This window comes from Triturus cristatus, chromosome 2_2 (assembly GCF_964204655.1).
Source record: "Triturus cristatus chromosome 2_2, aTriCri1.1, whole genome shotgun sequence".
NCBI lineage: Eukaryota > Metazoa > Chordata > Amphibia > Caudata > Salamandridae > Triturus > Triturus cristatus.
Genome location: NC_140582.1, coordinates 572,514,804 through 572,658,982, shown reverse-complemented (window position 1 = coordinate 572,658,982; position 144,179 = coordinate 572,514,804).

Below are 144,179 nucleotides of genomic sequence, written 5' to 3'. Positions count from 1 at the left end.
GTGGGTTATTAGTAGTGGTAAATATATATCTACACTGGCTATAATTCCACTGACACAGTCTAGGGCTCAGAATTGGTCTCAGAAAACTATGCCTATGCTCAGCCCTTGGTAGCAGGCAGGCTTAATTCTAGAGACAGGTATGTTAAGCATTAAGGAAATGAAATTAAATGAAAATTTGTACCGCACACTACTACCCAAAGGTGTCTGGCTGCCCATTTAAAAACAACAATTCAGTAAATATTTAAGACACAACACACACTAGAAATCCAACAACACTTTTAAAAATAGGAAATGTTATTATCTTTAAAATTACACCATAATAATAAAAATCTGAAGCAGGGAACCGGAGATATGAATTTTTAGAGATTTAGCATTATGTAGCACATAGAAACCTATAGCGCCTATTGGATCATTTGGTCACGCTAGACCGGGACAACATCAAAATTTCAGTCTGTCCGCGATGGAGCACTGCGTGGCTACCCCTCGTGGTAGGACTTGGTCAAAGTTTTTACCTCCTGACTCAGAAAGTTTCTTGTAGGTTTTTCTCCCGGGGTCCCTCGATGCTCTTCACCATGCCAGGTTTGCCGACTTGGAGTTGGGCAAGGTCCTGATCAAACTCTGGAAGTTGGACCTCTGGAGCTTTTCAGCGGGATGAACTTGGAGGGCAGACCGGCTCATGGTTGGTGGTCGCCGGACAGGAAGAGTCAGTCCACTTATGGAGCTTTTTCCAAAGTTGCTCCAAACTTCTCCAAACTTACGGAACTTTTTCCTGAAGTTCCTCTGAGGGTCCCAGAGTGTCCAAATCTTACTCCAAGGGTCTGGAAGCTCCAAGATGGTCCTGGAAAGTTTGGAGCTTCAGTTCCCACAATCCACGTTTACATAACCTTAACAAATCCACTATACACACTCCAGGCTGGGGATTCTTGGTGGTGACGGTCCAGGTAAGCTCTATTAACCTGTAGCTTGCAGGAAGTCCACAATTTATTTCCTCTGAAGCAAGTTAGGTTCACAGGGCTGCAGTTGCGGATTGCGCAGCCTGGTGCAATAGTGCATGGCCTGGTTGGAGCAAATCAAACTTTCAGCATGGACCCTTCTTCACTTGTTTTAAGCAGCAGATTTGAGAGGCTCTGCCCCTCTTGGCTACTTATTCAGTGTTCTCTGGGGTCATTCAAGAGGGCACTCCTGTCCAATGAGCTGCAGGGCAACACCCAAGAGCATGACAATTTGCTCCAAAGTGTGGCACAATGGTCTCCCTGAAAGCACTGTTATTCCAAAATTCAATATGGCTGAAGTCTCAGCAGAGAGGCAAGAGCTTGTTAAACCAACCTCCAGGATGGCTCATTTCCATAGTCTCCCCCACACTGGCATCTGCACATTCCTTCCTTAAGCCTGCCGTCTGGCTGGGTTCAGAGGGGATGTGTTTAAATGGACCTGGCTTGTTCTGCTTGTCACCCTCTTCCTTTGAAGCTCATGGTTTACGACCCCTGCCCGTTGCTCTTGCATTCCTGGGTAGCCAAACCCTCTCCTCCCAGCTGGCTCCTCACCTCGGGAGACATTTATCACCTCATCACAGCAGCCTGGCTAATTTTCTTAACTTTGACCAATCAGGGGAGACCACAGGAAGGTTGATAAATTATTTTCTGCACATTTTGGGGTGAATTTAACAACAGCATATTATTGGATTTATCAATACCATTCTCCCAAGTCCTTGAATTATATTTTTGGGTTGTCCCTTATGGTATGAATTCACAAATTATTGCAAGGTTAACATATGTGGCTGGAGATCTACAATGGGGAAAAAGAAGTGTCCAATTTGTCCAACTCCAGGGCCTTTACAAACGGTGTTTATAGGGACCCTGATTATAAGTACATGATCCCCCACCCCTGGGACACCTAGGGGAGACTTTAGGGATCCTGAATATACAAACATAATATAGATCCTTATTCCACAGCGCTCCTAACACAAAAGTTGATTTTGGGATACATTTTACTACAATGAGGGAAGTGAAATGTTCAATTTCTCTATCCCCAAGGCATATAAAACCTCTTTTATGAGGTTCCACCTTCTAAGTACCCAACCCCCACCCCTGGGACACCTAGTAAAGACCTTGGGAGTACCTAATATGCCAAAATATTGTAGTTTATGAATTTTGCTCCTAACACCAAAGTCGAGTTTGGGCACAATTTACATGTAAAAGCAGTTTCGCAAAACAGGGCTGCTTTTAAAATGACCTCGGGCTCTCAGCAGTGCACACATGTAAGTGCAGAGAGGGCTGCTGGCATCTAAACTGTCATGCCCTATTATATACAAGGGACTTAAAGGTAGTTTTAATACCCCTGCCCTATTATATACTAGGGACTTTTAGGGTAGGTCATGCCAATCATAGAACTCTAACCCAAATATTACTTAACCAGGGCGAGACATGTGTTGCCACACAATGGAAAGACCAAAGACTGACTGATCACCTTTCAGTTGCTTAGTGTCGTATTTGGGTGTCATTGTTACTAATGGGGTGAAATCTTTATCAAGTAAGTGCTATCACGTGTACAAACAACACAATAATAAAGCCATTCTATAAATAAATTCAGCCAATTACACAGCATAGTTTGCCTTTTCTGGCCATAAAATGTAGGCACAATTGTTACATAATTTGGTCCTGCATTACCACATAAACTTTCATTTTTTAGTTGTTGTATGTGTAGGCAATTGTAATCATATTTAAGAGTTTCACACATTGGTTCATACGTGGAAAGAAATAACGGGGTCCCCAGCCCTGCTCGCTCCCATTTGCCAGCCAACGTGGGACGTTATGTTACTTATAGATGCTGTGTGCGCTCACAAGAATGTGATGAAATCTGGTGCCTTCTGGGTACAGTGAGCACGGAGAAACAGAATGTTCTTCACGGAGGCTAAAGTATACACCTGTCATAGAGACAACTTTAAGGGCAGAACTGTAAAAAAAAAACGAATCATGGGCAATTTATCAAATGTCGCATGATTTAGTAGACCGTCAAGAAACGCTTTCAGGTCAAAATCAACCAATGACACGGATTTTATGGAGTAATTACGTACTGAAGCCATGTGCACTGCATTCTACCAATTTGTCCGTGGAAAGGCCAAAAGCCGAATAACTAGCACATGCTTCACGTCTTTTCGGAAAGAGTAATTGAACATGTGACTGACCCACCGTAGGGATCTTGTTAACACGATGCATTTATTCACAACTTTACAGAATAACCAGGCCGTGTGGAGAAGTGATAATTGCTTTGAGAAATGCACCCGGTACCTGAAGTCTTACGTCAGTCAGTCAAACGTTCTAAAGACGTAATTCGGAGCAACGAGCGCTGCGGGTAATCAAAACGTGTGAAAGCGGATGATAACACCTACTTTCAGTCTGTAAGATTTCAGTTCGCAGAGCGCTAAAAATGCTGTTTTTATTTGGCGGGTACAATGGAGAAAGAGAGGAAAATCAGAGGCTTAACTCAGGCCCCCGCGGCACAGGGGGCTCTCATGCAGCCTAACATCTAAGAATATCTGCGAGGAACAGGAGTCTCAAGGACCCCTCGCCACATTCTGCAAGGGGGGTAGGGTAGGGGGGATAATAATTTTGCTCCACTGAAAAGCAAAGGATGAGGCAGATTTGCTCAATTTTTCCTCATCAAAAAAGAGAGAGTGCAGGACAGAGCCATATCTATAAGATGTGGTGCTGCTGCTCTCTCCTGGGGTGCTGGCACACTTCGGCTGCACTGCACCAATATCGAACTATAGCGCAAGGTGTGTGACTGTGTACAAGATGCCAAGCAGAGTTTTTGTACAAGCAGGGTACCCTTCCAGTACAAAACACTATGCTTTGGCAAAGTGTAACCCTTCTCCCACTTTGTTTTTATGCTGTTCAGTACACCATACAAACAGAGTTGGAAAAGTTTGTAGAAAAGAAAATTTGCATTGTTCACGGGTGTCTGCATTGGCACTATGCAGCCTCAAGTGCACAAGCGCAATTAGAGAGTTGAAGAGCGCCATATCTTAGTACATCTGACTATGGGGGGTGAGCTCTCTCCTGCTCATACAACACAGCACAACAGCTTTTTATGCTACCAAGTGTTATGTGAACGTTTAGTAAATATGCCCGTACTTATTTTTTTCTTTTCAGCGGAGCAAAACTACAGGCTGTAGATGAAGAGGGCTGGGGCTGCCTAAAAAACAGACAACAATTTGCCATTTCGGAAAACTATCACGGGATGGTGGTCTGTTGTCCCATACACACCACCATCCCTGTGATTGCAACCAATTGTGACGTGTCTACTTAATATTAGTCATGCAGGTACTCCTGCAATCCCCTGTGTTCCTGTTTGTATATAGGACAGTTTGCAAATTCAGATTGCCTTTGCAGAAAGTTGTGAAGCCAACACATTTTCTGAATCTAATGTAGATTTTTGGCTACGACTTGACTGTTTGGGTCAGTTAGGGCCACGAGAAATGATTCCCTATTGCAGAACCCTACATCATCTGCTACAAAGAGGTTTTGGGGTGCTCTTACACAATACATTCCTGCTCACATAAGAACTGGAGACAAGGAGTTGTTGAGTTTGGTGTTGGCAAGCATCCTTATGTGATGTTTATTCCATAGTTTGTAACTGTAAGTATTTCCTAGTGACAAAGTAAGTAGTATATGGCTATTTCTGATGGGAGGGTGCCCAAGTAGCATCAAGTTATGAAGGGGTCATACGTTGAGCCTGGTCACTGAAGGGAAATGGCTAGACAATTGATCATTCTCTTTTCTTTGTTATGCAGAACGTTTGGGGCTCAGTAACTGCTTGGAGATAGTGAGCCTTCCAGGGATAACAGGGTTGTTACAGTAACCAGTAGAACACATGATTAACAATAACCTAATAAAGAGGATTGCTGTTTTAAACATAAAAGCAACAAAAAAGAAACAGCCACACACTCCACCTGCATAAGACCCAGTACTTACCTAAACCCTAAAAACATTATTTCCTGTCACTTCCCAACTTTCCCCACCTAAACCATATGCAACAGATCTACCCCTCCTTGAAACTTAAACAAGACTACTATTTTTAACCTCTTTTCCAACTTGCCTCACCCAAACCACCTGCATACACATTGTAACCCTATTGAAAATACCTCTCTAATTGTCTTACCAATTTTGGTATCCTCCTGGCAAAGCCTCAGTGTCTCTAGGCCCTACAACATCTCGTGTAAATGCGAGTCCTATTGCATTGCAAATGCTTGTTATATATAACGTGTAGCGATCAACAGATATGCGCATCGCAAGACATTTTAACTGACCTTATGATGGCCACCACCAAGCAGAAACCACATAAGCCCACCAGGCAAGGTTACTTTTAAAACACGTATGTATAAGCACATGATCTAAAACACGTATGTATAAGCACATGACGGAGAGTATTCCACCCCTTCCCCCCTATTTCCAAACGTCATCGCTGACAAGTATTTTTTTGAAATAACGAAAATAAACATCACTGTCTAACCTCTATGAATGATTTCTGAGACAAGAACGCAAGCGTGATAAGCGCCTACAAATATGACAACCCGTAAAAGGTACGGGAGGTGGGGCGCATGTCTCAGTTGGGTACTCCGCCCTTCTTGGACAGACCAACGCGAAGCGCAGGTACCCGTGACAAAGGTGCTGAGAAAGGTGGCGGATTTAAGGTTCCCACGCTGAGCTCGTGCGTTTACACACAGTGTGGGGAGGGGCTGGAAGAAGGAGGGAGTGAACGCGGTGGCTGTCACAGAGGGGAAGCGAAGGCCTCTGTGCCCGAGGAAAAAGGGGGAACTTGCATGCGCATAGAGCGTGAGTCACTTCCCTCCGTCGCCCAACCATTGATTCCTCTGTCCCCAGCCCCTCCAGGCTCAGCAGCAACAATACACGGAGTAGCGACACTTCGGACTGGCAGCATCAGCGGCCTAGCGCGCTGAGTTGTTTCGCTAAGCGCATCCTTGCGCCTCTTTAGGGAAACCGACTTCCAGGCAGATACTCTCCCATCAGTTCCTTGAGGGGGTTGTGGCGGGGGGATATGTTTGTTGACCACGCTAGAGTGCAGTCTTCTTTATACAGTTAATCTTGTTTTATTTCTATTTCTGCGCAGTTGAAGGCCCATTTTCCTGGTATATGCTGCTTACTCAATGACTCTAGGGGGCTCCACCCGCAACCCCTTTAGGAGGAGCTTAGAGTGTGGGTGTTCAGTTTGACTTCTTTTTAAGAGTTTTATATAGCGCGAACTTCACCCAAACCGGGTATCAGAGCGCTTTACATAGCACCAGTTACGTTACACGAGGACACACATTCATTTCGGTTAGGCAAAGGGAGATACAGTGATTTGCCCAGAATCACAGGATGTTCAGCGTAATTGCCGTGACTTGAACCCAGTTCCCCAGATTCGAGGTTGACCGCCCTAGCTGTTAGGCCAACTCCTCTCCCCAATGCGAAAGGGTGCTCAGTCTTTGAAGGAGATCAATCGGGGTGGAGGGTTGTGTACACGGTACGTGGTCGGGAAGTAAACAGTGTTAGTGGAAAACTGAGCCTTTATTTCTTCTCCCTTCAGGAAAGTGGGTGAATGGGCCTCAGCAGTTCATTGTGGGCCGTTTTCCACATCCTTAAAGTTGCTCACGGATGTAGCGCCGAAAGGCGGACCACTTTACCACATTACTATACCAGTGAGGGAGCGGCAAACTCGACTCATCAGATTATACAGTCTTTAGGTCTGGTTAATTGGTACACTGAGCCTTCTGATCTTGATTAGGCACCATTCTCTGCTGTAGTTCTTTTGACAACCGATCTGCAAAACTATGTTTTATTTGTATTATCTATAAAACTAGAACAAATATATTGTGTAAGTTAGTTAACCATTTTCTGTCGCAGTCTTCTTAAGTAAGTTATTTATGATTACCACTAGAACATGCAATAGAAAGGTGAGACTGCAGTGGCCAATATTCTGGCTCAGAAATAGGCCAATCACTGGAAGTAATGCCCTGCTTTCTAAATATATGAATCGTGATGGATAGTGGTCTCCCGGCGGCCCATAGTGTGATCATCACTGTTTTTCTGTTGCTCTTTATCTGTTATGAAGGCATTCATTCATTTTTACTGCTACACAGTTAATGTCCTTTAACTGTGGAGTGGTGGCGACAGAGCTGGTTCAGAAATGTACGGGTGATGTTGCTGAGCTTGGAGCCAGTCATTAACCGTATCTGTTGCCACCTAACCTTCATATACATTTGGCGATGGCCAACAATCGTTTTTCAGATTTTGGTCACTGTTCTGCATCCTTGACAAATTGAGAGCAGTGATTAAGTGTGAGGGGAATTTTGCATCAGCTGCAGAGGGCTATGGCGCAGCACCCAGGCCTTTGTAAATGACTAGTAAGAACATGAGCATCATTTTGTGGGATGGGCAGAGCCTCTTCATAATCTGGTGATAAACCCTTTCATCCATGAGTTTGGGTACATCTTTTGAATGATAGGGCATTATTATGTTTAAGTGCTTTAAGTGCTTTGCTGTTGTTAGTTTGATTATATTTACTTTGGTAATGTAGTTACTACAGATTTGCCATACTTCCTGTTAGAGTCGGGGATCTCTGGTTGGCGCAAGGTTGCCCTTGTGTCAAGCAGGAACCCTCTCCTCCACGTCAGGGCGCAGGATAACCCCTCGCGAATGACCCTTGCTCACCCTCTAGGTGCGTGGCGTGAGCAGCCAAGGCGATTCCTCAGGCGTTGTTGGTTAAGCACTTACAATCGTACACACAGTAAATACATCAATCCCCCCAGAAACGGACACCAGACTTGGATATATATAAAAATACGATTCTTTATGTAAAAATAAGGTATATATATCTCAACAGACTTATCACAAGACCAATAACGTTTCCGCTATGCCACCAGGTTGTAAAGCGGGCAAATGTTCGTTGTTCGTAGCTTCAAATGGATAGTTCGTAGTCTCTTTACTTGTAGGTCCAGTACTCACAGAGATCGGTTCCTGCGAACGGGGAAATAAGGCGTTGCGGGCCCCGAGCCCGATACTGGAACTTCTTTCGTGATGTGGAGAGTCAGCACAGGTCGGTGCGACTCTCAGCTTGGGAAGTGTTCTTGGGTCCTCAATCAGCAGGTGTGGGCAAGTAGGCAGGCGCGGCCCGCGACCCTTTAGCACGGCGGTGCAGGAGGGTCTCCACAGCGGGGGCGGCGCGGCCTGAGATGTCCGAGGATAGCGAAGCGGGGCCACAGGGCACGGTCAGTGCAGCTGGGTGACCCGGCGTAGATCACAGTCGTCGGACGGCTTCCGGCAGGAGGGGTGATAGCACGTTCAGCGCGTTCCAGTAGCAGGCGGTGACAGGGATGCAGGCGGCCTGGCCCGGGGACAGAGAGCGGCTCGGGACGGAGCGGGGCTCTCACGGGATTGAGGCAGGCGAGCTTCTGGGTGTCACGGCCCTAGGAGGGGCGATGAGGGGCGCAGTCTCTTTTCCAGCGGGATGCACACACGGCTCGAATTGGAGGACGAGCAAGAAGCACAAAGAACCCACTGTTCCTGGGGTTCAGTTCAGGGGGCAAGCTCAGATCAAGCCCTTGGAGAATGTTCAAGCACAAAGTAGCAAAGTCTTTTCAGTAAGTCTCTTCCTCTCCTCTCTCAGCAAGGCAAGCAGCAGGCCAGCTCCTCCGGCGTCTTCTTCTCCTTCTAGTCGGGCAGAGGTTCTTTGTGGTAAACAGGATTCTGATTTCTTAGGAGCCAGGCTCCTACTTTTATACCATGATTCTTTTGTTCTTTAGCGCCAGGGGGCCTAGGCCTGGCTCAGTCCAGTTCTGGAGCACTTTGTTATGGTGACTCTGCTCTTTCCTTTCAGCAGCAGGGCAGAGACATCAGCCGCCCCACAGGGGGTGGCGCCGGCTTTGTGGTGGCAGAGCACAGGTCTATTCAAGAGTCAAGGTGTACTCCTCCCACCCATCCAGGTGTAATCTCTCTACCCACCACCTGGCAGCCAACCTGTCTCTGGGGATTCCCCAACCCTGCTCCTTACTGTTGCTGGGCAGAACACACACACATACAGCAGAGGCGGACTGAGATGGTCAGGTCAGTAAATACTAACTTTCTAAAAGTAGTATTTACAACCCCAGGACATTAAAATAACCTTGACTACAAGAAGTATTTTATCATCCTGAGTTCAGGCATACTAAACTTGACACTTCTACCATGCTCTCTGAGTCCACTGGGGTCACAGCGTTGGCGTGATCCCGGCAGCCCATTCTGGCCGATGGAGAGCAGGTAGCCTTCAATAGTGAAAAACGACAAGGGCTGTAATTCACTACTAAGACATGCCACCCACATCAGGGCATGTCCTACCTTATGCCTTCAATGCACCCTGCCCTTGGGCCTACCAGAGGGGTGGCTGATATGTAGGTAAGGGAAGGTTTAGGGACTGGCAAGTGGGGGCACTTGCGCAGTCAGCGCGACAGTCCCAGACTGCACGCAGGGTCTGCGGTGGCAGACCCTAGACACATTTTACAAAGCCGCTTTCTGTGGGTGGCGCAACCAGCGCTGCAAGCCCACCAGCAGCATTGGCATTCACGAGCCCTGGCACCCCTGGTGCACTCTACTGGGGACTGACAGTGAATCCAATCAACCAATCATGGACATCCATTACAGGTACACTTTACTTAGGGAGCACTTGCACTGCGGCACGGATTAGCCGTGGCGCAGTGCCCTGAGCGGACAACACCAGCAAAACAATCGAGGCACACCATCAAAAAGTGGAAGGGAAACTCACGCCAAGGTGCCAGGTCTAACACGTGTCCCCTCCAGCTGAAATGTGGGGAGAACTACCCTTGCCCAGGGGGTTCCTCGTCACTAAGGCGGAAATACCTGGACAGACCGTCAGCGTTGGCGTGATCTGTACCAGGACGGTGTTCCACCGTAAAGTCCATACCCTGTAGGGAGATGGACCACCTCAACAGCTTCGGGTTTTCACCCCTCATTTGCATCAACCATCTGAGGGGCCTGTGGTCCGTCTGAACCCGGAAGTGAGACCCAAACAAGTAGGGTCTTAGCTTCTTCAGCGCCCAGACCACAGCAAATGCTTCTCGCTCAATTGCACTCCACCTACTTTCCCGTGGAAGTAACCTCCTACTGATGAAGGCTACGGGTTGGTCCCAGCCCTCCTCAGTCATCTGTGAGAGAACAGCCCCTACACCATGCTCTGAAGCGTCTGTCTGCACTAGGAATTCCTTGGAGAAGTCAGGGGCCAAGAGCACGGGCGCCGTGCACATGGCAGTCTTCAGGGTGTCGAAAGCTTTCTGACAGGTGTCAGTCCAAATCACGTTCCTGGGCTGCTTCTTCGAAGTCAGCTCTGTCAAGGGGGCAACGATCGTTCCATAGCCCTTGACAAACCTCCTGTAGTACCCAGTGAGCCCCAGGAAGGCCCTCACTGCGGTCTGCGTCTTGGGGGGTTCCCAAGCCAGGATGGTTTCAATTTTGGGTTGCAAGGGTGCCACCTTGCCACTCCCCACTTGGTGTCCCAAGTACACCACGGAACCCTGCCCGATCTGACACTTGCTTGCCTTGATCGTGAGGCCTGCTCGGCGCAGCGCCATCAACACTTCCCAGAGGTGGCGCAGGTGTTCAGGCCAGGTGGCACTGAACACTGCGATGTCATCCAGGTAGGCGGCACTGAACGCATCCAGCCCAACCAGTACCTGGTTGACCAACCTCTGAAAGGTGGCAGGGGCATTCTTCATCCCAAATGGCATGACTCGGAACTGGAAGTGCCCATCTGGTGTAGAGAATGCTGACCTCTCTTTGGCCCCATCGGTCAAGGCGATCTGCCAGTACCCAGACGTTAAATCAAACGTACTGAGGAACCGGGCGGCCCCCAGCCGATCAATGAGCTCATCAGCTCTGGGGATGGGGTGCGCGTCAGTCTTCGTGACTGAATTGAGTCCTCTGTAGTCCACACAGAACCGGAGTTCAGGTGTGGCTCCCGGCGCAGCAGCCTTGGGGACCAAGACCACGGGGCTGGACCAAGGACTGCTGGAGGACTCAACCACCCCGAGCGCAAGCATTTTGGAGACCTCCTCCTTGATGCAAGCTCTGACCCTGTCAGTTACCCTGTAAGCCTTGTGCTTCACAGGTAAGCTGTCTCCTGTGTCCACATCATGGACGCACCAATCTGTGACACCAGGAACCAGGGAGAATCGGTCGGAAAACTGTCCCAGCAAGTGGCGGCAGTCTTCCTGTTGTTCGGGCGTCAGGGTGGGTGAGAGGTTAACTCCATCCACTGACCCATCTTTCTCAGAGGCCACTAAGAGGTCAGGAAGAGGCTCGGTCTCCTCTTCCATTCCATCATCAGTGGCCAGCAGCATGCCCACTTCGGTCCTCTCTAAGTGGGGCTTAAGGCGGTTAACATGTAGGACCCTCAAAGGGTTCCTGGGAGTCTGCATGTCCACCAAGTAGGTGATAGGACTTTTGCGCTCCACAACCTCAAATGGACCGGTCCACTTATCCTGAAGTGCACACGGCTCCACTGGGGCCAAGACCCACACCTTTTGTCCAGGTTGAAGCTCTACCAGAGTGGCATTCCGGTCGTACCACCGCTTCATCTCCTCCTGGCTGGCTTCCAGATTTGCCTCAGCAAGTTGCCTGAAACGCCGAGTCTGGTTTCGGAAGGCCAGCATGTAACTATATACATTCTGGGGAGGTTTCCTGGGAGATTGCTCCCAGCCTTCCTTTACCAAACTCAGAGGTCCTCTTACCGGGTGACCATACAGAAGCTCAAAGGGGCTGAACCCTAGAGACTTCTGCGGCACCTCTCGGTAAGCGAAGAGCAGGCATGGCAAGAGGACGTCCCACTTACGCCTCATTGGACCGTCCAGGCCCATGATCATGCCTTTGAGGGTTCGGTTGAATCTCTCAACCAACCCATTTCCTTGGGGGTGGTAAGGAGTGGTGAACTTGTAAGTTACCCCACACTCCTTCCACAGGGATTTCATATATGTGGATATGAAATTGGTCCCCCTGTCGCTCACCACCTCTAGAGGGAATCCCACTCGGGAGAAAATTCCCATCAGTGCCCGTCCCACCACGGGGGCCGTCACTGTCCTCAGAGGGATGGCTTCAGGGTACCGGGTGGCATGGTCCACCAAGACCAGGATGAACCTGTTGCCCAGGGCTGTCTTGGGGTCCAGAGGCCCCACAATGTCAATACCCACTCGTTGGAATGGCGTACCGACCACAGGGAAAGGTTGCAGAGGAGCCTTGTGCTTCCCTCCGCTCTTACCACTTGCCTGGCAAGTCTGACAGGTTCTGCAGTAGGAATCTGAGTTCTTGTGCATTTGGGGCCAGTAAAAGTGGGTGACAAGCCTGTCATAGGTCTTGTCCATCCCCAAATGTCCTGCTAAAGGCACATCATGAGCCAGCCCCAGTAGGAAGGTTCTGAACTTCTGGGGTACCACCAGCACACGGGCTGACCCAGGTTCAGCAGCCTTAGGCTCGGAATACAGGAGGTCACTCTCCCAGTACACGTAGTGTGTTTTGGCCTGAACACCATTGGCCTGGTCTGCAGCCTGTTGCCGCATACCCACGAGAGAAGGGCATTCTTTCTGCTCCCTGCAGAATTCCTCCCTGGAGGGACCTCCTTCTTGCTGCCAATGGGTCAGCTCAGGCAAGTCTCCCAGTTCGGCAATTTGTTCCCCGGTAGGCTCCAGAGCATCCCCCTCAGGGTCTACTTCCTCCTGGGCCGTGGGAACTTCGGGGGCCGGTTTCCCGCGCCTCCGGCGCCTTCTCCCTAAGGCCGGTTCCTGGACCTCTCCCTCAGGCTCCAGGACCCTCTCAACACCCCTACTGGCTGCCATGGACCGGGTGGTCACGCACGCCCAGTCGGGTAGACCCACCATCCTCAGATGCGTGGTCTTCTCCACCTTTTCCCAAGGGGAACTCTCTAGGTCGTTCCCTAGCAGACAGTCTACAGGCATGTCAGTTCTCACAGCGACTTGTAGAGTACCAGAGACCTCCCCCCACTCAAAGGGAACTTGAGCCATTGGACAACGACTCTCTACGTTGTCAGCATTGACAACCCTACAGTAGGCATTGGGTACAATCTGCTCTTGAGACACCAGGTGTTGCCTCACCGAGGTCACGCTGGCTCCTGTATCTCTAAGAGCCTCAACCTTCTTTCCATTGATGGTCACTACTTGCCCATATTTCTTAGTGTTAGAGGGCAGGTAGGTTACAGGGACCATCTCACTGTCTCCTAGCGAGACTAGGGTCATCTGCCCGGGACCCCCACCCTCCTGGACTGCTACCTCCTCCCCAAAGTTAACACTAGCTACTTGCCGGGGTGGGGCACCAGTGGGTGCGGTCTTACCAAACAGGCGACACTTAGGATCAGAGGCAATGTGACCCGGGTCACCACACTTATAACAATTGAAGGGCCCCTTTGGAACAGGTCTACCTGTCGGGGCCCCGTTCTGCTGCGGGGGTGGGGGAGGCTGAGAACCCTTCTGCTGGTTCCCTTGGGAATTACTTTGGGGGCCTTTTTGGAACCCCTTCTGTTTACCCTTGTCCCCCCCACTCTTCTGCTGGGGACCCTGCCCACCTTTGGCGGAGTCTCCCACTTGACCCTTGTGGACCCTGGTGCTGAGCCAGCGGTCCGCCTCCTCAGCAAGCTTCCTCGGGTTGGACAGCTTGCTATCTATCAGGTGCTGGCGTAGCTCAGGAAAACATTGACTGGACAAGTGCTCCCATGCAATTAAATCAAGCAGCCCTTGATAATCATTCACTTTGCTACCCTTCACCCAACCATCCAGCGCTCTGCAGAAAAAGGTCACATACTCCACATACGTACTCTCAGGGATCTTCTTCGTCTCTCTGAACCGCTGTCTATATAGCTCCGGAGTTAACCCATACCTGGTCATTAAAGCTTCCTTCATATGGGGGTATGAGGTTTGGAGATCTAAGGGTAAATCTAACAGTGTGTCACGCCCTTCAGCAAGGAACCTTCCCCACAACCCCGCTCCCCAGTCTTTCTCAGGGACCCGGTGTGAGGACATGGCCACCTCATAGGCCCTAAACCACTGCCCTATGTCATCCTTTCTGAAATACTCCTTTACTACATCTTTGGGGATGTACACCTTGGACTCTACCTGCACTGGTGGAGTGCTGCCACCAGAAGGAGCGGTGTCCAAACTTTTCGCCTTCAGCTCCAACTCCTTCAATCTGATATCATGATCCATTTGGCGTTGTTGTGCCTCCAGGGCCAACTTCTGCTTTTCCATTTCCATTTGTCCTGCCAACTTTGCCATCTCCATTGCATGCGCCCTGTCGGCTGCCCTGTCTGCCAGCTCCTCCGGCGACCGGACTCTGCTGGGCTCCTCAAGGTTGTCGGGTGGAACGATGTCCCCCGCATTCCGTGGGTCTCGTGACTCCTTCCAGGCTCTCAACGCCTTGGCGTACTGGACCCTCCTCTTGAATCCAGCATGGGGGACTCGGAATTTTACACTGTAGCCTTTCAATTGCTCCATCGAGTAGCCTTCCAGTCTCTCCCAATCCACCTCATCTATTCCAGAAATCACAGAGAGTGCTCTTCCAGCGGAGTGCGAGCCAGGCATGGTTGCAGTAATGGCAGATGTCTCAACAAAGTTCAACAATTACAAACCTGTGGCTGCGTTATTTGGTCTGCTCTCACTATCTGGTGATTAATAATTCACTGTATGCAAATTACAAGTGCAAATCCGAAATCCCACCGCTGCCACCAATGTTAGAGTCGGGGATCTCTGGTTGGCGCAAGGTTGCCCTTGTGTCAAGCAGGAACCCTCTCCTCCACGTCAGGGCGCAGGATAACCCCTCGCGAATGACCCTTGCTCACCCTCTAGGTGCGTGGCGTGAGCAGCCAAGGCGATTCCTCAGGCGTTGTTGGTTAAGCACTTACAATCGTACACACAGTAAATACATCAATCCCCCCAGAAACGGACACCAGACTTGGATATATATAAAAATACGATTCTTTATGTAAAAATAAGGTATATATATCTCAACAGACTTATCACAAGACCAATAACGTTTCCGCTATGCCACCAGGTTGTAAAGCGGGCAAATGTTCGTTGTTCGTAGCTTCAAATGGATAGTTCGTAGTCTCTTTACTTGTAGGTCCAGTACTCACAGAGATCGGTTCCTGCGAACGGGGAAATAAGGCGTTGCGGGCCCCGAGCCCGATACTGGAACTTCTTTCGTGATGTGGAGAGTCAGCACAGGTCGGTGCGACTCTCAGCTTGGGAAGTGTTCTTGGGTCCTCAATCAGCAGGTGTGGGCAAGTAGGCAGGCGCGGCCCGCGACCCTTTAGCACGGCGGTGCAGGAGGGTCTCCACAGCGGGGGCGGCGCGGCCTGAGATGTCCGAGGATAGCGAAGCGGGGCCACAGGGCACGGTCAGTGCAGCTGGGTGACCCGGCGTAGATCACAGTCGTCGGACGGCTTCCGGCAGGAGGGGTGATAGCACGTTCAGCGCGTTCCAGTAGCAGGCGGTGACAGGGATGCAGGCGGCCTGGCCCGGGGACAGAGAGCGGCTCGGGACGGAGCGGGGCTCTCACGGGATTGAGGCAGGCGAGCTTCTGGGTGTCACGGCCCTAGGAGGGGCGATGAGGGGCGCAGTCTCTTTTCCAGCGGGATGCACACACGGCTCGAATTGGAGGACGAGCAAGAAGCACAAAGAACCCACTGTTCCTGGGGTTCAGTTCAGGGGGCAAGCTCAGATCAAGCCCTTGGAGAATGTTCAAGCACAAAGTAGCAAAGTCTTTTCAGTAAGTCTCTTCCTCTCCTCTCTCAGCAAGGCAAGCAGCAGGCCAGCTCCTCCGGCGTCTTCTTCTCCTTCTAGTCGGGCAGAGGTTCTTTGTGGTAAACAGGATTCTGATTTCTTAGGAGCCAGGCTCCTACTTTTATACCATGATTCTTTTGTTCTTTAGCGCCAGGGGGCCTAGGCCTGGCTCAGTCCAGTTCTGGAGCACTTTGTTATGGTGACTCTGCTCTTTCCTTTCAGCAGCAGGGCAGAGACATCAGCCGCCCCACAGGGGGTGGCGCCGGCTTTGTGGTGGCAGAGCACAGGTCTATTCAAGAGTCAAGGTGTACTCCTCCCACCCATCCAGGTGTAATCTCTCTACCCACCACCTGGCAGCCAACCTGTCTCTGGGGATTCCCCAACCCTGCTCCTTACTGTTGCTGGGCAGAACACACACACATACAGCAGAGGCGGACTGAGATGGTCAGGTCAGTAAATACTAACTTTCTAAAAGTAGTATTTACAACCCCAGGACATTAAAATAACCTTGACTACAAGAAGTATTTTATCATCCTGAGTTCAGGCATACTAAACTTGACACTTCTACCATGCTCTCTGAGTCCACTGGGGTCACAGCGTTGGCGTGATCCCGGCAGCCCATTCTGGCCGATGGAGAGCAGGTAGCCTTCAATAGTGAAAAACGACAAGGGCTGTAATTCACTACTAAGACATGCCACCCACATCAGGGCATGTCCTACCTTATGCCTTCAATGCACCCTGCCCTTGGGCCTACCAGAGGGGTGGCTGATATGTAGGTAAGGGAAGGTTTAGGGACTGGCAAGTGGGGGCACTTGCGCAGTCAGCGCGACAGTCCCAGACTGCACGCAGGGTCTGCGGTGGCAGACCCTAGACACATTTTACAAAGCCGCTTTCTGTGGGTGGCGCAACCAGCGCTGCAAGCCCACCAGCAGCATTGGCATTCACGAGCCCTGGCACCCCTGGTGCACTCTACTGGGGACTGACAGTGAATCCAATCAACCAATCATGGACATCCATTACAGGTACACTTTACTTAGGGAGCACTTGCACTGCGGCACGGATTAGCCGTGGCGCAGTGCCCTGAGCGGACAACACCAGCAAAACAATCGAGGCACACCATCAAAAAGTGGAAGGGAAACTCACGCCAAGGTGCCAGGTCTAACACTTCCTGAATGCTGGAGCCAGCATCAAAAGTTGGTTCCTGCATTTGTCTGTGTGCCGTTTATGAAATGTTGTGTGTGGCATTTCAGAGACCTGTGCATCAGTTGTTGGGCTGTAAAGGTGCTGTTTTTTCCAAGGACGGCCTCTTGTTCATGGGATTAAGTAAGAAGGAGCATGGCCGTCTTTTAAGAAAGGCTATGAATGTGTTAGGGATTTTTTTTTTACATTTAATTAATTTTCATGCTAACTGAAACTTGTTTCGGCATGAGGTAAGGGAGAGAGGTATTATGCCCAGGAAAGTTAATAGAGGAGGTTAAAAGGTTGATGTGAGATCCTTTATGGGTCTGTCAAAATTGTATTTGAAGTTCATAAACATTTTTGCCAGTAAAGCTCATGGCTGAGTCAGTTATTAAGGAAAAAACATACAATTGAGTAGAATTATAAAGTTCAGGAACGTTTTGTTGCCGTTCACTAAACCACTCCACTTATGGATTTGACCTCCATGCCATGAGTGTAATAAGCACTGATTCCAAGAGGGAGGGTTAGGGTGCTGTGTTGTCACACGTTGAACAAAATGGAAAAGAAGTCACAGTTGTCCTTGACTCAGATGCTTTTTCACCCACTGAAGAACGCTACTCTGATTGAAAGTAAATTGTTGGTATGTATATGGGGAATAATATTTTTTTCAGATCTGGTATTTTCAGTGATATGACCACTGAAGGCCCTGATTTTATATTAAAAACGGAGCTTTGGACTATAACATTTCCTGCTGAAAGGCAATATTTCTCTCCTTGTGTTCCCATACCTGGCGTGTCACGCTGTTTGGAGCTTACTTTCCCCCCATGTTAAAGAACAGTAGATGTTTCAGCACCCAGGCTAATGTGCTGCATAGCTAAATACATATAAGGTCCCAAAGGCGTGACTGATTGCATTGCAAATGCTCATTTAGTCAGGCAGTCACATAGTGTTACTGGTTCGCTAGGGCAACTGAAATAATCACGAGTCTGTGTCCATTTTGATTTTTTTTACATATAATTCACATAATTACTGTTTGCAGTACTTGTCATTAATTAATTAATAACCACCAGCATAATTACTTTTTTTTGCTCAAATGGATGAAATGTTTATATATATATATATTCACTGAAAAAACCATAGGTTTCACACATGTTATAGTTAGCTGGACATTTTACTGATAAAAAACCAATGAAATTCCCCCGTTATAGTTACTGTAGGCAACTATAACTCACGCGACCGTAATCCTCTGCTGATGCTAATACTGTATTTAGACACTTATTTGCCCATGTCTTCTTCCATTAAATTTTAGCTATACATATATTACAAATATTTTTTTTTCATAAAGACACATATGTCATCAGCAGAGGATTACGGTCGCGTGAGTTATAGTTGCCTACAGTAACTATAACGGGGGAATTTCATTGGTTTTTTATCAGTAAAATGTCCAGCTAACTATAACATGTGTGAAACCTATGGTTTTTTCAGTGAATTTGCAAGGTTTTTTAAATGCTAATTCCTAACTATAACGTGTGTGAAACCTATGGTTTTTTCAGTGAATTTGTACGTTTTTTTAAATGCTAAGTTACTTTACGCCATTTGTGGCGTGCGTGCCCACTTAACGCAGTTCGTTCCGTGCGCGCACGGTGCGCTTTGCGCACCGTGCGCGCACAGTGAGCACGCGGTGCGCTTCGCGCACCGCGTGCCCACGTTACGCTAGATGGGCCATGAACGCACGATGCGCTTCGCGCACCGTGCGCACATGGAGGACATATGATGAGCATCGTTGTGACAGGTAAAATATATGTTTTGTTTAGCTCTAATAAGCCATGCACAAAATGTGCCCTTCGGGCACCTTTTGCACACGGGGTGGGGAGAATGTGGATATTCTTTTTTTTTTTATTATTATTTCTTACCGTACACGTACGGTAAGCGTAATTGGCGAAATTTTCGTAAAAATTAAAATTGCCTTTTTTCACTTGGGGGATCGTTGGGGACTCCCTCGACATGGCTAGGTGCTTGGGAGCTGTGTAAACAGCCCCTTTACATGTTTTTGCACTTGGTTTTTCAACCCCCTGTCAGAGTGCGAGAGAGAAAATGGCGGCCGCCGCTTCCTGGTTTCGACCGATTCGAATGTTTACTAAGATCTAAGGGCCAATCAGAATCGCGCTCGCGCACGCCACCGTACGCGTACGGTAAGCGCACCGTAAGCGCACCGTACGCTGGCTCAGATATATATATATTGATTTAAAGGCTATTTTCTCAGAATCTACTGAACAGATTTACACCAAACCTACAAAAGGCACTTCCTTGACCTGAGGACTACCTCTCTGCCAAATTTCAAGTAATTCTGTTCAGCCGTTTGGGCTGTAGCTGTGTCTAAAGGTCCTATGGAAAAATGCATGGGAAAAACGCGTTTTGGGACCCCCCTTTTATCTCAGCCCCCGCTTGACGAATCCCCCCGAGACTTTCAGGGTAGGAGCGGAGCGTCGCGCCCCACCAATTTTGAAAAATTTGTGATGATTCGTCGACCGGCGCCAAAGTTATTCAGAATAGAATGTTGCGGTTTTCCTATGGAAACAGGGTCCTAACTATAACTACCTACTGGCGACCGCCAGTAGGTAATATATATATATATATATAAATTCACTGAAAAAAAACATAGGTTTCAGGCAAGTTATAGTTAGAAATTAGCATTTAAAAAACCTTAGAAATTCACTGAAAAAACCATAGGTTTCAGGCACATTATAGTTAGAAATTAGCATTTAAAAAACCTTAGAAATTCACTGAAAAAAACATAGGTTTCAGGCACGTTATAGTTAGAAATTAGCATTTAAAAAACCTTCGAAATTCACTGAAAAAACATAGGTTTCAGGGACGTTATAGTTACTTGGACATTGGACTCATATAAAAGCATAGAAATTCGCCCGTTATAGTTAGTTGAGCTAACTATAGCTCGCGCGCCAGCAATGCACTGGTGATGAAGTCACATATTACATCACTCATGACATGGTCAGTGACATCACTCAGGACATCACTGATGACATCTCAAATGACATCACTGATGACATCATCCAGTGAATGTGTGTTTCAGCAAAGTTTAAATATTTTTCATATATATCTATGCCAAGGTCTATTGAAGAATGAGTGGATGTAGAAGTGCCTGAATGGATTATTTAGTAGATGCATGACTAACTGTATAAGTCACTGATTGAATGTATCTTACTGAATGCATGGGTTAGTGACTAAACTGTGTGAATGTCTATATTAATCTCTCAGTTGGTGTGTAAGCAGGTGCATGGGTTGGTGAGTAGCTACATCAGTGTCTATATGGGTTATTGATTGATTGTATGAGTATTTGTATGGGTGTCTGAGTGTCTATGTGGGTGGGTGGGGGGTGTCTGACTCTGTGCATACATGTCTGAATGGCTGATTCTCTGGTTGTATAGATTCAAAATTGCATCTTGGAAGGGCTGTATGGGTAGCTGACTGTGTGTACAGGTGTGTTGATTGGTGAATTGATGTCTCAGTTGTATATATGTGAATAACTATATATGGTTTTAGACAGTATATGCGAGTGTTGGGGTGTATAATTGACTATACGTGAGAGAGAGTGATTGCAAGAGTGTCTACATACATGAATGTGTACTTGTATTAGTGATTGTATAAGAGAGTAAGTATGTGTTAGCATCTATATAAACAAGGGAGGTGGTGTGTGTATAAATAAGTCAGGTGGTGTGTATATATCTGCATAAGTGAGTACATGGGTGTGATTGATGTTTGGCATGATTGAGTAAATGTGTGAGTAGCTCTATGGATCAGTAGCACTGTGTAAATGTATGTATAGGTGTATGAGTAGATATTATACTGATGTAATGATGAGTGACAGCATGTATGAGTGACTGTATGAGTGTATGTCTAGCTCACAGTATATAGATAGGAATCAGTGGATGGGTATCTAGTATCTGCTATTGGTGTGTCTCTGGTTTCGCAAATGGTCGTCTGTATTTTAGAGTACGTGTTTTAAAGGTTATATTAGAGTGTGAGGAGGTGTGTCAGACTATCACATGGATGATGTCATCAGTGATGTCATTTGAGATGTCATCAGTGATGTCATGAGTGATGTCACTGACCACATCATAAGTGATGTAATATGTGACGTCATCACCAGTGCATTGCGGGCGTGCGAGTTATAGTTAGCTCAACTAACTATAATGGGCACACTTCTATGGTTTTATATGAGTCCAATGTCCAAGTAACTATAACGTCCCTGAAACCTATGTTTTTTTCAGTGAATTTCTAAGGTTTTTTAAATGCTAATTTCTAACTATAACGTGCCTGAAACCTATGGTTTTTTCAGTGAATTTCTAAGGTTTTTTAAATTCAAATTTCTAACTATAACGTGCCTGAAACCTATGTTTTTTTCTGTGAAATTCAAAGGTTATTTAAATGCTAATTTCTAATTAGAATGTTCATAAAACCTTTGTTTTTCTCAGTAATTTTGAAAAAAAAGTGATATCTTGTAACTTTAATATCCTAAAAATGTTTTTGTATTTTTTTTATTTATTATTTAATGTCTTCTTGTTTTTTAAATATTAAACAACTACATACAGTATGAAAGGGAGCCCAGCCCAGAGCCACATCTGAAGACCAACACATGTCATAGACATGCTGATGAAGCAGCTCCAACACCCAAGAATGCCACAACACCCACCACCACCCTCAGGACACCCCCCTACCACCGAGGCAGCGCTGAACAAGACAGCAAACTTTCAGAAAATGGCATGGCCCCTCAGCCACACAATAGCTGAATATTGGGACAGGTGTGAACAAAATTTATGTGAAGGAAGCAATTCACCCATGAATAACAATGCACAGAATGCAAAGTGTAGCGGTGATGTGCTGGACATTTCTCAGTATGCAGAACACACACCTCTCCATGTGCACAAATACTACTGGTGCTTGTAGTGTTGTGGACAGTGGAACCAACCATGTTACGTCAAACACTAGGGACGATCTCAATCATGTAGCTGTATCGTCCCCCCTGTAAGCATAAGGGTAACCGGAGTGGGCTGGTCCGACGTACGCCAATTCAGCGTAGCAGGGTGAATAAATAGGCCAGGGCTCTGGGCGTGGATCACTTGTGAACTGCGAAGACCAACAACTGTGCTAGAGCGGCGGGTCTCACCCTGCCACGAGGCTGCTGCCATGACCGTAGGTCTCCTCGACACAGGCCCCTGCGAACCCAGTGGCACAGCACCGCAGACTTATGTCTGTACAGACTACTGTCTTCGATCTACACTGCGGACAGCAGGCCTAAGATTTCAGATGGAGTAACGATTGCAGATGACGCAGTGCAGTACGCAAGATACATTGCTCCCAGTGCGGCCCTCTTGGACCACGCATCATTGCAGGGTCCCACGCTGAGTACTTCAGATGCCACTAACTCACTGCACCATAAGTCATCGACACGTCGCCTTACTGAGGCAGAATTCAATAAACAAAAGACATTGCTCCAAATGCGGCCCTCCCAGACAATGCATCATCGCAGGGTACGTACACACTGAGCGCCAAAGGTACTACTATCTCAGTGCACCACAACACATCGATACGTCGCCTTACTTAGGCAGAATTCAGTAGAAAAAAAACAATTTGCTCCGAATGTGGCCCTCCCAGACAACGCATCATCGCAGGATACATTCACGCAGAGCGCCAAAGGTACTTCTAACTCAGTGCACCATAAGTTATCGCAAGGAAGAGTGAATAGTTTTATGTCAGCAGTGAGGCATACTATCCCCCGAAAATCACCCAAAAAATACTTATAATATAAAAAGAACAGAAGAATCAAAGTACATTAATGATTACAATCCAGTAATTTTGAAGATGTGGAATACAAATATGGACATACAATATGTTGCAGATAAATCAATTCCTGTTCCTCGCATGCTATCCAAATAGAAGTCCATACCTGGAAAACATGTCTATATGAAATACTGCAACATTATAGTTTTACAAAAAATTTTACAGACAAAATAAATAAAGTGAAATATGCTGTAATTGGATCTGATGGATGTTTCATAAAGAATGCCAAATGAAATTTGATTAATCACAGGAAATTAAGGTGTGATACTCCAGATAAGAGAGAGTTTTTCTATTTAGCTCTTCTCCAACTCTTCAAAACTTGGAGGACTGAAATGGAATTACTTGGAAATTTTGACTGCTATGAAGATTCTTTCAAAGCATGTTAAAACATTGCTACCAGTGAGGCCCGCCCGGACCACGCATCATCGCAGGGTGCGCACACGCTGAGTGCTTCAGGGCCACCAACTCACTGCACCACAAGTCATCACCACGTGGATTTATTCAGGCAGAATTCAACGCAAGCCACAACACATGGTGCCACTAACCTTGTTCAACACAAGCCGGCGACACGTGGTGCCACTAACCCTGTTCAACACAAGCCGATCCCACATGTGGAACTGTGTCCTGAGCCCTGAATGGCAGTGACCCCAAGTCCGTGGCAGCGACCACAGCAGCATACTCCCTTTGCTCAGTTAGGCATATTTCCATATGCAAGGCTGGCGACACGTAGCGCCACTAACCCTGTTCAACACAAGCCGATCCTACATGTGGAACTGTGTCCTGAGTCCTGAATGGCAGTGACCCCAAGTCCGTGGCAGGGACCACAGCAGCATACTCTCTTTGATCAGTTAGACATATTTCCATATGCAAGGCCGGCAAAACGTGGTGCCACTAACCATGTTCAACACAAGCCCATCCCAAATGTAAAACTGTGTCATGAGTCCTGAATGGCAGTGACCCTAAGTCCATGGCAGCGACCACAGCAGCATACTCCCTTTGCTCAGTTAGGCATATTTCCATATGCGAGGCCGGCGACACATGGTGCCACTAACCCTGTTCAACACAAGCCGATCCCAAATGTGCAACTGTGTCCTGAGTCAAAATGGCACTGACCCCAAGTCCGTGGCAGTGACCACAGCAGCATACTCCCTTTGATCAGTTAGGCATATTTCCATATGCAAGGCCAGTGATCCCACATGTGTAACTGTGTCCTGAGTCCTGAATGTAGGAGAGTAGGATCTGCTTCACATGGGTACCCCCACTTTTTGCTGGTGTTTCACTGTTTTTCAACCTTAGTCTGGCTGTGGCCCTGCTAATCAGGACCACAGCCTAGCTGCTTCCTCTCTAAAATGGTTTGCATGTACATTAGGTACATATCTAATTGGATTCTGGAGTGCCTTATAAGTCCCTAGTATATGGTATACTCGGTACCTAGGGCATAGGTACCTCAGAGGCCTACCAGCGGCTGAAGCATGTATTATGCCACCCCTGGGAAGAACTCTAAAATGGCACCACAGGTCTGCTACTGCACCCTGGGTAAGGGTGTGCTTGCACCCCTTACAGTGGTATAGGCTACCTATATCCATTATATATACAGACACATGATAACCTATAAGCCACTCCTATGGCAGGCCTTGACAATCCTGAAGGCAGAGTGCTTGGTTTTGTGTGAGAGGGTGCCAAAGCATGAGCTGAGCCCCTCTGCAGCTTTCGGAAATACTTCCTTATGGCTGTTCTGTGATACAGCCATACCATATACTCTTAAGTGCATTATAACCTCGCAGTAAATGCTAACTTTTGGATGGCTGCATCAAAACATGTCGTGCTTGGAGTCAAACACTTTGGAATACTAACCCCCCCCAAATCTAGTGGTGGGGTAGCATTCCACCCTCCTAGAGGGAGAGACATGTTCACACTGGCTAAACCCGTTGGGACTTTCCTGAGCCCTGGCATCACAAAATGGATGCCTCTGCCACAGACATTGGTTTGGCCTCCTGCTGCTGACCAAAACTCCGACAGGGGAGGCCTGGACAATAGGTTTCCTGTTGAAGGGGGGTGTAACCACCTCCTCAGACAGGCAGCTGTGTATTGGGGCTGGGCGGGAGCACTCTCTGGTGCTTTGAAGTTCTGCACTGGGGGCACATTTAGTGTCCCTGTGCATAGCCCAGTTCAAACCAGTTGCAGGGGCTACCTGCCCCTGCTCTGGTGCGAAACTGGACAAAGGAAATGGGTGTAACCACCCCTCTTTCCTGGTCCACCCATAGGTGGGGCTTTAGAGTTTGTCCATCCCCTAAACTTACTATAAGTATAGGAATCCAGTCCCTAGGACTTTAGATTACCCTGGATGAAACTCTGCAACGTACATCCTGGACCTTCGACGTTCTATCCTGACTAGAAGACTGAAGAAATCTCCCTTGGGGTCACGGAGTGTCTCCCCTGCTTGGCAGGCACCAAAGAAGCAACTGACTGGTCTGCATCGCTGAAGCTCCCGCTGGACGCCGAAGTCTTTGCATCACCAGAGGTGGATTTTCAGACTTTCCCAAGGCTACCCTGAGGCCACGGCAAAGCTGAGGCCCATGGCTATTGTGGGTGACGGGGAACCGTGAACCCTGGACACTGTGAACATTTGCAGCAACACTATCTTCCTTGTCCTCCTTGAAGTTGTGCTTTGGGCTTCGAGTAGCCGCATCCTTGAGCAGCTCCTGCACCGAAGATTGTTGGCTCCCACTCCACGAGTGACCCGTGGGCCAGTTTCAAGTCCAACCGCTCGAGACTTCTTTGCGATCACTAGCCTGTTGGCTAGCAGGTCCCCACGAAGGCAACTCCTCTTCTGCTTGGGCTTTCCTGGTTGCTCCAGATGTGCCCTGACTTACCCTTGCTGGGTGAGTCCCTAAGACCTTGCTGGTCTGCACCGTAGTACTTTCTCTAAATTCCAGTGACTTGCCGGTGACAAGGTTTGTTGAGTCCATTCTGGTCGCCGACACCACAGCACTCGACAAACTTCGCGGAACAGCTCGAATCTGGCTCATGGACTTTGTCGACACCTCCTGGACCTCGTGGCTCAAGACACCCATCAACTCACCTGAAGCACCCGACATCTGTGGGCATTGCTCCATCCTGCCCTCGGTCACTGGCAAGTGACCCAGACTCTGTCCCCTCTGCTTTCAGGTTCCTTCCTTCCTAGATCCGGGCTTGGATCTCTTCGGACACTTCTCCTCTTCACGACAGCTGCAGTTCTTTGCAGGCTTCCATTGAAATCGACGACGCGACATGACACCAAAAGATACCTTTGCACCCGGCTTTCCTGGGTGAGGTAATTCGAGTACTGCGGTGCTCATGTGGGTGCTAGCCCTAGAACTTCTTAAGTCCAAAATGGTTTGGTCCACACTCGATTAGAAGTGTCCCTAATCTTTAAATTTCCAACCGCGACATTGCCCATAGAAGATAACGGGAACCCGCGGTTGTGTTTACACACTGCATACAGTCCCCGTGGGTCCCCTGTGTCACTACCTTGGGTGGTTCCTTGGGGTCCCAGCGATTCTACAGGCTATAGGCCTAGTGTCTATTCCAGTCGTGGTTCTTATACCACTTTTTTGGTATATGGTTTGGTACGCTCCTATGCTATTACTGATGATTGCTATCTTGTAACTTAAGAACTTCGAACTCCAGTCTCATAAAGAGACTAGAGGGGTGTGTGTTAACCTGAATACATATATTTTAAATATATACCTGGTGTGGTTGTCCTTTCATTTTATCATTCAAGAGATTATAGACTGGTAAAACAAGCTGCTTTCCATTCCTTCAAGACTTAGCCTGAAGGCTGCTCTCCATAGCTACCACTAGGATAGCTTTCAATAAAGGTTGTCTTTAACCTATCACCATAAGGGTTGTTTGGACTGATACAAGGTGCCCACTAGAACTAGTGGACAGCATATATCAGGCCACCTTCTTACATTGGTGTGCAGCGTGTGGGATTCCAGCTTGCTATTGTTTTACCAGATAATCTCAATTGAATTGATCAACTGAAAACCACTAAAGGTACCTGAGGTACATATAATGTCAAGTTTAGCTACAGTAAGTTCTACACCCTTTCTACATCTCAAGAGAGTTTAGTAGGCCACACTAGTGTAGGTAGTGCAATACACCACACCACACCACATTAATAATGTCTAACCAGCCAGGAACCAGTGGGTCCCTACCAGGAACCAGTGAGCTTCTTCCCTATAAATATAAGGATCTCTCCTTTGCTCAGCTTAGGGCCTTATGTTCCATTAGGAAGCTGAAGACAGGCAAAAGTCCATCCACCCAGCATCTCATAAAGATACTTAAGCTGGATAATATCACAGGGCCTAGTGGGCCTGATGAGGTAGACAGTGTTGGTGGAACAGCAGGTGAGGGTGGACCAAGGGGTAATAATTCTCCTGACTCTACCTCTAATGCTGACCAGACTGGACCAAGATCTGGTGAACACAGCTCTCCAGGATGAGGAGGATGACAACAATGCTCCTTCCTTTATCCCTCCTGGTAGAGCTGAACATAGGGCTAGAAGGGATAGATCTCTGTCAAAGGGATCTATCCAGTCTAACTCCTCTATAGGAACCTCTGTTTCTTCTCACAGAGGGAGGGAAACCTCCCAGAAGAGGAGAGAGAGACTGCTGAAGTATGAGCAAGACAAGTTCAACCTCAGAAAGCAGCAGATGGCCTTAGATAGGGAAGCCCTAGAGCTCTACAGAGCTAGTAAAAAGGAGGGACTAGAGTCCCATGGTGGCAGCAATTTCCCTAGAGATAGGGAGAGGCCTTATGACCATAGAAACCTAAGTAAGATTGGCCCTCCCTACCATAGTGGGGATGACATCCATAAATGGATAACTGCCTTGGAGAGGGCCTGTAAAGTACAGAAGGTCTCTCAAGGTCAGTGGGCAGCAATCTTATGGCTCTCGTTTGCAGACAAAGGTAGAGATAAGCTCCTCACTGTAAGAGAAGAGGATGCTGATGATTACCAGGTCTTGAAAAGTGCACTAATAGATGGGTTTGGCCTAACCACTGAACAATACAGGTTAAAGTTCAGAGATACCCAAAAAGCACAAAATCAAGACTGGGTTGACTTTGTTGACTGTGCTGCTAAGGCTCTGGAAGGTTGGTTATTGGGCAGTAAAGTGTGTGACTTCAAAGGATTGTACAATCTGATAATGAGGGAGCAGATTCTTAATAACTGTTAAAATCAGCTGTTGCACCAGTACCTGGTAGACTCTGATCTGACCTCTCCCCAAGAATTGGGAAAGAAGGCAGACAAATGGGTCAGAACCAGGGTGAGGCAGAAAGTACAGAACCAAGGTGGTGACCCAAAGAAGCAAGATTCCAAAAACTCTGACAAGGGTGGGGACAAGGGTAAAGACCAGAGGTCTTCTCAAGGGCCCCAAAAATCTTCTTCAGGTGGGGATTCACAGGCTAACAAAGGGGAAGGCCAAACGAAACCTTGGTGCAAAATCTGTAAACTGAAAACACACTGGAATAGTGACTGCACCAAGGCCAAAGAAAATACTCCAACCACCACCAATGCCCCTAAGGCACCTGCTCCCCCTAGTGCAGTTACAATTGGTGATGGGAATACACAGAATAAGGGTGTAGTAGGGTTGATCCTGGGTTCTGAGATGGACTCTGGCCTAGTCAGAGTACCAACTCAGGCTGTGCTTGTCAGTGATGGGGTCATGGATATTTCCCCCTTTGTGAGCCCCAGTAATCTGGGCAAATACAGACAGCAGTCTTTAATTAATGGAGTAGAAGCTTGGGCATTCAGAGACACAGGAGCAAGTGTCACAATGGTGACAAAAGATCTTGTGGATCCTGGGCAGATTATACTTGGTGAAATGTACCAAGTGACCAATGCTAGCAATGTCAGAACAGACCATTCTCTGGCAGTTGTTAACTTCTCCTTGGGAGGGGTAACTGGCCTTAAAAAGGTTGTGGTAAGTGCAGACCTACCAGTACAGTGTTTGCTTGGCAATGATCTAGAAACTTCAGCTTGGGCTGAAGTGGAGCTCAGGACACATGCAGAAATATTAGGGATCGCTGCACATGTCTTTGCTGTGACTAGGTCACAGGCTAAAATGTCTAACACTGGACAGGCCCTGGATTCTGGAATAATGGACCAGGTGCCTCACAAGAGGAGGAGCAGTAGGGTTAAGGCAGAGCCTTCCCAGCTGACTCAGAATGCTGATCAGTCTCCTCAGGGAGATGATCTTGAGCCTGAAGAATGAACTGTCCCAGAGGAGCTTGAACCTGACCAGGTTGAGTTCTTGGGGACAGGGGGCTCTTCCAGGTCTGATCTGAGCCAGGAGCAGAAAACCCGCCCCTCTCTTGAACCCCTCAGACAGCAAGCTACTGATGAGGCTTCTGGGAATGCTAGTGGCACCCATAAAGTTTATTGGAATGATGGACTCCTATATTCAGAGAGTAGAGACCCCAAGCCTGGTGCATCCAGGAGGTTGGTTATACCTCTGAAGTTTAGGGGTTTCCTATTGACCCTAGCCCATGATATTTCCCTAGCAGGACACCTGGGCCAGAACAAGACTTGGGACAGAATTGTTCCTCACTTTCACTGGCCCCACATGTCTGAAGACACAAAGGAGTTGTGTCGCTCCTGTGTAACCTGCCAAGCCAGTGGCAAAGCAGGTGGCACTACAAAGGCCCCCCTGATACCACTACCTGTGGTGGGTGTTCCCTTTGAGAGGGTTGGGATTGACATTGTTGGTATATTTGTAGAATAACAACCTAGGCAATTCTTGTAAATAGCAATAGTAGATATTTTCCTTTTGGTAGTCAGGCCAGTTTAAGCAGTAAGACGAAACAAAAATTAAGATTGTGATTCTTTTTTAATTATAAATTCTGAATACATTCACAGTAAAAAACAAGTTTATTCTATACATAATAAAAAATCATGACAAATGGTAAAATGAATGGTGGGTTACATGAAGATAAAAGATAAACAAATGTGGTGGCACAACTGTTTATAGTTTGACGCGCGTTTCGGCGTAGTTAACGCCTTCGTCAGGAAAACTAAGGCCACAATTCCTGTTTTTCAAAGTTCAGAAGGAGGCTTTTTCCAGGTAGATAGGTAGATAATTTTTTCTTGTAGGTGAATACCTTAATGGATGTTTATTCACTCAAAGATAGTGGATGTTGAGAGGGGATGGCTATTCTTTTATAATCTGAATTCTGGTAAATCCAGGAATATAGCGCAACCTTATTTGACGGAAGTTATACATATCAATGGCAGTTCTTTTGGTATTTCATTATGAATAGTTCTTATATGTGTTAAAACCTGGTATTACTATTTAATGAATTCTTGTATATGCCGGTCTTGATAAAAGTGGTTGATAAATAAAACAGAGGTTGAAGAGGCGTCAGAGGTATGATATAACCTTTGTGTTCGACGCGTTGACGATGTCGACCTGGCTCCTTGGATAATAGTTGACATTGTTGGTCCCATGGATCCTCAGACAGCATCTGGGCACAGGTTTATACTGGTGGTAGAGGATCATGCCACTAGGTACCCAGAAGCAATTCCCCTCGGGACCACTACAGCACCTGTAGTGGCAAGAGCTCTCTTGAGTGTGTTCTCAAAAGTAGGCTTTCCTAAGGAGGTAGTATCTGACAGAGATGCAAACTTTATATCAAGTTACTTAACTGCTATGTGGAAGGATTGCGGAGTGAATTACAAATTCACCACACACTATCACCTACAATGCAATGGTTTAGTTGAGAGATTGAACAAAACCTTAAAGGGCATGATCAAAAGACATTTGAACTTTTGTTTGGTCACCCTGTCAGGGGTCCATTGTGTTTGGTGAAGGAAGGATGGGAGTTACCTCTCAAGCCCCCAAAGCAAGACATAGTGGACTATGTACTTGGTCTCTGCTCCAGGATGGCTGAGTACATGAAAAAGGCAAACAAAAACCTTGAGGCTAGCCAGGAACTGCAAAAAGCCTGGCATGACCACCAAAAGGCTGTACTGACTGTTTATCAGCCAGGACAGAAAGTGTGGGTGTTGGAGCCTGTGGCCCCAGCAGCTCTCCAGGACAAGTGGAGTGGATCCCATACTATTATTGAACAGAAGGGAGAGGTTACTTATTTAGTGGACCTAGGAACTCCCAGGAGTCCCCACAGGGTTCTCCATGTCAACAGGCTGAAGCCATATGTGGACAGGGCTGACATGGGCTTGCTCATGGCTACTGATGAGGGACAGGAGGAAGAGAGTGACCCACTCCCTGACCTCCTCTCACAGAACCCTGATGATGGGTCAGTTGATGGTGTAGCCTTGGCAGGCAGCCTCACTGCCCAGCAGCAAACTGATTGCAGACAGGTGCTCTATCTGTTCAGACACATGTTCTCACTGACTCCAAGTCAGACTACTTGGTGCACTCATGAAGTGGACACTGCCTATTAAAAATAAGATTTATAGGCAACCTGACCATGTCAGGGACTGTATCAGGACAGAAGTCCAGAAAATGTTGGATTTTGGAGTTCTTGAACCCTCAGATAGCCCTTGGGCTAGTCCAGTGGTCCATGTGCCACAACCTCACACCAGTGGTGGAAAAAGAGAGATGAGGTTTTGTGTGGACTACAGGGGTCTCAATGCAATCACTAGGACTGATGCCCATCCAATACCAAGGGCAGATGAGCTCATAGATACTTTGGCCTCAGCCAAGTACCTCAGCACATTTGACTTGACAGCTGGCTACTGGCAGATCAGGTTAGCTGATGATGCAAAGCCAAAAACAGCATTTTGAACCCCTAGTGGGCACTGTCAATTTGTGTTAATGCCCTTTGGTCTAAAAAATGCACCTGCCACTTTCCAAAGGTTGGTGAATACAGATCTCACAGGCCTGGAAGCCTTTAGTGCAGCATATCCAGATGACATTGCTGTCTTTAGCCCCGCCTCGGAGGATCACCTGGTCCACCTAAGGAATGTTTTAGAGGCCCTGCAAAAAGCAGGCCTAACTATCAAGCCTACTAAGTGCCAGATAGGGCAGAGTCAGGTTGTGTACCTGGGCCACCTTGTAGGTGGAGGCCTGGTTCAACCATTGCAGAGCAAAATCCAGACCATAATGGACTGGGTTGCTCCAACTACCCAGACTCAGGTGAGAGCCTTCTTAGGCCTGACTGGGTACTATAGGAGATTTACAACAAACAAATGATGGACGGAATGCTGACAATGCATACATTCTCCCCCAGTCAAGAGATCTGGGTACTATAGGAGATTTGTCAAAAGGTATGGATCAATAGGGGCACCCTTGAATGACTTAACTTCTAAGAAAATGCCCAAAAAGGTTCAGTGGACAGCTAGCTGTCAAAAGGCATTTGATGACCTGAAGCAGGCCATGTGCACTGCTCCCATTCTGCAGAGTCCTGACTACTCCAAGAAGTTCATTGTTCAAACAGATGCATCTGAATTGGGGGTAGGGGCTGTACTGTCACAATTGAATGAAGAAGGTCAGGATCAGCCAGTAGCTTTCATAAGCAGAAGGCTGACCCCTAGAGAGAAACGTTGGTCAGCCATTGAGAGGGAGGCCTTTGCTGTGGTTTGGGCTCTGTAGAAGTTGAGGCCATACTTGTTAGGTACTCACTTCCTTGTTCAGACAGACCATAAGCCCCTCTTATGGCTAAAACAAATGAAGGGTGAAAACCCCAAACTGCTTAGGTGGTCCATTTCCCTACAGGGTATGGACTTTACAGTGGAACATAGACCTGGGAATAACCATGCCAATGCAGATGGACTCTCTAGGTATTTCCACTTAGAACATGAAGACTCAACTGGTCAAGGTTAGTTTAATGTCCCTGCATTTGGGGGGGGGGGGGGTTGTGTAGGAGAGTAGGATCTGCTTGACATGGGTACCCCTACTTTTTGCTGGTGTTTCACTGTTTTTCGACCTTAGTCTGGCTGTGGCCCTGCTAATCAGGACCACAGCCTAGCTGGTTCCTCTCTAAAATGGTTTGCATGTACATTAGGTACATATCTAATTGGATTCTGGAGTGCCTTATAAGTCCCTAGTATATGGTATACTAGGTACCTAGGGCATAGGTACCTCAGAGGCCTACCAGCGGCTGAAGCATGTATTATGCCACCCCTGGGAAGCACTCCAAAATGGCACCACAGGTCTGCTACTGCAGCCTGGGTAAGGGTGTGCTTGCACCCCTTACAGTGGTATAGGCTACCTATATCCACTATATATACAGACACATAATAACCTATAAGCCACTCCTATGGCAGGCCTTGACAATCCTGAAGGCAGAGTGCTTGGTTTTGTGTGAGAGGGTGCCCAGGCATGAGCTGAGCCCCGCTGCAGCTTTCGGAAATACTTCATTATGGCTGTTCTGTGATACAGCCATACCATATACTCTTAAGTGCATTATAACCTCACGGTAAATGCTAACTTTTGGATGGCTGCTTCAAAACATGTTGTGTTTGGTGTCAAACGCTTTGGAATACTACCCGCCCACCAATTCTGGCAGCGGGGGTAGCATTCCACCCTTCTGGAGGGAGAGACATGTTCACACTGGCTAAACCCGGTAGGACTTTCCTGAGCCCTGGCATCGCAAAATTGATGCCTCTGCCGCAGACACGGGTTTAGCCTCCTGCTGCTGACCGAATTCCAGCAGGGGAGACCTGGAAAATAGGTTTCCTGTCAAAGGGGGATGTAACCACCTCCCCAGACAGGCAGATGTGTATTGGGGCTGGGCGGGAGCACTCTCTGGTGCTTTGAAGTCCTGCACTGGGGGCACATTTGGTGTCCCTGTGCATAGTCTAGTTCAAACCGGTTGCAGGGTCTATCTGCCTCTGCTCTGGCATGAAACTGGACAAAGGAAATGGGTGTAACCATCCCTCTTTCCTGGCCCACCCATAGGTGGGGCCTTAGAGTTAGTCCATCCCCTAAACTTACTATAAGTATAGGAATCCAGTCCCTAGGACTTTAATTACCCTGGACGAAACTCTGCAACATACATCCTGGACGTTCTATCCTGACTAGAAGACTGAAGAAATCTCCCTTGGGGTCAAGGAGTGAGTCCCCTGCTTGGCAGGCACCAAAGAAGTAACTCACCGGTCTGCATCGCTGAAGCTCCTGCCGGACGCCGAAGTCTTTGCATCACCAGAGTTGGATTTCCAGACTTCCCCGAGGCTACCCTGAGTCCACAGCAAAGCTGAGGCCCTTGGCTATCGTGGGTGACGGACCCCTGGACAGCATGAACTTTTGCAGCAACACTATCTTCCTGGTCCTCCTCGAAGTTGTGCTTTAGGCTCTGAGTAGCCCCAGCCTTGAGCACCTCCTGCACCGAAGATTGTTGGCTCCCACTCCACGAGTGACCCGTGGGCCAGTTTCAAGTGCGACCGCTTGAGGCTTCTTAGCGATCACTAGCCCGTTGGCTAGCAGGTCCCCACAAAGGCAACTTCTCTTCTGCTTGGGCTTTGCTGGTTGCTCCAGACGTGCCCTGACTGGGTGAGTCCCTCAGACCTTGCTGGTCTGCACCTCAGTCCTTTCTCTAAATTCCAGTGACTTGCCATTGCCAAGGCTTGTTGGGTCTATTCTGGTCGCTGACACCGCAACACTCGACAGACTTTGTGGGACAACTCGAATCCGGCTCGTGGACTTTGTCGACGCCTCCTGGACCTCGTGGCTGAAGAGTCAAGACACCCATCAACTCACCTGAAGCACCCAACATCTGTGGGCATTGGTCCCTCCTGCCCTTGGTCACTGGCAAGTGACCCAGACTCTGTCCCCTCTGCTTTCAGGTTCCTTCCTTCCTAGATCCGGGCTTGGATCTCTTTGGACACTTCTCCTCTTCACGACAGCAGCAGTTCTTTGCAGGCTTCCATTGAAATCGACGATGCGACCCCACACCAAAAGACACCTATGCACCTGGCTTCCTTGGGTGAGGTAACTCTAGTACTGCGGTGCTAATGTGGGTGCTAGCCCTAGAACTTCTTAAGTACAAAAGGGTTTGGTCCAGACTCGATTAGAAGTGTCCCTAATTTTTAAATTTCCAACCGCGACATTGCCCATAGAAGATAACGGGAACCCGCGGTTGTGTTTACACACTGCATACAGTCCCCGTGGGTACCCTGTGTCACTACCTTGGGTGGTTACTTGGGGTCCCAGCGATTCTACAGGCTATAGGCCTAGTGTCTATTCCAATCGTGGTTGTTATACCACTTTTTTGGTATATGGTTTGGTACGCCCCTAGGGCCCAAACGTGTAAGAGACTAGAGGGGTGTGTGTTAACCTAGATACATATATTTTAAATATATACCTGGTGTGGTTGTCCTTTCATTTGATCATTCAAGAGATTATAGACTGGTAAAACAAGCTGCTTTACATTCCTTAAAAGACTTAGCCTGAAGGCTGATCTCCATAGCTACCACTAGGATAGCTTTCAATAAAGGTTGTCTTTAACCTATTACCATAAGGGGTTGTTTGGACTGATACAAGGAGCCCACTAGAACTAGTGGACAGCATATATCAGGTCACCTTCTCACACTGAATGGCAGTGACCCCAAGTCCGTGGCAGCAACCACAGCAGCATACTCCCTTTGCTCAGTTAGGCATATTTCCATATGCAAGGCTGGCGACACGTGGTGCCACTAACCCTGTTCAACACAAACCGATCCCACATGTGGAACTGTGTCCTGAGTCCTGAATGGCAGGTACCACTAGTCCGTGGCAGCGACCACCAACCTATGCATGTGGCTGTGGGCTCTTGCTCATCGCTACCTCTGGCCTAGACTGCGGTCAGTAGGGCTCACAATTAAAATTAAATCTTGATTCATTAATTTCAGAGTCCACTAGGCAAGTAACTATCACAGGCCTAAAACCTACATAATATCCTTTTAGTATCCTTGCTTCAAGAACTTTTTTTTATATCAGTTATACCTTTAGTACAATCAACAAATTCATCTTCAAGTGCAAACAAACACTCAACAACAGTCTACACTGCAAGCATCAGAGATCGCAATTTGAAATTTTGACGCTTGGTGCCACTAACCCTGTTCAAAACAAGCTGGGACACGTGGTGCCACTAACCCTGTTCAACACAAGCCGATCCCACATGTGCAACTGTGTCCTCAGTCCTGAATGGCAGTGACCCCAAGTCCGTGGCAGCGACCACAGCACCAGACTCCCTTCGATCTGTTTGGCATATTTCCATATGCAAGGCCGCCGACACGAAGAGCCACTAACTCTGTTCAATACAAGCCAGCGACACGTGGTGCCACTAACCCTGTTCATCACTAGCCAATCTCACATGTGGAACTGTGTCCTGAATCCTGAATGGCAGTGACCCCAACTTCATGGCAGCGACCAAAGCACCAGACTCCCTCCAGTTTTATTTGTTGTTGTTTTCTTTAAATAAAATGTTTCATATGTAAACCTATACAAGACTAAGATTCTTTTTTGTCGAACCGCACAGGGACACTTCCGGGCCCAAGAAGGTTGTTGGGGGTATGTTGGTAATGTGGGAAGAGGGTGCGTTACCTGCTGATGTGGGGAGAGGCAGCGTGAAAGGGGTATCTCTCACAGAAAGAACTCCAATATGTTTTCAGAAATGCCTCAGACAGATGCCAGCTGACGGACTCAATCACAAAATTGTTTTTCAATGCTTATGTAGTGTGAGTTATGAACACTTCACACCCAGACTCGCAGAGGGACAACTGCGGCCCATCCACTCGACTCACAGACGCAGTACTACGAGCCATCCACTCCCAAAGGAACAGCACCGTAGTAGTTCGCAGAGGTACAGGCACAGTAGCGTACTAGCTCGCAAAGGTAGACAGCTACGAGCCAATAGACTGGCTTCTAACGGCATAGCTGCAAAGTGGAGATGTTGAGCAGAGGCAGCGTGAAAGAGTTATTTTGCCGAAAACAGAGCTCCGGTATATTAAATTGCCCACAAGACCTTTCTTTTATATTTTCACTCGATGCGAGAAAGCCCGTTTTCGGCACCAAGACCTTGCTCCCTGCCAAATTTGGCGTAATTCCATTCAGCAGTTTGACCTGTAGCCTTGTCTAAAGTTTCCTATGGAAAATCCATTGAGAAAACATGTTTTCACACCCCCACATACCTACCTGACGCTGGCGTACTCACTGTTGGTGTGCAGGTCAGTGCTCTAGTTGTCAACATGTCACGGCCACTCCCTGAGGGCAGGTTTGCACACACACCACACCCATCTGGCACATGCATCACAGGCCATGTGACCACGCAAATATAATGCTTCGACAACGTCACATCCTTTATTGCCGGTGGTGACTGGATAAAGAGTCCATGAAGAGTTGCGCAGAGGGTTAGTCGCACCCTGAGCTGCATGGCCATCAGGGGCCTACTACCACGTGGCACGGACTTGACTTGCACAGGGTTAGTGCCACCCAAAGCTGATGTGGCCGTCAGGGGCCTACCACCACGTGACGCTGACTTGAGTTGCACAGGGTTACTCGCACCCTAAGTTGTATGGCCATCAGCGGCCTACCACCTCGTGGCACTGGCTTGCGTTGCACAGGGTTAGCGGCCCCAAAGCTGATGTGGTGTCTGCCATTGATGACTCAGGACTCAGCGACATGTGTGAGATCTGCCGGGCCACGAAGAAGCTGATGTGGTCTCCGCCATTCATGACTCAGGACTCAGAGACATCTGTGCGATCTGCCGGGCCGCGGAGCTTTGACGGGCACGTGGAGTGCCCACTGGTAGACACCCTGGTGGCAGCAGGTAATTATTTGGTCATGTATCAAAAAGGGGGAGTTCTCAGGGCTTAACAGGTCCAACGTACGTGCCCCAGATAGTCTGTAACAAAGAAGGTACGTTGTTCCTAAAATGGGTCATAGAACAGAAGGAGAATAAAGTGCTGTGTACAGGAGCCACTACGAATGCAGGTAATCCCGCTGATGTCAGACTGCAGGAAAATTGTTTCCTTTGGAACTAGGGCCCTCACACACCCAGCCAGCAGGTGTCATGCTTCATCATTGGGCCTGCTCCTCGTCGGGTCGGCGCTGCAATACCCGACTGGCACCCAATGAGGGGCTCTTTGGCGGAGATCTTTTGTTCCATGCCATATGGTGTCATGGGGGTGAGGGACCTATAGAGTGTAGATGTAATGTGCTAGTGAGTGCAAAGGTTAAAACAGGTCAGGAAGTCCAGTGCGAAACCCTTTTTCCGTGTTGGGCTCCCTACCTGATTAAAAAATATATATAGAGAGTGTATGGCAGCTATATGACCATAGTGGATCACAAATTGTATGCGCCCTACTCTCGCTATCGAGGTCAACATGTTTCATGCCTAATTGTCAGGGGGATCAGTGGCAATTCTTCAGGACCATGGTGAAAACTATCTACACGCTGTGATCAGGTGGAAACACCTACCTATCACATGAAGAGACTGCGGGGAAAAACATTTACCCACAGGTGACACCTGCTGGCTGGGTGTGTGAGGGCCCTAGTTCCAAAGGAAACAATTTTCCTGCAGTCTGACATCAGCGGGATTACCAGCATTCGTAGTGGCTCCTGTACACAGCACTTTATTCTCCTTCTGTTCTATGACCCATTTTAGGAACAACGTACCTTCTTTGTTACAAATTATTTGGTCATGGCTGTGCAGGGGTGGCAGTGTCTCTCTCTCTCTCTCTCTCTCTTTCTCTCACTTCCCTCTCTTCACTCTCTCTCTCACTCTCTTCCTTCCTTTCATTCTATCTCTCTCTCTCTCTCTCTCTCTCTCTCTCCCTTCTCCCTTTCTCACTCCCTTTTTTTCTTCCCTCTGGCTTTTTTTCCATCTCTCTTTCTCTGTGTCTCACTCATCTGATATGCGCATTACACACGTCCTTATTTTGTGCTTTATTTTCCAGGCTGTGGCGTCGACATTGATGGACCCGACAGGAGTCTTCCGCCTTGTTGTGTTGAGTTTTTTTAATTTCAATAAAGTTTTTGGTTGTTAAGTGCTGCGTCACTCTTTCTCATTCTTATTACTGTTATTTGGTGGTGTCCACCATGGTGTTAAATTTTGGGGCAGTTATCGCGTGAATACTGGTGATGTCTGCCGTTTGCACCAGCTTCTGAATAGTAGGTTTATCTCAACTTTAGTTGCATTAAAGTGCTGATAATGAGATGCAGAGTAGGTGTTCCCGTGCAAAAACACACGAGGTGCACCTTTGCGATCTATCCTAATTACTAAAGTCCTGTATTGAATTCCACTGTGGTAGTGGGTGCATTTACACTGCACACACAAAATCAATAAAGAAATCTCATTGTATTTATATTAATTGGGAATAGTGGGTCAGGTGCTGGATCTTGACGGGATACACTGTCCAGTTTGTTTATTTTTCTGTACACGAAAAAACCACATCACAACTTTCACAACGAAAGCCAAAAAGTATGAAGTGCAACAAATTCCGGCGTAAGCCGCGTTAGCACCAGAGATTTTACACCTGCTTTCTGCTGGTGTTAAGCAGGATGACTACCTGCAGCATGAAAAGGAACACAGCCAAGAGCAACGCCTGAACACCCACAGGTGTCATAGAGTCAATGAGCATGATACACGGATACCCCTGAGGGCCATAACACTCCTCGCAACAACCCCAGGACCGCCAATGCCCCCGAACTCGCATCTGAGCAAGTATGTCCATGTGGTCATTGTGTTAGCATGATAGGCACCGGCCCTGCAACATCACAGTGTGCAGTCTTCTGCGGACGTTACCATGTAACCTCAGCATTGGCAGTGAGCCTGGAGATGTAGGTACGCACGCATCCTCCTGCATGCACAAGCAGCAAAGGGAACAGGGTGTCTCACACATGTCCATGTGCAAGAAGTGTGGTAAGTGTGTCTCTGTGTTCTGCTGTGGCCGCCACAAAGGCCGCAGCAGTCGATGTTTAAAGTGTCATGCACCACCTCCAAACGGCAGTGTCACAGTGTGATTGGAATGCAGCAGGACATGCGCCAATAGGCATTACAAAGGTGTGCCGTAGGAGTGCACGGGATACAACAGCACAGCGCACAAAAGTGTGGGGGCTCGTTGGAGGGAGGAGCAGCTGTTTGGCAACGTAACACACAGTGAATCCGCCCATGTGTCACGTGCTAGGCATCTCATTCATAATGACCACGGTCACAGACATCCCACAACACCCACGACCGGCCTTTGTACACATCCTGTATGAATGCACCTAGAGAAGTTACTGTAAGAATGCAAGGTTCTTTGTCTGAGCTATCTTGAGCTAACACATCTGCTGCTCCGAGAAGGAACTTGCAAATAGTCAGCCCCCCTGACAGATACGATAATATTTGCATCCGTCTCCCACACTACCCACTGCCCAATTTGAGAACAACGAGTGGACATCCCACACTCAAAAGTCCTTCATTGTAGTTAGCGTGCGTGAAATGGCCTTAACACGTACTCCCACCACAACCCTGCACTGCACCCATTGCAAACAGACCCGGCTCATTGCACCATGCTGTGCCATTTCATCCAGAAGACTGGCACACGGCAAGCCAGTACAGCTACAAGCAGAGCCACTGACGCATAGCACGGCATCCCGAACACATGGTCCACTCCATTCACGTCCACCTATACCTTGCACGTCTGCTGCATGTCCTGGGTGCAATGCCTTTGCAAGTGCTGCGGATCACTTACCAGCACCATATACAAGTTACCGTGTTCCAAACAAAACTTCCTCCTGCTACGTATAAAATATTGCTGACACTACTTGGACATGTGTGGCACAGTGCCCAGAGCACATGACTTCACAGCATAGGACACACAGTTTGGGCTCACGGTTTCATCCCCGAGTCCAGCAGAAGCTCAATTTAGCAGCATAATACTCTAGGCAATACCTCACCTAATTTCAGTACCCCGCAATTTCAGACCAGTAGGGGTCAGTAGTTCAGCGCATTTATCCCCGAGTCTGGCAGCAGCTCAGCTTACGCTCCCAGCGCCGTCAGACCTGTACGAGTGAGTAGTTTGCACTTTCCAAATATTTGATACTCGTGAATTTACCTTTGCACTCACTGTATAACACCCCCTAAACACCATACACAACTTACAACAAAAGTTCCTCCGAGTAGGTATAACTACATGCTGACACTACTTGCACTGATGTGGCACAGCGGCCAGAGCACATGACTTCACAGCATATGACACACAGTTTGGACTCACGCTTTCATCCCCGAGTCTGGCAGAAGCTCAGCTTAGCAGCATGAGACTTTAGACAATACCTCACATATTTTCCGTACCCCAGCACTTTCAGACCAGTAGGGGTCAGAAGTTCATCCTAGTAGGTATAAACACATGCTGACACTACTTCCACAGGTGTGGTGCAACGGAGAGGGCACCTGACTTCACAACATAAGACACACAGTTTGGGCTCACACTTTAATCCCCGACTCCCGCAGCAGCTCACCTTAGCAGCATCAGACTCTACGCAATACCTGACTTAATTTCCATACCCAGCACTTTCAGACCGGTAGGTATGAGTAGTTTGTTTGTCACCCCCTCTATAGCACACCCTAAACACCTCACAGAGGTTACAGTGCTCCTACCCTCTTCTTTCCTACTTTTTTTGCCCTTTTTTCACCTTACTCGCTTCAACAGAATCACAAAATGGCAGCCAACACTTCCTAGCGCAGCGCTCCCAACCAATAAGCAGCAAGCTCGTGCTCGTAACGCCTCAGCCAATCAGATGGCAGAATTCACAAATATCGATATCTGTAAATTTCGATATTTCTCCAAAACTACTGAACGGATTTATACCAAATAAACAAAAGCCTGCTTTCTAGACCAAGACCCTTCTCCCTGCCAAATTTGGGGTAATTCCGTTCACCCATACGACCTGTAGCCTTGTCTAAAGTTTCCTATGGAAATTAACATGGATAAAACACGTTTTGGGACCTTGCCTTTATTCTCGCCCCCCCCTTGACGAATCACCCCCACACTTTTAACATAGGAGCTGATATGAACAAAGAATTAGTGTGGAAAATGTCATGAAGATTCATCAAACGACGCCAAAGTTATAAGCAAAACGAAAAATGCTCTTCCTATGGAAACTTGGTCCTAATTATAACTAACTACTGGCGACCGCCAGTAGGTAATGTTTATATATATTATATATTATATACTTTTATTATACCATTATATATTTTCCTTAAACGTCTTAACACGTGTATAAGAAAATGATGAAACTGAAAAAATGATATGTATTACTATAAACAAATATGGTTTGTTAAAATCATGGTGTAAAATGTTTTTGACTATATCATGCAACTTTAACTGAGCTACCCAGGTATTTGCACAATGAAGCAAATCCACCTTTTCTGTCATCTTTTACCACTGTTAAGCAGTTGGAAAGTGCCTGTGTTTCCTCTCTAAAACATGTGCTGTACATTGGAACTGTTTATTTGGGCGCTGATTACAAGCTAATAACTCTCTATCTATAACAGAGTAGTGTTTTTCTGCATCTCTCAAAGACCTTGAAGCATACGCTACAATCCACTCTTTTCCATTGTCTCTCTGTAAAAGAACGCCACCTAACCCGGTGCTACTAGCGTCCACCATAATGATTAGGCGTGGGCTAAAAATCCGTTCTGCTCGCGGAAATTGCGATAATTTGACATTTTCGCATTCCGCGGAGAGCGCGAAAATGTCAAAATTTCCGCAATCCGCATTTTACCGGAAATTTTTTGCTTGGTCGCGCTGTAAAATAATACATTCTTGCGTGCGCGCGATCGCCTTACCTGAATCCCCGCGTTCGCCGACAAGTTTTCCCAATCCGGTCGCGTTCTCCACGAGATGTTGGATTGTTGGTAGCCATTCGCGCTGTCTCGCGACAATTCGCGCCCACAGTAACATCATTCGTCGCGCGATCACGTCTTTCTTCTCGCGATCATGCACCGCGAGACAAGTGAAAACAAGATGGCCACGCCCGCGAGCAACCGCATGGGTAAGTTGGCGAGCCGCGACCACGCAGAACATACCGCGAACGGGCGGGAAAAAAACTTCCGCATCTTCACGATATTTCCGCGTGTTTGCGGAAATTTTTAACATTTTCGCGATAATTTGTGAAAGTGAATTTCACACATTCCGCCCACCCCTAATAATGATGGACTTTTTACCACAAATAAAGGGCTTAAGACACGGAGCATTCACTATGAACTCCTTCAAGTTCCCAAATGCCTTAGACATCTCTGTGGTCCAAACAAATTTAGCATTTTTCTTTAACAGACATCTGAAAGAATCTACCTTAGAAGCAAAATTCGGTATAAATTTTGCGTAAATTTCAATAAGACCTAAAAAGGCTACAAGTTGTTCCTTGGAAGTAGGTATGGGGGCATTTATAATACTTTCAACGTGATTTTGTTTAGGTTTGATCCCCATTCCACTAATAGTATGCCCCAGATATTCTACCTCCTTTTCCTTGATCTTGCATTTATCAAGACGAAGGGTAAGACCTTTCTTTGATAAAGCAGCGATTACGCCTTCTAAATTCAAATCATGTTCTTCATTATTCTTGCCATAAACAAGAATATCGTCTTGAAATGTAATAGCGCCACTCAGTCCTTCCAAAGTGTCTCCCATGAGTCTTTGAAACACTGAGGTAGCGCTAGCAAGGCCAAAAGGCATATGACAATACCTGTAAAGTCCTTCAGGAGTAATAAATGCAGTGATGTTTTTTGATTCTTCAGAAAGAACAACTTGGTGGTAGGCACTAGCCAAATCAATACAAGAAAATACTTGAGCACCAGCTAGTGTGGAGACCATCTCATGAAGGTTGGGTAAGGGGTGAGCATCTACCCAAATTGCGTTATTCACACTGCGACGGTCCACACATAACCTAAGTTCACCTGAAGATTTAATGGAAATCACAATGGGAGAAACCCAAGGCGATGACTCAATAGGTTCAATGATGTTTTTTTTACATAATTCCTTGAGCATGTCCTTCAATTTGTTCCTGTAAGTGAGGGGAACATTCCTCCCTTTGTGGCGAACAGGAACAACATTGTCGTGTAATTTTATGACATGTTCAAACCCTTTGTACCTTCCTAATTTCCCACTAAAAACATCGGGAAAAGATCCCTTCAATTTATTGACGAATTGAGAATCCTCATTGTGGATATTATTATAGGACTCAACAACATAAACAGGAGGATCAGCTCTAGGGTCAATTGTAATTCCTAATTGCTCTTGGTGAGGCCATCCTAATAGTGACAATCCTGATCTTGCCACATCTATTTTCCCAAAAGTATGATGACCAGAAAATACTAGATTTGCGCAAAAAAAACCAACAAGGTCAATTTTGTGTCCTGTGTATCCTCCAGGAGAAACATCAGGTGGGGAGAGAATTTTCATAGGCCAATTGTCATGAAAAATGCTTAAGGAAATAATGGTGTACCAAGCACATGAATCTACAAGAAATTCTAGGTTAATATCATCAACAGTGATAAAACATGACGGGAATTTAGTGCACTCGCCACCATCACACATATTAATGACAGTATTGACTTCGTATTCATTGTCATCACATGGGTTATCATTATCATCATGAATATAATTCACTTTTTTAGGAATTGATTTACAGAATTTCCCAAAATGACCCTTCTTATTGCATTTTGAGCAAGTTCTCCCGATAGCAGGACAGTTTTTAAAATCTGCTAAATGTCCGTCGCTTCCACATCTGTAGCAGAGTAATTGATGATTTTTTTTCTCATATTTTGTACTTCTGGGTTTACAATCAATTTTTGACGAGTTGTCGTTTTTCTGTTGAAAATGTTTCCTTTGTTTGTCAGAATCCTTAGAGACATTAAAAACATCATTTTTGTCATTTCCTCTAATTTCTTTTACAAACTTTTCCGAGTGTTCAATTGATTTGGCTATGTCAATGGCATTGTTCAATGACATGTCTGATGTGGTCCATAGACGTTCTTGAACTTTTTTATTATTTGTCCTCATCAATATTTGATCTCTAAGAACTTGCTCATATGATATGTGCTCAAAGTCACATGTGACAGCTAGTGATCTGAGAGCCGATACAAAGTCTTCAATAGGTTCATCAGCTTGTTGTTTCCATGAATAAAATATAAATCTTTCCATTACAATGTTTTTCTTTTTTCTGTACCGTAGACTGAGTTGTGAGGATGCATAGTCATATACATTAATAATTCCTGGATTAAGTAGGGCAGGTAGGGTTTTAAATTCCTTCAATGCAATTCCACCCAAACAGTGCTTTAAAAGAGAAAGTTTTCTCTCAGGTTCACATTCCTCACCCTCCAAAACTTCTACATATGCCAAAAAGACAGGTTCCCATATTTCCCAAGGCATGGGGGGTCACCAGCGGAGGATAGATATGATGGAGGAGGTACAATACCTGACATGGTGAATTAAACGGTGGAAAATGTAACAATTGTATTTAATCAATGGCTAAAATCTGAAAAGGTGTAATGAAGCAATATTGTAATGAAGCAATATTATATGAATGAAGCGTATATTAAGGCAAAAGCAACAATTGTACTTATTCCATGGCTGAAATCTGAACATGTAATGAAGCAATATTGTAATGAACAAATATTATATGAATAAAACTTGTATTAAGGCATAAATGACACACGGTGCGCGTGTCACCGAAGAACAAAATGTTACCACAGTGATTCCTTTCACGTAAGAATGATCCGCACTAGCAGCTTCTTGTTAAACTCCGGTGAGCCGGGACTGTTGCTAGGATACCGTGCAACAAAAATGGTGCCTACGTTCCTTCACGTCGTGTTACGCGCCGCGCTCACATTAGCGTGCGTCTGAAGGGATTGCTTGCGTGTTATGAAAACTCCTCCAGAGTTCCAAACCGTGATGGAGATCCTCCAAGCCGGCTGGAACCCCTGAGCCCGTTGAAACAATGCCACAATGAACGCAATGCCAAAGTAAGTTCCTTTCTTCCTCAGCACATAATACTCTAAAAAAAAAAAAAAACACAGTCCCGATAAGCTTCCAAAACGGACGATGCGAAGGAAAATCTTCTTCTGTGTCTCCAAATTTCGGATGGCAACTTCCCAAAAAAAAAAGACTCCAAATTGGGTTTAATTGTAGATGATGAACATCCCGCTCGTCGCCAGTGTTGAAAGTATAGATATCCATCCAAAGAAGACACGAGTCAGTGGTTGATGATACGACGTGATTTTAATGACACGTCTGTACAATACAAGTTCAAGTTACGAATGCCTAACCTCCCCATCAGAACACATGCCCAACCTTCCAACCATTTTCAAACGATACATTCTTAACATGACACGAGTCAGTCACGAGCTGAAGCAAGGAGCCACACTCGTGACAGCTCATGTCAGCTTACCTTGTTCCCAACAAAGGGCACTTGGGAGACCGATCCTCACACTACCAAATCAGATGAACTGTGGAATCAAATGCTGCCCACCCTAAATTAGTTTCCTGAAATTCCTGTTTAAAGGTCATACACCTTAATCTCACACACTGCACCTATTTCAATCAATCAAGCAAACAGCATTTGTAAAGCACAACACTGTCACCCCTAGGGGTATCTGGGCGCTGTGTCTCCATTGAAGAGCCAGATCTTGAGTCTCTTTCTGAAGTCTGCCAGCGAGGAGGCTGTACGGAGCTGGAGGGGAATGTTGTTCAAGGTTTTGGTGATGGTGTAGGGGAAAGAGCAGCTGCCACTGTGGCAGATGCATGGGGTGTGTTTGCAAAGGCGAGTGAAGAGGAGCACAGGTGTCTTGCGGGTTGGTGGAAGTTCAGGCGATGGTTTATGTAGGCATGTCCTAGGTCATGGAGGGCTTTGTAGGCATGAACTGGCATCTCTTCAGGGTGGGTAATCAGTGGAAGTCTCTCAGGTGGGGGCAATGTGGGTTCATTTGGGGAGGTCTAGAATGAGTCTGGCTGCAGCATTCTGTATGGTCTGGAGTCTTCTGAGGAGCTGGGTGGACATGCCAGCGTAGAGGGCGTCACTGTTGTCGAGGCATCTAGTGACAAGGACCATTGTCCTTGCATAGGATGATACCACAGAGCTCACCCTCCTGTCCTAGGTGCCAGTCCCCTGGACTGATCTCCTGCATATGTTCTGTGATTGTCCCCGACTAAATAGATTTTGCACTCACATTAGATCTACTTTCATCGCAATGACCCAATGCAACAAATAATCCTCCCTGATATGATGCATTATATATAGGATGTAGCAGAACTCCTTCTGCATCCTCGGGCTCAGGAAACAGGTACTGTTGTCCAAGTGCACAAGCACATCTTATCTCGAGTATATGCATTAATATTTGTTTCACATCTGCATTTTACTTTTTGATGTGACATGTTTTTAGAACATTCAGGGAATGCTGCCATAATAGGATATCTAAACTAAAATGTGATTAACCACGTATTATGCCCTATTCATATATTTTTGCTGTAAGTGCTCTATTATATTTTCTATCCCCTTTCCCACCCCATTATGGGACATCATTCTTAGGGCTAATATGCATTCTGTATATGTCGTATGGAATTTACATAATGTAATATTCTGTGTTTCTATGAATGAATAAATAACAATAAAAAATAAACAACTTCATACCCATCCAATTTGCAATGATGCTTACGGTCAAATATGCCTTACACTTTCTTTACCCAATGAGTGCAAACGCCTGAAAGGATCCTCCAAAAAACAGGCTGTGTGAATTTTGCAAGTAGTAAACATCTATCGCAAATTACACTGAGCAAGAGGTCAAAATACACAAGTCTAGACTTTCCCATGGGAGTTTTCAAAAAGAGCATTTTGTAATGCTGTGTCCAGATGATGCAGTGCACAGCCCAATGTTGACTTGAGTTGAAATACCAGCCTTAGATTCTGAAACTGGCGTTCATGAAATACTTAATTTGTGGGCAAAGCAACCCTGAATCACCCCACCAATACAGTGGGTTTAAGCGCACAATTAAAACTTTGAAATCATGGGGAAATTGTACATTTTTCCACGGGCAATTGCATTAAAAACTGGCTGTAATGCCACAGGAGTACCAGGAATTTTAGGAAATCTAGATATGCAATTTTACGTGGATTATAATTCCAAATGTATACGGCATCATTTTTATGGTTATATTCCACTTCCCTGACTACTTTATTTCCTGTTTCGTCCATCTAAACTCTCAACCATCAGAGCCGTAATGCAGGACCCGGCAGCCCCTGCGGTTTATGTGGCCCCCAACCCTTAAAGAGCCCACATTCAGCCCAATGCCCATGAATGAATGTCAGTGACATATGGAAGACTCGGGCCCCGCATCACATTCTGCAGGGGCCTCCATCATTTCCTGTACTCCACTGTGAATCATGTTGTGAATGAGATTCTTGGAAGGAATGTTTGTAATAAAAAAAGAACTGAGGCCATACCTGATATCATCAATTAGCGCACATGGTTTCGAAAGGTTAAAGCTGTATACAGCAGACAGGTTGCCCCACAAGAGCAGGCTTGGGCCTTTCACTCCCTAAAACATCTATCAATATAGATGATGAAATACATTCACTCTAATTATGGAATAAACGCTATAGAAAAAAGAACGTTCTGGCGTATAAAGGCAACAGCATCAATTCGTTTCAGCACCCCAATTCGTAACTCAAATATCAACTTTGAATACGTTTTTCCAATGTAATCATAACACCCCTGTAGTGGGTTAGCGGTACAGTAGTTGGTGTGGGCGGAGCTAGGGGGCGAGAAGGAAGAGGAGGAGCGGCGGCAGGAGGAGGGCAGTTAGAGTAGGGACTTGAGAGGGGCAAGTTGTACATGAATAAAGTTAATATCACCCCACATTAGCGTTGGTGATTAATGAGCCACGACGCTACAGCTGGCGACGAGGGTGGGATACAGCAGCCCCAGCATCCCTCGCACATGAAGCCGATGTGCCCCTGTCCCTTGATGCGGCCGTAATGAAGAAAACGTGCCCGAGGTCCAGCGCTGAGTCGCGCTGCATCCGACTGTGACGGAAGAAGCGGGAGCCTACCCCAACAAAGTCTGACAGCTCTCGAGGTGATAGGCGAAGGCACCGGAGCGTAACTTGTGTGAATGAACGAGCGCTGCTACGCGCTGATGGACAAGCTCACGCCCGATGCGTGAGAGACGGCAAGGGCGCGAAAATAGCGTCGGGAGCCCACCCCGAGCTCGTTGTGCCCAGGGAAGGCCTCTGAAGTGCATGTGAGGCTGGAGAAAGGTGCTGTGGCCACAAGAGCACTCGCAGTTTGACTGGCAAGCTGGCTTAGAGTGAAAGGAAGACCTCGTGGGGAGTGAGCAACTCTGGGGGCGGCCATCTTGGAGTCAGGCATTCATTATCAGGACATTCCCATTGAAATTAAGGGGCGGCCTTCTTTATGTCAGGCCAGAAGGTGAACAAGCACTTGACAAGCCAAGAAAAGGACTGGCCTGTCAGAACGTGGCCAGGCATCAATAAGAAAAAAATAATAAAAGTAGGAATAAGGAAAACTGGTCGAGTGTGGTACGGACTGCCAGGATGTCGCGTTCTAACTCGCCGCGAAGAGCGGAGGCCACGCCGATCGTGACGAGTGTGGCACACTTGCGCCCACCGGATCCACTACCGTTGACGGTTGGGGAGAGCATGGGTCCCAGATGGCAAGAGTGGTTGGAAGATTTTGAGGATTACATGAAAGGGTCCAAGGTAACGGAAGATGAGGACAAGATGATTGCATTGCGCAACTTGGTTGGCAAAGAAATCAGTAAGATCATCAAAGAGCTGCCTCGTGCAGACACTGGAACATATGATAAGGTGTGTGAAGCGTTAAATAGGAAGTTCTTGCCCAAAAGAAACGTGGATTACGAACGGTACGCCTTTCATCAAGCGCGTCAAGGGAAAGAGGAAGTAATGAGTTTGTTTATAACCCGATTGCGTCGATTATCCAGATATTGCGAGTTTGATACGTTTTCAACGGATGACGCCATCCGGTCACAGATCATTGATGGATGTCAGTCGGAGACACTAAGGAGGAGGTTACTGAGAAAAAGTCATAATCTAGAGGAAATAGAAGAGATGACTCGAGTGTACGATCAAGCGGAGGAACAAGCTAAAAGTATGGAGGCTGGGCGCTCTGAAAGACGTGAACAAGTATGCCGGGTGCAAGACAAGCCCAGACGCAGACACTCGAAGGAGCGACGATACCCGGCTGGGTCATTCTCTCGTCAGAATTATACCGAGAACAGGAGACACGACTCAAGGCGAAAGGACAGAAAATCAGAGAGCGGAAGGAAATGTTACAGGTGTGGACATGACTTCCCGCACAGAGATGCGTGTCCGGCTATGGGACAGCGATGTAGGAAGTGCGGAAGGACTAATCACTTCGAAGCGACCTGTGGCGAATATCGCAGGTAGAGGAAGGATGAAACGGTGAGGACCGCTCGCTCGGACACCAGGCGACATTACGTGAAAGCAGTGCAAGATCGGCCAGAATCGTCTCCCAGTTCATCACATTCCAGCCGGGAGTCGAGGAGATCGTGGTGGGCGGGCAGGTCCCCATCCTCGGACTCTCGATCAGGGTCATGTGAATCTGATTACACGGTTGAATATGTCAACATGGTCGCCGATCTGGATCAGTTGAAGACATACCCCAGATTGGATATTAGCGTAGGCAACCATGACACTCAGTTTGTCGTGGACAGTGGAGCCTCACTGAACTATATCCCGGTAACAGAGTACAAAAAGATGAAAGCGCCACCGCCGTTGTGCCCGGCACACGTCCGGGTTTTCACTTGGATGTCAAGGAAACCGCTCCCATGTCTAGGGAAGTTTTCAACCACTCTTCGACATCAGAACAAGTCGGTGTCTGCTGTAATACATGTGATCGATGGTCCGGAAGCTGACTGTCTCCTCAGTTTGCCAACGGCAGAAAGACTTCGGCTGGTTGAGATCCTATACCGGGTCAGCAGTGAGCCAGGCATACCGCACAAATTCCCCAAGTTATTCACCGGAGTGGGAAAAATGAACAAATGTCAGGTTCGGCTCCATATCAATGAGCAGATTCGACCGGTTGCGCAACATCCCCGACGGGTGCCATATCACCTTCAGCAAGCCGTGGAGGATGAGTTGCAAGAACTACTCACTTCCGACATCATCGAACGGACTGATGGCCCTACTCCGTGGGTTTCACCCGTGGTGATAGTGCCCAAGAAGGGCACTTCTGGAAAAGTGCGACTGTGCGTCGACATGCGGCTTCCCAACACTGCAATTGAGCGGGAACAACATCCTGGACCTCATTTAAGTGACATGATTGCTGCGTTGAATGGGGCCAGAGTATTCTCGAAACTGGACTTAAATAAGGGCTATCACCAGTTGGAACTACATGAACGGTCAAGGTATATAACAACGTTTGCGACACACTTGGGTTTGTTTCGCTACAAGCGATTGATTTTCGGCATTTCCTCTGCTGCCGAGATCTTTCAGGAGGCAATACATCAAACGATATGTCACATACCCAATACGCTGAATTACAGTGATGACATCTTGGTGTATGGGTCCAACGTCCAAGAACACGACAAGGCCCTGGATCGTATATGCCACGCGCTGTTGGATGCTAACTTGACACTGAACAAAGAGAAGTGCGAATTTCACCAATCCACACTCAAGTTCTTGGGACATGTATTCTCTGGGGCTGGAATGAAGCCTGACCCTGACAAAGTAATGGCAGTAAATGACACCAAGAGCCCTCAGGATGTCAGTGATGTCCGTTCATTCTTGGGTATGGCCAGCTATTGTGCCAGGTACATTAAGGACTATGCCACAATCACTCATCCACTTCGCACCCTCACAAAACAAGGGCTGCCTTTCGACTGGACACCTCAATGCGAGCAGGCTTTCCAGAATATCAAACAGGCTGTTGAGGCAGCCGACAATCTAGCATACTTTGATCCCAAACGGAAGACGGACATCACTGTGGACGCCAGACCGGTGGGCTTAGGAGCAATCTTGGCTCAGTACGACCGGGAGGAGGATCAGCGTCACATCGTAGCGTATGCTAGTCGTAGTCTGTCGGACACTGAAAGAGCGTACTCTCAACCTGAGAAAGAGAGTCTGGCGATTGTTTGGGCCTGCGAACACTTCCACGTGTTCATCTATGGCAAGCACTTCACAATGGTGACGGATCATCAGGCTCTTGTCACCATATTTGGAAATCCGCGGTCGAAGATGCCACCTCGGATTGAGAGATGGGGCCTGCGTTTGCAAGAATACACTTACACCATAGTGCACAAACCGGGAAAGGCGGCAAACCCGGCCGACTACATGTCTCGACACCCTAGAACCGAGTCAGCGCCAGGGGCATCAGTAGCAGAAGAATACATTCGCTTTGTCGTGGGACATGCTCAACCACCTGCGGTCCCCCTGGAGGTCATCGTGGAAGCGGCAGTGCAAGATCTCCTTCTTCAGAAAGTAGTTCGGTGCCTGCAAACAAATCGGTGGAGGCCTGATGATAGTGAGGAACAGGAGAGCTCAGCTAATCGCCAAGAACTACAAGCGTTCAGACACGTGAGTGAGGAGTTGTCTACCACCTCGGAAGGGCTTCTGCTAAGGGATCACCGGATTGTCATCCCGATGCAACTCCGGCAAGGGATTGTTAATTTAGCCCACGAAGGTCATCGTGGTGTAGTGGCCACCAAGCGGGCACTGAGAGAGCGAGTGTGGTTCCCGTTATTAGATCAGATGGTGGAACGCACTCTCAAAGATTGTTTGCAGTGCCAACTTGTCAGTCAAGGAAATCCCCCAGCTCCTTTGCGAATGACCGAGTTGCCCAGTGGTGTGTGGCAGGAACTGGCCATGGATTTTTATGGGCCTCTTCAGTCAGGAAAATATGTCCTTGCCATTATGGACGAATACTCCCGATTCCCAATAGCTCAGTTTGTGTCCTCCACGGGTGCAGCCAGCACTGTCGCAGTGCTGGATGAAGTCTTTGCGGCGTGGGGCATTCCAAAAGTGCTCAAAACGGACAATGGCCCTCCATTTAACGGACACGAGTTTAGCGAGTTTGCACGACACATGAACTTCATACATCGGAAAGTCACGCCCTTATGGCCCCAGGCCAATGGCACCTTTGAACGGTTCATGGCTACATTGAAGAAAACATTCCAACAAGCGACCAGTGAGAAGAGGAACTTGCAGGTGGCTCTCAATGAGGTTCTCCGAGCCTACAGGACCACTCCTCATGCTACCACGGGACAATGCCCTGCCACTCTAATGTTGGGACGACCGGTTAGAAACCGGATACCCACCTGGGAAGGTGCTCTGCGAGCAGTCTCGCCAGTTCGCATCCATCAAGAGGTTATGGCCGCTGATCGTCGCGGGAAGGAGAAAATGAAATTGTACGCGGACACCAGAAGGAGAGCAAGATCGCCTTCAATCCGTGAAGGGGATTGTGTTCTTGTCAAACAAGAGCCGCACCGGAAAACAGACTGCAAGTTCAGAGCTGAACCACTGACTATCACTCAGAAGAAAGGTACCATGGTGACGGCTGAGTCAGACAACCGGAGGATTACTCGGAATGTATCTCAATTCCAGAAATGCACTCCTGGCATGGAAGAATCCCTTCAAAGACCACAGGGACAGTCAGAAAGTGAAATCCGAGAAAAACCCGTTGGCACTGCTGAGAGCCCATCATCTGCTGTGGAAGGAGAACAAGTGGTGGTGACGGAAGCCAGGTCCTTGAGATAAAGGCAGGACATTCGCAGGCCGAGAAGACTCATTGAAGAACTGTAACCAAGTCAGTCATTTCATTTCATTTTGTTAAAACGGGGAAGATGTAGTGGGTTAGCGGTACAGTAGTTGGTGTGGGCGGAACTAGGGGGCGAGAAGGAAGAGGAGGAGCGGCGGCAGGAGGAGGGCAGTTAGAGTAGGGACTTGAGAGGGGCAAGTTGTACATGAATAAAGTTTATATCACCCCACATTAGCGTCGGTGATTAATGAGCCACGACGCTACAACCCCCAAACAAAAGAGTGTAATTTTTAAAAATACCCAGATATGGCTATCAGGTTTAAGTGCTCCACTTTATCCTGAAATACCAATCTTTTAATAATCATGCATTTGCCCCAAAATATTAGTATATCATTGTTATCAAGTATTTGCAGTGCTAGTGCCACACATGGATACTTTCTGGTAACAAGGCCACGTGGCAGGGATTTCCACCATTATGCCAGGGACAGCCACAATGATATTAAGAACGCCAAGCTCTCCGCCGGATATCAAGAGTTTGAGATACGATGACAGTGACTGGCTAAGAGACTACATTGGCGTTCTCCAGACATCCCTCAACACAACAGCGATTGGTTCGTGAGAATTCTTAAGGTGTTTTTTTTCATAGGTCGGATAAACGTTAAACTGCGATTTCAAAGTAAATGTGACATAAGATGTATTTTATAATCATCAGTACAATGGAATGAAAGAGATTGCTCAACAACTTTAAATAAATAATAATCCTACAGTGGACAGGAGAAAATAGTTTCATCTGTGTCCTCTTTTACCGAGTTTCATCGCGTAATTGTCCCTGGTACAGTCATTCAGCAGTCACACGCCGTTCATTTTTACGCGGCAATTCAGATTTTCTAATTACTTACTATACTTGGAACAACAAAATGACGAACTGGCCGTATTAAAATGTAAAGCAATGAGTGGTACTATCGTGGTCCGTGCACCGTTTAAAATATTCAGTAAAGAAAATTGTCAACGGATCATTTAAAACATTATTTAACAATTGAAGATGTGCTTTATGGCCCCAGTAACATTTTGACCTTGCAAAACATTCTGACCGGGATTTTAAGATTAGATAAAAAAACAACATATGATTAAAGCTGCCTAATCCGCCTCTGTCTGCCATCCGTATGCTCTGCACACCTGAACGGCATTTGAGTAAAGAGCCTGCAGCAGGAAAGGGGATTGAATTGAGCGGCGTCTTTGCTTCAAATCTGTAGTGCAGAACCCGCACTGCCTTTGGGTCAAATGGTTAACATTGTTCACGATGCTTAAATATGCAGAGTTAAAATCCGATACTAAATGTTCATATGTAGTGCAATATAATATTTTTGAACATGTCTTTGATCTGCAGTAAATTGCTCTAAAAAGACAGTGCACAGAATGGCTAAATACAAGTATTTAGAAACTCTTCTGTTTGAGAAATTGATGCGATCACGGGCGGCTTTATTTATGGTGAGGAAGTTCTGTTTCAGGCGGGCACGCGCTTCTTGTAATTCATAGCGCCTCCTGGCCTGTCAGATTACAGAGGCTCATTTGTCTGGCACGGAATCAATCCCCCTTTTGCGATGTTTTGATACAGAACACCATGGGCAAGGACGCGGGATGATGAAGTGCTGTCACGGGAGGCAGACAGTAGTAAAATGGAGATTAAACGAGGTTTCTAATTTCGCTGACAGTCTGTTGGCATATGATCTAGTTCATACTTTCTGCAACGCTCCAGATCTAGACGATCTACAGTTAATCATTAGAAGCACGAGCTAATGTGACATGACACCTGTATGTTCATTAACGCAAAATAATTGTTCTTTACCCCAAACCTTTCCCTAAACTTGCAAGGAGACTTGAAAGGTATGGGTATCACTACTAGGTGTACATTTTTTTTTATATAAGTAGGAACAGTTTTTGAAGTGTAGTTGGAAAAAATGCGTATTTTTTCCACACGAAATATGCATACTTCTAGAGTGAACTACACATTATACAAATCGAGTATTATTTGCACATCAGAAAAAAATGTCCTTGGCGTGGATTTTCATGCACAAAAATCGTGAAAGTAACCAATGTATCCCGTACATAGGCAACACGTATATAGGCATGCAAGAGGCTCTCATTTTCTTGTGTTTTCTTGTGGTCACAGGTTCAGCGCTAGACATTCTTCCGGCACAAAGGATTTTTAACTTGCTTGTATTCCAGTTTCTTACCAGCCAACAACCTTCCTCGCCCTTTTCAATCTACACAGTCAGTGCAGCACAACATGTTTCCTGCAGCAGAGTTTGAGGCAGTGATATTTTTGGGTGCACGCACCTTCCCAGCATGTTAACAGACGAGGGGGCAGGTCTTACAGGGAATGTGGGCCAGTGTGCACAACACAGAACCAGCAGTATATGCTCCCTGTGGCAAGTTCAACACTTCTGGGTGATCCTGGTGAATGGGACTGTCACCTCTTGCAGCACTATGTTCAGGATGTCGAGGCATCAGGTGGTAATTCAATAGTTAATATGTGTACACAGTAAAGGTTCTGAATAGAAAAAATCCTTAAATTATTCAACTTGTGTAGGAATGTGAGTTATTAGCTGCAAAAGATGTGAGCCATTCACTAGCAGTAAGTCTTCAGCTTTCTCTTTACTGTGAACCAACTAACCATTGTAGCGCTTGACTCTCTCAGGGTAGCAAAGCAGAGCAGTCCAAGGCTACTCAGGGGAGGCAGTGTTGGCTAGTAATCTGAGCTCACTGGTGCACAACAACAGCACCACTCAATTAATAATTGTCCGGTCAGTTCTTTTTCTTATTAAAACAACATTTTCCTTATTATATGTAAATATTTAGGCCTGCCCCAGAGCTTTATGCCATGAGTCTGCTCAGCTGTTTGGGTTATTTTAGAAAATACAGAGGAGCGCCGTACACTTTGGCCCATGTATATCAAGGTTTTACGCGACACAAAACCTGAATGAGATTTAACAAGCCGCACAAGGCCACCTTGCATGGCCCTGTATGGCTTGATACATTTATAGTAATGCAAGGCAGCACAAATTGCTGCCTTGCATTACTCTGCAGCAGAGAGGTGTGCCATGGGTGGAGAGTAGGTGTTCCCACGCATTCACCCAAGCATTCTGGCACATTCCAGGATTTACCAGCAGTAACACATAGGAAGAGGACATTGCCTCTAATAATTGTTTGTTTGCAGGAAGGTGTCCCTTCCTCCATAAAAACAATCCTGCCTGTAAAGCAGGCACCCTTGCACTATAGTGCAAGGATGCCTGCACTAGTCCTAGGCAGTTCACTGTACGCCAGCACAAGGAGAGAGCAGAAATGCTTCATATCTTTGTAAATATGCTGAATTTCTGATTTCTCCTTTCACGAACCACAGGGAAGCAACTTTGCTTGCTGCTCTTGGTTGTGTGAAAGTTGAATACATGTACCTCTAAATGCCAGTGCTGAACATCAGCAAAAACTGGTACAAATTAATCACATCCAGAACCTATGTCCATGTCTCTTACCACTGCAGTAACTGTAGTCATAGAGAGCAGTGAGCCTCAAAATAGAATTGTCCTTGCAGTCAACTGAATCTACACAGGAAAGTCAACGGGAATCATAGTCTGCAATACCTGATATTTCAGGAGTAACAGCCGAGCAGGAAATTGAACTTGCTGCAGAGGAGGATGTTGTTATGACTGCTATCCCACTAGACACATCAAGTTCAGTAAATCAAGCAAAGAAAACAAAGAAACGCTCCTCCATCTTCTCCAAGACCTCTTCTGATGATCTGGATATGGACTGAAACCTAACCGATATTCCCCACAAGGGATGAAGAAAAAGGGAGGTTCCAGAAAGCCTTTAGAGTGAGGAAGGGGATGGTGAGCCAGCAGTAGTGTGGCGAATGGCACAGAGGAAGTACAGCTCACCTCAATTCAAAATGCGCTTAGTCATGTAGTATCACTAACATAGCCTACTTCTACCTTTTCAGCATCTCAAAAAACACCACCCCTACCACAGTCACAGTGCACGTTCTAGAGAAAGGATAGCACAAATGCATAGCTCTGCCTTAAAAAGTTTTTCAGGCTTCGACATCAGAAGAAAGCTCTCCTTCCCAGTTTGGAACTTTTTCACTCTCAAGCCAAATTAGGAGGACATTGTAGAATGCTCAATTTCCAACAAAATGTTTTGTCATCATAAGCCAGGTGAACTTTATGGTGCCAGGGGACAACTGGCTTATCTGAAACACCATAGCGCAATTCTGTGGGCAGAGTGCCTTAAAAACATAGCTGCTGGTGGTGAGAGAGAAAAAGAAGTTCAACTGATGGAAGGAGGTGGTGGTGAAGAAGAATAGGATGTTAGCATCACTCAATGCAGTTTTGCGACTGCCACACAGGCTATGCAGTCATTACCCGCGGTGACCACTAATTTGCACAAGGGATAGAGGGATATAGTCACCCCAAAGTAGCCAATACTAAGAGCATTTTGTAATGAATCAAGGCTTTGTTCATCAAGGAGTCGTCATGCTACCAAACCCATGAGAAATCCTTTCATGGAATAGGAAGCCGGACCTCATTTTGTTTCTTTAATGGACGGGGAGGGTCTCTTGAATTAGTGGAGACCCTCCTTCCAAAATGGAAGGTTTCAAGTCAGACTTCATTTTTTCATTATTGCTGTGTCAACACTGCACCATTGAGTGCTGCTATTGGTTGGTAAAGTTACGAAGGAGATTGCTGTTCAGTCCGTCTACCTCACAAAGGACATGTGGACCAGTTGTGAAGCAACAGATTACATATGCATCACTCCACACTGGATCTGCTTCAAGGGAGTGAATAAATGGCTAAATGCCAGACTCACCACTGATGATGCTTTTTGGGGCATTCAGAGGCATGAAACAGTTGTTGAGTTTGCCTTGGAGATATCATACACAGCTGCTAATATTTTGAACAAATCTAACAATAAAGTGTATGAATGGTTTCAACCCAGAGGTCTCAGTATTCAATTTTTTGCTACTGACAATCGCAGTAAAATTGTCAAAGCCGAGGCTCACAGAGGATAGTTTAGGGTCCTGTGAGTAGCACATTTCATGACCTTAATTGTGCAGGACTATCTCAAAAAGAAGATCTAGTCTGCAACATACTGGTTATCTATCAAATAATTTGTATTTCTTTTATTCATTTGATTCAAGCTTAGAAGCAGTTGAGGATCATTTAGCATGCTAATAAAGCACCTGTACAAGTCCTCAACCAGTATGTATCAACATGTAGGAACTAAATCTATTATGTGCTTCAAGGCTTCTTTGCGCAGTACAAGTCTATCAATGATTATGGAATTCAAAGAGAGGGGATGCAACTGTCAAAGCTACCTCAATGAAGAAGGGCAAATAGGGGGCTAATGGAGTGTCTGAAACAAATGCTACTTCCTTTCGAGATTATGAACAGGAAGTAAGGACGGTGGAGAGTGCAATGAGGCAAGTGAACACTTTGTTGCATCTGCTGCAGGATCATTTCTAAAAGATAGTACAAAAATGTACAAATGTCAGTGAAAAAGCAGATTATTTGGTGAACAGCTCAATCCTTTGATTGATCCCTAATCAATGATTGCAAAAAGAGATTGTGTTCTCCCAAGAGTACATCTGTGCCACAATACTGGACCACAGTACAAAAAGATGCTGGGCACTTTCGTTCTTTTAGCAGATATGGATGTCTTAGTTTATAATACTTTGATAGTAGGTAATGCGGGTGATCTAGAAGAAGACCTACTGCAGATTTGAGTCCAGTGCAAAACTGAAGTACAACCTTTAATGTCTAGAGTAGGTGGTGCTGTTTGTTGGGTCACAGTCTCTGCAGCAACAACCAACACCAACACCTGCTACTAAACCCATAGCAACAACAGCTTCAAATTCAACCTTTCCACTGCGTTGGTTTCGTATGGCAGGAGTTAGATTTAGTGAACATGTGCAGGCTACGTAGGCACAGCAACAACATTTGAAAAGATGGTTCAACACTATCTGGATGAAGTAAGGAGGGTGTCCATGGATCAAGAATCATTCACATATTGGCATGGGAACAAGGAACAGAGGCCAGAACTCAGCAGGCTAGCAATAAAGTATCTATCATGTTTGGTTGCAGTGTGTCTTCAGAGCATGAGTTTAATGCAGCTGGTGCAGTTGTCACAGCCAGAAGGACCAGTCTCTCTCTCTCTCTCCTAAAAATGTGGATTGATGATAAATAAAATGAACAAACACTACATACCAAAGAATTATAATGCTCCTCAATACACAAACGGTGGATGAGGAGGGCACTTGCTCTGACATCCCAAGTCTATTTCCTGACTAATACAGAACACAAAAAAACACATGTGATTGCTAAAATATATATATATTACCTACTGGCGGTCGCCAGTAGGTAGTTATAGTTAGGACCACGTTTCCATAGGAAATCCGCAACATTCTATTTTGAATAACTTTGGCGCCGGTCTACGAATCCTCGCGTATTTTTCAAAATAGGTGGGGCGCTATGCTCCGCTCCTACCCTGAAAGTCTCGGGTGGATTCGTCAAGCGGGGGCTGAGATAAAAGGGGGGTCCCAAAACGCGTTTTTCCCATGCATTTTTCCATAGGACCTTTAGACAGGGCTACAGCCCGAACGGCTGAACAGAATTACTTGAAATTTGGCAGAGAGGTAGTCCCTAGGTCAAGGAAGTGCCTTTTGTAGGTTTGGTGTAAATCTGTTCGGTAGAATCTGAGAAAATAGCCTTTTAATCAATATATATATCTGTGGCAGCTTACCGTGCGCTTACGGTGCGCTTACCGTACGCGTACGGTGGCGTGCGCGATCACGATTCTTATTGGCTGTTAGATCTTAGTAAACATTCAAATCGGTCGAAACCAGGAAGCGGCGGCCGCCATTTCGTGTGTTTCACTCAGAAAAAAAAGAGTGATATCTTGAAAAGGGGGCAAGGTGGAGAGTTACAGACCCCCTAACATTTGTAAGGGGGTCAAAGAAGGACAGAAAAGTTCAAAGAAAACATTTATTATTTTTAAAAAAAAATTGCGGGGTACGCGTACAGTAAGCTTACGGTAAGCTTACCGTACGCGTACGGTAGAAAAAAAAAATAAAAAGAGAAATAAAATTCAGATTTAAGTGTTTAGATATTAGGGGGCTCTAAAAAGAGCCGTTGTGTTTATGAAGTGATTTTTTAGTGGTACCTACAAGTAAGTACCGATGCAGAGTCTAAGGTTCAAGAGGAAGACTCTGTTCCCTTCATCATTGAAGTGCACACCATCTCCTCTATAAATGTCTTGCATGTCGTAACGCAAGTTGTTGTGGTAAATGGAACCCATACCATAGTCACGGAGGAAAGCAGAAACAGATTTGTTGACGTGCTTTCTTGCTTTGTCAATCTGCGGACAGAAATGATTGGACCAGTTCCATTTTTGCCTTTGGCACATGTAAGAAAACACAAAGGCAGTTTTAGGGAAAAGTGAAAACAGTTGTGCAAAGGTGTCCTTCATAAGCATTTCCAGACCTACCCCAGTCAAAGTGCCTAGGTCATTGCCACCACAGTGCACTATTATGAGGTCAGGGTGTTGGATTTGCATGAAGGATTTCACCAATGGCATCAATTGGTGCCACTTTAACCCTCTCTGACCAATCCATTTAATGTCTACATTTGGCAAAGCAAGGTCTCTCACCATACCTGTTTTCTCTGCAAACTTTTCACTCCAGAAAACATAGCTGTGCCCTACAATCCACACTGTGAACATCTTCCAAGGAGATCTGGATGCACTCAGGAGGTGTAATTCAGTAGAATGGGAAAATGAAATGAAAGACAGTTTGGAAATGGAGGCATACATATTATTTTCATAAAAAAAAGAACTGATTGGCTGTTTCATACCATTCTAGAATAAAAACTAGGCTGCATGTGTAAATTAATAGAAGCATGTTTTGTATTGGTACAGAAAAATGTGTTACCAAAGAACAGTACTTTGGATTTGCAGTTAGGTTTGAAAAGTCAAGCACTCTTGCTCTGTGGAATTGAAACATTGTTTGGCGAACTTCTGACCTAACTCCACACAGCAGTGTTCCATGAGCTGTTGCTATGGTAGCAGGCAGAAGTCAAGTTGGGGGAAGGGTACTAGGCAGAAGTCAAGTTGGGGGAAGGGTACTTTTGGAAAAGGGTTGGTTTTCAACCAATAGAAAGAGAATAGGAGAGAGGTGTAAAGAAAAGAGATCCTGGCTCTGATAATCTGCTGTTTGAGTGCCACATTTCTTTCACAGCTAACTAATTTTAAAGGTGAGTTTAGAGTTTGAGAGGGGATGTATATGGTAAATTAAGAAATGAATAATAGAAATGGAATTCCTTTTGTTGAAGTTGTGTTTATCATTTTCTGTTTTGGGAGAAATTTAAATGTGAGGAACATGTAAAATAATATGGACTATGTTTTCACGATAAATTAAGGTGTACTGGTATAAAAAAAGAATAGTTTAAGGGTTTGAGGTTGGACTCAGTAATGCAAATACATTCAGCATCACTAAGGCTGGTTGCCCTTGCTGGAATGTAGGCAGTCACCCAGGTTGCACATGGTGGTGGTCTGAAAAAGCAGTTTGGACATGTGCTTTTAAAAAAATCTGAAAAGTGGATTCATAATGTGTCAGTCTGTAAAAGTGATTATGACTTGTCAAAAAAAAGAGCAGTAAGTGTGCTTTCAAATTGGCAAAGAAATTTCGTTTTGTGACTAATGTGAAAACATGACTCTGTGTGCAAAGAGGAATTATAGGCAGAGATTTATTGTGTGTTGCTCTGGTGATTTCACAGTTGCATTACATGGAAAGGGGGAGCCATTTTTTGGTGCAGAAGCAGACTCTTAGCACACACCCAGCTGCTTACCATGTTGAATCATGCACAGTATTTACAAGCGAGTGGGGTTTGAGGTTTCAGTCAGTAATGCAAATACATTCAGCATCACTAAGGCTGGTTGCCCTTGCTGGAATGTAGGCAGTCACCCAGGTTACACATGGTGGTGGTCTGAAAAAGCAGTTTGGACATGTGCTTTTAAAAAAATCTGAAAAGTGGATTCATAATGTGTCAGTCTTTAAAAGTGATTATGACTTGTCAAAAAAAGAGCAGTAAGTGTGCTTTCAAATTGGCAAAGAAATTTCGTTTTGTGACTAATGTGAAAACATGACTGTGTGCAAAGAGGAATTATAGGCAGAGATTTATTGCGTGTTGCTCTGGTGATTTCACAGTTGCATTACATGGAAAGGGGGAGCCATTTTTTGGTGCAGAAGCAGACTCTTAGCACACACCCAGCTGCTTACCATGTTGAATCATGCACAGTATTTACAAGCGAGTGGGGTTTGAGGTTTCAGTCAGTAATGCAAATACATTCAGCATCACTAACGCTGGTTGCCCTTGCTGGAATGTAGGCAGTCACCCAGGTTACACATGGTGGTGGTCTGAAAAAGCAGTTTGGACATGTGCTTTTAAAAAAATCTGAAAAGTGGATTCATAATGTGTCAGTCTGTAAAAGTGATTATGACTTGTCAAAAAAAAGAGCAGTAAGTGTGCTTTCAAATTGGCAAAGAAATTTCGTTTTGTGACTAATGTGAAAACATGACTCTGTGTGCAAAGAGGAATTATAGGCAGAGATTTATTGCGTGTTGCTCTGGTGATTTCACAGTTGCATTACATGGAAAGGGGGAGCCATTTTTTGGTGCAGAAGCAGACTCTTAGCACACACCCAGCTGCTTACCATGTTGAATCATGCACAGTATTTACAAGCGAGTGGGGTTTGAGGTTTCAGTCAGTAATGCAAATACATTCAGCATCACTAAGGCTGGTTGCCCTTGCTGGAATGTAGGCAGTCACCCAGGTTACACATGGTGGTGGTCTGAAAAAGCAGTTTGGACATGTGCAATTAAAAAAATCTGAAAAGTGGATTCATAATGTGTCAGTCTGTAAAAGTGATTATCACTTGTCAAAAAAAAGAGCAGTAAGTGTGCTTTCAAATTGGCAAAGAAATTTCGTTTTGTGACTAATGTGAAAACATGACTCTGTGTGCAAAGAGGAATTATAGGCAGAGATTTATTGCGTGTTGCTCTGGTGATTTCACAGTTGCATTACATGGAAAGGGGGAGCCATTTTTTGGTGCAGAAGCAGACTCTTAGCACACACCCAGCTGCTTACCATGTTGAATCATGCACAGTATTTACAAGCGAGTGGGGTTTGAGGTTTCAGTCAGTAATGCAAATACATTCAGCATCACTAAGGCTGGTTGCCCTTGCTGGAATGTAGGCAGTCACCCAGGTTACACATGGTGGTGGTCTGAAAAAGCAGTTTGGACATGTGCTTTTAAAAAAATCTGAAAAGTGGATTCATAATGTGTCAGTCTTTAAAAGTGATTATGACTTGTCAAAAAAAAGAGCAGTAAGTGTGCTTTCAAATTGGCAAAGAAATTTCGTTTTGTGACTAATGTGAAAACATGACTCTGTGTGCAAAGAGGAATTATAGGCAGAGATTTATTGCGTGTTGCTCTGGTGATTTCACAGTTGCATTACATGGAAAGGGGGAGCCATTTTTTGGTGCAGAAGCAGACTCTTAGCACACACCCAGCTGCTTACCATGTTGAATCATGCACAGTATTTACAAGCGAGTGGGGTTTGAGGTTTCAGTCAGTAATCAAATACATTCAGCATCACTAAGGCTGGTTGCCCTTGCTGGAATGTAGGCAGTCACCCAGGTTACACATGGTGGTGGTCTGAAAAAGCAGTTTGGACATGTGCTTTTAAAAAAATCTGAAAAGTGGATTCATAATGTGTCAGTCTGCAAAAGTGATTATGACTTGTCAAAAAAAAGAGCAGTAAGTGTGCTTTCAAATTGGCAAAGAAATTTCGTTTTGTGACTAATGTGAAAACATGACTCTGTGTGCAAAGAGGAATTATAGGCAGAGATTTATTGCGTGTTGCTCTGGTGATTTCACAGTTGCATTACATGGAAAGGGGGAGCCATTTTTTGGTGCAGAAGCAGACTCTTAGCACACACCCAGCTGCTTACCATGTTGAATCATGCACAGTATTTACAAGCGAGTGGGGTTTGAGGTTTCAGTCAGTAATGCAAATACATTCAGCATCACTAAGGCTGGTTGCCCTTGCTGGAATGTAGGCAGTCACCCAGGTTACACATGGTGGTGGTCTGAAAAAGCAGTTTGGACATGTGCTTTTAAAAAAATCTGAAAAGTGGATTCATAATGTGTCAGTCTGTAAAAGTGATTATCACTTGTCAAAAAAAAGAGCAGTAAGTGTGCTTTCAAATTGGCAAAGAAATTTCGTTTTGTGACTAATGTGAAAACATGACTCTGTGTGCAAAGAGGAATTATAGGCAGAGATTTATTGCGTGTTGCTCTGGTGATTTCACAGTTGCATTACATGGAAAGGGGGAGCCATTGTTTGGTGCAGAAGCAGACTCTTAGCACACACCCAGCTGCTTACCATGTTGAATCATGCACAGTATTTACAAGCGAGTGGGGTTTGAGGTTTCAGTCAGTAATGCAAATACATTCAGCATCACTAAGGCTGGTTGCCCTTGCTGGAATGTAGGCAGTCACCCAGGTTACACATGGTGGTGGTCTGAAAAAGCAGTTTGGACATGTGCTTTTTAAAAAATCTGAAAAGTGGATTCATAATGTGTCAGTCTGTAAAAGTGATTATCACTTGTCAAAAAAAAGAGCAGTAAGTGTGCTTTCAAATTGGCAAAGAAATTTCGTTTTGTGACTAATGTGAAAACATGACTCTGTGTGCAAAGAGGAATTATAGGCAGAGATTTATTGTGTATTGCTCTGGTGATTTCACAGTTGCATTAGATGGAAAGGGGGAGCCATTTTTTGGTGCAGAAGCAGACTCTTAGCACACACCCAGCTGCTTACCATGTGGAATCATGCACAGTATTTACAAGCGAGTGGGGTTTGAGGTTTCAGTCAGTAATGCAAATACATTCAGCATCACTAAGGCTGGTTGCCCTTGCTGGAATGTAGGCAGTCACCCAGGTTACACATGGTGGTGGTCTGAAAAAGCAGTTTGGACATGTGCTTTTAAAAAAATCTGAAAAGTGGATTCATAATGTGTCAGTCTGCAAAAGTGATACAATTACATTTTAATTATAAATTAAATTGTTGGGTGGGACAGGTAAGTGAGAAATTAAAAGGTCTCTTTCTTCCACTTTATCTCAAAAAGATTTTTAAAAATTAGTTATTAATTTCTCAAGGATCTTGAGATGTGGTAATTGATTTTTAGTGTTTTTAAAAAAAAAAAAAAAAAATACGCTTACCGTGCGCGTACGGTAAAAAAAAAAAAAAAAGTTTCAAAGAAAAAATAAAAAAAAGTTGAGAGGTAAGGTTGGCTCTTATAAGAGCCGTTGGGTTCATACAGGGATGGAGGAAAGAAAGAATGGGAGTATTATGAGCGTCTACAAACATGCTGGTCTATCTTATTGTTAATAAGGGTAAGACTGATCTCCCCAAAAACAATAAGACCACCACATCTTGTACACCTCATTTCAACCCTCCCAAATCGAGGGTTGATGTCCACAGGAAAAGAAGAAGGTGATGCTCCAACATCAGAGGAAGGGCTCAGCTGAGCTGCCGATGATGTACTCGGCTGAGCATCTGAGGCTGGGCTCTGGTGACTTACTGAAGAGTTTTCTCCAGTATGTCGAGCAAAGGTCCTTGGGTGTCTGTCCTGGAGGTGTCTCTTCATAGAATGATTTCCAAAGGAATATTTCTTCCTTGGATTTCCTCTTGATAAAACACGACCACAAAGTATGCAAGTGACCAATTGAGCATTCACCTTTTTCTCCCCCTCTGGAAAAGTGAAATACTCCCATACAAAAGAAGTCTTTTGTTTCCTCCTTCTCTGGATCATGGTGGTGCTGCTAGCCTCACTCTCAGAAGAGGTCTGCTGTTCTGCCATTGTATCCCAATGTCATTCCAGCTCCTGCTCCTAGAGAATCACAAGCAGAAATGAGGGGAATGGGTGTGGTGTGGGAAGAATCTGGAACTGAAAGTAGTTTCAACCAATGAAAAGTGTTCTTTCAAGCAGTAATGAGGGGAATGGGTGTGGTGTGGGAAGTTTCTGGAAGTGAAAGTAATTTCAACCAATAAAAAGTGTTCTTTGTAAGTCCCATGACCTGCCGTGCGCGCACGTGACGCTTACGGTGCGCTTACGAAGCGCGTACGTCACACTCGCGCATGCGCATTACACGCCCCTGCGTAACCGCGACGTTGCTTCCGGGTGTACGCGTACGTCACGCACGTATTGCGTATCGCGCATGCGCATTACACGCCCCTGCGTAACCGCGACGTTGCTTCCGGGTGTACGCGTACGTCACGCACGTATTGCGTATCGCGCATGCGCATTACACGCCCCTGCGTACCCGCGACGTTGCTTCCGGGTGTATGCGTACGTCACGCACGTATCACGTACGCGCACCGTACTTATGACGTACGAAGCGCGTACCGTCAGCTTACCATACGCGCACGGAAAAAAATGCATTAAAAAAAAAAAAAACCTTTCCATAATGCAGGATATAGTACATATATTATTTTATACAAAGGCTTACAAAAAATGACAAAAAAAAATTTGCATTTAAAAATCCGTACAAATTCACTGAAAAAAACATGGGTTTCACACACGTTATAGTTAGAAATTAGCATTTTAAAAACCTTGCAAATTCACTGAAAAAACAATAGGTTTCAAACATGTTATAGTTAGGGATTAGCATTTAAAAAACCTTACAAATTCACTGAAAAAACCATAGGTTTCACACACGTTATAGTTAGGAATTAGCATTTAAAAAACCTTAGAAATTCAATGAAAAAACCAAAGGTTTCACACATGTTATAGTTAGCTGGACATTTCACTCGTAAAAAACCAATGAAATTTCCCCGTTATAGTTAGTTCAGCTAACTATAACTCGCGCGCCCGCAATGCACTACTTATGACGTCACATATTACATCACTCATGACATGGTCACTGACATCACTCATGACATCACTGATGACATCTCAAATGACATCACTGATCACATCACTGATGACATCATCCTTGTGAAAGAGTAGCAGACCTCTTCTTCCCCTAATATAACCTTTAATACACACATTCAAAAATAGAAACTAAAATGTACAAAATAATGAACATATCAATATCAGTTACAACAACCTATTCAGTAATTCGAAGAACCACATACACATCCACTCATTCACCAACAGTCCTCTACAGTCACTCATACATGTACTCACTCATCATATGTATTCATACACCTATACATCCTGTTACACAACGCCACTCATCCATAGAGTTACTCACACACATAGTTACTCATGCTAATAAAGAATCAAACATCCATTTACTTGCATATACAGTTATACACACACCACCACACCTACTTCTACAGAAACTTACACATACTTAGTCTTTTAAACAATCACTTATAGAAACACATACTTATTCATACAGGAACTCTTTCAATCTCTCACTCTCACATATACTCACTTATATACACCAATAGTCACATATACTAGTTGAAAACATATGTAGTTACTCATGGAGACACTATTGAGACAGTCATTCACTCACTAACACACCCATGCACACACTCATCCACCCATACAGTCCTGCACACATGCTGTCTTTAACACATACAAACAGTGAGTCACTCATTCATGCACCTATGCACTACGTAATACCCCCCACCGAACCATACAGACACTCAGACACTCATACTGACAAAAAACCAACTAATAACCTATATAGACACTCATGTAGCTACTCACCAACCCATGCAGCCACTCATACACAAAGTAAGAAACTGATACAGATATTTTCATATTTAAAGATTACTCAGTAAGCCATTTATTAACTATGATACACTTAATCAGTCAGTTACACTAAAAATACCAATTTATTCTTCCATTGACCTTGAGATATACATAAATATAAAACATATTTAATTTTCAGAAAAACACACAATCACAAGGATGATGTCATCAGTGATGTCATTTGAGATGTCATCAGTGATGTCATGAGTGATGTCAGTGACCATGTCATGAGTGATGTAATATGTGACGTCATCAGTAGTGCATTGCGGGCGCGCGAGTTATAGTTAGCTGAACTAACTATAACGGGGAAATTTCATTGGTTTTTTACGAGTGAAATGTCCAGCTAACTATAACATGTGTGAAACCTTTGGTTTTTTCATTGAATACATATATATATACATATATATATATATATATATATATATATATTTGAAAGAAAGGGGTTTACCACATTGCGGGACGAACTTAATGGAAGCCTTGTTTGCTGGTCATTTGCGCTGCAGTTTGCCTATGATTAAGGGCGTCAGGCCCGAAACGCGTCAGGATTACTGAGGTGTGGTTTGCCAACGGACTTTCCCTGCTTTGACCGGCTTGCTGCGAGTGCGTCCCGCAATGTGGTAAACCCCTTTCTTTCAAATATTACGGCCCTACCTGGTCGTGGGACGTCACCACCGCTTACCAGAGCGGGTCCGCTGCTGTCTTCCAGTTACAGTGGCATTTGGAGCAGCGAGTGACTGTGCTTACGGGGGAAAAGCTCAGGAGGTGAAACCATGAAATGTCAGAACTTTGTCAGTGCGAGAGACCGGCAGCCCACCTGGGTGTTATGTTTAAAAGACTTCCATTCCCAGAATGCTTTGCTATCTTATTCACTTTATTGATATGCAAATAAAAGGAGGTGGGAACTTAATGGAAGCCTTGTTTGCTGGTCATTTGCGCTGCAGTTTGCCTATGATTAAGGGCGTCAGGCCCAAAACGCGTCAGGATTACTGAGGTGTGGTTTGCCAACGGACTTTCCCTGCTTTGACCGGCTTGCTGCGAGTGCGTCCCGCAATGTGGTAAACCCCTTTCTTTCAAATATTACGGCCCTACCTGGTCGTGGGACGTCGCCACCGCTTACCAGAGCGGGTCCGCTGCTGTCTTCCAGTTACAGTGGCATTTGGAGCAGCGAGTGACTGTGCTTACGGGGGAAAAGCTCAGGAGGTGAAACCATGAAATTTCAGAACTTTGTCAGTGCGAGAGACCGGCAGCCCACCTGGGTGTTATGTTTAAAAGACTTCCATTCCCAGAATGCTTTGCTATCTTATTCACTTGATTGATATGCAAATAAAAGGAGGTGGGAACTTAATGGAAGCCTTGTTTGCTGGTCATTTGCGCTGCAGTTTGCCTATGATTAAGGGCGTCAGGCCCGAAACGCGTCAGGATTACTGAGGTGTGGTTTGCCAACGGACTTTCCCTGCTTTGACCGGCTTGCTGCGAGTGCGTCCCGCAATGTGGTAAACCCCTTTCTTTCATATATATATATATATACATTAAATATAAATATATATACAATATATACATACATATATATATTCCATCCTACACTTGAACCCACAGACTCTGAAGCAGCCGCTCTCTTTACATCATCAGGAAGGAAGTAAGTTGCACAGCCTTTTGTTGCAAAATCCTTTTATTTTCAATGCTAAAGAGCAGTAGCCTTTTACTGGGTCAAAGAGTTTTCGTGCACAGAGTGTACATTTAAAAGGACAAAGCCCATTTAACACAACTTATTTTTTTTAAACTTGCCTGCTCAATGCCATTTTTTCTTCTTGCATCTTCTTTACACCAGTTACACACCCACCCACTCACCATACAAGCAGTTCCACAGCGAGTTACCTTAGTATATATGATTAACACTCAGTAACTTTTAGAAAACACTCACAATCACTGGATGATACCATCAGTGATGTCATTTCAGATGTCATGAGTGATGTTCAGATGTTATCAATGATGCCACTGACCTTGTCGTGAGTGATGTCATATGTGAGGTCAAAGGCAGTGCATTGCAGAGGCACACATTATAGTTAGCTCAGCTAACGATAACTGCTGAATTTCTCTGGTTTTGTATGAGTGAAATGTTAGTCTAACTATATGTAACCTTTGTTTTTTTTCAGTGAATTTGCAAGGTTTTTAAAATTTTATTTTGGAACTATAACGTCCCTGTAACCTTAGTTTTTTCAGTGAATATCCAAGGGTTTTTTAACTTCTATTTCCTAACTATAACCATCCCACTAACCTTTGTTTTTTCCAGTGAATTTCTAAAGATTTTTAAATGCTAATTCCTAACTATGACGTACATGGAACCTTTGAGTTTTTCAGTGAATTTCTAAAAAAAAAAGTTACATTCTATTTCATAACTATAACGTCCCTATACTTGTTTCACTATAGTTAGATATTGATCATTACATCTGCATGGTGCACCACTTATTGTTGTATTTGTCATATATTCATTTAAAAAGTAAATTAATCATCTCATTTTAAGATATTTTTGATTTTCGCAATGATTGTGCTATTGCCAAGGATACACCGTGAATACAGCATGTTTTTGACAAAGTGTAAAACAAATATTTAGACATATTTTTACATAAACCTTAAGTGTTGTTGTTTAGTAACATATTGGTTTAACTTTCTTTTAGCAACACATGTGTAAAAAACGAGTTAAAAAACATAACTTTCCACATTGGAACTCACAAATAGAACATAACTACCAAATACCCATCAAACTACCCATTCCCACCCAAACTGATTTTTAAAATGGTGCTGCTTTTTAACTTTTTGGGCTATTTCTATAAACAAAATCTCATCAGAAGGACCAGAGGAAGACCTACAACTGGTTGAATTGTTGAACACCAGGAGGACTCAGCTACACATGAAAAGTCTTCTGATGAAGAACCAGCAATGAAGAAACAAGGCATATCTTGGGATTTTTTCACTATTCCATCTGGTAAATCGAAGACCATAACTAAATTGGTGAGGGGCAGCATATGTGAGAAGACACTATCTCATGTCACAGCAAAAAATGATCCATGTAGTACAACAAGCATGTTGTACCACTTGAAAACATACCAAATAAAGCAACTTAAAATTGTACAGGGAAAAAAAAGGAGAAGGATGATCAGTCTCCAGAGCTCCAGCCTCTGTGTTGCATCACTCACCTGGGAAACTTGTCAGCGGGGATGATGTTGGATCTCTGCTCACTCCTGACACTGCAACTAATTGAGAATGAGAACCTCAAATCAGATGCTGTCCCAGGAGGGAAGGGGGGTGAGGGACAGACAACAAGAGATAAAGTCTAGCACTATTGATGGAATAGTGGGATTGTCTGCAAAATGATCGGGTCCTCTTACCTTTAAGATGTACCTTCACAGGAAATGACTAAGGTAAAAAGGAATATGAGATACATTAGTGTCAACACAAACTTTCAGTGGTATTTTTTCATCAAAACAATATTGCAATTGACTACTCTCAGGAATTGATTGTCATTTCTGCATAGCAAATAATATCTTCTAATCTCTTGTGAGATCACAGTTCCCAAAATTTGAACCTCCTTAAATAAGTATATAACCTTCATGTGCCTTTCACAGAAAGGTCCAGGTTTAGATAAGTCCTATTTGTCAACAGCAGTGATTCATACCAAGAATATTTTCGTGTTTTCTGTGGACTGAGTTTTTTGTTGATTCAGGCTTCTTTTTTAGGGTTCCAAAGCAAGGAATAATTTTTTGCAGATTTACTAGTTCAGAAAAGAAGATAGTGCACTAAGCTTATTTCATTGCTAATTCAATATGTTCTTTCTTTTCTTTTCATTCCCGGTGCTAATGTTGTGGAGTCAGTCCAGCAGATTCGCACTCTGGGAGAGTTGCTGCTGTTGAAGAAATGTGCTCATGGATGAAGGTAAATCTTTTCTTTAAACGGGGGGGGGGGGGAGTGGAGAAATCCGATATGCCTCTTTTGAGAGTGCAGGTTGAACACAGGAGTCAATAAAAAACGGGCCGAGAGCTTGACTGGATAGATGGGGGCACGGGTCTCAAAGAAGCAGAGAAAAGGACTCTCTCTCTGAGGAGAAAAAGCCAAGCACTCGACAGAAGTGCAGTTCTGATATTTATAAATATGTCACATTCTAGAAAGACACGTGTTTTTATTTTGAGAATGCTCAACTGTAGGCACGTGAGGAATTGTGGGCACATGGATAATTACATGCACATGGATAATTGCAGACTGCCAATTCCTGGTGCAGGATATTGACTGAGTACACGAGGATTACTACCAACAAGAGGATAATTACAGGCATGTGTCTAAACACAAGGATAATTACAACAGTAACAGTTTGTACTTGCTTTGGCTATTACAGACACGTGGCTTTGTACAGAGATGTCTTGTGGTTTAAATGATGGTTAGTGTTCAATCTAAATATGAAATCAACTGTGTTTTTTACAAAACACATTAGAAAATTATCAGGCACAGAAAATCTAGGGGGAATCTCAATCTAACCTGTACAATATTTATATTACTGATTTTTTAGGGTACAGCACGTGGTGAATGGGACAAGGGGACAGCAATATGGTTTGTGTTGTGGCCTAAAGTGGATATGTAAGCCTAAAGTGCATATGATTCATGCTTGGGTGCAAGACTTAGTAATCCTAACAGTTCCGCCCGCAAAGGATGGCTTGGTGGGTGGGGCTTATGGGGATATTGCGAATGGAAGAGTAGTACCAATCGAGGTACATGGGCATTCCCAGCATGCTCCCAGGATCGATCATCTGAGCTGTACCCCTTCCAATCTATTAAATAGTACAAACAAACATTTACCTTCTTGGAATAAAGAATCCTTCGTACTTCAAATTCTAGGTGGGCATCTATTTTCACTGGAGGGGGTGATGGACACAATTGGGAGACTCTGTCTGTGGTAATGATTGATGGGAGGCAATGTAATCATAGAATGTGATGAATAAACAAGGCTGCTAGTGTTTTGGCAGTTGAAATACCTCTTAGTGGTATTAGGTGCGCCATTTTAGAGAAAAGATCCACTCCTACCCAAATAGTGTTGTAATCGTTGAAATCTGGTAAATCGGTATCAAAATCCATACTGATGATGTGCCAAGGATGAGGAGGCACTGGCAGGCAAGGCAACAAACCCACTGGGAAGGCATGGGTTGCCTTGGTCTGGGCACAGACTGGACAGCTATTGACATAATCATGCACATCCTTGGATAGAATAGACCACCAAAACCATCTTTTACAATGGGCAATGGTTTTATGAATTCCAGGATGCCCTGCAAGTGGTTTATCTTGGCTCCAATTTAGGACTATTTGTTGTAAATGTTTGGAGGGTACATACAGGTTATTACCATGACAAGGGACCCCATTTTACATTAGATTGTCTTTGTCTTTTAACCATTCATCTATATTCATCTGCATGACACTCAGTTTTATCTTATCCCAAAATTTTTTTAGTGCATGTACCTATATTCTGCTCTCGCCTAGAAATATTTTGTGGTGGTGCATGTGTAGATTGTTGTGGGGGATTTGACCCCAGCAAGATAACACATCTGCTTTGGTCTGTTGTATCCCAGGACAGTATGTAATTACAAAGTTAAATTCACTAAAACAAAAGAGCCACTTAATCTGCCTTGGAATTAATGCATTAAGGTATTGGAAAAATTGTACATATAGACAGTGACTGTATGGGCTGCCCCCAATAAGTAATGACACCACTGTGGGAAAATTAATTGTATTGTGTTCAGCTCCCTCTTAGTTATTGTGTAATTTTGATCTGCAGGTAGTAACTTGTTTGAAAATTAGGCAATTGGATGCATGTGTCCTGTAGTGTGGTCTCTTTGAGAGAGTATGCCACCTACTGCTACCTGTGAGGCATCTGCTTTCACAAAATATGTTTTTGTTTGATCGGTGTGTCGCAAAACAGGGTGCGGTAGTGAATTTGTCCTTTAGCAAGCAAAAGGAATCATTAGCATCTTTGGACCAAACAAAAGGTACTATTCTTTTTAGCAATTTAGTGAGGAAACTTACTATATCCTAAAAATGTTTAATGAATCTCTGATAAAAGTTAGGAAATCCCAGAAAGCTGTGCACTCCTGATATTGGTGGGTGCTGGCCAATCCAGAATGGCTTGAACCTTCCTTTTGTCCATCATGATTCCTTCTGGGGATAGCATGTATCTCAGAAATTCTACTGATTGTGGATGAAAGATGCATTTTTCTAGCTTGACGAACAAATTGTGCTCTCTGAGTCTTTGTAAACCGTTTGTATGTGAGTAACATGTTCTGCCATGCTCTGGGAGTAAATCAGGATGTCATTGATATACAAAATGACGCAAACATCAAGTAAGTCACGCAATACTTCATTTATAAAAAACTGGAATGCTGTAGGGGCATTGCAAAGCCTGAAGGGCATGACGGTATATTCAAAGAGGCCGAACTTGGTTCAGAAGGCCGTTTTCCACTTACTCTAATAGGATAGTAAGCCCCACTCAGATCCAGTTTCGTGTATATCGTAAAGTTTCACTCCTGATCCAGGAGAACTGGGATAAATAGTAACCGGTACCAGTTCTTCACAGTCACCTTATTGAGTGCTCCGTTGTTGGACTTGGCCCTTTTTGCAGCGTCATCCATGAACATTTTGCCTTCCTCCTGTATTTTTTCTGACCTGGTGTTGGCTGTTTTATGACTTTGCACACTTTACCACTGCTGATCAGTGCTAAAGGGCATATGCTCTCCCTACGGTAAATTGATGTATGAATTAGTGACTGCGTGATTGGCTGGTTTGGTTTACGTGTCAGACCCTAGTACAGTGCACTGAGTGTGCCCAGGGCTTGTAAACCAAATGCTGCTGGTGAGCTTGCAGCACTGGTTGTGCCACCCACAGAAGCAGACTGTAAAGTGTGTCTAAGGTCTGCCATTTCAGAGCCTGTGTGCAGTCTGGTACTGCCATGTTGACTGGGCAAGTGCACCCACTTGCCACTCCCTAAACCTTCCCGTTTCTTAATATAAGACACCCCTATGGTAGGCCCAAGGTCAGGGTGCATTGTAAGTATAAGGTAGGACATACCCTGGTGTGTGTGGCATGTCCTAATAGTGAATTACAGCCATATTCGTGTTTCAATATTGCAAGGCTATCTATTCCCCATAGGCCAGAATGGGCAGTTCGATTATTACATTTTATAATCCTAACTGACTCAGGGAACATGGTAGAAATTCGAGTTTAGTATGCCTGAACTCAGAATGATAAAATACATCGTTTAGTGAAGTTGGTTTTAACATTTTGTATTTGAAAATACCACTTTTAGAAAGTAGGTATTTTCTTGTCTAACCATCCAAGCCTGCCTCTGCTAGGTTGTGTATTCCTTGTCTGGAGTTTGAGTGATAGGGGCTGGGGGATTCCAGGAGACAGGGTGGGTCAGCAGAGGACTGAATAGAGAGATCTGCATGCAGATGGGTGGGAGGAGTTGCACCTGGGACCTGAATAGGGCTGTGCGTTGCCTGCCCTCCACAATGCTGGCTCCACCTCCTGTGGTGCGTCTGATGTCTCTGCCCGGCACTCTGAAAGGAAAGAAGGAGTTCTGTCAACAAAGTGCTCCAGGACTGACCAGAACTGGTTTGGACTAGGCAACGGCCTCTCTGCCTTCAGAGAACAAAGAGTATAAATATTGGGACCCAAACCCAAGAACTTTAGATCACTTTTGGGAAACAAGAAGAAACCTTTGCTGAGGAGAGGATTCAGAGAGACTGAGGAGAGACTATCCCTAAGCTGAAGTGCTGCTTGGGGGATTGGCCTGCAGTGGCTGCCTGACTGCCAAAGAAAGGAACTGTGTGTGTACTTTCATCAACTTGTGAAGGATCTCCAAGGGTTTGAGAAAGAGCTTGCCTCCTGCTGAAGTCTCAGGGACAACAGACTTCACCAACCTGCTCCCCAAGAGATCTTTGGAAGTGCCTGCAGTTGTGTTGGGCTTTCTGAGGGACTGCGTGTCACAAGGAGCTGGAAGCGCGACTCACGAGCAAGAAGCATGATGCCGAACTGCCGCTGTCGCTTCACAACGCGAAATCGCCTCGCATCGCCGGAGAAGAGGATCGACGTCGCATCAGACGCGGTCGCATCACCGGGAAGAGTGTTACATGGCCTGTAGCGGCTCAGAAGAACCGTTGAGTCACTGCAGGGCCGCCGAAGCGCCTCGCATCGCCAGGAAAGAGGATTGACATCGCATCCGACGCCGCCGCATTGCCGGGAACCGTGTCGCAGGGCCTGTTGCGGCTTAGAAGAATCGTTGAGTCACCGCAGGGCCGTCGCATCGTTGCCGAAGCACCTCGCATCACCGGAGAAGAGTATCGACGTTTCATCAGACGCCGCCGCATCACCGGGAAGCGTGTCACAGGGCCTGTCGCGGCTCAGACGCATCATTGAATTGCCGCACGGCCATCGGGCGTGCACGCATTGTGTCGCATCAAGAGGAAGACGCCATCTTTGTTTCATTGCACCGGATTTTCGTCGCATCACGGCGTTGCGGGTCGCACCGCAACAAAAGTGCAGTAAGAAACCTATGCATCACCTCCCCTCGCATAGAAGAACCGACGCATCCCCTATGCATCAGTAGGGACCCGACGCATCACCGTTCTTGTGTGTAAGGAACTGACACATCACCTTCCCTGCAACACTTTTGTTGTATAGCGTTACGCATCCTAAGGTACATTGAACTCAAAGTGTCGCATTTACCATCTTAAGAGAACTAAGCTATTTCTACCATTTTTAAATACAGTAGTGTGGATTTTTGTCATTTGTGGTCTTGTGTTAAGTCTATATAAAAATACTTATTTTTATACTACAATTTGTGTGGTGTCCATCTCTAGTGTTGTCACTGGATTACTGTATGTGGTCACAAATACTTTACACACTGCCTCTGAGATAAGCCTATCTGCTCGTGCCAAGCTACCAAGGGGGTGAGCAGGGATTATTTTAGGATTGTACCCCCTTACCCTGACTAGATGCAAGGGTCCCTATTTGGTCAAAGGTACCTACCCCTGCCAACTAGAGACCCCCAAATCTAACACCCGTAGCATATACAGGTTCGTAGATTCCCATTCATATTTGGGACACAGAAGGGAGGGGAAGAAACCAGAGAGGTAGAATAACAAATAAACCCTAAGGCTAACAATTCATCCAGGTATTGTCTTAGGTGTTTTAGGTCTTAGCCTCAGATAGCGCATAGATATGGCTACATGGTAGATTTGCCCCTGGTATGAAGTCAATGTGACAGTAAAACCCCCTATGGGGTGGTAACTGGGTGGCTTTCTTTTCTTAGAATACATTCCGTAAATCCAGATATTCTTCTGGAAGGAAGATTGGGTTTTCTGGTGCCACAGCTGCACATGTCACAGATGTAATCAGATCATGTGCTGTGGTGTAACATTTTGAATGATAGTATGATGACCACAGGGTCACCCGTCATGGTGACCAATCAATAAGAGGACTATGAAGTTGTAGTCAGGGCATTCCCATGATTGCACCAGAAGTGGGCATCTCCGTTAGATTTAAAGATAAGGTCTCTGTATGACTGTTTTCACAAACCAGGACCATAGGAGCAGTTTGGTAGGTGATAAATCCGGATGACAATTTGGAACCATCTATTGCCCTCACTACTTCTGGTACTTTTTTCTTGATTTGAGGAATATTAAGTGAACTGGTTAAAGGTCAAGTCCAAGAAGTTCCCAGTAGCTCCTGAATCAATGAGTGTGGGCAGTATCTTTAATTGATGTGAAGAAATTATTATGGTAACCAAAATAGTTAGGTGTCGGGGGATTTTGTCTAGAGTGTGAGGCATGTAATGAGAGGCCCACCCGACTAGTTGACCTTGGTTCTAATGGGGTTTTTTAATTTTCCTGACTGGTCTCTGTAGTTACTGCAATTATTTTTTGGATCCCTTTGGGTTAGATGGCACAATCACAGGCAAAATGGCTTGCTTTTTCACAATATAGGCACAGATTTTGTTTTCTACATCATTCTTTTTCTTCATTAGATAACAGGCCTTTTGTTCTTTCTATTTGCATGGGCTCTACTGAGTCATGGGTCTTAGCTTCCATCTCTTTTTGTTCAGATCGAACCACCAATAGCTTGGGCTCACCCCTAGACCGATCTCACCTACACTCTGTAAGATGATGATCAAGTCCTACCAGTAGGTCAATAAATTCTGAACAATCGGTAGGGGGATCAACAATATGAGCCAAAGGGTCTTTTAATTCATCTTTTAATCCTCTATCAAACAGTGACGTTCTTTTTTCTTTAGGCAATTGGGTCTCTGTAACCAATATACAAAAGGTTGTGCTGAAGGTAAGTAAGTCTTTTGCCTGTCATAGATTTAAAAGCTCATTGTCACTGGCCTGAACAAAAGTGTGTTTAGCAAATAGGTGATGCATTACTTGTAAAAATCTATCATAGTCATGCAGTATTGGGTCATTATTCTCAATGAGAGGTATCACCCAATTTGCAGTTTTACACCGTAGGTAGGAGACTATAAATGCAATGCATGCCATATCAGAGGGGAATGCTTCAGGCTTATACAAGAATTGTATATGACATTCACTCCAAAAGGTATAGAATTTGGCACTTTCTCCCAAGAAACTCTCTGGTGGTGCAAGTGGAATTGGAGTGGGGCTATGCATAGTGACATTAACAGGAGTTGTACCCCCATGTCCTGACAAGTATATTTTACTTGGTTCAGTTTTAACCAAATGAGTGGAATGAATGATGGGTTGTTTATCCTTGGGGGGTAGTCCCTAAGTCTGGCCAGGGAGAATAAAGTGGGCGATAACGAGCAAACTCATCAAGAGTCTGATTTTCCTGACACAAGGCCTGTATCATGCTGTGCATCTCCCCAAGGGTCTTGGATAATCCTATACCCATATAGGTGACTTCATGGGAGAGTTCAGGTAGAGTCTGGGAAAAGTCTTTTGTGTCTGTTGTATTTCAAAAGTCCATATCATCCTAGCGGAAAAAGTTTTTAAAAGGCTTAGGTTTTTTTTGCGCCACTCACCTGGGAAACATCTGTGGAGAGGACGTTGGACATCCGCTCACTTCTGACACTGCGACCGATTGATGATGAATACCTCAAATAAGATGCTGGAGGGAAGAGGGTGAGGGACAGACAACGAGGAATGGAGTCTAGCACTTCTGATGAAATGGTGTGTTCACCAGTCTGTCTGCAAAATTATCGGGTCCTCTCACCTTTAGGTTATACCTTCACTAGTGATAATGAAGGAAAAATGGATTATGGGATACATTAGTGTTAACACAAACTTTCAGCATTATTTTTTAATCAAAACAATATTGGAATTGACTACTCACAGGAATAGATTTCAATTTCTCCATAGAAAAGAGCATTTCCTAATCTTTTATCAGATCACTGTTCCTAAAATTTTAACCTCCTTAAATAGGTATAATCCCTTCATGTGCCTTTCACAAAAATGTCCAGGTTTACACAAGTCCTATCTGTCAACAGCAGTGATTTATAACAAGAATGTCAATTGTATTTTCTGTGGACAGAGATTTTTGTTGATTCAGGCTTCTTTTCCAAGGTTCCAAAGATAGGAAGAACTGCTTGCAGAGTTCAGAAAATAAGATTGCTAATTCAATATTTTCTTTCTTTTCTTTTCGTGCCTTTTCTTTTTTTTCCAGGTGCTGATTTGTGGAGTCAGTCCAGCAGATTCGCGTTCTGGGAGAGTTGCTGCCATCGAAGAAATGTTGTCCTGGATGAAGGTAAATATTTTCTTTAAACGGGGGAAGAAAATGGAGCTATCCGATATACCTCTTTGACAGTGCAGGTTGAACGTGGGAGCCGATAAAAAACTGGCTGAGAGGTTGACTGGATAGATGGGGTGCTGGTCTCCAAAAAGTAGAAAAAAGGACTCTCTCTCATGAGAAAAAGCCAAGAATTCAACAGGAGTGCAGTTTCGATATTTATAAACATGTCACATTCTAGAATTGCATATGTTTTTACTTGAGAATGTTCAACTGTAGGCACATGAGGAATTGTGGGTGCATGGATAATTACATGCACGTGGATAATTGCCGACTGCCAGTTCCTGGAGCAGAATATTGACTGAGTACACAAGGCTTATTACCAGCACGAGGATAATTACAGGCACATGTCTAAACACAAGGATATTTACAACAGTAACAGTTTGTGCTTGCTTTGGCTATTACAGACATGTGGCTATGCACGGAGATGTCTTATATTTTAAACAACGGTAAGTGTTCAATCTGTAAATATGAGACCAACGGTGGGTTTTACAAAACATATTACAGAATTATCAGGCACAGAAAATCTAAGTGGAGTCTCAATCTGACCTGCACATAATTTATGTTACTGATTTTTCTAGGGAACAGCACATGATGAATGGGACAAGGGGAGAGCAATGTGGTTTGTGTGGTGGCCTAAAGTGCACATAATGCATGCTTGGGTACCAGAGTTAGTAATCCTAACACCCTACTCCTGACAACAAGGTTCCAGCTTAAGTGGAAAGAAGATGCTGTGAAATATCACCAGGACTAAAGCGTTTTGCTACATTCTGCATGAACTATAACACCATTGTAACAGCCGGAGAGCAGTCTATGGATATAATTTCAAAGAATGTGATAATCCATGCTTGTTAATTGTTCTTCCTTTTTTATTGCAGCAGTTTAAGCACTATGAAAAAAGGTCAACAAAGAAAAATGTATTAGAATTTCATTTTGAATATTACGCAACCAAAACAATATACAATATTGAAGTGTAAAAGCATCTATTTAGATGCAACTTAAGGCTGCTGGTATTATATAGTACCTCCCTTTTGTTTTTATCTGTAGTAACAGACTGTAGTCCTGTAGTTCCTTACCTCTAGTTAAAAAGTCTTTCATCTCTTGCTGTAGACAATACCCCTAATTGGCCAAATAATATCTCAGAAACTTATAATTCATGTACATGTCAACACAGTACCATATTTTGTTATGCTAAATTGTCCTTAGAACTTCTAGATATAGCAGATATAAGTTTGGTAACGTTTAACGTAGTCTTGATTTGAATGGCATTTCTATGTCATTGCACTCTGTACATTCTCTTTGACATCTTAAATTTATTGTGTAGTGTGTGGAGGTTAAATTAACTCCTTCATGAAATATGATTGCTATAGTTGTGAAACTTCTTTTTGAAATGTAAATCTGTCCAGCTGCAAAGTTTGTAATTTCAGTTTCTAATTTACTACCATCCACTCTGCATCATTGTAGCATGACTATGACATATTTCCCACACCTTTGTAGTAACAATGTACAACTAAGTTCTGATCTGCAGTTTGGACAGGTAATATCCTGATGGGTGATTTTGATAAACAATTTCAAAGGCCACAGCTTTACAATCTGGTCATGTTAAGTAGAGGAATCGTTCTGAATTAATTGTAGTGCTAGAGGTGAATTCACAATGTTCACAGTTATGGTTCCATTTATAAGTTAAACCAAATAACTCATTTATATTCACATCCACTTTGTCTAATAGTCCTAGAATTACCATTACAAATTCTTGAGCATCCAGCTGAGCATTTTGAGAAAACACTATTAATCCAGCACACCACTCTACCTTTTAGACTTTTCTGCAGCTCTGTTGATGGTCTATTGCCTGTGTTTGCCCCATACGGAATATAGCCTGAAATGGAAGTATACTTTAAATAAGAATTTTCTCATAAACATTTAAACCTTGAAGTGGTTCTGGAATGGGAACCAGTACTAACTTGTTTTGCACAGCTCTAGCAGGCATTTTATTATCCTCTAATTTATTGTAGCAGTACTTACATATAACTTGCTGTATGGACAAGGACAAGGCAAAGCATTCCTCTGCAAATAAGTACACAGCAAACGTTTCTCAGTTATCATTATTTTCTTTTTAAATTTTTTAAAACAAAGCAACAGTCCATGTTTCATTCGTGTAGTGAGTGTGTCAACAACATATACAAACATACTCTGGATTTTTAAGAGCACACTGTGTTAAATTTTGAAATCTCTTCTTCAAAGCTTTTCACATAGTAGAGCCTCCTAACTAAAGTTCACATTGTTGAGAGGTATACAGCTTAAATCCTGAAATGATAAAAGGTGCTTTGGCACACTTTCTTTGATAAACAAAGTAGTGAGTGTCCCTCCAAATTTGTATGCTTTCTCGCCTTGCAAGGATCCAATCCTTGTGAAGTACTTCTTTTGTGTTTTAAACTTCGCCTTGGAAAGATATATAGAAATGTTCTTAGTATATCTATGGATTGCTGTGGAATACTACAAACACTACCACAATTCCATTTGTATACAGGGCCTGACTACGCCTTCCCTGTACCTCTTCTGCACTAACCTGTTCTACATTTTTAGATACCATCACCTCATTCACTATAGGAGTGCCATTTTCATTTCATAACATCGTCCTCTTTTATCAATTGCGTGATCTAATGTGTTATCCTGGAGATAGCTTTCTACATTAAAGAAAGGCTCTATAGTAGAAGTATGTATCCATTCTCTACTAAAAACTGTGCAAAAGTTACTTCTTTTTTAAAAAATTATTTTTATGAACGTTTTCACAAAATTATTTAATATTTACATAAGCCCCCCACCCTCCCCTTGGACCAAGGTGTTACTTCACAACATATCCATCCACAAGAGCGAAGAAAAAGAGTTCGGTAAATCTGCAAGATAATACAGCATATTTCATCAAAATCTGTCAAATTACAATGAATACTCTCCCAAGTAAGACCATATTAAAGACCAAGCATTTTAGGTGTGCTCTAATTGCCAATGCAAGAGTGGACCCCAGATCTGTATCCCTATTCTCTTTTTTCTCCTCCCTTTAGTTTTATATATGGCTACTTCCAGGGTACAAATTGCTAGGAATCTAGTTCTCCATTGTGCAAAAGCTGGTGAAGTAGCATCCAGCCACGCTGAAGCTATACAAAGTCGGAGGACAGCCATGGCTACAAAAATAAGGCCCTGCATATGATTAGGTCTTTGATTATTAGATACTCCTAACACAATTTCCTCCCGAGTGATAATTATATGACCTTGGAAAAGTTCTGAAAGAAAGTCAGATATTTCTTTAATCAAACCTGATAGTTTGTCGCATGAGGCAAACATATGAATCATGTCGGCAGCTCCCATCGAGCAACGTGGACAGGTTGTTCCCTTACCTACTGTGCATTTAGCAATCTTATATGATGTATAATAAAGGGAAAAAAAAGTTTTATAAAATTGTGCTTGGAGATTTATAGACATTAAACACATTTGTGATAATTCATATGCTCGCAAAGGAATATTCGGTTGGATTGCAAGAGAGGTCTGCCAATTCGTTACATGTTCTTCCAAATCATCACGGAGCTTATCTCTAAGAAGTTCATAAATTATCCCTATTTTAGGGATATTTGGTCTACATATAGTATCTAATACGATATTATTTTGAAATTTGTCACGTCCCCCTTTTTTTTTGCAAAAAATCCCTGATCTGTAGGTATTTAAAAAACTCCCTATGGTTAATGGAATATTCAGACTGGAGTTCAGAAAAAGTTTTTAGGCCTGTATGGTTATAAAAACAACCTAATTGGTGGATGCCATTCTCGATCCATCTCGACATAAAAGTGTCGTGGAATAGTGCGGGTAGCTCACAATTAAGATTAATTGGGGTATAGCATGAAAAACGGCCCAGTCCTAGCAGTTTTCTTACATTAATCCAAACTTTATATATATTGGAGATGGTCTTAAGTTTTACTTTCTTAAAATAGTTGTCGTTCATGTGTCGCCAAAGACAACCCTCACAACCTGCCCCTAGGATCAATTCTTGTGGAGTGATCCTATCAGAGTAGTGGCCCTCTTCTATTGATAAAAGAACAATACTATATCTTATTACCGTAGCCCAATAATATAACTTAAAATTTGGCATTCCGAGTCCACCTCTATCTTTGGGCAGCATAAGCCATTTAAGAGCTCGGCGAGATCTCTTATAACCCCAAATAAATCTGGAAAAGATGTTCTCTATGTTTTTAAACTGTTGGGGAGTGAACTCCAGGCATATTGTGCAAAAGAGATACAGGAATCTAGATAAAAATAGCATTTTGATAACGTTGCATCTCCCGCCAATAGTAAGATGTAGGTTGTCAAGTCGAGTTAGTTCTTTCTTGGTATGTTTAATTAGTGGGTCTAAGTTTAAGCTCACTATATTATCTATGTTTGCAATTATATCAACTCCTAGATAGATAGCATGTTCCGTTACTCTATAGTCATCCATCTTGAGCTTATCATTAATGACTATCTGTGTTTTAGTTGAGTTCAACTTATATCCAGAGATCTTATCAAAGCTATTCGCTTCCTCCTCAATCGCTGCCATTGCTTGGATAGGATTACAGGTTACTATGGCTATATCGTCGGCATACGCTAGAATTTTTGTATCAATATTAAATGCCTTTATCGGAGTCACTAATGGATGATTTTCTAATTTCCTTATGAATGCATCTATATAAACTGCAAATAGCAGGGGAGAGCATGGGCACCCCTGTCTCGTTCCCCTAGTGATCTTAAATCTCTCTGAGAGTGTCCCATTGATCATGACGCTGGCTCCTGGGTCTACATATAGTCCTTGCATGGCTTTAATAAATTGTGGTGTAAGTCCACACCTAGCCATCATTTCCCAGAGGAACCTCCAGGAGACCCTACCAAAGGCTTTTTCTGCATCTAATAGTATTAAAGCCATATGGTCTCCTGTTTTCCCTGCGAAGTCAAAAAGCGATATCACCCGTTGAAAATGGTCCGATGTTGATCTCCCTGGGATAAACCTGTGTTGACGAGGAGACACTATATTATGGATAATAGGGGCTAATCGGGCGGCCAGTACTTTTGAGTAAATTTTCGAGTCCCCGTTTATTAGTGTGATCGGTCTATAAGAACCCATTTCCATGGGGTCTTTATTTTGTTTTGGAAAAACCATAATTTTCGCTGTAGACCACGAGGGAGGTGACTTACCGCCACTAAAAATGGAACTAAACAATTCAAGCATAATTATTCTGAGCTGTATTGCAAATTTTGCATAAAATTCTGAAGGGATTCCATCTATCCCAGCGGCTTTTCCATTAGCTAATGATTTCAGTGCCATCTGAATTTCCTCCCACGTAGGGATCTATTTATATTAATCTGTTCCCCCTCTTTAGGACAAAATCCTTCATATTGCTCCAAATATTCATCCATGTTCTCCAGTTCTCTATTAGGCTCTTTATATAAATCTTCATAGAATCCCTCAAACGCTCTTCTAATCTCAGAGGCTTCCGTTCTTACCCCTCCATCTAAGTCTTTATTACTCTTTACTGTTTTAAATATCTGTTCTTGTCTTGTGCGAACAGTTAGGTGGTGTCCGACTTGTTCGCTAAGTTCATAAGTTTTTTTTTTATAGATCGTAGCTTTACTAATCTCTTTCTCAACAAACACTTCCAATATCCGATTTCTTGACACAGCCACCCATTCTACTTCATCAGTTACCTGGCCATTTAGTGCTGCTTTAGCTAATTCCGCCTCTGACATACTCAGATTCTGTTGTAATCTAACCAGTTGAGCCTTTCCTTCTCGGTTGGACCTAACAGAGAACTGAAGAGTTTCTCCTCTAATCCCAGCTTTCAATGCGTCCCACACTATCTCTATCGGAGCACTACCGATATTTTCTTCCAGGAAAGCCAAGATCCAATCCCTCATATGGTTATTATAACCCTCGTTCTTTAGAAAAGCCCTTTCAAACGTCCAACTCCTCCGTGTGGGGGTGCTTCTCTTACATACCAGATTGAGTGCTAACGGGTTGTGATCAGAGAGTATCCTAGGTAGTTTATTGGTTGTGCACCTATTCTGGAGGGAATTAGAGATAAGGAAATAGTCAAGGCGAGCATGGCGTGAGTGGGGGAAGGAATAAAAGGTATATCCATGATCACCTGGGTGATTCGTATGCCAAGTATCAATCAGCCCATGCAGTGAACACAACTCCTTAAATGCCCTGAAGACTCTAGGTTTTCTCCCTTGATAAATAAATGTCGGATTTGTTGACCATTGCCCCGGAAGGTTTAAATTAAAATCACCACAAATAATTAAGGGCAATGGCCAATGTACCAATTCGTTAGTATTGTAGTTCAGGGCTTCAGGGTCATCACCTATATTGCCATATACAGTACAGATAGTCATCTTATTTTCCCCATTATTATATAAACATTCCACAATAGCCCATCTACCAAATTTGTCGGAAATTGTATTTGTAAATTGAAGATCTCCCCCTTTAGCTAAAATTGCAACCCCTTTAGTTCTAGTAGGTTGTGTAGAAGTGATTATCAGTTTATATCCCAGCGTTTTTAAAATATATAGTTGTCCACCTTCAATGTGGGTTTCTTGTAGGCATATAATATTTGGTTCCATTGTTTGTAAGCCGATAGCATTTTTTGTCTTTTTTTTAGATCGTTTAGGCCGCATATATTCAATGAAATAATTCTTATCCTATTCATAAAAGATATATTTCCGTAATCCTGTAGATATGCCCTCTTGTTTACCATATAGCTTGGTCTCTATTTTTTCCCCTAGTTGTGGAGCATTACCTTCTATTCTTGGTTCCGCCTTGGTCCACATATCCCTCCCCAAAACCCCTCGTCTCCCATGGTCCCCACCCTCCTCCCCCCCTTACCACCCAATGAGGTGTCCTGGGTCAGCAGGTACCCAAGTGTGTGCGTCAGCTAGTTCAGCGCGCATCAACACCCTCTGTGTGCCGGCCCGGTAAGATTGGTATAAGCCTTATAGTCAAGTTTCCAGGTTTTGATTGTAGTCTTCTTTGTTGATAGGAAAAAAAAAAGATTTGAGACTATTTGTCTTTATTTCCTTTTCCTGTTTTAGATATTTCTTTTAAGTAGGCCTCTGCTTGAATTTTGCTTATGAAGCTTCTCGTTATGCCATTATAGATTATTTCCAGCCGTGCCGGATTTTGCAGAAAAACAGTTGCCCCAGATTGATCAAAAGGGGTGATTATTTGTCGCAGCATCCATCTTCGCTCAACGGTCGCGTGAGCATAGTCTGGTCTAGTAAAGAATGAGAAGCCCTTGTATTCTCTTTTTTTTTGGTCTTGCCAGATCGTAGATAGCTTCTCGTAAAAGAAAATTTCCGAAGTAAACCAGAATGACCCTTGGAGATTGAGGAGGCTTATGCAGATGTTTAGGGAGCATCAAAGGAAATCGGTGGACACGTTGAATTTCTTTTTCTATTTCCCAAGTTTGTAGTTCCGGGAAGGCAGTTTTCAGAAGATTTATCATAAAGCCCCTTGGATCGTTGTCCTCTTTGCCTTCAGGAATTCCAAGAAAGCGCAAGTTATTTCTTCTGGATCGATTTTCTTGGTCTTCAATCTTTATCAGTAGGTCTTTTATAACTGCCTCTTGATTTTTTTCATGTTTTTGAAGTTGAGCAACATCGGACTCAAGGTTTTCAGTACGTACTTCTATTGTAGCCATGCTCTCAGAGATTTCAGTGCAGGTTTTATCTACTTTTGAATTGCTCCCTGTAGCTTTTGGATAGCAGAATGGTTCCTTTGACTATCTATTTTTGTATCTTGATGGAGACTCTTAATGGAACTTAACACTGCGGCTAATGAGGGTTCTGCCAATAAGCTTGAATCCGTTCTATGGCCAGTTTGCTGTTGGTTTTCATGAAGTTGTTTATGTTCTAATCTCCTCTTTGATTTAATATTGGGGCTTTTTCGAACAAGTTTAGTTCTTGTACCAGGTTGTTCCAAGTTGCTCACCAACTCAGTGGTTTCTTCATTTATGACTTGACCCTGTTTTTTGGATTTCGCACACCTTTTTTTTTTCCCCAGGTCTTGGCTTTGAGTTCAAACCTTGCCCAGAAGTAGTTGGTTTATCCGATTCTAAAAAATACGAGCCATCTGAGCTACCGGAATCCGAAATTTGGTCTTCAAAAGTTACTTCTATTCACTAATCTTTTCTGGTTTGTCCCCTCATGTACAACTCCATTTAGTCAAGAGTCTTTATTCTATTTATAATCAAAATGAAAAGCTTCCTCTTCAAATCAAAGGCCTTATCAACTACTCCCTCAACTTGTTCTTTCTGTTTTAGTGCCTCTCTCCTTCTTCTATACTTCTTCATATTTCACAGTAGATTTACAACCAATCTACAACCCACCCTCTCATTTGGTCAGACCACTCTAAAATAGAATTCTGTATTACACGACCTAAAGAGCATAACGTCCCTGAAAGATACACTGCCAGGAAGAACAGACAGTGGCATAACTTGATCCTCACTCTCTTCCAAGACACTTTTGTTCCTCCACAATATATCGACTCGGACAGTGTAGAAACACGACTCGCAGCATTTCAGGCAAACTTGGAGTCCACATTAGACACAGCCCTGAAAACACGCAGCGCGATCTCTAAACGCCCACAGACACCTGGGTATACCACCAATCTTCGGTCTGAAAAAAGCCAGTGCAAAAAACTAGAACGACAATGGCGACGCACACATGATCATCAAGATAGAGAAAGGTTTAAATCTGCTATAACTAAATACCATAGCAACCTAAAAACAGCTAGAAAAACACATATTGCAAACCTACTTGATCAGGCAGATGACTCCTCCAAAGCACTAGTCCAGGTCCTCAACACATTCCTCAACCCCAAAGCATGTAATATGGAAGAGGAGCCATCTCAGACACTTTGTGATAACATTGCAAGATACCTCACCTCTAAAATAGACAATATACATAATAAGAGCACGGCAACCAACGGCGCCGGATTAAACGACAATCCCAAACTCCCCTCTACCTTACCTAATATTCATAAATTAAAGGAATTTCCTCCGCTCTCCATTGAGGAAACCGAAGCCCTCCTAAAAACGACTAAATCTGGCTCCCCTTTTGACCTGCTCCCAGCCAGGATCTCCGCCTTGTTCGCCAATCAGCTCGCTGCCCCGATTTTTTCCAACTTAAATAGATCCTTAAAGGAAGGCAGGCTCCCTGAGGAATGGAAAGCAGCTCAGATCTTTCCAATCAGGAAAAATGCCAAACTCCCCCCAGATGACGTCACTAACTACCGTCCCATCTCATTACTCCCATTACAAAGCAAACTACTAGAGAAACTTATAAATAAACCCCTGACCAACTTAATTGAATCCTCCAACAGCCTTGATCCCTCACAATCAGGATTCTGTCCAAGACATAGCACAGAAACGGCACTGCTGACAGTTACGGATAACATCTGAATGCTCGCAAACAGGGGCCAGGCTGTAATTCTCATACTGCTTGACCTGTCTGCAGCATTCAATACCATCTCCCACTAGATTTTGCTAGGAAGGCTCAGAGACATAGGTATCGAGGGGATCGCACTAAAATGGATGACCAACTTTCTAGCAGAGAGAATGCAAGCCATCAACCTCGGCCCTTTTAGATCACAGACCACCAATGTTACTAAGGGGGTACACCAGGGCTCATGTTTGAGCCCTACCCTATTTAATATTTATGTTACACCACTTGCGAACCTAATAAGAAACTCAGGATTCATACCAATGTCCTATGCCGATGACACACAGCTGCTTCTCTCTTTTGACAAGAATAACACCAGCATTCAAGCCACCTTTTCGTAGGAAATGAAAACCCTCAATGACTGGATGAGTAACAACTTCCTTCAGTTGAATGCTGGAAAAACAGATATCATGCTATTCAGAGAAGCAATATCAAGGTGGTCTCCTAACTGGTGGCCAGGAGAACTGGATTAACCCCTGTCCCCCAAACAAGTGGTAAAGAACCTAGGGGTCCAAATTGATCAGAAACTACACTTAGAGGAGCATGCCACCTCTACCGCCAAGGCCAGTTTCCATATACTAAGTATACTTCGTAGAGTGTTCCCTTTACTTCCATTGTCCACCCAGAAAACTTTGATTCAAGCACTGGTGACAAGTCATCTGGACTACTGCAATGCTCTGTTGATTTCCGCCAAGGAATCTTCCCTAAAAGGACTGCAATTAGTCCAGAACATGGCAGCACGATTGGTGACCAATGCCCCTCCCAGAACAGCTTCACCTTCCCTACTCCATAATTTGCACTGGCTCCCTGTTCGGAAAAGGAGTAAATTCAAGATCTGCTGTATAGTCTATAAAGTCCTTAACAACTTGGGACCTAAACACATTGCAGATAAATTGATCTGATACAACCCTTTCAGGACCCTTCGCTCTGGGTCCAAAGAGCTACTTCTTATGCCTCGCATAAAACAAACCCGGCTGGGGGGAACTGCCTTCTCTCATGTAGCCCCATCTCTTTGGAACCAGCTGCCCATCCACCTCTGTCTCTCCACCAACTTCACATCCTTCAGAAGGCAGTTAAAAACCACACTGTTCTGATCACCTGGTACTGTTGTCTAAGGCTGTCATAACGCGGAGATACCCCAGTTGGGGTGATTCATGCGCTTTATAAATGACACAAATCAATAAATAAATAAATAAATCTACTATGAAATATCCTGGCTCTGATATGTTTAAACTGTTTCTGTCTACTGGTTAAGGTGTGTCCATCTTTGTTACATTCTTTCCTGTTCTTATACTATATATATTGTCCACTCTTATTCTTTCTCAATGTTAGCTTTTTATATTCATTATTTTGTCATCTTTGCAGGTGACAACATATATTTTTAAGAAATGACTGTGTCCTCTTTTGTGTCTCAGTTCTGCAGAGATATTGTTGTTGTTTCTGTTGCTTTTCCCCCTGAGATATTGTAGGCATTCTGTCTGTAGTTATGTAGATATAGTGCTGCAAAGAAAAATTATATTTTAATTTTTACTCCAGCCAACATACCAACTACTTTACTGCTGACTTACACATAATACAAAAACAATTTGAAGTTATGTTTCAGTTTTAAATCTACAGAAGAGCCTAGCTGTATAGCTACATGCTCTTACTTCAATAATCCAAACCCAAATCAAAACACAAAATGTTATTTATTAGTTAACTGTTAACATCATAGCTCCCTCTCCTACACCACCACTGCCCCATATCTCAGTTCTCACTTACACATGGTGAAAGACCAGTTTATCCCTTCTGTAGTTAACTTTAAAATGAACATCAACCAAAGTATAGAAGTGCATACAGTGTTGCAACGCTGTACATCCAAAAACACAATATAGGAGCTATTTGTGTGCCTCTCCACCACTGTGTCACTGGTGGAATTAGTATCTCAGTACTTTTCTACTTAGATGTGTCAGATTTTAATTCTGGGAAACAGTGCATATTAAATGTGCTCATTAATCTCTATCAGAGCATATAGCTCACTAACTCTTTCGAGTACATGCAAAGAGTCTGTGACAGCTTGCATATATCCAATCCAAACAAGCTTTATTCGACACATAGGCATAAAAGTAGGCCTGGGCAAAAATTTCGTTCCGTTCGCGGAAATTGCGATAATTTGACATTTTTGCGTTCCGCGGAGAGCGCGAAAATGTCAAAAATTCCGGTTTCCGCAGCTTGGCGATAATTTGTTTCTTGCTCGCGCTGTAAAATGATACATTCTTGCACGCGCGCGATCGCCTTACCTGAATCCCTGCGTTCGCCGACAAGTTTTCTTGATCCGGTCGCGTTCTCCATGAGATGTTGTATTGTTTTTAGCCATTTGCGCTGTCTCGCGACAGTTCGCGCCCGCAGTGACGTCATGCGTCGCGCGATCACGTCTTTCTTCTCGCGATCATGCACCGCGAGAACAACTCAAAACAAGATGGCCGCGCCCGCAAGCAACCACATGGGTAAGTTGGCGACCCGCAACCATGCAGAAAATCTCGCGAACATGCCGGAAAAAAACTTCCGCATCTTCGCGATATTTCTGCTTGTTTGCGATAATTTTAAACATTCTCGCGATAATTTGCGAAGGTTAATTCCGCAAATTCCGCCCACCCCTACATAAAAGCACATTACAAAAAATAATCGATAAATATACATAAAAAATGTCGTTCATAGGTTATAAAGCAATCCTGTTTGGGGAACATTAGTTAAATATAAGTTGCATATAAACTTTCAAAAGAGCAAAACATTATGATTAAAAACTCCATATTTACAAATGATAAATCTTGTACAAAATTCTCGATCATAGGAACCCAGTGAGAACCGCTTCATCTTCGGTGGTTTAGCCAGGGCGAAAAGAAAAGCTGGATGAATTTGGGTGGGTGGGAGACATTTGCAATACTGGTTCAATAGACTGACTAATCACAATTTGCATAAGCATTTCACACAGATATTGATTTCAACCTTATTGCCCACATCCACCCAAGATATTTTGCAACTGCTATTGAGATAGTAGATGAAGTGCTAGTGCGTATAATCCTTTCAGCTTCAGCACTCCTTCTAGTACCTAGCAGTTTACATATAGGACTCAACCAAACCCGACGAGGGGCTTCATAGGCAGGACAGGCAAAAAGCATATGTGCAACTGATTCTTTTTAGGCTGCACAAGCAGGACACTTACTACCACTTGCGTTAGACCACCTAGAGGTGAAAGATCTTAGGGGCAACGAACCCGCCCTCAACTGGAAATACAATTTCCTATCCAGTGGTTTGGTCATGATGTCTCAATATGATTCAAGGCTCGGAATATGTTTAAATTCCAAAAAGATTCCTGCCAAGGAAGCTGAACCACTATATCTCAAAATGTTATAAGGAACCATCTCCCAATACTTTTCTTTTAGGATCTTTTTTGAGGGAAAGCAGGCCTTAGTTGGATCCTCCCAGAGCACTTTCATGCCAATATCTACTAAAACTTCTCTGACTACCCGTAGCCAACTGATTTTGTGAAAGTTATCGGATTTTATTACATCCATAAAGCCTGCTGCATATTGCATCAATTCTGGTGTAGTCCACAACCTGCGCCAGTATAACACTGGACACAGTTTGGCAACATCAGATAAAGGCTTTCTTCCAAGATCATATAGTAACGGACATAATGGTGTACTTTGGGGAGGTTGGTGATACTGCGTAGGAACTTATTTTCTGAAATTCTCAGATTAGACATATTCTCAAACCCCATAGTTCTACACCCTAAAGGGCTAAGCTGACCACTTTCATATCACAAACTTGGAGCACAGGTCTAATAGGTTTTGTAAGTGACTTTTTGTGCTCCATGCTAAATACTCCAGAGAGCTGTCGGTGCTTTGATGAGACCATTTCAATTTGGTGGTTCCACTTTAAGTCACTCTGTATATTTACCCCAAGTATGTAAACACTGTAACTTGTTCCAGTGGCCAATTGTTCATTAAACTACTACCTTTAAAAGCTCTATGTGGGTTAAAAGCCATACATTTTGTTTTTGACACATTAACTTCAAGCCCACCAGCAGAGTAAAATTCTTCAAAAATAAGCAGGGCTCGCTGCAGCCCACTTGGGGTCTTTGAAATTATTGTGTGTATGTGTCGTCTGTGAACATTAAAATGGGGATTTTTATGCCTGCTAAAGATGGGGCATCAGTATTCACGGGTGACATGCAATCAACTATTCCACTGATATACAAAGAAAATACCGTGGGTGCCATAGCACAGCCCTTGCGCACCCCTATTTCTACTGGAAACGGGCTGGTAACCATGCCCTGGGAGCCCCATCGAATTTTGGCATAATTATCCTTGTGCAACCTCATTATGAGTGTGAGAAGTTCTATGGGCAGCCCCAATTCATTCAGCGTCGCCCACAAGCTGGAGCGGAGAACAAGATTGAACGCTGACCTTAAGTCGACAAAGGCAGCGTACAAACTGCCTTTGCCCAGAATCACTATCATCCAGTGTAAGAGGATGAAACGAAACACCTGGTCGATAGTGCTGGTATAAGCCCGAAAACCTGCCTGCAAAGGGGACAGTATACTATGATCTTCAAGCCAATCTTGGATTTTGTTGAGGATCAGCCTGCCCACAAACTTTTGCATCATGTTCATCAGGCTAATTAGTCTGTAATTCCCTGGTAATGATTTGTCACCTTTTTTGTATATCGGGTCTATTTCTACCCCTTTCCAGGAATCCAGTATGGGGGTGCCTTGGGCAACTGCATTAGCCACCAACAGAATATACCCCATCTTGACTTATCATAAAGGAACACGTCAGAAGGAACACCATCAGGACCTGGCGCTCTGCCCCCAACCACTGCTCCAAGAGCTAGCACAACATCATTAGATTTGAAAGCCTCTTCTGCATAAAACACATGGCTAGGGTCATCCATGTATTTCTCAGTTAAACTACGGGCATATTGTGGTTTCAAATATTTGACCCAATCTTCCTGCAAGACATGGTTTTGCGGTTGTTCGGGTTGGCCACCTCTGCCCCATTTTATGATGTTCCAGAATGATTTACTGTTACTCTCGGTACTAGCCTCTTTGAGGTCCTGTCATTTTTACTCATCCCAGGAGCATTTGGCTTTGTACATAGATCTTTTGTATTCCTGCCTGGCTGTGCGTACCATAACCGTCTCTCCACCCTTAATCGCGTTCCCAAGAAAAACTCTTGCCTGCCTGCATTCCTTATTGTACCAGCGGCAGGACTTCTGATCTATTTGTTTCTTTGGTTTGCAGTGCTTAACAAAATCGGATCTCATACACATAAACAATCTATCGTGAGACTGGGTGAAAAGCTCCAACCTCCCATTAGAGGACAGAATATTCTCTAACTCTATTAGCGCACTAGCGACATCTTTGTTAATGCTGACCAAGGACTCAGGATTTTCAACTATTCGTGCCCATTTGAGGCGTCTCATATCATTGGTAAGGACTACATCCTGGGAATGCAATTCTGCCTCCCCGCCATGGGATGACTTGTGCTTCCACCATCCATGGGTTACACACAAAGAATTATGATCACTTTCAGGACGATCCCTTATAACCATATCATCGATTGTATGCCAAAAGTTCACAATCGAGAGAATATAATCTATCCTACTCTTGCTGTATCCATTATTAAATGTGTTTGCCCCATGTCTATCTTGGGGCATCCTACCATTTATAGCCCTTAACCCCTTTTCTAAACAAATAGAATTCATCTGAATTACCGCCTCTGTCCATTTTTTTACTGGATCAAGTTCCAGTTTTGGAATTCCCCGCTGGGCATCTTCTTCATCAGTGAGGTGCCAATCTGGAGTGGCAAGTGGGTCAAAAGTTATGTTAAGATCACCTGCAATGATAACATTGGTGTCCGTTGAGTATAGGTCGAGGAGGTTGTCCAAAGCTGCTAGAACTTGGGACTTGCCCCCTCTAGTTCCCCTAACATAGACGTTGTAAATATCAACGTTCATTGAGGGGCCTAGTTTTAATCTTAGCACATGGATGTCATTACTCTTGGATGGAAGTTCCCTAATGCTAACACCTATTTCTTGGCGAACCCATATATTTAAACCACCTGAAGGCCGACCTTTTGCTCCTTTTACTGCTGGAACATAATAGTTTTACAAACCTGCACAATATTGTGGCGTCAACAGCCATGTCTCTTGGAAAAGACAAATATCAAAACCATTAATAAAAGCAAGCCATTCCAGAGACATAAGTTTTGAGCTCAATCCTGCGATGTTCCATGATATCAGTGAGCCACTTGTGGAAGCGTAACAAGTATGCAGTGATTCATTTGTGTGCCCTGGGGGATTATTACGAAACTCATGCTGGTGCTCTAGACAGAGAGTATGCGAAGCTCGCATTTGGGTAGACTTTACAAACCTATTAGTACAGTTGGAATTTGTGGCTAAGTGGCTACCCCTAGGGGCTACTGAATCATCAACTCCACCAGGGCGTAGCCCAGGCTCTCCCAACAGTCAGTCATTGCATTCTAACGTGGAGCTACTCATCCTGCCAGCCACGAGGTGCCCAGGATGGTGGCTAGACCGACTGGCAGGCGGAAGCCTCCTTAACTGGATAGAAGAAGAATCGGGGGAACATGTTCTGAACTCAAGGGGGAATGGATTTTCAGGCAACTCCTCCCTCTGTAAAGTTAATTCAATACAATCGAAACAGATGGTGGAGGAGATAAGCCTACGTGCCCTAAAGATGTCTTCCCTGATCACAGAACGACATCCCCTTACATGACGTATCCAGTGGATCTCCTTGTTGGTCAGAGAATCTGCACTTTCTAAGCTTTTGTTGGTATCCAGCTTTGGAACGTTCACCATATATATTCTATGGGTTTTATATGCTTTTACTATGTTCTGGTCCCCTCTCCCTTCAAAGTTACTATACTGTTGGTTTGCAGGTGTGCAAGTATTCTTGCTCCTATCGAGCAGTGGGTACTTACTTGGTGCTTCCACATTTCGGGGCCCGGGGAATGTTCGATGTAGCAAGGGGTATTTTATTTGCAGTGGAGAATGGTGATATAGATTTTTTCTGTTTGGCCACCTCGCTAAACAGAGGAGTGACAGTGTGCTGCCCAACAAAAGTTTGAGAAACAGGTGGATTTATCTTGACTAGATGGAACACAATTATTAACTCCAATGATGACACAATCTTGACTTGGAGCCCCGCTATGTGACGTAAGCCTGACCATGGAAGTTACATTATTAATCAGTGTCCTCAGGGTTCCTATTTCGTCCCAAAGTGAGTACATCACCTGAATTACATCATGTAGAGCTGGTGAGTAATTTACAACTGGCTCCACAGTTGTATCTGGTGGTGTGTTACTCTCCCCTGGATGTTTGACAATATGGCATACCTATTTGAACAGGATACTATGGGTTCGTAAATTTGGGGGTGGCTACCTTCAGTTGGAGGGGGACTATCACCCAAATCACTTGCCCTCGCTGGAATCATTCCTCTCTCTCCTTCGAACATTTTTTATGTGTTAGAAACATAGCAGGAATAGCAGGACCCTTAAGCGGGCTTTCCCTCAATAACTGTGCTGTGCTGGGGGGAGACTTATCCCTATCTAAATGCGAACTTGGCTCAGATACTAATATATCCTCACATTCCTCAATTAGTGTAGCTATTCGATCAAGTACACAATTGCTGCCAGGATGCTTATTTCCAGCCTTTTTCCCTTTACGGATTCTGCCGACATTGTCCCCATCCACCTCCCTTCTCCACCTTCCTTGTTCTTATTCTTTCCCATATGAATGACATGCACCCTGATTTGCAAATGGACTTCACAGATTTACTCTGCTAAATTTCAAGCAAAGTCTGATTTTCCTCTGTTTGCAGATACAGTTAAGGAGGGCAAGCAAACAGTACCTCTTATATCCGAGATTAACTCTCACCAGGCTCCAGCTCCAGATGGTAAACGAAAGGGGGGTGGCCCTGCCCTGCCTCTTCCTGGCAATGATGGGTAAGGACGGGCCCGTCCTTGGCCCAGGCTTCGCTTGGGCACAGCTTGCACGCGTCCCACGCCGCGGGGGGAGAGGCAGCGCTTTAAGTGCAATAGCAAACGCCTCCCCCTCACTAGCGGCAGCTATGGATGGCGCACTGCTCTCTGGGACTTGCAGTCCCCTTTAATGATGGTTGGTGCTGCGGGGCAGAAGTGGAGGACGTCCGTCCTGCCAGGGCAGGAAAGCAGGCAAAAGTAACCCCCGTGGACAATGAAGCACTGAGGTAGGAGAAAGCAGTGTAGAATGTTGTCCCTTTGCATATATAATTCACCAGATGGTTTTAAAAGACTTCATATTCCTCACTAAAACTTGTAAATACATGTGTTTGTGGTAGAGTGCAATAATACTCCCTGGATGATTGAATAAGTGCATAGGTAGTGCCTAGGTGATTCCCTGAGGATACAGGTAGTACCTGGATGGCTCCCAGAGTATGTAAGAACTCCATGGGGAGTTCCGTATCTGCATAGTTACTGCCTGCGTGTTTCCATGCATATATCACTACCATCTCTGTGCTTTCGATGAGTGCATCATTAGTGCCTGAATAATTAGATAAGCGCATGACTAATGCCTTAATAATTCAATCCATGCATAGATAGTGGTTCAATGAATAAATGAGTGCAACTCTCATGCCTGGATGATTGCAGGAGTGCATAGATAATATATAGGTAATTTATAGAGTGCATGGATGTGCATACATGATTGTTAAGGTGCCTGCATACCACCTAGCAGATTGAATGAGTGTATGAGTAGTGTTTCAATGATTGGATGAGTACATGGCTGCTGTGCAAGTGTTTTTGGGTGAGTGAACAGGTAGTTCCTTGGTGTTAAGATAGGTACATGGGTGGTGCCTGGATAATTGAGTGAGCGCATCAATAGTGTCTGACTGATTAGATGAGTGCACGATATGTGTCTGAGTCCATTGTTAAAGCATGAGTGATTGGATAAAAGCAAGTGTATTAATGTGGTGATTGTATTAGTGCAAGATTATTGCATAGGTACTGAATGGGTGATAGGTTTACTGAAATGGTACTCCCTGTTTATTTAGATGAGGACATGAGTAGTGTTTGCGTGTTTAGATGAGTACATGGGTTGTGCCTGGGTGTTTGGATGAGTGCACGGGTTGTGCCTGGGTGTTTGAAGACTGCATAGGTAGAGCCTTGGTGATTGTATAAGTTAATAGTTAGTGCCTGGGTGTTTAGATGAATGCATGGGTAGTGGCTGCATAGTTGAATGACTACATAAATATTACCTGCATGATTACAAGAGTGCATCTGTAGTGCCTGGGTAATTGAATAAGTGCGTGGATAGTGCCTGAGTGATATGGTGCCTGAGTAGTGGCTGGGTGATTGGATGAGTGGCTGAGTACTGCCTGGCTTACTATAAAGGACCTCCATCGCTGTTAGATACATAACAGTTGTGACTATATCTGTGACTCATTGTTTAAGTCCTTCTGTCAGTATCAAACTACCTGATTTAGTGTATCTATTCTTTCCTACTGAGCTATATGGGAGTGAAGTCTAGATATTACGCTAGATATATAATTGGATAGGTGGCTCTCTAGGAGCATGCATTGGTCTGTTACTCAGCGTGCACATACATCAGTAAATTTCTAAAACTGAAAACGACAATTCTCACTTTCTCAAAACATAAAAACCATTTCTTAATGGTATACCTACATCCTCTCTCCAATATTTCTTCAGTCTTTAAACGTATATTCAATATTTCTCAAAGAAAAGTAACACACCCAAGCTAGCACAAGAACTCTCAAGAGACATTCTGCACTATTAACCCTCCTTTTTCTTTTTTTTGATTTTCAAAAAACGTTATTGAGGATTGAACACAACAAAGTTACAAAATTGCACCATGACAAAATAATATGCACGGCTATACGACAAAGAATAGCAAAGGTTACCACATACAAATACCACTGAAAAGCAATATAAAGGAAATAATTTGTGGAACAACCCAGACAACAGGGGGGAACAACTGGAAAAGACACCATGTGTGAAAGACGGAGGCATTGAGAAACAGGGGGGAAGGGGGAGCGATAAGGGGGAGACTCACTAACCTTCACCGGAGGCCGCCGCGGGCGGAAAGCCGGCAGGGAGCGCGGGAGAGGACGCAAGGTGCTGCGAATTGTAACTCAAAAGGTAGGCTACAAGCGGTCCCCAAATATCAAGTGGATGGGATCCGGCAGGCATTAGGTCCCAGAATTCAGACAGGAGAGTCTGGCAGTGGGATGCATCCTCCAACCATAGAGCAACCCTCAGTGCAGGCCTGCGACCCCAACACATGGAAACCCTGCACCGCGTGAGGACAAGCAGCATGGCAATCAGTTTGCAAGAGACATTTGGACAGGGTTTAACAAAGCCTAAAAGACAAAGCAGAGGGTCGGGTTGGACCAAAGACGAGGTGATCTCAGAAATTGCGACTCAGACCTCGCACCAATAAGCGGAGACCTGGGGGCATAGCCGGGTGAAGTGGGAGAAATCGGCCGCAGACGCAGAGCAACGCAGGCAGCTATCATTGGCAATGAGTCCCATCTTGTGCAATTGTGCAGGGGTCCAATAGATCCTGTGTAAATACTTAAAGTGGATAAGGTGTAAACGATAGTTAGGGGAGCGACGTTTAATCCAATTACAGCAATATAGCCAGTAAGCTTGGGAGATCTCGACATCTAGGTCCTCCTCCCACGCCACATGCGCCCTGTCAGTGGAGGTGGAAGATGCCGCCAGCGTGATAGCGTAGATTTTAGTAATTAATTTCTATGGGGAGTGGGACGTGTAAAGGAGATTGAGAGCTGCCATTGAGGAAAGAGGCTGGGGGACCAAGGAGTGAAGCTTCTTGCAGACCGCCCTGAGATCAGACACAGTGGAAAGCCCAAGACAAGTGGCGTGCTTCACCATCCCTGAAGACTGAAGAGGAGGAAAAGCTGGGTGGTGAGCGATGGGCATCACATCTGCAAAAAGCATGTCTGAACCCGAAAGTTTCCGGAGCCCCTCCCATGCCCAGTGCAGGGTCTCAACCGTATCGATCTCAGCACATGGAGGTTTTGCCTGGACAAATACAGCAGTAGTGAGCCGCCACGGGGCGGCTAGCTCAGCCTCAACCGTAACGTGGGGCTGGAATGGAGGGGGATGAAGCCAGAAATGAAGAAAACTGGCCTGGGCACTAAGGGCATAGAGTTTGAAGTCGGGGGCGCCAAGACCTCCGTACGACATAGGAAGGGTCAGGATGTTGTATGCGATCCTGGGTTGTCGGCTGACCCAGATCAGAGTGATCACCAAAGACCGAATTTTATGGAAAAAATGAGCGGTGAGAGGGATGGGGATATTAACAAATAAATATAAAAACCGGGAGCACTACCATCTTGGCAATGGCTATGCGACCAGCTTAAGAGAGTGGCAACCGGCTCCAAAGGGGGATCTTAGACTTCAAACAATCCACCGCGCGACCAAAGTTGGCACTCCAAAGTTCATTCACGTCCCTACTCAGCCAGATTCCAAGATCCCTAGTAGGCTCAGACACTCACACAAAGGGATAGTCCAGAACAAAGGGCACAGTAGCATCGGTGAGGGGAAAATTCACAGACTTATTCCAGTTCACCTGAATGGCGGAGTAGCCTCCAAAGCGTATCACCTCACACACCAAAGGGCTTAGGTTCTCTTGAGGGTTGCGGACATAGAGGGTAACATCATCTGCGTACATAGAAACCAGTAGAGCATGAGCAAACTGATGCTCCTCTGGGTGTGATGTTGGTGCAGCCGCACCGCAAGAGGCTCCATGGCTATGGCGAAAAGCATTGGTGACAGCAGACACCCTTGCCGAGTGCCATGCTCGATGGAGATGGGGTCTGAAATTCGACCATTAAGCTGAAGAAGGGCAGTGGGAAGAGTATATAGGAGAAACACTTTGAGTATATAAAGATCGGGCTGAAGCCCAAGTCAAGGGAGGAGGTAAAACAGGAAGGGCCACTCAAGGGTGTCGAAGGCCTTGGTGGCGTCAAGCAAAACCACCACTACTGGGAGCGCTGGGTTTATTTGATGAAGAACGGAAAAGATGGTCTGAAGGCTGTGGGAGGTAGCACGGCCAGGGATAAAATCGGACTGATCAGGGCGGGCAATGAGCAGCATGAGGGAAAGAAGACGCGAGGCGAGCAGTTTAGCAAAAAATGTATTGTCTGTGTTTATGAGTGACAGGGGACGATAAGATTCTCGCAACTCAGGTGATTTGTCCGGCTTTAAGAGCAAAGTGAGTATGGCCTCGCAAAGCGAATGAGGGAGCTGACCTGACTCAAAGAACTAATTATACATGGCGGCTAAGTGAGGAACCAGAATAGGGGCAAAGGCCTTGTAGAAAGAGGCCGGCAGACTGTCTAATCCAGGGGTCTTGTCACCAGGCATGCTATTAATTGCAGCTAGTATGCCTTCTTTGGAGAAAGGCTCGTCAAGGAACTCCCGGTGGGGATTGCCGAGCCATAACAACTGGAGGGTGTCAAAGTATTGATCAAGGACCTCACTCGAAGGCACTGAGCCAGCTGAGTAAAGTTGTGTATAAAATGAAATAAAGCACTCTTTAATTTCTTTGGGTGAAGTTGTCCGATCAGGACCGCAATCCCAGAGAGCGGTAATGTAGGCTGCGGCCCGAGGCGGATGAAGAAGGTTAGCCAGGGTTTTTCCAGGGTGATCGCTCTCACCAAAGCGGCGCGCCCGAGCCTCTCTACCTAGAAATGCAAGTTCTCTGTTGGCCTCATCAGCGAAATCGGTAAGGTTTCCCCAGATCTGAGCCAGCTTATCGGGGTTGGGGTCCCGAGTGTGAGAAGAGTCAAGGACCTTGATCTCCCTTTACAGTTTGTCAAGAGTGCCGCGAATGGAGCGAAGGACACCAGACTGTTTAGAAATACATTCACCACATATAACGACTTTAAAACCCTCCCATAACATGGACGGGTAATCCACGGAACCCTCATTAAGCTCAAAATAGTTTGTGACTGCCGTCTGTATTTCATTGCAGAAGACTGACGTAGAGCATTAGGGGGAAGCCGGGGGAAGCCGCCAGGAAAAAGCGCAGCAAGGGGAGTGAGGAAGGAGCAGGCATAAGCGAACAGGAGCGTGGTCGGAGAGGGTGCACGCCGTGTGGTCGACGGAGGTGAGCCAGGAGAGGGCATCCGGGGTAGTGATCCAGAGGTCCAAGCGGGACCAGCACCCTCGGGAGCCAGTGACACATGTGCCCTTGCGCGTGTCAGGGTGAGTGTGACGCCATGTGTTGTACAGAGAGTTATCAGTGAGAATGGAACTAAGGAGGGCAGTGGCGCGTGGGTGAGAAATGCTGGGACCAGACCGATCAAGAGTAGAGGACAGTGTTATATTTAAGTCTCCACCCCAGAGAAGCGCAGCAGGGCCAAGGGTCGAGATGTGGTGCCAGACTTGTGCGAAGAAGTCATGGTCATCTTAGTTGGGCCTGTACAGAGCAGCAAGGATCAAGGGCTGGGTGTGTAGAGTGCCATGAAAGAGCACAAAGAGTCCCCCAGCGTCGACAACCATCTGAGAAGTTTGCCAAGGAAGCCCCTTAAGTAACAGGATGGACACCCCCGAGAGTAGTCAGAATAATAGGAGGAGTGAGTTTCGCCCCAATGTTGGGAAAGAAGCCTAGAGGACGTGGCGTGCATGAGATGGGTCTCCTGCAGAAAACAGATGTCCACCCTATGCCGAATGAGGTGGGCATGGACAAGTCATGCCTTTCGATGGTCGTTGAGCCCACGGATGTTCCAGGTCCATAGGAGAGTGTCCATCATAGTCCCATGTCAGGTAGAGCGGTGATACACAAGGCGATAGGGAAAAAGAACGGATTGTGCAAATGCGTGCGATGCTGCCACGAATGGTGTGAGAATAAGGTTGGTGCAATAAGCATGGAGGCGCAGAGTGGTAATGTGCTCCAAAATTCAAACAATGCCTTGTGTGGAAGCGCTGGTACAGTATTCGCAATGCCCATGGTGGAAAGTAGAACAACCGAGGTGCATCGAAAGAGCATGACAATGAGCCTATAGGGTTTATGCGACAGACATACAAAATAAAAATGGTGTGTCATGAAAGAGCCAATAACGTGAAGCAGTGCAAAAATAATAAACCAACAGCGTACAAAAGCAAATGTGGAGTGACATGTCATGGAAAAACCAAGTGTGCAAAACAATACCTCAGAAGGAGGCGACGAACCCGAAAGACCCCCAATCCAGCCGCCCGCACCACCCCCTCGGCAAACATCCCAAAGGGACCCCACACTCCCACTCCAACCCCCCAATCAGGCTGAGATACCACTCGCAACTGGGAGAGGGAACGTCAATGTCCAGAATGGGAATTATCCCGTGGGGGCATGGAGTTGCCCAGCATACACCCCTGCCATAGAGACTGAGTGGCCAAGCAATATGACATAGCAGACAGCACAGGAAACTTAACAAATAACTAAGGACATCAAGCCCAGAACAATGATTTGAAATACTGTACCCAGGGAAGCTGCAAAACCCCGAGGGGCTAGCTCGGGGCAAAAGCGCAGATAACGTGAAATACAATTAGCAAACATGTAAGAGGAGGCAACATGTCAGTCATTGTCACTGAGGTTATCGGCTGCGGCGGTCTGGGAGTCGGCGGGTGAAGAATGATGCGACCGGTCCAGCTTCTTAGCAAAGGCCAGGACCTCCTTGGGATCTGGAAAGATGAGTGTCTTGGAACCTTGTCAAACCTGCAGTTTGGCGGGATACGCCAGAGAGTAGGAGACCTCATTCTTTTACAGAATCCGCTTAGCCGGAAGGAACTCATGGCGAGCCGCCTGGACCGCGATGGTATAGTCAGGGTAGAACGAAAGACAGTTGCCCTGGTGACGAATTCCACCCTTCTCCCTGGCTGCCCAAAGTATGGCATCGCGATCCCTGAAGTTCAGGAGTTTGGCCATGATGGGGCGAGCCGGAAGACCAGGGCCAGGATGAGGGCTGACGGGGCGGTGAGCCCGATCGACGATGAAGACGGGAGAGAGGATGTTGCCAAAATGTTCTCTGATGAGCTGTTCAACAAAATCCTCCATTCGAGAGATATTGGTGGAATTTGGCACTCCAGTAATGCAAAGGTTTCCCCTCCAGGAGCGTGCCTCCAAATCCTCGTTTTTATTCCGAATGAGATCGAGCACCTTGTCCATTTGTAGCAATTTTTGGCGATCCTGTGTGGCGGCATTCTCAGCGTCAGAGACCCTGGATTTGACATGTAGAAGGCGGGCGTCATGGGAGTCAACTCTGGCTTTAACAGTGTCCAGACGGGCCGACAGCTGGTCAAGCTGGGCCACAATGCCAGTAACCATCGATTCAACATCCAACATGATTGCCTTGAGATCATTCTCACGTGTCGGGCCGCCTCCAGCAAGGCAGCGGGGTCTCCCCATCAGAGGTTGCGCCATCCTGGCGCGCAGGGCTGGTGTTGATCGAATTTGATCTTCAGCTGCTTTGGGTCGGTCCTCCCCATGGCCGGCAGCAACAGGTGGGTAGCTCAGTTCAGCAGCAAAGGGGGAGGCAACGGCGAAAAGTAAAGGCAACAGCGCCCAGGGGCAACTAGGCCTCACTGCAGCAGGAAAAAAACAAAGGTGGAGACCAGTGCCCGCTGGCGATGGCGCAAGGAGGAGCAGGCGAAAGGCAGTCAGGCCAGACGCCGAGAGAATGAGGCACCACAGACTGCACCCCTCAGGGATGGCGGGCAGAGGCAGATGATAATTGGGCTCAGTAGATCAGTGGAGAGGTGGCAAGAGCAGGTGCATGGTAAATCCTCCGACCTGGCGACATAGCAGGAGAGCATAGGCAGGCACCGAAGGCACGGCAAAGAGTCTCAGTGGCTGATCACAAAGCCAGGGTAAATGCCCAACGAGCTGAGGGGCTCAAACTGAGGATAAACAAGGCGGGAGGTGTCATGAGGACAGCACACCCACCAAGGAGATCCGGAGATTCAGGAGTCAGAGGCCGCCCAGCACAGCCCAGCCATGGACGGTCGTCGTCCAGATGAGGGCGACCCAGGAGCGGGCACGACCGCAGAGGAGACAGCAGCGGGGAGACGCGGGGACAGTCAGCCTCCAGCACGGAGCCTGCCTAGCAGGCTGGCTGGTGAGGACAATGTCAGGACGACCTTACAACAGTGGTGAGCGAATTGCCCTGTGGGATGTCCTGCAGACCCCCATCCCCGCCACGGGACCTCCACGGGGTATCACGAGCCCCAGGCGCTAAGGCGCTGCAATCGGGTGGGCACAAAGGCTGCCGTGATGGTATGAAGCGTAGGGCGCTGTTGCGGCTAGCACCAGAGGGTTCAAGGACAAAGGGTCCTCTCAGGAAGGTTCGAGGATCTTAAATGGGCTCAGCAAGAGGAATGGAAAGCCCGCGTGGCATGACCATCACAGAAAATATCTGATAATAAATTTTTATACAAATGTACACAACCAATAGCCAAGGTGTAATTCAAGACACAGATATATGTTTCTTCACAAAGATTTAGTTATCATTAGTGAATCCACTGAGGTCGAGATCATACGGCCTCTCTGTTGACAATGATGGAAACAGCCAACACGTGTTTCCTTACAAAGTAACTTCTTCAAGGTTTTTCGTGTGGATGAATGTAGGTCCATAAGCATTTGGATTAATCTGAAATGCTAATATCCTATTCTTTTAGAAAAACAGAATTAAAGGACCTTTAAAAATCGTGTTGGTCTCTGATCAGTTGTGTCAAGTAGCCCCAGATAAAGAGAAGTTTTGAAAAGGGAAGTGTCCTGTGTTTAGGTTCCCATCAATGGAGCGAAGCACCTCTAAAGTTCCCCCAAGGTAAGGAGATTTCTCCAATGGCGGAGTTCAGTTGAGGAACAGATTCGCCTATCATAGATGCGTGTTATTTTTGTAATCTATGGGTGCTGACAGGCTATGATAGGCCTCCCAGTGACCGGCGTGTTCGCTGTATTCCGGCGTCATATCCCCGAATGGGTGGAGAGTTACCATCATTGCCAACAGAGAGGCCGTATGATCTCGACCTCCGTGGACTCACTAATGATAACTAAATATTTGTGAAGAAACGTATATCTGTGTCTTGAATTACACCTTAGCTATTGGTTGTGTACATTTGTATAAAACTTTATTATCAGATATTAAATGATTTTGTGCAGCAGTTCATTTGTACGGATTGGTTTCCTGTGAGTAATCACATTATTTGTGAATAGCAATTGTGTCACACTATATGACATTTGTCATATATAGGAAGAGTGCCGAGGTACAGTGGTTTTGTCAAGAGCCAACTTAAAGTTCGGCCATCTTGCAGCCGCCTAAGCTATGCCCTCCACTATTAACCCTCCTTCATTTTAAACTCATGTTTAAAGAAATACACCACCTTCACCTTATATATGAAATCTTCAACAGCCTTCAAGAACAGAGATCCCCATGTAAATATATATGTGATTTCATAATAGATATACACGTTTAGGCCATCTTTCCCAAAAATATATAGTTCTCTACATCTTCAAATAAACGCAAGAGTCTCATCATACATATAACTATCTGCAACCAAAAAAAAACATATCTCACCATCTAAACCAAGAGCGGCCGGTGCAAGTAAGAGCAGTGGGGCAGGCTGGGGGGGTAGTTGACAGATGATGACGAGGGAACCACCGCTCTTACCTGCAAGGACAGCTCCTGATCTAAACATATACAAACTGGACATATAAGTTAAAACCACATTGACAAACACTTCCTAATACATACCTAACAAGTATTACTACTTTGTAATTCACATGCAAGCGCAGCACAATTTCTTATAATTTATTCATGACTACACTACTCTGGTTTAATAATGTGACAAAAAGTACTACAATTCCCAGAATGCAAATAACATAGATCGGTCTCTTCTGCACGTGATGCTTAGACATTTAAAACATTGTTGTTTTTAAAGGCATTGCTCATTGCAACTGTCAACAGTTTTAACATCTTAAACACATACCCTCTGCCAGAGACAGTTCACCTGATATATTTTTTTTCATGTCACAGTAATACTATTTTGTTATCAAACTCCCATATACATCTTCATTTCTAATTAATTTTAATTAAAAAGTTATGTACATACCAGTGAATTGAGTTTGTGGATTATATTGTTGTTTTAGCTCTTTGTGGATAGTTTTCACAAAGTTAAGATCTGTAAAAACTAAGCACAAGAATTTTACACCATTCTCATACAAAGGAACTGTAAAATGGCAACCTCTTTCCGCTTTATAATTATGAGAAAGGCAGCAAATGTAATTATGTCTTTCATTTTAGACACTCTATCTCTGCTTGTAAATGGATAGCACCTGTTAAACCTTTCATTCTCTTTCAAAACGAGATTCCTGTCCATGCATTTTCGTGAAATTTTTGCGATCATCACAGAGTAATCATGAAAAAATACGGGAGTTCAAACATATATTTATCTTCATGTTTTAAAAATGTAAATACTGCACAACAGTTTATTACATAGTCCTGATTGGGAAATTAAAGTTTTTCATTACTTAAATTGTGTCATAAGTCCTCAACTTTAAAAAAAATGTTCTGTCAATTTATCACCCTTCCCCCCAATGCACTCTTAGCTCAGTGTTTCTAGCAACCCATTGGAACCAGTAGGTCACAAGTTCACAGCACATTCTAGAAGGAACCTCCTACTTGGAAAGGAGATGCAGAAGGTGTGGTCTACTCCATAGGTTCAAAAGCAAATCCATGTATATATTACATTTATTTTTTTTAAACAGCAGCCAATAATAGGACTTCTTGTAATGCATCCAACACACTACCTAATTTTACTCACTTTCATGCTGCCAGGATCCAATCAAATACACCTCCATTTTAATTGCTTTTCATTTGGAAAACTACCTCATTCATCTCCATCCTTCTCTTGACTGCTATTGCTCCTGCACTTTAAACTGGTTAGAGTGTGGATTGTTGGCCTCAGTTATGTCTATAGGGCTTGAGAGGCTGCAAAAAAGAGAGGAATTGACAGGGACTTGGGTTTTCCAAATGTGGAGATTACTTGTGTATTGCAGAGCTCCTCACCTCAAGATTGTGCTCTGTGGTGGCCATGACCTAAGCACATTGACTGTGGTAGGGCTGGAAATCCTAATGAAACATACCTTTGCTGAACTGATGTTGCTTTTCCCTCACACTGCCTTGGTGCACTCTAATATATGCCAAAGACAGAAATGGGAGTGGCCAAATCAATTCTGTCCACAGAATGACAAAGCCAGTAAACATGTTAATATAACAATTTCCACATTCTTCAGAGACCATAGCATAGGCTCAATCTATAACAGCATCCTGCATGTTGACATGCATGGAATTTATAGAAATTATGTAGTGCACTTTACAGACGAAGGCAACAGGGTGCTTCTAAGTAACCTGAAACTCTGCATCTTGTCTTATATGTAGCTGTTATATACACACAATCAACACAACGGCTCTTGTTAGAGCCACCTTAGTACCCAAAATATTGTTATTTTTTTGTATAAAGATTCCTTTTTTTGTTTTTTGGAAATATTTGTGACAATGTTGCTTTGGTCGTTTATAAGTCACGAAATCACAAAACAAAAGCAGGCATTCAATGGCTACCAGCACATGCAAAAATGATAAGTAAAAAAAATCTATTCTAAACATTGTACTACACATACTATTAAATACATGCTTCATTAAAAAAATGTTTAAACTCATATTGTTGTACTAGGTCTCTTTAAACACCCTCTTTAAACCTATTTTACATTTTCACGGTTATTCAGGGTATGGCGACGATGTCATTAACTGCAACGATCGTGCCTTTTCCATGAAGTGTAAAACACATATATCCACACATATTACACTATTTTACAACCTGGGGATTTATTACTGTATTTTCTAAAGTCATGTTGTTCTTGTGACTTTCAACAAAAACCATCTCTAAAACCTATTTTACATTTTTGCGGTGATGCCGGCAGTCGTGATGACGTTTGTACCCGTGACGATCGTGCCTTTTTTACAGACTGAAAAACACATATATGCACACATATTATAGTATTTTTGGCACTAGGGGTTCATTACTGTACAGTCCAAACTCCTGTTTTTCTAGTGAGTTTCCATAAAAAGCATCTCTAAAACTTTTTTTTCTGTTTTGCGGTGACGCTAGGAGTTGAAAGGACTTCGGTATCTGCGATAACCACGAAGACGTCACGGAAATTCAAAGCAAAAGAAGGAATTCAATAGCCACCACCACATTCAAAATGTATAACTATATAATTGATTCTGATTGTGTATGTGAGTGGGTGTATGAGTGTTTGAGTGGGTATGTGAATGGGTGCTCAATTCTGTGAGTGGATCTATGAGTGAGTGCATAACTGTCTGAGAGGGTGTTTCTATCAGTAGATGTGTGAGTAGAAGCATAAGTGTCTCAGTGCTTCTGTGAGTATCTGAGTGGGTCTATGACGGGGTGCATGAGTCTCTGAGTGGGTCTCTGAGTGCTTGTATAAGTCTATGTCTATGTATGTGAGAGGCACATGAATCTCTGAGTTCATCTGTGAGTGGGTGTAAAAGCCTCTGAATGCTTATCTGAGTACACACATGGGGCTCTAAGTGAGCCTGTGAGTGGGTGCATTAGTGTCTGAGTGGGTACATGAGTGGGTGTATGAGTGTCTGGGTGGATATGTGAGTGTGTACATAAGTCTGTGACAGTGACTGGTGAGTGTGTACAAATATATATTATTTATATTTTCAGTAATATTGGTGATGTCGCCGCAATATTTGTGACATCCCTGCGATAGTGCACAGAGGACGCTCTAGTGATCGCAGCATCGTTGCAAATATCACAATTGCATTAAAAAATCAATTTTGGAAACAAAACTTCTATCACTAACACCCCAATTTCTCAAACATGGGATCAGAGTATCTCCACTCTGACGCCTTATGTTAGCTTTGACACAAATTTTCATCCCCAGGAACCATTCCGGATTGATAGAATGGTGGCCACAACATTCTTTTCAGGTTGCATCCAGCCAATCAGAACATTCCTGCTGGTGCGTGCATTTGTGATTTACCGCAAAATATTTGCCACCATTGCGAAATCGCTGCAAAACATCAGCAGCCAGAGATATCACTATATTGTTCACCTTTAATTTCACAAACACTACCGAATAGATTTGCACCAAATAACAAAAAGCACAATCTGTGTAACAGCATCTACCTTTCAGCCAAATTTGGTGTAACTCTGTCAAGCGCATCCGGCTATAGGTTCGACAATGGTTTTCTATGGGAATTACCATTGCAAATGCACCCTTATTTCATTTCACACCCCTATTTCTCAACCCCACTGCACAGATGACCACCAAATGTTCCATGACTTACAAAAATTACCTCAACACTTTTTTGGGAAAATTTCATGGAGATTGGTCAAACGACGCCAAAGTTATAGATAAGTCAAAAAATGCTTTTCCCAAGGAAACTTTGGTCCTAACTATAACTATCTACTGGCAACTCTATACAATATATATATATATATATATATATATATATATATATATTCACTGAAAAAAACATATTTTTCAGGCACGTTATAGTTAGGAATTAGCATTTAGAAAACCATAGGAATTCACTGAAAAAACCATAGGTTTCAGGGGCGTTATAGTTAGCTGGACTTTTCACTCGTACAAAACCATTGAAATTCCCCTGGTAAAGTTAGTTCAGCTAACTATAACTCGCGCACCCGCAATGCACTGCTGATGACGTCACATATTACATCACTCATGACATGGTCAGTGACATCACTCATGACATCACTGATGATATCTCAAATGACATCACAGATGACATCACTTATGACATCATCCAGTGAATGTGTGTTTTTCTGAAAATTACATATGTTTTATATATGTATATCTCAAGGTCGATGGAAGAATAAATGGGTATATAAGTGTCTAAATTGATGATTTTTTTTGAAAAATTGATTGTATAACTGACTGATTAAGTGTATCTTAGTGAATACATGGCTTAGTGAGTAATGTTTAAATATGTAAATATCTGTATCAGTCTCTCAATTTGTGTATAAGTGGCTGCATGGGTTGGTGAGTAGCTACATGAGTGTCTATATAGGTTATTAGTTGGTTTTTTGAGTATCAGTATGAGTGTCTGAGTGTCTGTATGGTTCGGTGGGGGGTATTACGTAGTGCATAGGTGCATGAATGAGTGACTCACTGTTTGTATGTGTTGAAGACAGCATGTGTGCAGGACTGTATGGGTGGATTAGTGTGTGCATGGGTATGTTAGTGGGTGAATGACTGTCTCAGTAGTGTCTTTATGAGTAACTACAGATGTTTTAAACTAGTATATGTGACTATTGGTGTACATAAGTCTGTGACAGTGACTGTATGAATAAGTATGTGTTTCTATAAGGGATTGTTTAAAAGACTAAGTATGTGTAAGTTTCTGTAGAAGTAAGTGTGGTGGTGTGTGTATAACTGTATATGCAAGTAAATGGATGTTCGATTCTTTATTAGCATGAGTGACTATGTGTGTGAGTAACTCTATGGACGAGTGGCGTTGTGTAACAGGATGTATAGGTGTATGAGTACATATGATGAGTGAGTACATGTATGAGTGACTGTATAGGACTGTTGGTGAATGAGTGGATGTGTATGTGGATCTTAGAATTACTGAATAGGTTGTTGTAACTGGTGATGGTATGTCCATTGTTTTGAACATTTTAGTTTCTATTTTTGAATGTGTGTATCAAAGGTTATATTAGGGGGAGAGGAGGTCTACCACTCTATCACACGGGTGATGTCATCAGTGATGTCATCAGTGATATCATTTGAGATGTCATCAGTGATGTCATGAGTGATTTCACTGACCATGTCATGAGTGATGTAATATGTGACGTCATCAGCAGTGCATTGCGGGTGCGCGAGTTATAGTTAGCTGAACTAACTATAACCGGGGAATTTCAATGGTTTTGTACGAGTGAAAAGTCCAGCTAACTATAACGCCCCTAAAACCTATGGTTTTTTTCAGTGAATTTCTATGGTTTTTTAAATGCTAATTCCTAACTATAACGTGCCTGAAACCTATGGTTTTTTCAGTGAATTTCAAAGGTTTTTTAAATGCTAATTTCTAACTATGCCTACGGAGATAGGACATGTGTAGAAAGAAGAAAAAACGCACAGAAAGAAAAAAAAGAAATGCAGAAAGAAGCAACAGAAGTCCTCAAAGACGAAGAAAAGTGCAGGAAGAAGGATAACGTGCAGAAAGAACAAACAGAAGAGCAGAAAGAAGCCTTGTTGCAAAATCATCCTGTGTCCTCAACTTTTTCAGACGGATACTGGTGGTAACTGAGTCTGACTAACCAGTCCTAGAGCCAGTGCTATGTTAAAAGACACTCAGAATACAGTGAAAACACCTACATACACTAGGGAAAACTATGCGTTGGGGTCCCCCTGTGATTAGCATGACCTCCTCTGTAAGCCCCTAGTATATAATAGGGCAGGGGATTAAAACTACCTCTTAAAACGCGCCACAGGGCGTGTTTGCACACGTCACCTCAGGCCCCGTCCCCTCCCTTACCCACTGTGTAAACACGCCCTGTGGCCGTTTTAAGTTGGGAGATTAAGTCCCCTGAATCCTGAGGGTTCCTAGAGTCCAACTAGACCACTAGCTACCTCCAGTAAGCGTCACAGAGCTGCGTTGCAGAGAGATGTAAAAAGGGGCACGGCCTAGACCACCTCTCTGCAATGCAGCGCAGTGGCGCTTACTGGAAGCACCTGGTGGGCTAGTTGGCCCCCAGGGTCCTTGAGGATTGAAGGGGAATTATTTCCCCAACTTAAAACACGCCACAGGGCTTGTTTGCACACGTTAACTCAGGCCCCGTCCCCTCCCTTCACCACCGTGTAAACACGCCCTGTGGCCGTTTTTAGTTGGGAGATTAAGTTCATTTGAATCCTGAGGGTCCCTAGGGTCCATCTAGCCCACTAGGTGCCTCCAGTAAGCACCACAGAGCTGCGTTGCATAGAAGTGTAAAAAGTGGCACGGCCTGGACCACTTCTCTGCAACACAGCTCAGTGGCGCTTACTGGAAGCACCTAGTGGGCTAGTTAGCCCCCAGGGGCCCTCAGGGTTGAAGGGGAATTATTTCCCCAACTTAAAACGCGCCATAGGGCGTATTTGCACATGTCACCTCAGGCCCCGTCCCCTCCCTTCCTCACTGTGTAAACACGCCCTGTGGACGTTTTTTAAGTTGGGAGATTAAGTCCCCTTAAATCCTGAGGGTCCCTAGGGGCAAAATAGCACACTAGGTACGTCCAGTAAGCGCCATTGCAGAGAGGTGTAAAAAGGGGCACGGCCTGCACCGCCTCTCTGCAACGCAGAGCAGTGGCGCCTACTGGAAGCACCTGGTGGGCTAGATGGCCCTCAGGGTCCCTCAGGACTGTAAGGGAATTATTTCCCCAACTTAAAACGCGCCACAGGGCATGTTTGCACACGTCCCCTCAGGCCCCGTCCCCTCCCTTCACCACTGTGTAAACGTGCCCTGTGGCCGTTTTAAGTTGAGAGATTAAGTCCCCTTGAATCCTAAGGGTCCCTAGGGTCAAACCTAGTTTTCATTCTCAATCGTGCTCTCAGTACTATGTTCTATATACACTGCGTCCACCTACCCTTTTCACGGGCATTACATTTTGCGATGGGGGTGGAGGGTCAGGGGGTGTTTCTGCCAAGTGAGCCTGGAGTCACAGTCACAAACGTCATCTTCTTCCTGAATAAAAGTGAGAATATTCTGCATACTTGTTCATATTTTAAGTAGTTCGCACAGACACACATTTTAAAAACAATAAAGTTCCTAATACCCACCTTCTCTGAAAAGTTAGCTTGCTGCCCCATCCACCTCCTCCCTATCCTCTGTTGTCTGAATCCATGGACTAGCCTCCTCCCTCCTGCCATGCATGGTCTGATGTGCTGCCACTTCCCTCCATTTAGCATGATGTACCAGTCCACTCCTCCTGCCCTCCATTGCCCAATTCTATGGCCCATCATTGACCTCCTGCTTAGCCTCTGTGCTTAGCTTGCTGCCCTTATTCTCCTTCCCCCTCCCCTTCGATGTCTTTGTGCATGCCCCTGCTCCATCCTTTTTGCCCACCATGTTCCATGGACCTGCCACTCCTATCTACTCTGAGTGGTCTGTTGAGCTGCCACTCCCCTCCCACCTGCCCAGCATTGTCAGATGACTGTAACCTGTCCCTGCCACCTCCACCCTGCCTGTCCACATGCCATGCCCCTATCTCCTTCCTCCTGTCCTCCATGGTCCATTTTACTGTCACACCCTTCTGCCCTCCCTGGTCTGTTGTGCTGGAACTGCTCCTCCTGCCTGCCCAGCGTGGTCTGTTGTGAGGCCCCATCCCCTGAACTCTCTTGTCTGTGCCCAGGTCCTGACCCTCCCTTCTATCCTCCATGGTCCTTAGTGCATGCCCCTGCACCCTCCTTCTTGCCAATCATAGCCATTGTGCTGCCACTAATACTCCCGCTTGCCATGCATGGTCTTCTGTGCTGCCATGGCCCCTCCCACCTTCCCTGTGAGGTCAGCTAGCTGCCCCTGATCCCCCTTCCACCTTCCCTCCATGGTCTGTGTGTATGCCATCATAGTCTCATTGTTGCTCTCCATAGTGTGTCTTGTTTCTAGTGCCCATCCTGCCTGACCTCCATGGTCATCTTGCTGCTCCTGCCCTTCCCCCTTGCCCCCAGCCCTCTGTTTCCAAGTGCAGACCCCTATTCCCTCCCTCCTGGCTTGTCTGTTCCATTGTAATGCCCCTGATCCGTCCCTCCTGCCCTTTATGGTCTTTTATGCTGCAGCTTTCTCTCCTGTCTGTCCATTATGGTCAGCTAGCTACCATTGCCTCTTTCCCCTCTGTTGTCTGTTGTCCATTTGCATGGTCCTGTCCCCTCCCTATTGCTTTCTATGGATTGTTGTGCTGCACTCCCGTCCCGCATGCCCTGTGTGGTGTATTGTGCTGCTGCAAACCCTGATGCCTGCCCGGTAGGGTCAGTTTGGTGCGCCTCTCAATGTCCCTCCTGTCCTCTGTTATCCGAGTCCATGTCCCTAGCCCAATTCCTCCTGCCTACTATGATCCAATGTACCATACTTGCGAACATTTTGAACTTGGTAAGAGGGAGATTTTGAAATAAAACTGGGGTATTGATTTTCCCCTTTGAGTTACATTGAAAAAGAGAAGATTGTAGACAGGAAACAGATCAAGTAAAGCCCATTTGAGCTTAAAAACATTGGACGTTTCCTGGCTGAAACGGGTCTGTTGGCATGTATGGTTGTGTGACCACTGCCTCTTCTACCCACAATGGTCTGTTATATTGCCACAGCCTCTCTTGCCAGTCCTGTATTGTTGGTTTGTTACCCCTGCCCCCCTTTCCACTGCCCTCCATAGTCATTTGTGCTGCCACTGCCCTTCCTGCCTGCCCAGTGTGGTCAAATTGTTGCCTCTGCACTCTCCTACCTGCCTTCAATTTTCAGAGTCCATGCCCCTGGCCTCTGCCTCTCAACAGCATCCCAATGAACAACTAGATTGCTAACATTCTATATTTATTACAAAAGTGTGGAACGCCTGGCGTCATCTTGATGTAATCAAAACTGTAATACCTAGAGCATTTCCTTTAGAAATTACATATATGAGAGGATCTTATTTGCATCAAAATTATGGTTAGTGCTCTAAAAAAATAAAATTAGGACATATTTTCTGAGGTTTCAAATAGCGACAAAGAACTTTTAAATTATTTGTAATCTTTATTTTTTTTATCCAGTTGACCACTTGATTCAATGTTGCACCTAGGGGAGAGGATGTGGTGTTACTTCCAGAGCTGCAGACTTTACAACTGGGGAACCAGGTTGGAGTTTCTGCTTCAGCTCAACATTCTGTGATTCTAGTCAAATCACTTAATCTCCCCATGTCTACAACCAAAATGAATTTGATCTTGTGTGATGTAACCAATGCTCATGTAAAGCACTCCAATACCTGACAAGTCTGCACCCTATAAAACTGCAAATACACAAAAAATAAGTGGTTTGCACACTTCTGTCATTGGGCTACATGTGGGCTACATCTGGGTAATATTTGTGCTGCATTTGGGCTCTTTTGTCTCTGGTGGCCATCTTGGGAGATTTATTTGTTATGAAGTTTCCTAATTTCCTCATTTACTGCAGTCTCCTCAGTAGGAAATGCTTTCAGTTTTTTACTTTGATTCCATCAAGAAGGTATTCAGATATGTCACATATTTGCCATAAATTCTGAATGTTAGCACTCTAGTTGCTCATTAGATCACTGTAGTAAAGCTACTGCTCACCAGGGAAGTTTGCTGCTGGTATTAAAAGTGCATGTTTCAGTCTGCATGTCAGAATGTTTTAATGAAATAGAAGAGGATTCGAGAAGTCACTCAAAATGTGCCCTAATTTTTCTTTCTTCAGCACTAATCATAATTTCTATGGCAAAATGAACCCCCTCATTTTGTTCCTTTGTAAATTAAATGTTTTAAGTGTTACCACTTTATTCCAATAAAGATGGCTTCAGGTCTGAAATACATTTGTCATAAGTAGGCCTGTTAGCGCTCTGGGAAGCTGCAGTAGAACACAAAGGAATCAACTGACAGTCTCTGCCCTTGTTGGATGTACATGTTTTACTGAGAATGTCAGACTTCATTCTCACATGACTGAGAAAGATAATTTGAATTTACAGAAAATATGCTCTCATTTTAGCTTATAGATCACCTTCCAAACCTTTGTGGGAAAAGCATGAGAAAATAGTTTTCTCTCAAACATGATTCATGATATCACAGCAGAAGGCTTTTTTCACATGGTTAAATCACCTTAGAACACACAACAATTCCTAAAATGGATACGGTACCATCAACAAATGATTTATAATGTAACTAAAGTCTTAAAACCTTCTATTAACTGCAATGCTTTTAATGAGGTGCTATCATGTATATTGGTCCCAAGATGGCTGCCAACACTTCTTGGATGAAGTACTGACAGCCAATCAGATCTCACGATGAGATGTGTGGTTAGGCTCCGCCCATTAGCATAATTCTCCTCGGAAATCCAATGGCTGGCACACAGTCGAGCAGGTCATGCCCCCTCAATAAAATGTTCCAAATAAACTCCGTTTTGCCGGGGGCCCCCAACCTTGCAGGGCGGGCTCTTGTAACAGGAGCGGAGAATCCTGTAAACATGGGTTTCACCAAAACAAGCAGAGCCCAATTCCGACTTCCATATATATTACCTACTGGCGGTCGCCAGTAGATAGTTATAGTTAGGACCTATTTTCCACAGGAAATCCGCAACATTCTATTGGGAATTTCTATGGCGCCGCTTAACGAATCTTCGTGAAATTCTCCAAACTTTTGGCCAGCTCCCCTCCGCTCCTACCCTGAAAGTTTCGTGGTGATTTGTCAAGCGGGGGCCGAGAAAAAAGGGGGGTCCCAAAACATGTTTTCCCCATGCAATTTCCAATAGGATCTGTTGTCGCAGCTACAGCCCGAACCGCTGAACGGAATGACACCAAATTTGGCAAAGAGGTAGTCCTCAGTTCGGACTCGTGCCTGTTGCATATTTGGTGTGAATCTGTTCAGTAGTTCCTGAGAAAATTAGGGTAAAAAAGTTAGTGATATCTATGGCCGCGGAGGATCCGCGGACCGTACCCGCACCGTAAGCAAACCCTCCCCAAACGGAGCACGCACCCTCCCGATCGCGCACTGAATGCTAATTGGCTGTCGAGCGTCTCTCTACATTCGAAACCAGGAACTGTTGGCGGCCTTTTTCTGCCTCGGTAGAAGCGAGGCTGAAGAAGCAAGGGGAATAAGTGCGTAAAACATATAAAGGGGGCAGAGTGGAAATACTCTGACCCTCTAGAGGTGCTTAGGGGGTCCCAGAAGGACCCCCTGGGGACCCCCTTTTAAAAAAAAAAGCGGCGAAAGGCGCGCACTGTGCGCGCATCCTATCGCGTTGGATGCACGGATCCTCTCGCGGTGGGTGCGCGGATCCAAGGAAAAAAAAAATGAAATTGTTGGGAGATAAAGATTAAGCTTAAGTGTTTTGTTCTTGAGTGGCTCTAAAAAGAGCTGTTGTGTTCATTGAGAGTTTTTGGTACTTATAGGTAAGTACCTATACAGAGTATAAAGTTGTTGAGGAAGACTCTGTTTCCTTCATCAGTAAAGTGTACTCCATCTCTCCTATACATGTCTTGCATATAAAAGCGCAGATTGTTATTGTAAATGGACCCCATTCTGTCGTCTCGTAGAAAAGCAGAAACAGATTTATTCACATGTTTCCTAGCTTTCTCAATCTGTGGACAAAAATTATCGGACCAGTTCCATTTCTGCCTTTGGCATATGTTAGAATACACATAGGCAGTTTTAGGGAAAAGTGAAATCAGTTCTGAAAAGGAGTCCTTCATAAGCATTTCCAGACCTACCCCAGTCAAAGTGCCTAGGTCATTGCCACCACAGTGCACTATTATGAGGTCAGGGTGTTGGATTTGCATGAAGGATTTCACCAATGGCATCAATTGGTGCCACTTTAACCCTCTCTGTCCAATCCATTTAATGTCTACATTTGGCAAACCTAGGTCTTTGTGAATGACTTTGTTTTCTGCATACCTTTGGCTCCAGAAAATGTAGCTGTGTCCCACAATCCACATTGTAAGCATCTTGTAAGGAGGTTTGGATGCACTCTGATGGTCTCAGTAAATGAAATGGCAGTTTGGAAAGTAAGATGTTTCGAAAATGGTGGCTTAGATGCAATTTTGAAAAAAGACAAGAAATCATTGGTTGTTTGACAACCTTCTACACTGAAAGGTAGGGTGCATATTTCTGTTTTTTAAACGCTTGATTCTTATTGGTTAACAAAAACAGATTGTAAGGAACATTATATATGATAAGCTGATATGTTGAGAAGTCAAGCACACTTGCTGTTTTGATTAGCAACATTGTGTGTGCTGAACTTGTGACCTGTGTGCTCAGTACAGTGTTCCATGACCTGTTTCTATGGTAACGGGCAGAAGGCAGATTGAGGGAAGGGTTGAAGTTTATGTCATTTGGAAAGGGTTGAAATGTTTAACCAATAGAAATGTGTGTTTGCTTTTGAATTTATGTGGGAAGGAATGTGATTTGATGTTTACATGTATATGTGTGGAAAATGAGAGGGAAACTTTGCCATTCTTTGGTTTTGCTGACAGGTGCACAGTGCAGAGATTCTGTATAAGAAAATCTGGTGTGTGACTATTATCTGGTGTGTGACTGATATACTTCTTAATCTACAAAACATATTGAAAGGTGAGTTATTTAATTGTGAGGGGATGTATGTAGACTATTTTTATTATAATCAGACTAATGTATTTTTTCTGCTAAAGTGTAGGGAGTATTTTTTTTCTCTATAATCTTATTGACAGTGTGTGTGCATGTAGAAACCATTCTGTAATAAGCATTTGTGTTTTTCATGTGTTTGTAGAGAGATAACTGTGCAATGAGTTATGTTATATTTCTATACTAAAATGTAGTACTACTTCTAGATGAAGAAATGTGTTTTGATATAGTGCAAGGGATAGTGTTGTTTGTCTAGAATCACACAGTGAGTCTGTGTGCATTTGGGAACCACTGTGAGAGAAGCATTTGGTAATATTGTGTATTTGCTGACAGAAAACTGTTTTAAAACTTGTCATGTTGTCAAGTTTTAGTAGCATTAGAAGCCAGTCTTTGCTTATGTGTTGATTAAATGAGTCAGGCATTGACACTAAAGTGCAGTCGTGAAATATGTAGATTGTGTGCAGTTCCCTTATCACTTCCAGTGTAGTAAATGAGTATTGGCAAACTCCTAGGAATACTGGTGCTTGTCTAGAATCACTCTGTGTGTCTGTGTACATTTGGGAACCACTGTCAGAGAAGCGTTTGGTAACATCGTGAATTTGCTGACAGAAAACTGTTTTGAAACCTGTCATGTTGTCAAGTTTTAGTAGCATTAGAAGCCAGTCTTTGCTTATATGTTGATTAAATGAGTCAGGCATTGACACTAAAGAGCAGTCGTGAAATATGTAGATTGTGTGCAGTTCCCTTATCACTTCCAGTGTAGTGAATGAGTTTTGGTAAACTCCTAGGAATACTGGTGCTTGTCTAGAATCACACTGTGAGTCTTTGTGCATTTGGGAACCACTATCAGAGAAGTGTTTGGTAATATCGTGCATTTGCTGATAGAAAACTGTTTTGAAACCTGTCATGTTGTGAAGTTTTAGTAGCATTAGAAGCCAGTCTTTGCTTATGTGTTGATTAAATGAGTGAGGCATTGACACTAAAGTGCAGTCGTGATATATGTAGATTGTGTGCAGTTCCATTACCTCTTCCACTGTAGTGAATGAGTTTTGGTAAACTCCTAGGGATAGTGGTGCTTGTCTAGAATCACACTGTGAGTCTGTGTGCATTTGGGAACCACTGTCAGAGAAGCGTTTGGTAACATCGTGCTTCTGCTGACAGAAAACTGTTTTGAAATCTGTCATGTTGTGAAGTTTTAGTAGCATTAGAAGCCAGTCTTTGCTTATATGTTGATTAAATGAGTCATGCCTTGACATTGATGTGCTGTACTTAAATATGTAGATTGTGTGCAGTCCCCTAACCCCTTCCACAGTAGTGAATGAGTTTTGGTAAAGTCCTAGGATAGTGTTGATTGTCTTAAATCACACTGTGAGTCTGTTTGCATTTGGGTAAGGATTGTGAGAGAAGCATTTGGTAACATCGTTTATTTACTGACAGATAACTGTTTTAAAACTTGTCATGTTGTCAAGTTTTAGTAGAAGTAGAAGCTAGTCTTTGCTTATGTGTTGATTAAATGAGTCAGGCATTGACACTAAAGTGCAGTCGTGAAATATGTAGATTGTGTGCAGTTCACTTACCTCTTCCACTGTAGTGAATGAGTTTTGGTAAACTCCTAGGGATAGTGGTGCTTGTCTAGAATCACACTGTGAGTCTGTGTGAATTTGGGAACCACTGTCAGAAAAGCGTTTCGTAACATCGTGCATTTGCTGATAGAAAACTGTTTTGAAACCTGTCATGTTGTAAAGTTTTAGTAGCATTAGAAGCCAGTCTTTGCTTATGTGTTGATTAAATGAGTCAGACATTGACACTAAAGTGTAGTCGTGAAATATGTAGATTGTGTGCAGTTCTCTTACCTCTTCCACTGTAGTGAATGAGTTTTGGTAAACTCCTAGGGATAGTGGTGCTTGTCTAGAATCACACTGTGAGTCTGTGTGCATTTGGGAACCACTGTCAGAGAAGCGTTTGGTAACATCGTGCATTTGCTGACAGGAAACTGTTGTGAAACCTGTCATGTTGTCAAGTTTTATTAGCATTAGAAGTTAGTCTTTGCTTATGTGTTGATTAAATGAGTCAGGCATTGACACTAAAGGGTAGTCGTGAAATATGTAGATTGTGTGCAGTTCCCTTACCTCTTCCACTGTAGTGAATGAGTTTTGGTAAACTCATAGGGGTAGTGGTGCTTGTCTAGAATCACACTGTGAGTTTGTGTGCATTTGGGAACCACTATCAGAGAAGTGTTTGGTAACATCGTGCATTTGCTGATAGAAAACTGTTTTGAAACCTGTCATGTTGTCAAGTTTTAGTAGCATTAGAAGCCAGTCTTTGCTTATGTGTTGATTAAATGAGTCAGGCATTGGCACTAAATTGTAGACGTGAAATATGTAGATTGTGTGCAGTTCCCTTACCTCTTCCACTGTAGTGAATGAGTTTTGGAAAACTCCTAGGGATAGTGGTGCTGTCTAGAATCACACTGTGAGTCTGTGTGCATTTGGGAACCACTGTCAGAGAAACGTTTGGTAACATCGTGCATTTGCTGACAGAAAACTGTTTTGAAACCTGTCATGTTGTCAAGTTTTAGTAGCATTAGAAGCCAGTCTTTGCTTATGTGTTGATTAAATGAGTCAGGCATTGACACTAAAGTGTAGTCGTGAAATATGTAGATTGTGTGCAGTTCCCTTATCACTTCCACTGTAGTGAATGAGTTTTGGTGAACTCCTAGGGATAGTGGTGCTTGTCTAGAATCACACTGTGAGTCTGTGTGCATTTGGGAACCACTGTCAGAGAAGCGTTTGGTAACATCGTGCTTTTGCTGACAGAAAACTGTTTTGAAATCTGTCATGTTGTGAAGTTTTAGTAGCATTAGAAGCCAGTCTTTGCTTATATGTTGATTAAATGAGTCATGCCTTGACATTGATGTGCTGTACTTAAATATGTAGATTGAGTGCAGTCCCCTTACCCCTTCTACAGTAGTGAATGAGTTTTGGTAAAGTCCTAGGATAGTGTTGATTGTCTAAAATCACACTGTGAGTCTGTTTGCATTTGGGTAAGGATTGTGAGAGAAGCATTTGGTAACATCATTTATTTACTGACAGATAACTGTTTTAAAACTTGTCATGTTGTCAAGTTTTAGTAGAATTAGAAGCTAGTCTTTGCTTATGTGTTGATTAAATGAGTCAGGCATTGACACTAAAGTGCAGTCGTGAAATATGTAGATTGTGTGCAGTTCACTTACCTCTTCCACTGTAGTGAATGAGTTTTGGTAAAGGGATAGTGTTGCTGGTCTAGAATCACACTGTGAGTCTGTGGGAATTTGGGAACCACTGTTAGAGAAGCGTTTGGTAACATCGTGCATTTGCTGATAGAAAACTGTTTTGAAACCTGTCATGTTGTCAAGTTTTAGTAGCATTAGAAGCCAGTCTTTGCTTATGTGTTGATTAAATGAGTCAGGCATTGACACTAAAGTGTAGTCGTGAAATATGTAGATTGTGTGCAGTTCTCTTACCTCTTCCACTGTAGTGAATGAGTTTTGGTAAACTCCTAGGGATAGTGGTGCTTGTCTAGAATCACACTGTGAGTCTGTGTGCATTTGGGAACCACTGTCAGAGAAGCGTTTGGTAACATCGTGCATTTGCTGACAGGAAACTGTTGTGAAACCTGTCATGTTGTCAAGTTTTATTAGCATTAGAAGTTAGTCTTTGCTTATGTGTTGATTAAATGAGTCAGGCATTGACACTAAAGGGTAGTCGTGAAATATGTAGATTGTGTGCAGTTCCCTTACCTCTTCCACTGTAGTGAATGAGTTTTGGTAAACTCATAGGGGTAGTGGTGCTTGTCTAGAATCACACTGTGAGTTTGTGTGCATTTGGGAACCACTATCAGAGAAGTGTTTGGTAACATCGTGCATTTGCTGATAGAAAACTGTTTTGAAACCTGTCATGTTGTCAAGTTTTAGTAGCATTAGAAGCCAGTCTTTGCTTATGTGTTGATTAAATGAGTCAGGCATTGGCACTAAATTGTAGACGTGAAATATGTAGATTGTGTGCAGTTCCCTTACCTCTTCCACTGTAGTGAATGAGTTTTGGAAAACTCCTAGGGATAGTGGTGCTGTCTAGAATCACACTGTGAGTCTGTGTGCATTTGGGAACCACTGTCAGAGAAACGTTTGGTAACATCGTGCATTTGCTGACAGAAAACTGTTTTGAAACCTGTCATGTTGTCAAGTTTTAGTAGCATTAGAAGCCAGTCTTTGCTTATGTGTTGATTAAATGAGTCAGGCATTGACACTAAAGTGTAGTCGTGAAATATGTAGATTGTGTGCAGTTCCCTTATCACTTCCACTGTAGTGAATGAGTTTTGGTGAACTCCTAGGGATAGTGGTGCTTGTCTAGAATCACACTGTGAGTCTGTGTGCATTTGGGAACCACTGTCAGAGAAGCGTTTGGTAACATCGTGCTTTTGCTGACAGAAAACTGTTTTGAAATCTGTCATGTTGTGAAGTTTTAGTAGCATTAGAAGCCAGTCTTTGCTTATATGTTGATTAAATGAGTCATGCCTTGACATTGATGTGCTGTACTTAAATATGTAGATTGAGTGCAGTCCCCTTACCCCTTCTACAGTAGTGAATGAGTTTTGGTAAAGTCCTAGGATAGTGTTGATTGTCTAAAATCACACTGTGAGTCTGTTTGCATTTGGGTAAGGATTGTGAGAGAAGCATTTGGTAACATCATTTATTTACTGACAGATAACTGTTTTAAAACTTGTCATGTTGTCAAGTTTTAGTAGAATTAGAAGCTAGTCTTTGCTTATGTGTTGATTAAATGAGTCAGGCATTGACACTAAAGTGCAGTCGTGAAATATGTAGATTGTGTGCAGTTCACTTACCTCTTCCACTGTAGTGAATGAGTTTTGGTAAAGGGATAGTGTTGCTGGTCTAGAATCACACTGTGAGTCTGTGGGAATTTGGGAACCACTGTTAGAGAAGCGTTTGGTAACATCGTGCATTTGCTGATAGAAAACTGTTTTGAAACCTGTCATGTTGTCAAGTTTTAGTAGCATTAGAAGCCAGTCTTTGCTTATGTGTTGATTAAATGAGTCAGGCATTGACACTAAAGTGTAGTCGTGAAATATGTAGATTGTGTGCAGTTCTCTTACCTCTTCCACTGTAGTGAATGAGTTTTGGTAAACTCCTAGGGATAGTGGTGCTTGTCTAGAATCACACTGTGAGTCTGTGTGCATTTGGGAACCACTGTCAGAGAAGCGTTTGGTAACATCGTGCATTTGCTGACAGAAAACTGTTTTGAAACCTGTCATGTTGTCAAGTTTTAGTAGCATTAGAAGTTAGTCTTTGCTTATGTGTTGATTAAATGAGTCAGGCGGCATTGACACTAAAGGGTAGTCATGAAATATGTAGATTGTGTGCAGTTCCCTTACCTCTTCCACTGTAGTGAATGAGTTTTGGTAAACTCCTAGGGATAGTGGTGCTTGTCTATAATCACACTGTGAGTCTCTGTGCATTTGGGAACCACTATCAGAGAAGTGTTTGGTAATATCGTGCATTTGCTGATAGAAAACTGTTTTGAAACCTGTCATGTTGTCAAGTTTTAGTAGCATTAGAAGCCAGTCTTTGCTTATGCGTTGATTAAATGAGTCAGGCGGCATTGACACTAAAGGGTAGTCATGAAATATGTAGATTGTGTGCAGTTCCCTTACCTCTTCCACTGTAGTGAATGAGTTTTGGTAAACTCCTAGGGATAGTGGTGCTTGTCTAGAATCACACTGTGAGTCTCTGTGCATTTGGGAACCACTATCAGAGAAGTGTTTGGTAATATCGTGCATTTGCTGATAGAAAACTGTTTTGAAACCTGTCATGTTGTCAAGTTTTAGTAGCATTAGAAGCCAGTCTTTGCTTATGCGTTGATAAAATGAGTCATGCTTTGAGACTACAGTACAGTACCATGTAGTATTGTCTTTACTGCCCCAGAACTGAAATTTTAATATTTTTACCCAGGCACTGTCCTAGAAGTAGTCTGATGATTTAGTCAGTTTCTAAGTACTTATGTTGTGAACCATTCATTACCAAATAGACTGCTTAAAATGTCCATGCAGTATGCATGTAGTTCTCTAACCACCTACACAGTTGTTTTTCACACCTTCAATTCTCTAGACAGTTTCCATACACTTCCAGGAAACACCCTATCACTCTCTTTGTAGTCTTCTAGTGACCCATTCAGCACCATGTAGTAATTCATTCACTGTGCCAAAACCCAAACATTTATAAATTCACTCTCTTTCCAGTACTCTAATGATTCAGTTACTGTCTAAGTATTCATGCACTGAGCCAGGACTTAGCACATGGACTGCTTCAAACCCCTATGCACTATGCATGCAGTCTTTTAACCACCTAGAGATTTCTCTTTTATACTTTCAATTCCCTAGTCAATATCCATATAGTCCAGCAAACATCTTGTCACTCCCTTTGCAGTCTTTTAGTGACCTTTTTAGTACCAAGTACTAATTAATTCCCTGAGCGAAAAGTCTACCAGTTATAAATTCATCCAGGCAGTCTCCTTGCTGCAGTCTATTCATTCAGTCAGTACACAAGTACTTATGCAGTGAGACGGGCCTTAGCACAAGAACTGCTTTAAATGCCTATCCAGTATGCATTCAGTTCTCTAATGAGCTACACAGTTGTCTTTCGCAGCTTCAATTCCCCAGTTAGTATTCATACACTTCCAGCAAACACCCTGTTACTCACCCAGTGTGTCTCTTTTTAGTACTGTAATCATTCAGTTAGTTAGCATGTAGTCTTTTTGTGAGGTAGGCTTTAGGGCATGCTTCAAAGTAGTATGCATTATGTATGTAGTGTTTTAATCATCGTCACACTTGTGGTTCAGGGCTATAGTTTTTTAGTCGGTTTTTATATAAAATGTGTTTGTACAGTAATGGAATATTGTAAATTTGAAAGTTATTAATATACATTTATTTGTGACTCTTTTTTGCAGATACTGTTTTTCAACGTTAAAATCGAGAAAGTATGCCAGAAAAAAAAAGAAAAGAACAGAGACAGGAGGATTATTTGATGAAACATCAACCACAAGTATTGAATGAAAAAGATAATGTGGCTAAAAGGAAAAAATCTTCTGGTAAGATCACGAAGCAATTTATGAAAAATGTTTGTAGGAGCAAACAGAATGTAGAGAATGCTGCAACTTCGAATAATTTTTTGAGTAAGAAAAAAATCAAAATAAGAGGAAAAGTAAAAAAGCAAATGTTCAGTCAAAGGAGATAAAGTATGGTAAAAGAAGACAAAATCAGTATAAGGAATTACGCAAACAAATATTTTACAAGAGAGTAGTGCATAATTTGCTGAAAGATGTAAAGAAATATAAAAAGAGAGCTTTATTTTATAAAAAGAAGAAGCATATTGAAAGCATTGTGGAAAAGGCTTTTGAAGTAAAAAGGAAACTGTTTATTTTAGTGTTGAACAGAATTCGATCACTAGATAAATCAATATATGTAATGAAGGCCAAAAGTAGGAGGAAAAGAGTTATGAATAAAAAAAACGTATTGTACGCAGTTGACACCAGTAGTAGAGGTTATGAGGTTAGTGATGGTTGTCCAATGGAGAAAGAGAAAATGGTTGAAAGAAATGCAGAAGAAGTGATAGCTGATGAAGTTTTAGGGAGACGTGCTAAAAACCCTGTGTACACTTGGGATTGCAGTAGTGTTTGTAGTGTACGACAGGAATCTATTGAAAAATTATGTAGTTTTTTACGTGTCTATACTAAAAAAAAGTGTAAAACAAAAGATTAAGCTGTTGCAAGGACTAGACCCTTGCAGAGTGAGAAAACATACTGGTTCGCAAGGTCATTCTCTGGCTTGTCTTTCTAGGAAAGTTTGTGAAAGTGTTTTTCACCATTTCAGAATGCTGGCAGTACATCATACTCAAATGCGGAAGTTAGTGAGAAGGTTGTATTATGCAAAAAGTCCAGCACTAAAGTTAAGTGAGTTGAACAGTGCTCTTTTGCGTGGGTCAGTTTCAGATGTGAAGCAGGTCTGTGAGGATATTGAGTTTTGTTACTTTGGGCCTCAGCAAGAGAGTGAAGAAACTGACACATTAGTATAACAAAATGTTGAAGACAATGTAGAACCTGTAATTACAGAAACATTTGAGGATGAAATGACAAAGTTTAAGGTAATTTCAGGGGAAACACCAAATGTTTCTTGTATTTGTTGTCGGCGAAGTCACTATAAAAATCAGACTAGGGGTGTCAATCTGTATTTAAAAAGTGAAATAGAAGATAATGATAAAAGGATGGAATTTGCAGCTTATTTGTTGGTAGAGGATTGTTTTGATTTGGGATGTGAGCAGCGTATTTGCAAATATTGTTATAATAAATTAGATGAGAATAAAATGCCTACTAGAGCTGTTCATAATAATCTAGAGTTGGTTGCTATTCCTCCAGAGCTGATAGATTTAAATACGTATGAGTCTATTCTGATAAAATGTGTTCACCCTTTTCAGGCTATTGTTCGTATGGAGCCCAAAACAAGTAAATTACCTCCATCAGAGTTGCAAAGAGGATTGAAAGGAAGAGTTGTGTATTTACCATTAGATTTAAGGAAAAATGTTGAAACTATTGGTGTAGATCATGCAGAAAATGAGCCACTAGTCATTCTAGTTAATGGTGTTCCTACTAAGAATAAGAAAATCTGGCAAGAGTTAGTGGATGTTAGAAAAGTGCAAAAGGCATCATCGTATCTGATAAAAAATAATGAGTACTATAGAAATGTGTTTGTTGGAGAAGAAGAAATATATTTAGCAGAAGATAGTGAAACATTAAGTGGACACATTGAAAAAGTGGACATGTCCAGATGTGAAGAGATCTATGAACATTGCAGTGTACATCCACTTCATTCCAAAGAGGTGATGGTGAATACAATTGAGTTGTTTCAAATGAATAAAGCAACAGGAAGTCCCATGAGTGTATGGGAAGAGAGTTTGGAAGCTCGTTGTTTCCCGCAGTTGTTTCCAACAGGAAAAGGTGGACGATATGATGAACGTCCTGTGTAGATTCCTGCATCTGAATATCGGACAACAAGATTATATGCAGAAGATCCAAGATTTCGACAATGTATCCCTTATATGTTTCATCTTCTGTTTGAAAGTGACTTGTCTCGACTTTCATATGCAGTAAATCACATTTAAAAAACTGGAATGCATCTGCAAAATGTAACTGCAAAGGATTTTATGGATAAAGTGCATCAGAGAGATGATCATTTAGAATCTCAGTTGATTAATCTGATGGCATGTCCAGCGTGGGACTAATGAATATTGGTACCGTCGACATGGAGAACTGAAATGCATGCTACGGAACTTGGGAACTCCTACATGGTTTGTTACACTAAGCTGTGCTGAGTATGCTTGGGATGATTTACTTGAATTTCTTCGAGAGGCAAATTCCAATATAAATAATATTGAATATAAAACACCTGGAGAATTGTGCTCTTTGGATCCTGTCAATGTATGCACATATTTCAATCATAGATTTGAAGCTATGATGTCTTTCATCTGCAATAAAAAGAATCCTCCTCTTGGAGAAGTTGTGGATTTCTTTTGGAGAAAGGAGTATCAAACAAGAGGTGCTCCTCACATATATATGTTGCTATGGGTCAAAGATGCCCCCAAATTTGGAACAGATTCAGATGAAAGTGTTTTGTCTTTCATTGAAGATTATGCTACATGTGCTGTACCAAATAGCAGAGAAGACAAAAAATTAAAAGAACAAATCTTACGATTTCAAAGCCATAGGTGTGGAAAATACTGTCGACGAAAGTACAAGTCAAAGGATAAGTTCTATACCAAATGTCGTTTTGGATTTCCACGTCCTGTATTAGCCAAAGGAAGAGTGAACAGTTTCATGTCAGCTGTACGACATACCATCACAAGTAAGTCTCCGAAAAACACCTACAACTGTGCAAATAATTAATCACAGTAAAATGTACTCACCTATACAGTTAAAAACACTCAAGTTCACTTACTCATAAAAATACTAACAAATTCTGTGTCTTCCTGCAGAAAAACAAACAGCAAATGACACAGATATCCTTGCACTATGGCGCATACAGCCACTCCCAAAATCACACACTCTCATATATAGATAGTTATATACTCTTACACACATATACACTGCGTTTCACATATGTAGTTAGTGACACATGTACAACTGAGATATACATTCAATCACTAACACACCTATACATACACTCACCCAACCATACAGTCCATCACAGATGCACTCTTAAAAACATGCACCCACTGAATCACCCACTCACACATCTAGTCACAGAGTCACACACACCCTACCCATACAAACAGTCAGGAACCCATACAGATACTCAGACAACCAATCAATAACAATAGACACTCATATAGCTATTCACAAAACCATGCAGCCACTTATACACCAACACACAGACACATACAGACATTCACACAGTTTAGTCACTAGTCTGCAGTAAGATACATTTAATAACTCACTTATGGAGTCAGTTACGCACCTAGAAAATCACCCATTCACACACTTATACACCCACTCATTCTTCCATAGGCCTTTCACTATAAATATATAAAACATATTTAAACTTTTAAGAAAAACACACATTCACTGGATGATGTCATCAGTGATGTCATCAGTGATGTCATCAGTGATGTCACTGACCATGTCATAAGTGATGTAATCTGTGACGTCATCAACAGTGCATTGCGGGGGCGCGAGTTATAGTTAGCTGAACTAACTATAACAGGGGAATTGCTAGGGCTTTGTACGAGAGAAATGTGCAGCTAACTATAACGCCCCTGAAACCTATGGTTTTCTCAGTGAATTTCTAAGGTTTTTTAAATGCCAATTCCTAACTATAACGCCCCTGAAACCTATGGTTTTTTCAGTGAATTTCAAAGGTTTTTTAAATGCCAATTCCTAACTATAACATGCATGAAACCTACGGTTTTCAGTGAATATAAATATATATACCAGTAGGTAGTTATAGTTAGGAAAAAAGATTCAATAGGAAAAGTTTTTTTTGTTTTGGTAATAACTTTGGGGCCGCTTGACGAATCTTCATGAAATTCTCACAAAACCTCCTCTTTTTGGATCATTGACTGTGTTTGAAGTTGTGGGTTGATCCATCAAGTGGGGGCTGAGAGAAAAGGGGGTTCCCAAAGGGTGTTTTTACATGTTATGTTTATAGGGATTTTTCATTTTTAGAACACAACTACAGCCTGAACCACTGAACAGAATTACACCAAATTTGGCAGAAAGCTAGATGTTTGTCCAGAAAGCGTGCTTTTTGTAATTTGGTGTAAATCCTTTCAGCAGTTTTAAAAATATTTAAATAAAAAACTAGAGATATCTGGGAATGCGAGTCCCTGCAGTGGACTAGAGTATCCTACTAAAATATTATTGGCTGCCAACACTTCAACCAGGAAGTGTGTGCAGCCATCTTAAGACTTGACTTGAAGCTCAGACTCACCAAAAAATTAAAAAATAAAGAAAAAGGGACAGGGTAGGAATACCCTGACCCCCCAGATATGGTAGGGGGGTTCCACAGGGACCCCACCTGGGTTAAAAGTAATTAAAAAAAATTGCAGCAAATTCGTGGGTACATCTGCAGATCCGTGGCAAAAAAAAAAAACTTGCAGGTTCCCTTGTGTCTTTTATAAGGAGCCCCTGGGTGGGACAAATCTAGGGGGCACGCTTAAAAAAATATGCAGGGAGTATCCATCCAGCACCCTCTGCACCCTCGGGACCGCTACCACCCCTGGGCTACTTGTTAAATTGTTGCGGGGATGCTGTAATGGCTTTCCCCATAGCCCCAGGGACCACCATCTCCCCAGGTCTTTCTGCATTATTGAAAGGGGAGGGACCGCACGGACCCCACTCGCACCTCCTGTGGCAACCATGTCCCTGGGGCTTTAAATATATATAAAGTGGGGGGCTGTGAGGACCCCCTAGCCCCAGTGACTGCCACCTCTACAGAGCAATTAACAATGAAATGCGTGTGGTACTTTTTAGCCCCCACATCCCCAGGGCCTGCCAACGCCCCAGTAAAATGCGGGGGCCCCCGCAGCCCTGGGGACCGCCACCTCCCTGGAGCTTAAATAATATAATGGAGGGGGGCTGTTGCGGACCCCCAGCCCTGGAGTCCACCACCTAACGAGGCTGTGTAGTCTAATGGAGGCCCCCCCCCTCCTGGAGGCAATAATAGCCCTGGGGACACCCAGAGACAAATCCTGCAATGTCCTGGGGTGACCACCCCCAGCGCATTGCAGTTTGCGAAGGCTTGGCTGTAGTTTTAGTGATCCCGCTATGACATAGCAAACACAGCTCCGCTTTCAGGAAGCGAGAGTATTAAAAATGCTTTTGCTTGCTGAAAGCAGAAATGAATACCCTTTGGACAGAGGGAGCTGCATGTTCAGCAGCTGCCTCTGTCCAAAAGCAATGTCGACTCCCGCAGGACATAAAGAGCCGGCAGGGACCACAGAGGCTTTCAGGCCCCCCTGCAGTCCCAACTGTACAAAGTGGGTCCCCTGGGTGGGATTAAGACACCCACACAGCAGGCTGGGCCCAAAATCAGCCCAGTAGGGTCGCTGCTCAGCCCCCCTCCCTTTATAAAAAAACCCATATTTTTAAAAATGGCTGGGCTCTGGTGAGAGAGGGCCCTCGGGTCCAAATCAGCTACGGGAGAGGGGCCGCGCAGTCCTCTCCCATATTCAAACTAGGCCTGGCCCTGATGGATGAGAACCCTGGGGCCAAAATTGGCCCAGGGAAGGGGGGCTACGCAGCTGCTCTCCTGGAATAAATGAAAAATTAAAAAACAGTCCAGCGAGACACCGGAGGCCTTGCCCCCTTTATTTACCACTCTGCAAACATGCCTCATGGGGCACTGCTGGTTAAGGGAAGGATGTCCCCTTAGGTGCAGAGGGTCCTTGGGGGCCAAAAAGCCCTCCTGTCACTTCCAGTAAGTCCCACAATATTGGATTGCTGAAAGAGCTTCAGAAGCCATGCCCCCTTTCTCTACAACTCAGCAAATGCACCTCCTGGTGCACTACTGTTTGGAGGATGAAGTTGCCTTAGCTCCAGAGGGTCCTTGGGGGCCAACAAACCCTCCTCTTACCTTCAGTAAGTTCCACATTGTGGGATTGTTGAGAGATCTTTAGAGGCAAAGCTCCCTTTCTCTACCACTCTACTGGTGTGGGGATGAAGTGGCCAACTGCGCCTCCTGTTACCTCCAGTAAATATCACACAGCATGTTTGCTAATAGGGGTTTCAGAGGCCATGTCCCCTTTCTCCACCACTCTGCAAATGCCCCTCCTGGTGCACGGCTGGTGGGGGGCTAAAGTCCCATGAGGCTCCAGAGGGTCTTTGGGGGCCAACTACACCTCCAGTTAGTTCCAGTAAGTTCCACAGAGCGTCATTGGTGTGGGGACTTTGGAGGCCACGCCCTCTTTCTTCACCACTCTTCAAACACACCTCCTGGCACAATACTGGTCGGGATGAAGTACTCTTGGATGCTGAATGTCACCTCCAGTAAGTCCCTTACAGCAGGATTCCTGAGAGCTGATCGGGGGCCCTGCCTCCTTTCTCCACCACTCTGCAAATGAGACTACCAGTTAAAAATATCATAGCAATTTACTTACAAAACCAAAGGTTACACAGACGTTACAGTCAGGAAACAGATTTTGAAAAAAACCAAAGGTTACTTGCATGTTACAGTTGGGAAATGGATTAAATAACACCTTAGAAATTAACTGAAAAAAACAAAGGTTCCTGGGATTTTATAGGTAGGCTCTGATTTCCCTCATACAAAACCAGTGAAATTCAGCAGTTAGAGTTACCTGAGCTAACTACAACTTATGCCCCTGCAATGCACTGCTTATGATATAACATATTACATCCATCCTGACATGGTCAGTGATATCACTGATGATATCACTAATGAAATCTCAAATAACATCACTGATGACACTTGGCTTCCATTCAAACAAAGATTACTGTGGAACTTATCAAATTCCTATCTAATTTTTCTGGAACCAAAGTTCTAGAAAATTAAGTGTTGTCAGTATTTGAAATAGGTGTTCGAGCAAAAATATTGTATATGTTCTGGATTTATGTTGTCATGCGGCCTAGCAAGTGTGATGGCCACTTTAATCTTTGCCTTTTATAATGGAGTCATGCCTCTATTATTGTGTCTCTTTTTGTAAGTTACATGTTGTAGTGAGCGAAAATAATATGTGACTTATGGTGATGTGCTCTTTCTGCTCTTTACAATTGATTCCCTGACATGCACAGTATGAATGTTGTTTTTTCAAAATGAACATGATGTTTTTTCCATAGTTCAAGGATGACAAACATATCTTTGAAATGTTGCTGGTTTTGGGCACCTCTGGCTTCTTATACTTGGCATGATAATCTACTCAGTGTGACAGCTTGAACTAAGAACAGAAATAAATAACTTTTAAGTATATTCAAATTTTAATTGTAATGGCTAGTAAAAAATGTGTAATAAAATATTTTAGAACCTGCTTGATAGGCATGAATGATTGATTTATCTAGGCTGAAGCTGTTCACTGTCTTAGTGAGTAACTAAGCAGATTTTCACTGCTTCAAAAGTATATAACATCTAAAAGTCCATACTGGGCACACTCTTTATTCTGTAGACAGCACTTCACGGTAAAAAATGTCTCTCCTCTTACATAAATCATAATATATTAGAATACAATACTATATACAGTGTTCCTACTGTAGCGTGTTTTTCATAAACTGTCCAATTCCTTTCTGTAGACGATTTCTGTGACATATTTAACTTTTTTCTATGGTTATATTGTACTTTACCCTAACTCTTCACATTGAGGCTTGTCTTTCACCATAGTGAACCTCATTTATGTATGCAATACTCGTCATCAGACCATTTTTAACCTGTACATTGTTCTTTACAGAGACGTCATTCTTACAATGAACTAAAGTCATGCTATGTGGCCATGGTTATACTATGGACAGATTTTGGGCCTGATTTAGAATTCAGCTAACAAGTTACTCCATTACAAACATGGTGGATATCCTGTTTACCGGACTACAAGGCCATTTGTCTATAACATTGGTCCTTATACATAGGGTAGTCTCTTGCCAAAATGAAGTATCATTATATGTGTAACTACCTAGTATATGAACTTGCCATCTGTTTAAATTTAAAGCAATTTAGAAAAATGTGATTTACTCATTGTATCGAATGCCAATTATCTGAGGATGGCCCTACTGTCCACATATCTTGTTCTTGTAAAAATATTTCATCATAAATTTCTGGGCCTCACACTATTTTACATATATTTTTAAGTGCACTAACGATCCTTCTTTCGTCATCTAACAGAGAGAGCTGTTGCTGGAATTTTGTACCTTATATTTTAGAAAAATATGATTAAAAAAATGTAAATTGATTTTCATTTTTACATTTTTATATTTAAATGTTGCCAACAATAGCGGAAGAAATGTTTAATGAAGACGATCTGTTTGAAGAACTAGTGATATTATAATGAAATACTGTTTGCTTTTCTTCACTATTTAATAATTGTGTTTTATTAATAACACTTTATCTCTATATACATATTCACCAACACATCCAAAGACACATGTCTTCAAAAGTTAACCACACATACATAGACACAATCTCACAAAAAATAAGACACATATATACACCCAGAAATATATACTCCTAACTGTAGCACACACATATAAAACATAGACACACAGAAACATATAGAGACAAATATATTACACAGAGACACATACATATTTTCCGAGATACATTAACTTATTTACCATATACAGGCATCTTTAGATACACACATATGCACACATATAAGCTTACGCACAAACATATACAAAGACATATACACACAGAAATGCAAACACCCAATAATTACCTCAACATATAAGAGAAACATGCATGTGTATCGGAAGATAAATATGACAGACATTTAGACATATTCACACACACATGCACATATACACTTTTACTGCCATAGAGAAATCCTGACACATACATAAACAGATACACATAATTTAACACAACTATACACATACTAATAAAAACCCAGTCTTGAACACCCCCTACACTTAAACAAATTCTGAGACATATATAGACATACAGCCACACAAATATATATCCTACCTACAGATGTTCATACACATATGTACAGACAGACACGCTGCTATTTTCAAACACTGCTACATTCAAACAAACAGTCACAATGTCACTGAAACTCTTCCTCCCACACACACAAGGTGATTCAGGCACATTTCAGAGAGAGACACTCAAATACACACTGTACAAAATGGGGTTTCTGGTTGGCAGGGGTATGCACCTAAGCCAGGCCGAACGCATCACTCTAGTCAGGGCAAGTACACCAAAGATTACCCATGCTCACCCTTTGGTAGCTTGGCACAAAGCAGTCAGGCTTATCCCCAGATGCAAGGTGTAAAGCGTTTGTGCAATGCACTCACACAGAAATGCAATGAATACACCATAAAAGAGACTCCTCATACGATTCCATGAAATTACATTATATTATACTTATCAGATACCAAAATGACATGACTCGCAAATACTGTGCATACTATGCAAATCCTTAGTCAGTTCTCATAAGCCTGCCCCTTCAAAAATCTAAAGGGCATACATTATAAAATTAGGCCATGAAATGCAGCGGTTAGATTAGAGCAAGAAACCATGTGAGTTACCATATCACCAGAAAAAACATAAATACTTTGTAGGTAAGGCAGATTTGTGTTGATATAAACACAAAGAATCCACATCTAAACATTACAACATAAGGCCCAGTGCACCTGCGCTTCTATTGGCCGGTTTATGGTAGATTTCTGTGCCTCACTGACACAAATGTGTATTCAGGCTTGAAACGTCGGCTGCATGAACTCCTGCACTTCTACTAAGTGTAAATTGGTAATTTAGGCTTCCTGAATGTGGCAAGTGTGGCAAGTTTGGAGAGGCCTCATAAACATCCAGTTCCTTCAAGGTCCTGTCCAGATATTTATGTTATGTTATGTTATGTTAAGGTAGCTTATATAGCGCATGGCTACCCCAGCAACGGGGCGTCCCAGCGCTTGCAGACGAGCCAGAAGCAACAACCAGGCCAGGGAAGGAACCACAAAAAACCTGGCCTATAGAGTGGTAAATAGCCAAGTCTTAATTCTCTTTCTAAAAGACAAATGATTCATGATAACACGGGCTTCTTGCGGAATTGTGTTCCACAATTTCGGGGCCAAGTATCTGAAGGATCGGCCTCCTGCTCTGCTCTTCCGAATCTTGGGAATGTGAGCCAGAAACCGATCTGCAGAGCAAAGCGCCCGAATGGGGATGTAAGGGGCACTTAGGTTTTGTAGAATTTTGGGGCCTGAGGAATAAAGAATTTTATGAATAAGGCAAAGTGCCTTAGGGTGGATTGTCCACATACATTTCCACATGCTGAATGTACGATGTGAATGCCTTTTCCCAGTTTCCTGGGACAAGTTCTTTTTGCAAATAGTGCATTGCACCTTTTTTGGCACAACCTTTTTCTCCCCCTGAAGTGATAGTAACATATTTCCATTCCTTCTTCTTTAGTGGTTGTTCATCCTCTTCCTCCTCTTGCAGTCTCTGTTCTGCTGCATCAATTTCTTACTCCTGCAATTGAATGGCTCTACAAGAGACTCCAATAAAATACATCAGGTATGAGAACTACAACTGTTCCCACCTTAGTCCACATGACTAAGCAAGGGAAGGAACCTCCTGGTACAAAAGGTTTTGACTTTTTACAAGCAATCAGAAGTGTTCTTTGGTTGTGCCACTGGATTTGAAGTAGAAGAGTGATGCCACCGTGAAACCTGCACAGATTTGTCAAAGTCGGGAAAAACAATTTGAAATCAACAGTGGGGAAAATACTTTATTATTTACTTAAGCCTAATAATACACATCTAGCGTTAATTTCATTAAAATACTCTTTTTAATAACAAACTCAATCTTTAAGAAATAAATCCATAAATCCACCTTGAGTCTCGGAACAGGAAGAAAAAGCCATAGGAACAGGAAGAAAAAGCCATGGAAAGCAGTTGCGTGGGCATGCCTGTCGGACTCGCAGAAGAGCATGTATTTGCAAGGATTCCCCCAAAATTGTAAAACTATTATATTTTCAGATGCTGTTAATTTGCTTTTATAGTTTTTTAAAAAGAACATGAGATAAAGTGTTTGAAATGATAAGCAATAAATAGAAATCCAAAAGCAGCACTGAAATAATCAACGCTAAATATGAAGAAAATTATACACAAAATCAACATTGCAAAAAACCCTAGAAATTTACTGATAATACTAAAGGATAAAGTGGAACAAAATGTAATCTATATGCTAAAACCTGAGAAATTCATTCGAAAAAGCATAGGAGGGATGCTACAGTTAGGTGACAAGGTTAGTCTTAGAGTTTGCATGTTAAACTTGAGAAAGCACTGAAATTATCGAGTTATACTTAACAGGGATAACTATAACTTGTGCCCTCCATGCTCTGCCTATGACCTCACATATTACATCACTCTTGACAAGTTCAATAACATAATTGATCACATCACAGATTACATCATCCACCACACTGCTCCTAAAATTTGATTTCAGAAGTTTTTAGAAAAAAATGATAAAGCATACACATCAGTCTGCCACCACAGACCAGAACACACAAATGTAATCCAACAGAGAGGTGTCAATACAAGTACAAGTTTATGATCAGACTCTATTACATGCATCGATTGCCACCCAGAGTAAATGATTCCCAAATAAAGCCAGCTACATACAGACATTGGCTAAGTAACAGAATGCAGCAAAGACAGCACTCTTTCACCGCACCAAAACATACATTTATTAAGTTGAAAAGGTATTTTAGTACAGATGGAAAATGTGGTATCAAAACATATTGTTGCACACCTATTATACTAGATAGAGACCTTAGTTAACAGTGCCATACCACCCACAACTGTCTATGCATGTTTCATTGTGCACAGAAATCGTAGTAAACAGGCCTACACACACCATATCCCACTGTATATAAGTAAAATTTTGAAATTTCCACATCCCAAGATCAATGCCTCAACAGACACCACTATGCACAGCCTCCATTCTGCACAGCACTCTTAAACTCTATCCACTGTCTTCAACCATGGAACACCATTACCTCCCTAAGCCACTATTATATACAGTTTTCCTCTAACACACAGATGATTTCAAAGTCTACATTGCATCCGCACAGCTATGGGCCCATAGGTTTCTTCATTCTCAAATGCTCAACCTAATCATAGGGCTCATTAGAATAGGGCAGCTCCTCTTCATCCTCAAACTTGAGTTTGTGCTGAAGGTCAAACTATATCCAGCCTTTACTCTGTGTGTAACTCTGCACAGACAAAACACTTCCTCCTGTCTCATGTTGTCTTTATGAAGTGTATAATGTTATAAAAGGAAAAAGTGACCACCAGTATATATGACATTGCATTTTTTTACTATGATGTAATCAGTGATTGAATAAATATTATCATGTAAATATACCCATGCCCTATTAGTTACATCTTGTAGGAAATTGTTTTTAGTTGTGAGGCCCGCATAAGAAATAGGTCCACAATTGTCCTTACTGTGAACCAAGCACCCATTGTAGCGCTTGACTCTCTCAGGGTAGTGAAGCAAAGCACGCAAAGGCCTACTTAGGAGAGGTGGTGTGGGCTAATAATCACCATTTGCTGGCATGTGATACCAACACTCAATAAATGATTGTTTGTCCAGTCAGTACCTTTTCTTTAGAAAAAAAGAATTACATTTATTACAAACACACTACTAAATACTACACTATCATTTACAAATATGTTCGTTAGCAGAAGGAAAATACCACATGACATTGTGCAATCCTTTGTGACCCCCTAAAGGGGCACACAAACATATCAAGTGAGTCTACTGGCTTTGTCATGGATCAAAAGCAACATACCACACGATAAAATTATCATTATGTGCCTCGATGCGATTGTGAAAAATAATACTCCAGCATGAGTGCAGTTATTAAATATTATAAAACATATATACTGTGAGCAATAATCATTGAAATCAGTATGGAAGCCAAAAAAACATTTAAAATACTTATAGTAAATCAATAAAGCATTTCAAAAGAGTAAAATCTGTGTCCATGTGCTTTTTTTATAACAACAAACTGCAAGTGTAAAAACAGCCCCTATAGGGCATCTCAATGAGATAGCATTGCATTGCAATCATACACTTGGCCCTTTGAAGACACTTCAGTATTTGTACTTTCTTAAAACCACCTTTGGGCTTTCCAGGCCCTCATTGAAGCCAATATGCACATAGACCCTAGAGGGTGCAGCACTCCCAGCTGCAGAGTAAAAGCTCTAGTCCAGGGAATGCTTAGAATTTAAGAATATCCAGGAAAGCTGATGGTTTTGGAGTCCCTCCAACTTAGTTTGAGGTCTTGTGAAATCCACCTAGGGAAAAAGAGGCATCCTGCTGAAATTGTTGGTGGTGGTCCCATCATCCTATGTCCACCACAGAGGGATATCCAGGCAGAAATTCAGCAAACCAAAACGGCTCTGCAATGCATTATTGTGAGATTTAGGCATGGAAGTGAATATCATAGCAGCAGCTCCCCTGCCGCGCTGGGTAGTGCTGTGTTGAGTTTCCTTTGTGTTTGTTGTCCAGCAGCCTCCTGCTGTGCTTTACTTTGTGGGGTGCCTAGTCCTGCCCAGTCACACCCTGAGTAGTATCCTCATTTGCGGACACCTCAGGGAGCCCTCCCCACTCTCCTTGCCAGTAGGAGTGGCAAAGGTTGCCCATGTGGGGAAGTTAAGCGGCACTCCCCCCTCTTCGTTTACTGACACTTTTGTGGGCTGCATGATGGTGCTTCTTCACTCGGTCTTCTTCCAGGGGCCCAAGAATGGGGTCCTCGGCCGTCTTTCTGCCTTCGGGAGGAGCGCAATGGCACTCCCTCGGTCCATAACTTCTCAGGGATGGGGTTCTGGGCTCCTTCTCCTTGGATGGGAAAAGCATGACAGCGCTTCCCTTTTGTTTCTGTATTCTCAGGGGCAGCCCCGGGCCCACCCCAGGGGCAAGGCTGAAAATGGTGGCAGACCCACATGATTCGTAGGCGTGGCCTGGGTCTTTCATGGTTGCTCGGAGATGAAGCTCCGAAGTAGCCCAACGCAACGGCAACCGAGCGGGGCACTTCACCGCACCAAATCCAGCTGGGAAAACTCTCAACCGACATCGGAGCTTTGGGTGCATTTGCTGCTTTGGGCGCCTTTTCCCCTATTTGCTTCGTTGCCGAGTAATCAGCTTAAACTTGCCAGACGATCGTAACTGGGAGTCCTCCAAGATGGCCGTGTGGACGAGAGCCATAATGGGTCCGTTGTCAAACTAAGTCTACTTATCGACACCACCAACCTATGGACATTAAATGAGCGGAAGTGCAGCTGTATTGAGGTAGAGACTGCTCTGGTCTTTTCTGCTGCTCTGGATGAAGTTATGGAGCACTGGCTGACAAGCAATAGAGGGTTAGACGAGAGGCTGCTGTTTCTGCCAGAGATCCACCCATAGCTGCCGGAGGTTCGGGACCGGAGGTGTGGAGCGCATTTTGCGGGTCTGGTGGCGTGTCTCTGCTCCTGGAGACGGACCGTACCTCGAAGCCTGTTGGGACCCCCTGCTTGTGGCGACCTAGTGTGTGATTGCGGCGCTGGGCAGCAGACGCGATGGGTGCTATTTCCTGGGGGCACGAAGAGATCAGTCGAGGCAGATGGAGGCTCAGCGGGGGAGAGGCGGTCACCTGATATAAGCGGAGGGCACCACACCGGATACCCCTTGCTGGATGGGGTCCCCTCGTGGCCCGGATGGCACAGCATTGCAACCACCTGAGAGGCAGTAAATTCAGAGATTGCCTGACTTCAACATGGCGCTCGCGGCAGATGCCATGCCTCGTATGGACACTGGGGCCTCTCATACAGCTACAGATATGCACCAGGGGAGGAGTGGCACCCGATCTCCACATCACTAGGGCACCTTACATCACATAGCTCCAGCAAGTTGATAGGGACAATTTATTATATATGTAGAGGGGGCCCCCCTGCACTTTGAGAGTTACCGGCAAATGGCTACTGGATGTCTCTAACTCCAAGGTCAGCATCCCTTGCCTGACCCCAAGATGGCTACCACAGTTTTCCCTACCACCAAACTCCGACCAGACCTTGATCACATCCCCCATCGGCCTATATGGTAGCCCCAGCTCCCTCTCTGACTTGTTTTTACTCCCTCCCCCCACCTCCTTCTTTTACCTCGACCCTCCTAGCCTATGTATCTATTCAAATCTGTTTTTCCCGAACGTTGAGACCTGAGCAACATGGCTGATGCCCGGTGGAGTTGCTAGACAACTAATAAGGAGATTGGCCCTGGTTTTCCCCTCGACCGTCACCTACCCAGCCGGACATTGGACACAGTTCTCCCTCATCTACCTGCTATGGCTCCTTCTTCCCCTCCTTTCCTACAAATTCTCTCAACCTCGTTGTTTATTTACTGTACCTTACTACGCTATTGTAACTGATGTAATTTGTAACGCAATGCTCCGCTCTGATATCTCTGGGTCTAGCCAGCGCTATCTTTTGATGTACCCTGCAATGCAACAATCCTCTGGTTAAGCGCTGTGATACCTCCAGGTCTAGACAGCGCTATATAACCTTCGCAAATCAAATAAACTAAAAACTGGTCTACCTGAATGCTGAGACCTGAGCAACATGGCTGATGACCGGTGGAGCTGCTAGACAGCTAATGAGGAGATTGGCCCTGGTTTCCCCCTTGACCGTCACCTACCTAGCCGGACATTGGGTACAGTTCCTCCTTGTCTCCCCGCTATTACTCCTTCCTCCCCTCCTTGTGGAAATGTGGATTTTCCTGGTCAGTTATGTCCCCTATCTTGGACCCCAACGGTTCTATGTGCATGTCACAAGTACATGTATGTTTCCCTCCAGTTCCAGTTATGAAGACGCAAATACATGTGCGTCCACCGTCAACATGTCCTCTGTCAGATCCGCCATGAATGGGCTGGATATTCGATTCCTAAGTATGAAAGGCCACCGACTTTTTATGGCTAAGTTACTCCATTTTTACAGTTCAGGCGAGTAGGCCCGATTCTGTCCTCAAGCCTTTCCCTGCTCTCTGCCTCTGACAGCATCAGTTTGAGCCCGCATCTGTATCCATGAACTTTGTCCTACTCCCTGTGCGGCTAACGGTGCCTGCCTCGGCCAGTTTTGCCTGCCTGCCAAGAAACCGTATTTCACCTTCGAATTATCTACTTTGCTCCTCAGCCGATGCATTCCTGTCTAGTAGTTTAAGTAAACATTCTTCCAGCTACCGAGCAAAAGGGCCCGGCCTCGCTGTCTTCATGCAAGTAATTCATAGCCCTGTTACCATGGAAAGTTTCTGCCCCTTGCATCTCATATAGACACTTAGACGCTTGTACACGCACTCACAGTCAGTATAGAATAGATTTTGTCCGAGAGCCCTTCCCTTGTGGATAACACAGTTCTTTAAACATAGGATATTAGATATGATTTGGGATTAGGTTGACATAACCCCAGACTTTTGTCTCCACATGTAGAGCTAAATGTCAAGTCCCTTTCTCCCTCTAGTTGCACGTCTATCACACGTCATGCTGCTGCGCGCGCATCTCTGCCAAGTATTTCTGCTGACATTGCGAAATCATCTCCAGGTATCCACCCACACATGACAAATTACCCATTATCATCAAGTGGACGCCCACATGGACGCCCACCTTCACGCCTACTTACAC